The sequence below is a fragment of the Pavona decussata genome, unplaced genomic scaffold (genome assembly GCF_977016875.1).
Source record: "Pavona decussata unplaced genomic scaffold, jaPavDecu1.1 SCAFFOLD_106, whole genome shotgun sequence".
Taxonomy (NCBI): domain Eukaryota; kingdom Metazoa; phylum Cnidaria; class Anthozoa; order Scleractinia; family Agariciidae; genus Pavona; species Pavona decussata.
In genome coordinates, this window is record NW_028145520.1 from 591,898 (window position 1) to 736,076 (window position 144,179).

Here is a 144,179-nt window from a genome sequence, read left to right on the forward strand (position 1 = left end):
TTGCCGCTTGATTGACACTTACATTGTTAAGCGATTTAGTGACTGATTGACGACTTTGTGTTTGTATATACACTGTACTTTGTGATTTAGATCTCTAGGTCCTTTTAGGGCGATTCAATGATGTAAGCAAATGATGGCTGCAAAGGAGACTAGCGAATTTGTTGATGAATCTGTCATTGCGTATTTATTCGGAAGTGACACGTTGGGTTATCTTATATAGCATCTTCAAATGAAGAGATTGTAAATGCTGTGTATGTTTTATATGTTTTATTCTTTCAGGCATTTAGAAAAACAAACAAACACACACTTTATAGAGTTGGTGATGTCCAGTTGGACTATAGCGGACTCTGTTGTACGTGCGCTATAGATTATTCGCATAGTACATAGGCGTGAAACAAGTATACAGAAACTTGCATGTCATTTACATGCTTGCATACAGGGAGAGACGGGAGGCGTGAATGTCTGTCTTGCAAAAAACGTAACAGCCACTTACTTTTGAATAATGGGTTGTGGCTTTAACAGTTGTCGAGAAACATAGCAAGCTGGATTTTGTTTGAAACCTGGTTCACGATCGATAAGCTTTTGATCGAACTCCATAAATTCAGCTTGCTGCATGACAAGGGTGGCATGCTGTATCAACAGCACTGACACTCAACTTGATATTCTTGTGAAACCCCTCGGGAAAAAGTCAAGCTTCAGTACATGAACTTACAGTTTTTCACCCTCTAGCGAGAGGAGTGTCTCATCTCTCAAGAAGAGAATTGTGTCTCATGAGAGGGTGGTGACTTACTTTTGAGTGGTACTGTACATTTAACGTATTTATAAATGTACACTTAATGATAAAAAATGAATGAAGTTGGTTTTCCCTAAATGCTATGCTCATTTAATAAATGTTTCCCTCCCATTTAGTTTTATCCAAGGTGAAAACAGTCAATTTTTATAGGTCCTGACATGAGCTTCTTTATTAGTGAAAAACAGTTTCTGGCCTTAGACTGGTCATTTTAACATTCTGTATACAACTATCATGATTCCCAACAGACATGTTACGTTGAGATTTATGCCACAAAACCATGTGATGGGAAGCAGTGTCTATATACTCAGTTGCTAGTAAAAAATATTGGACTTTATTACATTGCTGGCTCTGCGAGCGGGCAAGATGAGTCAAATCCTGCGCTGTGGTTGGCTACCTGAGTGGGCAAGATGGAGCTATCTTGCCTGTTCGGGATTACCTGTTTCTCATCGGCTTGGCATAGAAGGTTTAATCCCGAGCAACAATGCAATCTTTTCTTCGATTTTCTCGTTGTTCTGGGGGAAAATGCTCACTAAAATGGTCTGTAAACTGTCAACATTTACCTAAAGGAATGGAAAGAGAATGGAGTCATCCTGGTGGAGTGAAAATTTCGTTTCAGCTACTGTGAATGTGAGGTGAATCAGTGAGTTGCTCTGTGTAGATAGATTGATTTTGTAAAACCTTTTTTTAATATTTGCTGCTTTTTTTTACAAAACAATACATACAGCAAATACTACAGTAGAGTGACAAGACAAAGTGACAAAGGTAACAAAGCTGTGATGCACGTTCTAGGTAACTAAACTAAATAAGTGCTAGCAAGGGCTTCCACAAATATAAAAATATATTTTTCTGACCTTTTGAGTATGGGATTGATCTTTGAATTAACAGTTTTTCTTTTACCAGCTCGAGAAAGAGGAAGAGATTGGGTAATTTATGGTCGTATTTTTGCAGAAAAACATGTCTTTTGCTAAGTAGAATATAGTAATTAAAGATGTAGGAACTAGAACTTCCAGGATCATAGCCGTACATTATTCCTAATTCATCAAAATTGTAAATATCGTTATTTTGATTATTCCACCAGAGTAGGACTGAATTCCAATAGTCTCGTATATTGGGACAGTTAACTAACGTGTGCCGTAGTGATTCTACTTCATTACAAAATTGGCAGAGGGGAGATTCTGAGATGTTCATTTTATACAGCAGGTTTCTGCGTAGTAAAATATTATGAATTATCTCATACTTAAATATACTTAGTTTCGTTTCTCGTGTTATTCTAAATGGTAATTTATAAATTGCACTGATCATCATCTCGTCTACGCCTAACCTTTGTAACGTATAGCTAGCTAATGGTTCTTTAAATTTCTTTTGAATAAGCATATTCCTAGCTCTTTTGCAAGTAATACTAGAAAGAATAGTCGGTTGCTCATCTTGTCGATTCCTACCATTTGATAGTAACTCACACTTCCACTCTGATGGTATTGCAGCTATTAAACCCCAGAGGTTGGTGAATGGCGTGGTGAGCTTAAATTTTCTAAAAAAAAATTGTCACATGAAAGGAAATTGCAATCCTCTTCTAATAAATCTTTGATTCTAAGAATTCCAGCGGCATGCCAGTTTTCCCAGTATACAGATTGACCTCCAATGGTAATGCTTTTATTATTCCTAATAATGACCTCTCTAATATTCTGTTTACTTAGAGGGGTAGATCTTCCAACATGAATTTCTGCCTAAGTTTTTGAAATGTCGATATAGAAAGCTGGCAGAAGTGGGTGCGAAGTTCTGCTAGGGTCTCCTTGAGGCCGTCTTGCATAACTCTTTCAGTCTCTGATTATTAAGGTTGTAAGATGACTGGGAGGGATAAGAATAGGGCATTTCGCGTCATATGGGAAATCAGAATTCATCAGCCTCCCCTTGCGCCTTATGATTCCATCACTGCCCAAGAAAGGTCCAAGAGTCGAGTTCAGTTCCTTCAGCTTCTGCTGATCAAAGGTTTTCTGCAGTTCCTTCACCCAAGTAATTTCAGCATTAAGAATCTCCTCCGTGTTCAGGAGTCTAAGCCGTCACTCCAGACACAGTTTTGTAGCCCTTGTGTTGTGAATAAAGCGTAGAGCATAAGCTGTAACTCTAAACAGCCCTTGAGCACTGCTGAACTTCTGAGGGGAGATCAGGCTCCCCAGTCCCACAGTCTTAGAAGTGGTCACATTTGTAAGGATGTCTTGCAGTTGTCTAGGATCTGCCTTAATTTCTTCTAGTGCTCCATCTGGAGGGTTCTCAACCTTCTTGGGGGATGGCCAGGCCTCTTCAGACAGCTTCAACCAGTAGGGCCCTTCCCACCACTTCAAATCACTACTAAGAATTGAAGCTTTAACTCCTTGGGACGGTACGTCAGCCGGGTTGTCACTTTCAGGACAGAACCTCCACTTGGCTGGTGGGACATGGTCATGAATTTCATCAACTTCATTCTGCACAAACTGTTTCCAATCTCGTCTCCCCCGTTATCCAATAGAACGACACTAAAGAATCAGTCTAGCAACACAGTCCGTCAATGACGAGATTTCTCCAGAACTTCCTTGATGTACACAGCTAGTCTTGACAGTATGACAGCACCCAGCATTTCAAGCCTAAGAATCGTTTGCTTTGATAAAGGCATAACTCTAGTCTTCTAAGCGACCGGTCTCGTGATGGTTCCTGATTATGTCACCATCCTCAGATATACAACAGCTGCATAGGCAGTGTTAGATGCGTCACTGAAGCCATGCAATTCTGCTGACAGAATGTTCCCTGTCACACCAGCCAAGTAGCAACGAGGAACTGTGATGTCTTGAACTCCTTGTAGGTCTGTAATCCAGTTGTTCTACTGTCTCATTGTTTTCTCCTCAAGTGGTTCATCCCAGCCTTTCTTGACACGACACTATTCTTAGAGGAGGATCTTCATTAACACCAGGACTGGTGAGATAAGTCCCAGCGGGTCATAGATACTTGCAGTTGTATGAAGGACATTACGCTTTGTGGCGGGTAAGTTCAGAGCTCTATCAGAGAATGTGCTCAGTCTCATTATAAGAGTGTCCTCCCTGTGGTTCCAAAAACCCCTAAGGTATTGTGCTCATTTTCACTTCCTTCTGTTCCACAGGGTCCAGACAAGGTTGCATACGTTTCATCCTCTTCCAAAACAGACTTTGCTGGCACCTCAGAACTGTCCTCAGACTCATTTATCAACCTCAACAGCTCACTAGAATTTGACATCCACTTCCGAAGGTTAAAACCGCCTTCCTTCATCTGGGACTTGGCCTTGCCATAGAACTGAAACCCATCCAACACACCATCCACCCCAGTGTTCAAGTCGTCAACATACAGACTGAAGCATGTTGGCCACAAATTCTGGGTTGACCTCCATGTATCTCGTGATATGATGCTTGAGTGTTTCATTAAGTAGGAAGGGGCTTGCGTTCACATCAAAGACGACCCTGGTAAATCGCTTCACAATCAGGCTGCAGTTCTCCTTAGATATGCTGTCAATCCATAGAAAATGCAGGGCATCCGTCTTCTTCGTTCACTACTACCATTAGGAATGCCTGCTCAATATCTGCTATCAGTGCTATCTTGTGCAGGCGAAATTGCACAAGAGTGTCCAGTAGATTAGGAAGAAGAGATGGTCCAGTATGCAGGCAGCTGTTCAATGAAACACCATGAGTTGATGCGGAGGCATCATAAACCACTCTGAGTTTTGTTGTTTCCTTGTTACGTCGAAGAACTGCATGATGGGGCAGGTAATGGACTTTTCCCAGAGAGGCCTGATTCATGTGTGGGATGTCCTGAACAATTCCCCTCTGCATTTGGTCCTTAATCACGTTGTTGTACTCACAGAGAATCTCAGGCTGCTGTCTAAGTCGTCTCAAGGTGCCTCCAAGCCTGCTGAAACTCAGCTCAGTTGTCTGGCAAGATAGGGTGTGAACTCTTCCAAGGTAGCTGCACTCCATATCTCTCACCATTGAAGGTCAAGCCCTCCAAAAACTTGTCATGAACAGTCACATTCCTGCTTAATTCCAATAGACTCAAGCTCCTAGAAATTTGACAACTGGTCATCAAGGTTCACATACTGTGTGTCTGTCCTCAGGGTGTGGGTGCTTACATAGTTGACTGCAATGGACGGAGAGCTACTTGGCCGATCCACAGGACCTGACAGCACCCATCCCAATCTTGTATTTAAGGCTACGGGTACAGAGCTTTCTCGTCTCACCTCCCCAGTGACTAGGTTCCAATAACTGTCTGATCCCACCAAGATATCCATGTCAAAGTCAAGGATGTCTACAAAATTATCAGCAAGCTTCAGGTCCTGCAAATGAGGATAAGACTGATAGACAACTTCAATAGATTGATTCTGCAAGCGTGTACATATCACAGGTACTGTGTAAGCTGTCAGATAGACATTAAGATCACTGCTAATGCCCTTCAGGCAAAGCTGCACTACTTCACATTCTTGTATCTGGCTGTCTTCATTACCAAAGGTCTTGATCATCAACTTCTCAGAGCGAATAGCTGGCAGATTAAGGGATTCCTTCAGTCTACATGACACGTATGACCTCTGGCTGCAGCTGCCTAGAATTACTCTCGCCTTTACAGATTTGTCAAGACCTGTTCCTGAGACCTCAGCTTGAGCAGTCGGCAACAATACTGACGTTTGTGTCAAGACCTGTTCCTGAGACCTCAGCTTGAGCAGTCGGCAACAATACTGACGTTTTCGCATCAATGTACAGGGTTGATGTCTGATGAATAGCCCCTTGATCATGACTTGGAGAATAGTAGAAGAATGTTGGAGTTGGAGTTGGAGAATGTGGCCTGCGGCATTCCTGGCTGACTGGCCACAGTAGGTGTTGCTCTACCATAAATGCTAACATGGTGTCGACCTCCACACTCCTTGCATCTCAACTTTGACTGACAGTTTTTGCTTAAATGATGTGCCCTCTGGCATACATAGCATTTTCCTTTCTTTCTCAAAATGCTCAAGCGTGTAGGCACATCTGCTGCTACTGGACAGTCAACTGAGGGGTGTTGATTTCCACAGAAAGAGCATGTTGGGGGCCCCTGGTTAGGCCCATCAGTTGAAGACACTAGTGTGCCAGCAGTCGGAAGACCCTGACCTCAAGGTTTCTCAGACTCACTCCCCCTTTCGTTTGGTCTGCTCATGAAACTACACCTTTCCCTGGCCTGAACCTCTTCCTTGAACGATTTTAGCAATTTGTTCAGATGCCAGATTCCGGCTTCAAAGTGTCGAATTATAATGAGTCTCAGTTCCTCAGGCAACTTGTTCATCATCACAGGCACCAACAAACTGCCATAGGTGTCAGAGGCTATACCAAGAGCCTCCAGTCCTCTAACATTAGCTGCAACCTTATCAGAAATCATTCTTATTCGCTTAATGTCAGTGATCACTGTTACAGCTGGCAGTTGTAGAAGGGCTTCCATGTGTGAGCTAATACTTAGCTGCTTGTTTCCAAATCGTTCAGTCAGAATTTCCACTGCACTTTTATAATTCGACTCAGTCAGTGATAGACCAGATACTGAAGCTAGAACTGCACCTTCCAATAAACTTCGCAGATAATTGAACTTATCAACTTCGTTCAACGATGCATTCGTATGAACGGCAGAACTGAAGGAGTCCCAAAACGACTGCCACCCCTTAGGATCACCAGAGTACCTTTTAATAAACAGTTTGGGCAATTTCGCACTGGAATTTCGCACTCGTAATGGCACGGACCTACCTGAAGATCCCTGGCGCTGTTCCTTTGCTTTGGCTTCTTCGGGCTTCAGAATTTTTTCGGCCATGCGGATGGTATCTGTAATATGACGTTCAAATTCGCTCGTTTCCTCAATTTCCTTTTCCAAATTGGAAGACCTTTCATTACACAACAGTTCCGAAATACAGCTGTCAAGATTCTTGAGGCTATCAGCTTTCTCTTTTAGCAGTGAAACGTTTGATTGAAGTATTTCCATTGACGATGGATCAGAGGTTTCCAAGATTCCTTCGGTTCACCTCGCGGATTTGTCACTTCTTTTTTTTTTATTTTATGTTATTTTTTTTTATTTATATCACTTTCAATTTCAAACTACATACACCACTACAACAGTACGGTACTTACAATACAAACCCTTACAATACTTACTGTTTACTTATATGAAAAAAAAACATACAGCTAAATTCCTGTAATTACAATAAGGATTACTTACCCTACCAAAAAAAAGACACACACATATATATATACACACATATGCATGTATATCCGCTATATAAAAGGGGGCGGGGATGTATGTGACATTCTAGTTAAAAAAAGGCTTCCAACTCAAAATGAAAAAAAAAAAGAAAAATATTTTCCCTGCTTATTCACTGAAATTTAGCTTTATAAACTTTGGATATTGAAGCGCGGAAATAGAAAGGCAATGTCTGGTTGGAAGGAAAGTGTAAAAAAAGAGAGAGAGACTTTATACTGGTAAAAGGTTACTAAAGAGAGAAAGGTTCAATTTCTTTCTTATATTGTTTCCAAAAAAGCTTGAAATTTTCAGTATTTGGAATATTTCCTTTGCTTCTGCAAAGCCAAATGTAGAGTCTCGCAAGTAACAGGACATAGTTTATTGCAGCTTTATTTTTGGAATTATCATGCTTCAGACCCAAGACGACAAGATTGTTCAGAAGGTAGTCCTCGGATAAAAAGTTACGATCCTTTAGAGAAGCAATAAGGTACTTCCAAAAAAGTGCTATTTTGCTGCAGAACCAGAAAAGATGCATGAAATTTTCAGCTTCCTCGTGGCAAAATGTACACCTAATGTCATTATTGTATCCCATTTTGACTAAAGATAAGTTTGTTGCCAAAGTTTGATGAAGGAATCTAAAATGAAATTCAATCAGTTTGTTGCTTTTGGTACATTTAATAGCAGTCATGTATGTGTTATGCCAGATTAAATCATGAGCTTCTGGGAAAACCTTACTCCATTTTTCCTGACTAGAAATTTTATGGTTACCTTTTGCTTCTACCAGTTTTTGATAAGCTAGCCTGCTGGGCTTTTTTTTATTTTAAAAAGGCGGTTGTGAAAGACTCTTGTTCTTTACAATTTGGTGGTATTCTATGAGGTTTTTGATTTTTCCAAAGCCCTCGGAGGGTAGATGTCATTCCATAGAGTGTCAAATTCGCTTCTTAGAGAGTTCGTCTTGGATCTGTTTCTGCTTTGTCTTCGATGATTCAGACGTTTCTCATCCGGCTCAAAAGGACCATATAAAGAATTCAGAGCTCTATCTCAAAGGACTGTAATTTTGTCAGAATCGTTCAGAATATCTCTGCATGTGTTTTGAGTCAGAATCAAAGTCTTTACGCGTGCTTGCGCGCCAGAATACACTTCATGTAAATCTCAACAATAAGTCGCAATTTCCTACAAACTTATTTCCAAAATTTTCTTACTCACATTGCTTAAAATTATACAAAAAAGGGGTTCTTAAAGCTACAGTCAGATCTTCGATAAGGACTTTGAGGATTAGTATTCTGCCGTCTTCACTTTGTAATATAGTTTCAGTAGAAACATGTAATCTGGGATTGAAAAGAACAGCGACACCTTTGCTATGTTTACTTCCATGACTAAAAAACATTTTGGAGCCCCAGATTTTTTCTTGATTGGGGGAACTATAAGTTTCCTGCAGAAAAATGACAGAGGCTCTCCTATTATGTAATTGTCTGAAAATAGCTCTTCTCTTTCTGGAAGCGTTTAAACCTCTTCCATTAAGTGTAACAAAACTCAATTTATGCATTATACAAAGGATAAATTGATCAACCTATATTTGAAAGTTTAGATTGCAAAACTTGCTATTCCATGTGTATCGCCCGCAAAACAAACATAAACTACTAAAACAACTAACGGTTTACCTCCAACGAGGTGTGATCTAATTGTAGACGCTGCCGTGCAGAGTTCCAACAACTTTGTGATGGATATTTGAGGTTCTGCTGAGCTTGGACAAAACAAATATACACTACTATTCTTTCTTCATATTTGTGCATTTCGTCAGCTTCTAGTCACTGAAACTTATATCGAGTCCAAAATGAAATATTATTTTGGTTTGCTGTCACCACACTCCTACCTGTGTTTGGTTTCGTTATCTTTCTCCATCTCTTCTTTCAATCGCTGTAGCTCTTTCTCTGGGATAACTTTCGCTTTTCTGTTGCTGTCAATGCATTTCAAAATAGCAGGATACAGGATGAAAACTTTAGAGCCTGCACCAAGCTTCTTCTGTAGATATTTCTTTACCGGGGTAATCACTTTTCGTTCCTCTTGGGTTTTCTTTCCAAAATCTTCACTTATGTCGATGAGCTTCCCGCCCAGTGGGTTGTCCTTTAATCTGAGAGTGGCATTTGAGAGCACTTTCATTTTATCAGAGTAGTGCAGGAAGGCCACGTTGTTTACCTCCGTTGTTTTTCCGTAGCTTCGTTGGCGTTCATGTGCTCGCTCAATTTCCACCTCCCCACAGAGCATTTCCAAACCCATATGCGTTGATACAAAATTCTCAATAAAGCCTATGCAATCGTCTCCTTCAGCTTTCTCTGGCACATTATAAAACACAAGATTGTTCCTCCGTGATCTATTACGCAGTTCTTTGACCTCTTCTGGTGCTTCAACCTTGCTTTTATCGGCTTTCTGCTTGGCAGCCATGTTTGCATCTTCAACATCTTTCTTGATAGAATTCAAGCCAATTTCAATTTCGGCAAAAGTATCTTTGAGCTCTTTCGATTCAGTTTCAATTTTCTTTACCCTCTCGTGATTTTGATCCAGCAAGTCGAGCTTCTCTAGTTTCTCAAGGATAGATTTCATCATGGTGTTGCCCGCTTGGTCGCACGCGTACATCCCTTCTTCATCTTTGCTGTTTGGTACGCGAAAGCGCTTTGCGCTTGGTTCCTTTGAGCTCATTAGGCTTGGGCTTAAAGTTTTTAAACTTTTGCGTTATACTAGTCTGAAGACAGTGACAAAATTAGCTTATAAGCGTTGTTTCGCCAGAGCTCAAGCAGAATACGTCTAATCAATCTGGCCACCTATGCAAATTAGTGATTTTGTAAAACTTATAGTCTCAAGTCGAGTGCTAAATTGATTAGTTCTCTAGGTTTGCAATGGCTGTATTTGAATCATAGCGTAGTGAAAGTTGCGTTAAGTGTTTAGAGCAGTTGAGAAAAGTGTTTTTTCTCAAGTTCGCCGAAGAAGCTCACGTGTTTAATTTAGCCACATCTTGCTTGTTGTAAAGAACAAAATCTTATCAGAGTTTCGCCCAGTTTTCTGATTTACCCGCTCTTTTTTTCATCTTATGTTTGCATACAATTTCAAAATGTATTTTTTCATTCAAGAATTATTGATTGGAGGCCGAAAACTGTGTGAAAATGTTTATTATTTACACCACCGTTTGATCGGCTGAAAATGGCGAGTTTGCCGGATTCTATTAAAATCTTCCTGCATTTGCGAAAATCTAAGTTTCTCGTACTTAATAATTGTATACTCCCTGTAAGCCATTACAAAGTTAGAACCTTAAAAACAATTTAGGATTCCTTGTTTTCTATAATTACATGCTAATCCAAAACTGCACTGAAAATATATCTTATAGGGCCGGCTGTGAAGAATTTCTAAAAAGCCATATAATATAACGCCATATAATAAATCCTTTATTGACCAAGCTTGTTCGGTCAAGATGGCTGGATCGTTCTTTTTTTTTGCGTTATTATGGAACTCGACTTTGTCTTCGTCCGCAAAAATGCAAAAGAAGAACTTGGCCAATATCCAGCCATCTTGACCTCACGCTTGGTCAACAACGCATATTTATTCTTACAGTAGGAAGTATTTCATTACCAACTTTTATCCACTTTCTTGTTTCAAGATCGCCATGGTGACACTTTGCATTCAATGGATCAGGATGATTCTCATACTTGTTGCAAACATGGCACAAGAATGATTTCCACTGTACAATCAGTGCTTCAAAACCAGCTGCGGTTGACGTTGCACACCAGTAAATGTCTTTGAATGGCCTTCATCCTTAAAAATTCCACATACTTTTTCGTTGCTCAAAACTGGTAACAGATCTGGCTATTTGCCAAATATCAAAGTAATGGTTTTCTGTTAACACAGTTCTCACAAATCCACTTTGCAATTCCTCGAGTGGCGATCGGACACAAATACAGCAACTGACAAGCCAAGTGTTTTTAAATATGCAAAGCACCTCTTTGCCCCCTCTAACTCTGGTTGTGGCCACCTCCTGTTTCATTAGCCTAGAAAAGGAAAACACAGAAATATTAGTTATCAGTCACACATCTACAAAAATGACCTGAATTGTTTTCCATTTCAGAATTCAACTCTAATATGTATTGTACAATAAATTAATAATGAAGTTTAATGCTGTCTGTTGAAATTCATTATGTTAACTTTGATATACTTGTGTTTACTACTATTAACCATGCCTCAATCCACAAGAATGTGCAGCCTCAGGTGATCAAAACACATTGTGCACATTGCTGGGGACAATTTTACTTCTCAACAACATCTTGTCTGAGTAACCAGCAGCAGAAACGTAACCTCAGAGAGAGGTTATTTACACAACTCAACACATAAGGAGATTACGTTATTAGTTGAACTAATTCAAAATTAACAACTTTTTTTATAGTAGTTGGGTAGAGCAATGTATACACACTATATTTTGCAGAATGTCCCATGGAATCAAATCAGCGGCCTTTGCATTTCTGCCTGAATGAACAGCAGAGATGCGAGCAACTGGTGTTGCTAGGTTGCTAAGTTTCTCTTAATTGTAGTTTGCTACACTTGCTTTGTCGAAAAATAACCGTGGCGCATCTTTGAAGTTGTCCATGTTGATGGACTTTGGTGTACGTTCACAAAGTTTTTGCCAGTCGTATTGCATTCTCTGGCCATTTCGCATACGCATAAGGAGTTCTCGGAAAACTTCAGCCTGTGGATTGTTTCCTGCCATAGCATCACAACTGTTTTGAAAAGAGCATATATTGAATAACAATGTTGACCTAGAATTGAACTGGGCGATGTGGCATAAATAGGCTTGTCTCCAACAGGTGGCAATTGTGCGAAATCTCCAAGCAAGATCATTGAAATTTCTCCAAGTGGTTCATTAAGTTTACCTGTAGCCTGTCGCAGATGCTTATCGACCTAAGCCAATGTCCTCTGTCCGAGCATAGACATCGCATCAGTAATAAGGTAATGCTTGCCAGTGAAGCGAAGTTGTAATCGTTGTAGTGTTTGTCCTTGCAAGTCAGAATTGTTGTGGTTATGCACTGGCAGCTGCAATGCAGAGTAATGTGCAACCCTGAATGTTGTATCCAGCAATTCCAGTAGTCCCTGTTAGTTTACACTTATCTCCTAGAATGGTCATCAATGCATTGATTAAAAATGACTTGCCTGATCCTTCTGTTCCTGTAATTGTCATGCAAAGAGGCTCATTTGGTGCCTCACTTATGAGAGCTTCATGATGCATAGCCACTATGTTGTAAGCAAGGCGCTCATCTACATTTAGTTGTTCTGGATTAACAGGCTGGTCCTGTCTCCTGTGTACAACAGTTGGGTCTTCATGTGCTTCATTTCTCCTTTTTGTGATCCAATTTGCAGATTCATGAACTAAACCAGGAGGCATTGTCCTTCCTGCTGTCGTCCAGTCAAAGTGGAAGTTTTGCTGAGTGGTGTAGTGTTCAAGCATGATTATGCACCATTTGTCCAATCAGGATAAAGCTATTATGATTGTAATATATTCATAAGCGAGGTGCAAGTTAACGGTCGAGTTGTTGTCATGTAATGTTCTGTGTGTGTGGATGAATTAAAATACTGATCTTAGATGCTGGCGGTCCGTTTTCATTTGAGAACTTGTACCAGCGTTCTACATTGGCGACGAGGATTTTTAATTCAAGGATTAATTCGAGAATCGACGGGTCATTAATTTAACGGTAAAGCAGTTAAAGATGCCGGGTGGTGAATCGGAATCAAGTAGCAGAACGGAGTCGAGTGGTTCGGTGATGGTTTCGTTAGATGTGGGTTCGTTGGCGGCATTTGATACGAAAGGTGATCCGCACGGTTTGAGTCAACGGTGGAGAAAGTGGAAGCGTTCATTCAAGTTATATCTTACCGGTAAGGGAGTTACGGACGACGCGCAAAAACGAGCTCTATTGTTGCATGCGGCGGGTGTTGACGTCCAAGAAATATATTTCACACTGGTCAGCGAGGACGAGATTACCACTTTCGAGGCCACGATGAAAGTGCTGGATGATTATTTTATCCCAAAGGCAAACATTCCTTTTGAGAGACATTTGTTCAGACAGATTGCACAGGAAATGAGCGAAACGGTTGATCAGTTCGTTTGCAGACTTCGCCAACGCGCAGCTAGCTGTGATTTCGGGGATAATGAGGACGACTATATTCGCGATCAAGTCATGGATAGGTGTCATTCGAGTGTTATCCGTCGCAAGTTTTTGGAAAAGGAGGGAGCGGTGAGTTTAGACGATTTGTTAAGGATTGCGAGGTCACAAGAGGCGGTCGATCGCCAGATGAAGGTGATGGGAACAAACGCGAGCGCCAATCAAGTGAATGCAGTCGGTGGAAAGTCGAATATGAATAAACATTCTGCTAGAGTCAAGATATGTTTTGGTTGTGGTCAAGATGGTCATTTTCGTGGAGACAAGAAGTGTCCCGCGCGCGATCAAGCTTGTCAAAGGTGTGGTGGTATTGGGCATTTCATGGTTAGATGTCCACAGCTTCAAGGTCGTACTAGGGGTGAGTTTAGAGGTTCTACAAGTGGAGGCCCAGGTGTTACCGGTCGGGCCAGAGGTGCGGCTAGTGGAGGCGGAGGTCAAACCCGTGGAGGTAGAAGTACTGCTGGTGGAGGAAGATTTAGACCTGGTAGAACGAGAGAAACAAACCAAGTGGTTGGCGGAGATGATGGTGAACAATTTACCGGACCAGTTCAGCAGAGTCCTGAGTATGCATTCTTGGTAGAACAATGCATCGACCAAGTGAAACAAGATAGTGGTTTGGTAACTCTGATCATCAGAGGAGTGGATTTAGTGGATGTCCTTATCGATTCAGGGGCTACTTGCAATGTGGTGAGTCAGCAAACCTGGGACTCGTTGAAGCAGAGAGGAATCAGGTGCGAGTCTCGCAAGTCAGCTAAGGCACTTTTTGCTTATGGTGGCACAGAACCATTACCAACTCTGGGCACTTTCACTGCAGATGTTATGCTCTCGGGCAGCAGTAATGGTTGTACGGCTGACTTCGTGGTTGTCAAGGGCAACGGGCGAACGCTGCTAGGTCGTGGAACGGCAGAGAAGCTTGGTGTCTTGCACATTGGTCCTTTCCAGGCAAACAATTTGAGCGGGCGAGCGGAGTGCGACATCTGTGAGAGATACAGCAGTTTGTTTTCAGGCGTTGGTCTCTTAAAGGAGTATGAGCTGAAATTGCACACTGACGACACTGTGAGGCCTGTAGCACAGCATGTGCGTAGAATTCCGTTCGGGTTGCAGGAAAAGGTCGATAAGAAGCTTGACGAACTACTGGAGCTGGACATAATAGAAGAAGTACCAGAGGGGCCGTCTGGATGGGTTTCACCTTTGGTAGTTGTGCCTAAAGGAGACGGAGACGTGAGGGTCTGCGTGGACATGCGCCATGCAAATGAGGCGATTGTTCAAGAACTGCATCCGATCCCAACGGTGGAGGAGCTTCTGCATGATTTAAACGGAAGTACCGTCTTCAGCAAAATTGATCTCAAGTGGGGTTTTCATCAGATTCTGCTCAGTGAAGAGAGTCGACACGTCACAACGTTTGTCACGCATCGCGGGCTTTACCGATACAAGCGGTTAATGTTTGGTGTGACATCAGCACCGGAGAAATACCAACAAATTATCCGTGATGTTTTGAAGGGTTGTGCGGGAGTTGCGAACATTGCTGATGATCTCATTGTTCATGGCAAGGACATGGAGGAGCATGATGTACGTTTGTTAGCAGTGCTTGGCAGGCTGAGTGAAGTGGGGCTGACTGTGAATAAAGACAAGTGCCAGTTTAGACTGACAAAGCTCACGTTCTTCGGTCATGAACTGACAAGTAACGGGGTTAATCCAAGTGAAGAGAAAGTGGCTGCTATTAGAGACGCAAGACCTCCCAAGGACGCAAGTGAAGTTCGGTCTTTCATGGGTTTGGTCCAGTATTCAGCGAAGTTCATGCCAGACTTAGCATCCATAGCCAAGCCCATTCAGGAGTTGACCAGGAAGGGCGTTACGTTCAAGTGGGGTGCGGAACAGCTGAGATCATTTCAAGAGTTGAAGAAGCTGATTACACAAGCCGAGACACTGGCTTATTATCAGGTGGGCTGCAGGACAAGGATTGTTGCTGATGCGTCCCCAGTGGGGTTAGGGGCAGTTCTGACGCAACAGCAGGGAGGCGTGTGGAGAGTCATTTCCTATGCGTCCAGAAGCTTGTCTGATGTGGAATGTCGTTACGGTCAGACTGAAAAGGAAGCACTCGCATTGGTCTGGGCGTGCGAACGATTTAGCATGTACGTTACTGGTGAAACTTTTGAACTGGAAACAGATCACAAACCCTTAGAGCGCATATATTCGCGCACGTCAAAGCCTTGCGCCCGAATTGAGAGATGGGTGTTGCGCTTACAAGGATTCAACTTTACAGTGGTGTACTGACCAGGAAAGACTAACATCGCTGATGCCTTATCCAGGTTAAACTCTGTGGAATCGTCTGACGGTGGCGGAAAGTACGACTTCGTCAAAACCATCGTAGAGAACAGTTTGCCTGTTGCTTTGTCACCGAGAGAAATTGAGGAGGCGTCCTACAAGGATGAGGAACTATGTCAAGTGAAGAACTGTGTACGTTTTGGTAACTGGAAACCATAGCGTAGAATGGCTATTGTTCTTGTGACATTTACTTCCAGTTATATAGGTCTGTCATGACGCTTGTTATTATTCATAGATGCTCAAAAGGAGTGTATTCATTGGTTGTTATGAATGCGCGGTGATGCTCATTAGTCTGATGGAGGCGGCAAACTAAACAATGCAACCAGTGCACTATTGTTACCCTTTGTTTCGATGACCACAAACCGCTTTGAATAAACTCAGCCCACTGCTTTTGTTTTCTCGTTTGTTCTGCGACTGAGCCGCACACCGATGTATAATTATAAGTTTTCCCTTTCGTTACATTGAAAGTGAACTTAAGACTCCCCAACACTAGAAACAAAGCGCATTTTATAGTGCAGTAAATAAATTCGTTATTTTGCTGTAAGCAGTTTGCGCGCGCGGAAGCGACCAAGAAGTATAAATAACTCTTTCGATTCTGTTTTCAGATCTTTGTGACTTTCGTGTTACCAAAACAGCTGGTAATTTAACGACAGTTGCCATATGCACGAACGCACAATCAGTATCGCTATCCCGATAGTCGATTTGATCTCGGCGAATCCAATCAAATTGTTTAATCGAACCCAAGCGAACACCAATCTTTCCGGTACCGAACGGTCGATTATCAAGCTCAACGTTGGATTACCGAACGATCAAGATCACTCACAGTAAACAAAATATTCCATTTTGTTTTTTTTACCGAACGGAAACGAACACCAAAGATTAAAGAAATCTTAAAGGTTTTATGAAACTAATTCACCAGTGTTCCCGCCAAAACAACCTGAGCCAGCCAGCACCAAGGGCCAGTGTGGTTAGACTATGATCATGCGCGTATTTGCTCAACAAAATGGCGAAGCATTGAAGACCATATTTACTGTAATGTCCGTTCGCATTTTTTTTTAAAGTAGTGGATACGTGTTTACAATCGATCGAGTTATGTCTGCAAAGGTAAGACCAAGCATTCAACTTCTTGGTTTCAATGTAGTATTCACTTTTACCTATTACTTGGCTCACTGATCGATTCAAAATGATACTGTAATTAGCAAGCCGAAAGCCCACCATCTGAGATGTTTACTAGAGCAGTGTTCACTTGACTAGCGAAAGTAATTTGCGTTTTTAATTTAAAACTACTCTATCTCCCACAGTTATCCCTGCTGTACCTGGGCTCTAGAAGTAAACCACACATTTTTTTTCAGTTAATGAATATTTATTTAACTTAAACTTATATGTTACATGTTTACTTGCCAAGTGGCATTACCACTTAAATGAGAAACATACTACAGTACTATTAAATTTTGCTTCTGAGCATTAAAAAATATAACCTGAGTTTTCTTAATAAATTTTAAAAGTAATTAAATTTCATGCCCTGCTATCTAAACATGTTTCTTATTCTTACTTAAAAATAATAAACTATATACATGACATTTTACTTTGAGTCCATACTTTATATGTGGCTTTACAAGCTTCCAATTTGAAATAAACAGTACAAAAAAATTTTGCATGCAAGCACAGAAATTCCATGTTGATGTTGATAAATAAATTCTGAAAAATATCAAATACTGCATTCTGCTACTATTATGTGTTTCTTATTCTTACTTGGAAATTGATAAACTATTTTAAAAATCACTGTTAGGTATATGGGATGTTTGTTAATCTTCTCTGAGCTGTGTTTGTGTCGAAATGACTATTTATTTAACTTAAACTTATATTTTACATGTTTACTTGCCAAGTGGCATTACCACTGTCAAATGAGAAACATACTACAATACTATTAAATTTTGCTTCTGAGCATTAAAAAATATAACCTGAGTTTTCTTAATAAATTTTAAAAGTAACTAAATTTCATGCCCTGCTATCTAAACATGTTTCTTATTCTCACTTAAAAATAAATTAAACTATATACATGACATTTTACTTTGAGTCCATACTTTATATGGGGCTTTACAAGCTTCAAATTTGAAATAAACAGTACAAATAAATTTTGCATACAAGCACAAAAAATTCCATGTTGATATTAATAAATAAATTCTGAAAAAATATCAAATATTGCATTCTGCTACTATTATGTGTTTCTTATTCTTACTTGGAAATTGATCAACTATTTTAAAAATCACTGTTAGGTATATGGGATGTTTGTTAATCCTCTCTGAGCTGTGTTTGTGTCGAAATTCGTGGGTAGTTTTTGGCTACTTGTTGTTTGCCACCATTGCACCAGAAGGCTTCATCCTTTTTTATGTACTTGCGGGGCTGCCTCTCATACTCTTCTAATGCCTCTTGACGCTTCTCAACGAGGAGGACACTTGTGCTTGCATCCCACCTGTTTATCTTGCGGTGAAAGAAACGCCGCATGTCATCGTTCTTTTTTTCTACACCTGGTAAGTAAAAGATTTAACATTTGTTACTTTTTCAGTTAATGGGAAAAGGGCTGGATTCAAGCATTTAAATGAACCTATATTATCTTAGCTTAAAGAAAAAGAAAATGAAAAGAAAAACAGTCAAAAAGTACCTTGGCCGCTAAATTTCTTCAAGGATCCATGCATTCTCATCATGGTGGGGACGTGAAACACTAAGATGTGCATGTACGGGGTTATAATGGTTTGATCCAAGTACCCTGCACCACTGCCAGACATGCTAACCATCAGCTTCCCCCAGTCTCTTGCCTGTTGGTAGAAATATTTATATGTTAACTAAAATTAAACACCAAATGTTATACTTTGAATAAGTCATAACCACAGACACTCATCCTTACCTTTTCTTGAATACGATTGATGTCCTCTTCAGTTGGATCTGGATTGTTTATCAATTCCAGCACCTCTCTGAACCCCTAAAATAAAAACAGTGTTACGTTTTTAACATGTTTTTGCATACAATTCAATTCAATTCATTTATTTTGCCATTAACCAAAAAAATACAACATAAAACATTAATATTGATACACTATTCCTTCTATTACAATATTCTTACTAAACCATTTACAAGATGAAATGTGTTAAAGGCTAGGAAGCCTATATAGAAGCCTGAGGTTTATTAACTATAGGCTTTCTGGAACTATTATTTAGGATAAACCATAGAAGTTCAGGGTACTGAATGAAATTCCAATATACAATACAATATTGTTTACTTTACATTTAGATTTTACATTTACTATCTATCTAAATAATGAGGTAATGGACTTTTGTATGTGATATTCTGTTACTTACATTCCATAGTTTCTGAACAGCAGGGGCTTTGTCTTTAGGCAAGACCTTGTCGAATTCGTCTGGCAGCTTTTTCAGGAGCTTTCGCTTTTCTCCAACCATCAATGAGGTCCATTCATACTTCTTCTTGTTGTCAGCAGATTTCCAGACGTCAAGGGAGACACCCATGGATCGAATGGTTGAGAGCAGAGTTTCCAGGTGGGTTTGTTTTCTTTGTGATACAGGCTTTCCTTTGTTTTCAGCCTGTAATAAAAAAGTTGTTGAAAGTTTATAAGTTAGGTGTAAATTTGGGAAGGTTTGAACCTTGTTATTTCTTTGTAAAGCCAAAATGATTCACTCACTAAAGGCTCAACCTGAATCTGCCATAATATGGTACTTTATACATACCTCATCCCAGTCAATGACCTCAAATATTATGCCTTTCTCCAGCCGGTCAGTTACTCGGAGCATTAGGTGCAGTTCATCAATGACGATATCTTCGAGGGGGATTTTAAACAGGGGTTGGTGCCCACATCCTGGATCTTTGTGCCAGTTTGGTCCAAATTGTCTTTTCATTCCTTGAGAGTTGTAGTGCAAATAATCCACGGACATCTTACACCTGTAAAGACAATAATGGCTATTTAAAATCTCCACAGAATAGTTAATAATTTGTTCATATATTATATATGTTAAGTATACTTTCTAAACGTTTTCACATGCAACTTGTTCTTTGACACACCTACCTGTCTTTTTTGTGGATCAAGCACCAAATGCAGGAATTGTTTGACGTTGCCCCTTTCATGCCCATTGCAAGTAACAGGAACTGTTTGAAAGAAACAAAATACATGCATGTTTTATTTAAAAAATGCTTAATTAAGGGGGACCACTTCTGGTTGTAATGAATTTGTCTTAGCAATAACTAGGATTACATACCTTGTAATCCCCTCCCAAATGGAAATGTAAGTTGACTCTTCTTCCATCAATGATCATGTAGCCATCATCTATGAGGGTGTTTACAGCATCAATCACATTCTTGAGACCATCTGATAATGTGCCATGGTCTTCAGGTCCCTTGACTACAGCAATGGTGTGGTTCCCTTAATTAAAAAAAAAAAATGAAGATGACATCTCAAATAATCATAAGTGATACTGATTTGGTCAGTTAAAATAAATACTTTAGGCAGTATTTTACGAAGTGAAAGGTGCTTAAAAGAAAACAATAATTTAATCGATTGATATTTATTGTAACACTGACAATGGATCATTGATGCTCATCCGAAACATGTTTGAAGTATTCTAAATGATGTCTTTCAAAAGCATCATGTCGTTTTTGAGAACCATTTTCTTTTGCAAAGTCACCAAATGTCAAAACTCCATAGAGTACACATCGCAATATCTATAATATTATTATATTTGTTGAGAATACCTGAACTGGACAGCATATGCTGGCCTTCCTCAAGCAGTGAAAATGAACAGACAAACAGCGAACTCGAGTGTGACATCCTGGCCCCATCCCCTGATATCTTGACCTTTACCGTTGTTTCTTCATCATGTGTGTTAGTAAGCTGTAATTATGAGACAAAATTTAAAAAATATGTATGAGGGATTATTCAAAACTAAAGTTAAAAGTGCTAGCTAATAGTGTGTTTAAGATAATGTATACCTAGCAAATTGTCCTTTGTACTTACATATTTTCTTAATTCCTTTTCCAATAGAACCTTGAATGGGAGTTCTGCTCCTGGGCACTCTCCAGGTGTCCTTGTTACATCCCATTTATCATCAAGGGACTGCTGGCAGGCCTCAATCAGGTATGATCTTGGTAGTGTTGGCTGTTGTTGCGACAATTCATGATACGCTTGTATCGACACTGAAAATTTATCCATGATATACAGGATGGACTTCACTTTGTTTTTCTCTTCTTCTGGAAGGGTGTGAAAAGATTGAGCCTTCCTTGCTGTGGTTAAACAAAATGGCAGCCATCAATGTACTATCAAGGATGATGTTCATCAATAGGGATAAATAGTAAAAATGAAGACATGTACAATTTATGATGACTGATTAAACTGATATCAAAGTCAGTATCAATGATTGTTATTGATTGTTCCTGTTTATTAAGAAATTTAAAAATTTGGAAGTTCTGCCAGCATGCAAAGAAAGTCATGTCCTCTAGCCCAGGGCTAGAAAATTTTGAAATTTTCTTAAGAGGTTAACTAGTCAGATGTGTTATATCGTGTTCAGGAAAAACAAGTTATTGCAAGTTTTTTGGAACTTCTTCCTGCTTGTTTCACCTTAATCCTTTACTCCATCATTTAATTACCAGTTGACATTTTTTTTTTCAGGCTAGTTAAAATGACTTTCGGGCTAGTACATGCTAGCCACTGTAAAGCTGACTTTCTTTGCACCCTGTCTGCCATTGCCCTGTTGCTATCCGGTTGACTCACCTTTAGGACTTTCTGCCTGATGTTCTTGCTCGTCTCTATGGCATTCTGAGCTTCCTTCACTGACAAGAGTATTTTCTTTTTCAGCATCATCTATCAAGTGAGAGAAGATAAAACAGTTAAACCTGCATTTGCTGAATCATTTTCTAGTTGTTTGTATGCATAATACTAAATGGAAAAGTTAGTTTACCTGTTTGAGTCAAGTTTATCTCATGGGCCATTCCATTTCTGTCTTGGAGCATTAATGACTGGGGGATTAGGCCATATGTTTCCCCAAACCACAGGGCGTCTTGAGCTTTATTTCTTCCGGACAAAAAAAAAGAATACAGTGTAAGCATTGAGATATAAAAACTAAGTCCCTTGAAGCACTGCATGTACGTGTCATAAGCATTTTAGAGCTGTCCTTGGTAACGGAATTAATTACTTGGTTACTGTTTATATTGGTTTTAAGATTAAACGTCTACTTACTTTATTTCCTTCAAATGTCTGTATTTCTGTCTAATGCCGACATCGGTGAAGTCTTTGCCAGTGTGTTGAAGTTTTTCTTTCATCTCCTCGTACAAACTAGCCGCTTCCTCTTCCACATTCCTGCCATCCGCTAAAACATCGTTCGGAGTTCGCTCGACCTCCTCTGGTTTTATGGCCAGTTTCAACCAAGTCTCTGCTTTCAAGCGTTTTCTCTTTTTTCCGTTCTTGGTGGTTTGAATTTTCATCCAAAATCGCCTTATGCTTGTGCCGATTGCTCTCCCAACTCGCTCTTCAGCAGATGCCATGAGTTGGTACCCAAGAGGCAAGATGCTCCGTTGGAGTAATTGAAATACTGTTCGTGGCTGCCAGTAGACTTCTCGCCATTTGTACGCTACCTCCCCGTTCAGCTGAAGATAGTACATCGGGTCATTTTCGTCTGCAAATGGAGGTACCATGTGAAAAAGTAACGGATTGATCGGGTTGTCAAAGAGCTCTGAAAAGAGCTCCCGATCACTGACGTTTTCCATGTTTGTATTCATTGTGCGATCTGGTCGGCTGTTTAAATGAACCAGCTGGTACACTCGATTTTAAAATGCGCGGCAATTGTAAATGATTTTACAACTGAATGGTTTTATGAATAAGTAATTATTTAGTCTTGGCAACCATTGTTATTCAGTCGAAGGCTTAAAACAATAGCTCACTCGCTCAAGACGCGCCATTTTCAAACGCGAATCCAACCAGCAGTTTTCAAACTTAAAAGGACAGTGGTTCCCGATGACCAATTTGTAAACTTTTAACAGATTCTTGTCAAGAGAAGATCAATTTTCCATAAACCGTGCGTAGGTTTTCTAAAATCAGTATACTTTTTTAGAAATTTGCTTTTGAAAACGGCCTCCATACAAAAAAAGGCCAATTTTCCCTTATTTTCAAGTGCAAAAGGACAACCCTTCCACTTAATCAATCTTCTTTATTTTAGTCTTAAAATGCAGTTACAACATTCCTCTTCAAATTGCCGCGCGTAGGTTTTTAGGTTAATCTTTTTTGAAAGCATGAAAGCGAGTTTTATCAACGCTACCGGGCCAATTTTCGCCCTTTCTTCTCTTATTCGGGGCTTTACAGAGCGCGTATTTCCGCTTCGCTGATCATGAATAGTTAATGAATGTCACGGCATTCTGCCCTATGGTTGTACACTCTCCTCGTACGTTCCTATCAAGGACGAATTGTGTATTTATGGTGGAATTTTGCTTTGTGGTACTAGGATTGTAGTTCCCAGGATCCTACGGGACAAGGTCGTGAGATTGGCGCACGAAGGCCATCAGGGGATGGTTAAGACGAAATATCGACTTCGCAATAAAGTTTGGTGGCCGGGAATGGACAAGGACGCAGAAAAGGTGTGCAAGGTGTGCCATGGCTGTCAGGTTACGACCCACCTGAACCGATGTCTCGTGTGTTGCCTCCTACCGCCCCGTGGCAAGATTGTAGTGCAGACCTGCTAGGTCCCCTGCCGTCGGGAGAAAGTATTTTGGTGGTGGTTGATTATTTCAGCAGATTTCTGGAAGTGGCTATCTTGAAGTCTCCCACAAGCGCAAAGATTATTGAAGCGATCTCCCCGATGTTTGCGAGATTTGGTGTTCCGTTTTCCCTGAGGACAGATAATGGTCCCCAATTTGTGTCCGAGGAGTTCGAGACGTTTCTACGTAGTCATGGTGTTGAACATCGAAGGACTACTCCATTATGGCCACAGGCCAATGACAAGGTCGAGCGTCAGAATCGTTCTTTGCTCAAGTGTCTGCGCATCGCACATTTGGAGAAGAAGAACCTGCGCACTGAATTGGTAACATGGTTGACAGCGTACAGGTCTACCCCGCAGGTCACAACCGGGGCTACACCCTTCTCTTTGATGTTTGGAAGAGAGATGCAGTCCAAACTACCGGAACTAAGAAGAGAGACGGTGGACGTTTCACGGGAAGAAACACGCGGCAAAGACTGGTGGAGCAAGTTGAGAGGGAAGACATATGCGGACGACAAGAGGCGCCGTCCCTAAGTCAATCAGAGTCGGCGATGCAGTGCCTCTAAAAGCAGAAAAATCGAACAAGTTGTCAAGCAATTTTCATCCAAGTCCATTTAAGGTCGTTCAGAAGACCGGAAGTGAGGTAACTGTCAGGAATGACGTGGGAGTGGAGTTCAAGCGCAACACAGCGTTTGTCAAGAAATACAATGTACCGGAGGGTGCGTCCGAGTCCGTAACCAGTGATGGCGGTTGTTCAGCTGATCGTGAAGGAGATGGACAGGAGCCAGGGCCAGCAGAAACAGTTAATCGTGAGGGAGACAGACAGGATCCAGAGCCAGCAGAAAGAGACAACGGACGAGATGAAGGACAAAATGGACCTAAACTACCAGAACCGGAAGTCCGCCCGAGTGTTGTTCGTAGGTCTACTCGCCAAGTCCAAAGACCTTCGCGGTTCAATGACTTCGTTTTATCATTAAGGAATTAGTTTGCGGTTCAAGGACAATGTTATGCCATTAACTGTTTATTCCGCTTATATCGTGACTGCTAAGCTAGATTTTGTTTTGTTTTGTTTGCTTGTAAGGAATCTAATTATAAGGCGTAATTTTTTTTTGTTTAGCCCTGATACGTAGCGTTGATTAGGTTTCGTTTAAGAAAAGGAGGGATGTAGTGTTCAAGCATGATTATGCACCATTTGTCCAATCAGGATAAAGCTATTATGATTGTAATATATTCATAAGCGAGGTGCAAGTTAACGGTCGAGTTGTTGTCATGTAATGTACTGTGTGTGCGGATGAATTAAAATACTGATCTTAGATGCTGGCGGTCCGTTTTCATTTGAGAACTTGTACCAGCGTTCTACAAGTGGGGTTTTTTTGTGAGACACTTTTGTCATATTGTTGATTTAAGCAACACAGAAGATCCAGTCTTCAGGTTCTTCTTCTCACTGTTGTTCATCATCTTCGTCATCATTGTCTTATTCTTCCTCGGTGTAACGTTGAGCTTGTTGTTGCTCTTGCGCCAACATGGGCATGTAATCTCCATTGTTTTCCAATGAAAGAAATGCATGGTAACATTGTATGTGAATGTCATATGAGTCTTCAAGTCCATTCCACGGTGAGCGCGTAAAGAAAATCCTATAAACACAAAACATGGGACAAATGTTAATTTATGTTTGCTCGTTAAAACCGTTTAATAGTTTTCTCAAGTTTTTGTCTCTGGCCGTTACAATCGATATATTTACCGTATTTACCCGTGTATAATGCGCGCCCATGTATAATACGCACCCCAATTTTGGACCATGTTTTGGAAGAAAATAAAAAATAAGACAACTCAAAACGAAGGTTAAATCATATGGATATAAATTTATTCTATGAACGAGCAAAGTACCGGTAACCCGAGTTTACAATAATGTTTAGCAATGCCGCTATCGGTAATTACGACAGCCTAATTACAATTCTATTTACAAAATCTTCTGTGAAAAAATACGAAATTACTTGGCTACAACAATAATAATTAATGCCTAGAACTAATGTTTGTGTTGTGCTGTTAGCTGTCTTAATTTTCTTACGCAAATCGAATCTACTCACAGATTCAAAAATCACTGTTTAGCTCAGCGGCGTTCATCGGTTCATGCTCAAATGTCAAATCCTTCGAACTCTGACTCAGAGTCTGACTGAAAAAGGTCTCTTACAAACGAGTCGTCGAGTTCGTCGTTGTCGTCGGCCTCATGAATCAAGTGGTCTTCCGATCCATCAAGACTGTTTGTGATTCCACATTTGAGAAATGACGCCTCGATCATTTCTTCCGGAATTTCACTCCAAGCGCCAGCAATCCACGAGAGGATAAGTTCTTCAGATGGCTTCTTTTGGCGGCCACCAGCGGTAAACTCGTGGATTCCTTCGACCATCCACTCCATCCACCTCCTTCTCACATTATCTTTAAACGGCTTGTTTAAAGAAACGTCCAATGGCTGCAGAATAGAGGTTAATCCGCCGGGAATTACTGCCAAGTTAGTATTCTCTCTCGCAATCGCTGTTTTCACGCTGTCGGTCACGTGCGCTTCGAAGGCGTCCAAAACGAGCAGGCTTCTTCTTCTCCCCAGGCCACCGCGACGTGCTCGCCAGACTTTCTCGATCCAAACTTTCATGATTTCTGCATCCATCCATCCTTTCTCTTGGGCAGCAATAACAACGCCGTGTTTGTTGGCCACCTTTGGGAGCGTTTTTCTTTTGAAGATTGCCATCGGTCTGAGCTTCGATCCATCGCCAGCGCACGCCAACACAACTGTTACGTGGTTCTTCTCGTTCCCGGTCGTGCGAATCTTGATTGTTTTCTCTCCTGTGTTGTGGATGGTTCGATTTGGTGGCATGTCGAATGTTAGTGGCGTTTCGTCCATGTTAGCGATAACGTGTAGTGGATAATTATGTTTTTGCGACGGTCGATGATAAATCGGTGGAATCGGACGATTTTCTCTTCATAATCGTCGGGAAGCCGTTGAGCGAGAGTTGTCTTCTGGCGAAGTGACAGGCCATGCCGTTTCATAAAACACTGGCACCAGTGGTTTCCTGCCTTGAACTGCCCTGCTGGAATTCTGTATTTATCCTGCTTTGCCATTTGAAGTGCTTTCAGTCTCACCATCGATGGTAAAATAGCGAGGCCATTGTTCCTTTTCTCCGTGATCCATTCGAGAAGATCGATCTCGAGTTCTGGCCATGCCGCTTTCTTGCCGCGATTTGCCCGCTTCAGTCTTGGCATTTTCTCCAGGTTTTCCTTGCTCTGTCTCCACAGTCGGACATTACTCTCAGATATTCCAAACTCTCGTTCAGCAGCGCGATTTCCATGCTGTTCGGCGTAATTGATGATTCGTAATTTGTCAGACACTGTGTAACTTTGACGCTTTGTTCCGGTGAGTTTTGTAGCCATGTTGATGTTTTGATCGCTTTAAATTGATTGTTTTGTTGATCAGCTGTTGCATTTAAGTACTCGTTTTAATTAATTCACGGATCAGAGTTGTTAAGTTTCCATTGGTAGTTTGTTTTACTCTTAAATTAAAGACCACTTATATCGCACCTTTCAGTGTCTTTGTTATGCTAAATCGCGCGTGAGTCCAAACAAAGGATTCCGTGTATAATACGCATCTCAATTTTAGACGCTAATTTCAGGGAAAATAAGTGCGCATTATACACGGGTAAATACGGTATACGCTCACTATTTCTGACTCTCATTACGCGACAAATTGAAGGCCAACTTTGGCTGCAATAAATGGTTTCTGGTGTATGTCGTTTGATCATCAAATCTACATGAAAAGAAAGCTGTCATTGAACTTTAATCCTGGAAAGTTACAGCTTTGGAAATAAAGATTTCCCGTGTCAGTAAAAGAAACTGTCCTGGCATATAAGCAGCTAAACTTGTATGCAAATTTGGAGTCGATTTTACAAATGCGTCTAAAAATTACATTTAAAGCTTTGAAGAACGACTTGCCATTGTATGTGTCTCCTTTCTTTATTCCTTGAAGTATGTTTCAGCTTTGATATGATGTGTTGAGCCGCATATTGCAGTGTGAAATACTCGCAAATACTACATTTTGAACGGAAAACCTTTGCCGGAGGAGGATTCATTTTCAACGCGCGGGTTGAATCTAAATTGTGATGTAGAGCGAGATTTGCAGCAAGGTTATTTCACGAATGTACTAAATATGTCTTAAATATATTTTGTAATGAAAAGGAAGGAGTTTTCGCAGCAAACCTAACGACCGCCAAAGGTATTCCAAATTGCATTTTAATTAATTTTATTGTGATCTCAATATGACGTTGGAAAGTAACGCAAGCCGCTCGCAACGGGACTGTTCGTTTATTATGTAACCCACCTTCGGGGGGCGGCGGTGGTTTTTGCAAAAAAAAAAAAAACAACCAAAAAAACAGAACAATGCCTTGTTTTGAATTCTTTCCCCCACTAAAAGCAAGAAAACCAAAATATTACTCCCCCAAGAACTAAATCGTTGTCAAAACGTACTCCCCAACCCTTGCACTCTGGAACGTTTGTAGTGATATGCTGGAGTTTTGTGCTACGTTTCTAGACAAAAAAATCGTTACTCCAGCCAGAGAAAAAAATCGTTGCACCGTCAGAAGGTTGTAGAGATAAGCACAAAATGGATGGAAAATCGTGAATGCTGAAAACACAATTTTCTAGGGGAAAATGTTTTTAACCCTTTCCAGCCCAAGAGTGCCATATGGCACAAGACGCAATAATGGGCTCAGTATTTGGTCAATTTGTGTGAAATTTGCACAACGAAAAGTTCTTTGAAAGATCTATAAATTGAAAGCATAAAATCACGCCCCCCCTCCTATATGAGACTTGATTTACCACCCCTCAAACTTTTGGATTTTTTTCCTTTGTACATTAAGAGTCCAGTTGATATCTTACAACAAGCAATGCACTGAGAGCTGTATATTAAGCTATAGTTTAGGGGGATACCCAGTATGTACAACGAAGAGGAAAATTTTCACTGTTTTTCTTTTTTCGTTTTGGACTTTTCTCACTCGAATATGTGACCTCTTCCGTCTCTGTTGGTGTGATTTATAGCACACCCCAGAAAATACCTTTTAGATGGTATATCACATGTGGTCTCCCAGTTCATAGCTGGCGATTTAGAAAAATTCGACATTTCCCTCGGGCGGGAAAGGGTTAAATTGGGAATCTCGTGAATCCCATTTGGCACATTTTCCGCGAAATTTGTACAGGAATCTGATGCTGCATTATTGTAGCCAATACAATTTTTTATTGTTTATGCCAAAAAGCCCCCCCCCCCCCCCCCCCACGCAAAATATGTGTTTTTTCCAAAACTGTTACTCTCCCCCCTCTAAAACCGCCGGGTGAAAATATTAAAGGAACTATTTTTTCCCATGCTTGAACGAAAAAAGTAACAATACTAAATGAAAGTTCACATGGTTCTTGATAGTGTAGTTACCGAGTGGTTTAGCAACTGCAACTGGCCATGGTCTTATGAAGAAGTTCAAGGTACAGTGCCTTGCGACGGATGGGTTTCTGAGGCACCTCCAATTCCAGTTCCTTACAGATGTTTTGCAGCATTGCAAGCTGCAATCTCTCCAGCGATCCATCCTTCTTCATTGCACAAATATCATACCGATGGTACATGATGGGGTGCTGTAGGGTGATGGAGGTGACCACTTCTCTTGCCCGTGCAAAGTTCTCTTCCTCTTGACAGGCCTGCATGTTAGCGTCATCAGGAATTTGCTGGCGCACCTTCGCAGCTAGGCGGGAGAAGTATGATGTAATCTGCTGCGGTATCAAGACCAAAGAAATTCTCGCTCGGTGCTAGCCGGGTTCTTTTTTTTTTCTTTCTACTCTACGCCCATAGTGAGGCCAGTCGAGCCAGAAAAGAATTTAAATTAAGGAACAGAATCGTAAAACATGGCGACGTCAGAAATTATAGGTTTTTGTGATCTTTTTGACTACGCTATCCTCAATGGTCGTCAATAGGGTCCAATAGCTGAACTCCTAGCAGTAGGTAGTTATAGGTTGTTATAGGCTACGCAGTAATCGGTTACCTGCTCGGGATAACAGCAACTTGCATTCGCTGTCAAGGGCTTTATCGCCACTCATCTTGTGGTGTTTCAAATGTCTTGAAACGTCTCTTTCACATTGTTTCAGGGAAATCACTTCTGTCTGCCCTGGATAATCACTGCTCAATCCAGGGGCTGTTGGGCTCTCCAGTAGGGAGGAAAAACTGCACGATGGCGAAGCCATAGAGATCAACACAGAAAAAGTCCTTCTTGCCAAACGTGGCTGGAGGTTTTGTTAGTATCTTTCGTATAATTTGATTAGCAGTAAAATTGCCACAGCACGTGCAAAAAAAAGAATTGGGAAATTCTGTCTGACGCAAGATCTCGGTTATGCTGAATACCTACAATACAGTACCATGATGATGCTTTTATTTACCGAACGTAGACCTCTTTTTATTTTACTTCTTTGTAATTTTCTCTTATAGGCAAAAACATAATAAGGACGGTGAGATACATTTCTTTCGCTGCAATATTTCCATGACATACAGCCGCTCGCTCCAACCCGATATTCGCAACCTCATGTGATTACGTGACTTCTATAATTATTCAACATTCTTGAATGACGTCTTGCGGGTCACAAGAAGGGGTCATTCATTCCTGTTGCTTATTACAACTGGTTGATGATTGATATCTTTGCTGATATGTGCCATAAGAAGTTGAAATTGAATTGAAACCAGTGTTTTCCAGCGCATTGGTGTTTGTATTGTTATCAAACAAGGCGATATTATTATAAACTGCTGTACGTCGTCCGCCGTGGGAATGTCCCCAGGTTCAGTTGAATTCACAGATTCCTATGTTTTCAAAATACCGTTTAATCGCTGATTTAGCCGTCCTTATTCACGATCAACACACCACTTATGAAGGGAGAAAGTCACTCAAGGACAGACGAATCGATTTTCGATTTTCTCAGAATTTGGCTTTAAAAAAGATCCTTGCTGGGCCATGGGTAGGCAAAGTTTTACTCTTCTTTACAAGAACAAGATAGTCATTGTTCTCTTTTGTCAAACTGTTGAATCCTCCTAATGTCATGTGTGCTAGAGGGCCCGCCCTGTTAGCGTTATCAATAGAGATTTCAACTAGCAAAAAATCACGTACCAGGTGTACTGGGATTAAGTAATGACCACGCTGTGGGCACCGCTTAGCTGGCCTAATAAGCAAATCGCATCTCTTGAAGCTTTGCTTCTTTCAAACTCACTGATTTGTTCAGGAGTTATTAGAGCTTCAAAATCCTCTTTCATCTTCTCCCAATGGCGCTTGGAGCGTTGCAGTCAATATGACGAGGACCATCGTGTGCCTTTATCTTTAAAAGCAATAACCTTCTCCTTCAAAATAGGTACGCCTGTGGCACCCGTTAAAGAGAATGAGAAAAAGTGGCGAAGTCTCTTTAAGTATGACTGGATGGTTTTGGGAGTGTACGTTTTGCTTGTTTTCCCCTCAAGAAACTTGTCATTTAGGAGGTGTTCATCGAACAGCGACAGCAATTCATGCTTCTCATCTATTGCATTCAAGACCTTGAAGACTTGCTTGGTATGCTGTCGGCTAGTCTTTTGATCCAGCTTCCCACCATCAGCCGATTGAAGCCACGCTTCAAAACTAACAAGCTCAGAAGGCATATCTTTGTGTGTTGTTTTAGCCGAGCTGTCATCGCAATCTCTTTCTTCTTTGCTGCTGATCAGCTCTACGTCAATAGAAGGGGATGGATGCTCCAATGGATGATCATACGATACAGTAGGCCTTGGTCTTTCGTGATAAGGTTTTCGATGCGAATCCTTTACGGGAGCTCTTTTTTTTCCATGACCTCCTGGTAATCCTTAGACCCTGGAATTAGATGGTGTACTCTATTCAAATGCACGCAGACATGTTCTTGCAGTAGTAATGGACTGGCCTGCATCGAAGCTTGTAAGTGCATGACAACTGCCATAACCCCAACAAGGCCTGTGATTCTGATTCAGACGACTACGATGATCTGCGAGTCAATTATTAGATTATTAGACAGGATGAGAGTATATGTTGTTGCAAACGCGTTAACTCGTACACAAACCAAACAATTAATGACCAAAGCAAGTACGAAAGGTAAGGTAAGGTAACTGAAAAATAACATAAAATAACAGACATAAATAAACTAACAATAAAAATGACAATGACAATGCGAATAGAAAACGACAAGCGAAATAAACGATGAATACTTACAAGACGAATGTGACGACAAGAAAAACACTTAGAACTTGGAACTTGACTTAAAGGCTAGACTTAAAACGAAACTGAACTTAACTAGAACTAGAACGACTTACGCAATATGAGCAGCAACAACAAAACTAACAAGTAACCTATAGATATAACGTTATGCAAAATAAAACTAGCGAGTACGAAAACAACCTAAGAAAACAAAGAAGACTAATGAACGAGAAACTAAGTACAAAGGGTAACGGAGTGAAAAAACAAGAATGCTGATGACCTATAGAAATACGTAATGCCGACATACAAAAGAACAAAAATCTAAATTTTCGTGCCTACGTTCCGGCCCCTAAATGGAAAGGCGTAAACTTTGGGTTTACATATATGTGAACTAATAGATAAACTAACACTAAAGAATTAAATGTCTCTTTAAATCTCTAAGACTGGGAAAAAATGTCATATGTGCGGTAGATTTGGAAAAGACTTGACTTTCTATTCAATTAAAGTGTTCCTTCTGAATGTTCACAAGATTCCCAAAGGCATAGCTTGGAGATGGGTCGAAGTAAAGTTGAATTCTTCGTCCGAACTTTCACATGACGGACCAACTGTTGCTTGTTGGGAAAAACTTCTGTGATACGACCAATCAGCCACATATTCCTGGGCGTAGATTCATCAACGACGATAACGATATCCCCAATTGCAAAATTTCTTTAAGGTTTGAACCACTTCTGTCGTTGTTGTAGCAGAGGCAGATATTCTTTTTTCCAACGTTTCCAAAAAACGTCCGCCAAATATTGTACCTGTCGCCATCTTCTTCTTGGTAGGGTGTCATTTTTCTCAAAAAATACCAGGAGGAAGAGGCGTGTCTTGACGAAGAAGAAGCAAATGATTTGGTGTAAGAGGTTCCAAATCTCTTGGATCATTTGAGACTGTCGTTAAAGGTCTTCCATTGATGATACTTTCTGCTCCACACATCAGGGTCTGGAGGCTTTCATCATGGAGGTTCTGTTCCTTCACTAAGCCACCAATAATCTTTCGGGTCGATCTTAGCCTTTCCCACACACCACCATGATGAGAGGCCGATGGCGGATTGAAGATCCACGTAATTCCTTTTATGGAGAGGACTTTGGTGGATCGCAGCCTGGTTCTAGCTTTCGATTATAACACAGAGCTCCTTTTTGCCTGCAACGAAGTTTGTACCATTGTCAGAGCAAATTTCTTTCACTTGACCTCTTTGGGCGATAAAATGCCTCAGAGCGAGAATAAAGGAATCAGTGTCCAATGAGCGGGATATTTCCAAGTGAACAGCTCGTAGGGCTAAGCAGGTGAAAATCACTCCATAGCGCTTCACTTGGCTCCTCTTTTGGCGTACAAGAAACGGGCCAAAATAGTCTACTCCTACGCAAGTGAAGGGAGGCTGGTCCGAGGTGTCTCTTGCAAGTGGTAGATCTGCCATCTTTTGTTCGCCTGAAGAGGCATGACGCCTTTTGCAACCAAAGCAGGAGGATAGTACGCTTCTTACAACAGAATTTGCGCGAATTAACCAGAACTTTTCACGCAATAGGCCTAAGACGTATTCTCTTCCGGAATGACCGCTTTTCTCATGAAAATGGCTAACAAGGAGACGAACGTGATGAGAATCCCTCGGGATAATGATCTGATGCTTCGAATCCTCAGACAGGGTGGCTATCCTCAGTTGTCCGCCAACACGGAGGAGGCCCTGGACCATTATTGGATCTAACCTAACGAGCGCACTTGATTTCTTGACGGACTTTCCTTTCTTTAAGGCTGCTATTTCTTCAGCAAAAGCGATTTTCTGGTTAAACTTGATGATCTCTTGTTCTCCAATCTCCAACTCTTGAAGTGTGAGCAATTTGCACTTGGACTCTCTAGGAGAACCATATTAGTTTTGTCTGGCTTCTCTTTTTCTCTTAAGAAATCTTCTTTGGCAGCGAAGACACAGCGATAAACTTTAGCAGTCTGAACCAAGACGAGAACTGCGCAACGATAGAAACATATCCGTCCAGAAAGTGACTGTGTCAATGGGCATTTCCAATTCTTTCTTCAACATTTTGTTCAGGCGAATCGATACTGTAGCAGCTGCTAATTGCAATCTGGGGATAGCCGTCTGTTTCAGAGGAGCAGGGCGGGATTTCCCGATGAGAAAAGAACAATGAATTTGACCATCCGAGTTGATGAGGCGAAGATTAGAAACTGCTCCATATGCAATCTGAGAGGCATCGCAAAAGTGATGAATTTGGCTGCTAGTAATTCTTCCAAAGTCAGGGGGCTTGACATGTCTGTAGACTGAGAATTCGGAAAGCTTCGGTAACCCATGCCGCCAGGAACGCCATTGAGACGAGAAATTGTCAGGAATCTCATCGTCCCAAGCAAGGCCCTTTCTACACAAATCTTGGAGAAGTAGTTGGGCGGGTAAGATGAAAGGTACAGCCATTCCTAAAGGATCATATATTTAACTGGTGATGGATAGTATTCCACGCCTTGTACATGGTCGCTCCTTTAAGGGGAAGTATCACAAAAATTTGCTGTCATTTCAAAACCCAAAAATGTTTGACTGTCAGCAGAAACAACGAAATAATTGTCAAATTTGTTAAAAATTATCACCCCAGTGCAATAAAACTGTCAATTAGTGCCTCTGGCCAGAGACAGGATAGACCGGTTTGGATTAAAACTTGAAAAATATTAGGCTAATGTTTTTCAAGTTCTCGCATTTTTGTTTCCAAAATGCACTAGAACACATCACAAGTTGTTTCTTTCAAAAATTGAGTTGATTTCGTTCCTCTCGTCATTCTGAAATTATTTGGCAGGTGATTGAAGTTCTTATTTCATCATTTTTAACAAAAGATATTAAAAACCCCATGATACTTCCCCTTTAACGTTGACCTTGAAGCCAAGCTTGTCGTTCTCTACGCACCATGATACGCCTAAGGCTCTCTCGGTGGGAAGAGCATCTTCGGCTAGGTCCAACTCTTTGGCTCTCTCCAAATTGCTCTACGTGCATAACTGTGGCATGCGGTCCACTGCAGTGGTGGCAAGGTTTCCTCTTTTGACATCCTCTGGGTTGATAACCAGCTCTTAAGCAAGCAAAGCATAGCCTCTTTTTCATTACGAAATCAAAACAATCTTGATTGGATGCTTTTGCGAAATCAGAACAATCGGACAAATGGTGGGAGGCATGACAGAAGAGACAACCTTTGGCAGTTTCAGCTGAAGCAAACTTGCTACCGGTTGACGAAGATACGGGACGTACTTGACTGTCAGAATTCTTTTCAGTAATGGTAGCGAGACTTAGTTTCTTTGAACCAGGCTTGTCATTTCTGGGATTTAACCTCTTCTCTTTGTTAACAGAGGCTTTCTTCTCCATGCAGGGTAACTTGCCGAGGATGGGATTGCCTAAGGATCGCGACTTATGCTCTACAAAATTTGAAATGTCTTCAATACAGATCTCTCGCTGTTCCACATTCAGGACCCGATCAGCGGTTTCGCGTCATTTAGCTCGTATTCTTTCTCCAGCTTCAGCTCCTACCTCTTTAACTCCAACTCGTATTGTTGTCTTTTAAGATTCATCTCCGTCTCATGAAGTCGATGACGTTTTAAGGCAGGGGCTTTGGCTTGAATTTCAGCGATTTTTGCCGCTTCTTCAGCTCGAGCAGAAGATATTGAACTTGCTTTAGATGCTCTACTGAGGATGGAACCACACGAACTTTTATGTTTATGTTGCTCGTTAGGGATAACTTGAGAAGCACTGTCATCTGGAGTTATGGCCATCTCATGCAGCTTCACCTCTGTAATGCGTAACCAGTCATTAACGGTATCGCAAAAAAATCTTAAACTTGGTTCAATTTCACTAAAATAAGCGTTAGATTGTTCCTTATGAGCTTCGTCCACCAACTCGCGATGATATGCGTTCTGAGATTCGACGAACTTTTGAAAGAGATCCGTTATCTCGGCTAGCTTGACCTTAATTGCTTCCAAATTGTTGACATCGTTCAGCAAGTCATCAATCTCCTTGTGTTTAGCCGTAATACTCGACAAAACACCTCCTCTTTTCTTTCTTAGAACTCGAAATCGCTCCACTCGAATAGCATCTGGATCCAGCGTTACGTTGAGTCTTCGTACACGTGAACTTGAACAAACAGGCGGCGGCGTATCAGAATGTGCTGGACACTGGCTCCTTGGCGACGTACTTGAACGACTAACATGAGGTCTCGTTTGAGACATGGCAACGAAAACCGACGGCAAACGAGATTCGTCTTTTACGAATGTCGTCGCAAACGCGTTAACTCGTACACAAACCAAACATTTAATGATCAAAGCAAGTACGAAAGGTAAGGTAAGGTAACTGAAAAATAACATAAAATAACAGACATAAATAAATTAACAATGAAAATGACAATGACAATGCAAATAGAAAACGACAAGCTAAATAAACGACGAATACTTAGAAGACAAATGTGACGACAAGAAAAACACTTAGAACTTGGAACTTGACTTAAAGGCTAGACTTAAAACGAAACTGAACTTAACTAGAACTAGAACGACTTACGCAATATGAGCAGCAAAACTTACAAGTAACCTATAGATATAACATTATGCAAAATAAAACCAGTAAGTACGAAAACAACCTAAGAAAACAAAGAAGACTAATGAACGAGAAACTAAGTACAAAGGGCAACGGAGTAAAAAAACTAATAAACGAGGAACAAAAATCAAGAACGCTAATGACCTATAGAAATATGTAACGCCGATATACAAAACAACAAAAATCTAAATTTTTCGGGCCGACAGTATAACATTTTTTCATTCTATCTTTCAAACTTGTGGATAGATTTATATTATTGAGTAAGTTAAAACAATTATGTCTTGTGAATAAGTATTCAGTTAATAAGTTTCAAGTATGAGTCTCGAGCTGTCGCTATGAAAAGGAATTACAAGAAACAGGTAGGATAGTCTAAGAAATGTATTAATGTATATAATGTTTTGAAAACAATTTAAATTGCCGAGTTTCAATCCTCTGATGACAGTAATGGCTCGTCTAGAGCTAGTGACAAGACCTCAGAGTGATGGTACTGGAACAATCACGTGACCAGTCACGTGACATTTTATTGACACAAGTTGTACCCTATTAAATATAATTTAAGTAATGTAGTATATTTTGTGAAGTTGTAGGGGTTTTGAGGTCCAAAACAATGGCTATTTCAAAATTTGAGTGCAGCCTCGTTTTCATGCCGCACTTCTGGTCACCTTTAAAAACAACCTCTTAACTTGAAAACTGATACCACAATCTGACTCTACAACATACCTAGTGTTAATCAGGAGGGTTCAATCTATCAGAATCCGTGTTCAAACCTCTACTGTGGAGTGGGTTCAACGGAACAATTTTTTTCTGGGCCTAGCTCCCCGACTATGAAACCTCTCAGATTGAGGTTGTGTAAAGTCTTCATGTAATGTTCATGATGATGTGCATACTAGCAAAGCCCAAAGAAAACAGTGTCAATGCAGGTAGTTGGGATTCTTCAGCACATTATAAATTTAATTGAATATCAGATGGGAAGTTGTATTTAGACTCCACAGTACTACACAAGTCTCCTTTTCTTCATGCGTGTCTGCGTTTTCCATATTTAATTTGAAGGCAAACGAACAAATTTCCTTTGAGTTTTAACTCTTTCAAGTGGCTCCTCCAAGGGAAAAAATTGAATCGAGAAAACAGCGCTAAAAATTCGGCAATTCATTTTATTTCAAAATTGTTGGTTTAGTTTGATAGCCAGCTCTATAAGCTTTAATTTGATATCAGGGTTTAGGTATCTACAGTTTAAATCGGCCGCGTTACATTGCTTGGATGCAAGACACCTCTGAAGGTATAAGGCAATCTTAAGGTTGTGCAGAGGAGAGCACTCCATTTACATGATCACAATAATTTGCATGGTTTTCTCTAAGAACAGAAGCTAAACAGCCTGAGGTTGAAAGGAGATGGCACAGTAATAAATATTACCTGCACAAATATCCTAGGCAAGAGAAGTGGATCATCTTAGGGTGCCAGTAATTCAGTGTTGCATGGAACCCTTCAAGACAGCTTGTCTGTGTGTCTGCAGACAACGTCTTTATGTCTCCAAGAATTTGTTTACTGTCCAGGATGTTTGACACCTTGTGATAAGCTTTTGTACCTGAATTTTAAAACAGTGAAGCAATTCTCAAATTGGAAAATTTTACATTGAAATAAAAGCACACAACATTACCTATCTTAATTCATTTCCTTGGAGCAATCTTGTCATGCGCATACTCTCTAAACAGTGCATCTGGATGGTCCTTGTGTTGCTGAGGTGACACATGAACGACTTCCACTAAGCCAAAAACAGATTTTCAAAGCCTTGTATGGTGTTCGTTACACACCAGTATAAATGATTCCTCACACCTCTCATCCCGTCTTTGATTCTCTCACATCCCTTTTCATTGCTAGCCTTCAGCAATTTCTTATTTATTGATCTGGCCACGTGCCAGATGATGTCAAAGAAATGAGATGTTTGTGGCTGAAACTGCATGATCCACTTAGCGATGCCCCTATGGCAATCAGAGACGAATGTAGCAACAGTCAGTCCCATCCTTTGCAAGAAATTGAAGTAACGTTTTGCCCCCTCTAATTCCATGGCATTACTGCTCCCAGTTTCATTGGCCTAAAGAAAAGGAAGGAAAAAAAGGGAAAAGATAATAAAAGGTAATTTACAACATTTACTACCAACAGGGAACTCTTTTCTGATGATATAACTAGTTTGGAAGCGTTTTCCACATCAAACATGGTTTTTTGGGAAAACAGGGTCTGAACTTCCTGGTGAATATTGTTTGCTTATACTTCCTGTTCAGAGTTGCTGCTAGCCTCTGTTTCAATATGAGACTATGTACAGAACCTTAGATAAAAACATGAGTTGTTGTTAATTTACAAATAAAACTAATTTTCATATCAAAAGTTTTTCAATTGTCCTCATGATGAGAGAGAGAGAGAGAGGTAGATTGAAGGGCACTTTTGTCACGAAAAATAGGGCACTTATGTTGCGTTAGGGAACTTTGGTCACGATAGGTAGGGCACCTTTGTAACCTCAGGGCACTTAGGTCACATTAGGGCAGTTTGACAACGTTGAGTAGGGCACCTTTGTCACGTTGGATAGGGCACTTTGCAACGTTGCATAGGGCTCCTTTATCACGTTGTATAACGCACTTTGTAACATTACAGAATGCGTGGTGCCTCTGTCTGAAAATGTTGTCTATCAAGTAGATTGTCTTGAATCATGTTTCTTACAATTTATAGAGTAGTCTGAATTTTTAGGCATATATGAGTTATATTTCGCAAAAGGTGTTTTTACCATGCTGTGCTACCTTTCCAAGTTTAAAAACCTCATAACTATGTTAAATTATTCTTGTTGCGTAACACACTTTGTAACGTTACAGAATGCGTGGTGCCTCTATCTGAAAATGTTGTCTGTCAAGTAGATTGTCTTGAATCATGTTTCTAACAATTTATAGAGGAGTCTGAATTTTTAGGCATATATGAGCTATATTTCGCAAAAGGTGTTTTTGGCACACTGCGCTACGCTAGTATTAAATACCTCATAACTATATTAAATTATTTTCGTGAACACAAAGTTTTTTGTTTAATGCAAAAACTTTAATTTTCGGTCTTTGAAAGTTCGGTATTTCGCGCGCTGTTCACGGATTACGAAGTTAAAACCCCGACCACCCACCTTCACTGCCAAAAAATTCTTAACTCCTCAAAAATTTTAGGTGTTAGTGTGTATCATTCATAACTATATATTTCTTTCAGGAAACTACTAAACATGATTTTTAACTTTTCAGAACATTCAAGGCTTCATAACAAGCACTATTTGCGGCCAAATTTATGTCAAACTGCAATGCTACCATCCACGTAAATTAAGGATGGATTCTACCTAAACATACTTTCTTAGTCGCTTAATATGGATTTCACGTTAATATCTCGTTCACGTATCAAGCAATTAAAAATCCCTAAGCTCATCCAACAAAGCATTGTTGTGGGATATTTTGTAAATTTTAGGTGGATTTTTGGGTATATTTGGGAAGAGATAATTGTTCTCAAAGGATAAGTTAAATTGAGTGAGATAGGAAATATTGATGTTGGATATAATAGCATTTGAAGTTAGAAATTAGTGGGCGGACACCAAACTGCAGAGCCTCTTGTGGGGTGTCAACTGTCTGGTGGTGTGTCAAAACATTTTTTTCACATTTCAATTCCTTCTTTAAATTCCTAGATTTCACTCCAATTGAGGTAGAATTCCCCCCGTAATAAAAGGCAATATTTTAAAGAGTTCTTCTTCACTGTTTAATGAACAAAACGTATATCTTCGCGGGACTGCAAAAATAGATTGATTTACAACAACAAGTGTTTAAATTAAAGACGAAGAAGTTCAATCAGTCATTACATCCAATCCACGTCAAGTATGACCGATATTTTTGAAATTAAATGGCGATTTATCGAATTTCCTTAGGTGGTCCTCAGTAATAACACATGTATGGTGTTAACATTTTTTTTAATTTTTGTTTTCACTTAATATGTGCTTTTCAGAAAGATTTCCTCAAGCAGTTTAAGGCCTGGGTTAAGGGCTTTTAAGAGGAAAAATGGTTTATTCGAGATAACTTTAACAAATTCAATGGCACTGAACTGAAATTTTGAAGATAAAAAGATCTTATTCTGAAAATTTGTAAGCATAATAAGTAGTGCTATAGATCACGTGACATGTCACGTGATCGTTTTTGTGAAAAAAGCAAAGATTTGACAGGTAGGCTACGGTTTTAAGAGAAAACATCAAACAAAAACGCGTTTGCTTAAATATCTCCATCACTTCACGTTTGGAATTATCGTCCATTGTTTTCCAGAAAAAAAGTATTAGGACAAAGGTCATTTTTTAGTTCACAATTCAACCTTTGATTGCTAATTTCTCCAATTTAAAAACTTGAGGACGGTCATTCCAAACGTAGAAAGTTAAATATTTAAAATCTGCTTCAGCAACACTAATTCAGTTATTCATATAAAGAAAATTCGCTGCCATATCGCCGATTTACGAACTTTTCATTTTTTGGTCACGTGATCAAAATTATATGTTAAGGCAAAAGAAAACATCAAGTTTAATATTCAGGAAAAATTTCATCCTGTTCTATGCTGACAAACCGAAGATATAGGGATCATTCATAATTTCTGAACACCCTTCAAACCCAGGCCTTAAACTGCTTGAGTCGAGAGAAGTGTTCAAGAAGCCATTCAAATATCGAGCATTGCAAAGAGTTATTCCAATGTTCATTTCACTTTATGGAATACTGATAACGCATGACGTAGATTCAGTCTGTAACTATCATAGACGTCAAAGTAATTTATAAATATAATTTTTTTTAAGAACCTAGTACTTATACCAACACAACTAACAATCAACTGCCAATGCCTAATGCATTTTAACACTGTTACGATGACTTTGTATGGAACGAAATTAAGTGGTCAACAAAAATATAAACTTAACGAAGTCTTTGTTTGACCGTTTGACTGTTGATCTGATTTAACCTTCTTCAAAGAAGGTCAAGTTTCCGTGTAGATAGTATTCTTTAAAGTGCACTTAACCCCAAAATACTATTTTTGCTACAACAAATCTTTGGACCCGTTCGAAACGTACTGCGCTTTTTTTTTCATCTTTATTCAATCCTGACTTTTTATAGGCTTTAAGTGCATCTGTCACAGAAAACCGACCACTTTTACAAAGAGCTATGAAAATCAAAATTTTAGATTCCAGCCATTCTTTGTGCAGTGATAGTAGCATGTGTATTGATAACAAATATCATGAACGTTTGGCCAACAGCTCTTTCTTTGTCACAAAACTGGGGCAGGCTTAGAGACCCGTAATAAGTGGCAACTATTTTGCATAAAAATGGCGAAAATAGGGCAGTCTTGACATTGTTTCCCCAAGTTATGAGCTGGACTCAGGATCTTTTCTTGGTAATATATCAGAAAGGTATCGTATAGGTTAACAAATAATGCAATTAACATCGTGCCATCTCAAAGGGAAAAAAAGTTGTAGATCATAAAAGATGCCACCGTTTATTAGTTAATTTATAGAACTGTTTTTTTCCAATTTTCAACAGACTGGTACTCCTTGTTCCAGCAAGATTAAGCTTTCTTTTTTTAATAGCGTTTAAGGATATAAACCTAGCTACAAAAAACTGCCAAGAGATTAATGGGCAATTTTAAAGTGTTGGCCTTATGAGCTTTGACTTTTTCCCTCATCAAGGCCTTTTGAAGCTGAGGGTCACGAGACTTATCTTTCACTTCAAATATGTTATATTATGGGCCATAGCAAAAAGAGTTACAGACGTGGAAAGACTGTGACGATATGAGTAAAGTGTGCAAGTTTGAGACTCCCGACGTTTAAGAGCGAGTTTTGATGACGATCTTTGTATGGAAACGGTGGGCAGAGAAGGGCCTTAAATTGCCGTTATACGGATCACTTTTACAACAGGGGTCTCAAGTGTGACCTGTTTATTTTATTTTGCCATGCTCTTACCATTTCTGTTGTTCTTTAAGTTGTAGGCCATTAGATGAAATTAGTACCAGAAACTAGGTCACGTGACTTCCAGCTGCCAATCACCATTTCAGAACTACGAATAGGGACTGGGCAAGAGTCTAATTTATGAACTTAACTATGTGAGGAAATTTATTTCCATCGAAAAAAATGGTCAAATAATAATCTTACAGAGTTTTATGACGTTTTCCGTTGAAACTGTTTTAACATCCCAACCAAAACATACTTAATAATCAGCACGAATACATTTAGTCTTTGGGGTGTTTTTTAATTCGTCACGATCCCGGAATTTTCCAAATTATTCCAAGTAAAATTCTTTTGCCTTGTATCTTTTGATTGCCTTGTTTTTTAAATCTTACCTACAGTTTCTTTTTAGAACATGTGTAAGTTATCTTAAAAATAGCTGCCTGTACATTTAAGAGAATTAAACCAACATTTAGCGATTTCCTTGTTTGTTAATACAAGTACAGCTATTCAGTACGTTTGCTAAAGCCTCGTTGTATTGAGCTTTACGACGCTTAAAGTTATCAGTTTCAATATCAAGAGAGTCGCATATGTTTTTCAGTTCAGCAATGTTGGCCCCTCGTCTTGGTTTACACTTCTTAAAATGTGTGATTTCCATTCTATTTTCTCCTTACTGTCATTTAACAGGAATTGAAGCTCATCCCTTTCATCACTGACCATGCTGCTCTTACAAACATTTCCAATGGCCTCATCTAAGGAGTCGAACAGATGTCGTAGTTCCTCGCACCTATCACACTCAATTGAGTGACTATGAGTACAGCACTCCCTAAATTCTTCTTTCTTAGGGTCACTTAGTGCAAAATATCGGCAATGGTCTGGTGAGACAGACGGACTATCGTTTGTTGAATCATGCACGACATGTGTACTGTAATCTTCCTTTAAGTAACGCTTACAGGATAAAGTCATTGAACGGAGCCTTTGCGCCTCACAGTCGGACATCCCTGCATCATAGAGCCTGTCGATAACTTGGTCTAAATTTTCGAATGCCTCAGATCCATCTGCCGTGTAATTATCCAGACCCTGAAGACTTTTTCTTGTAGAAGCTGGACAGACTTCAAGGATTCTTAACAGAGTTCTTTCACTGGCAGGCTTGAACTCGGTTTCATCACAGATCTTTAAGTACTGGGCGATAATTCGCGCTGGTATCATTTTGCTTATTGGTTTGGGAACAAGTAGCTCTCCTCCACTTTGAAGTTTAATTTTAGAAGTGCCATATGCTGTGTCTTGTGAGATCACATCACTTGTTATGAACCTTAAGAAGTGCTCAACTTGAGTTTCATTGAGAGAGAACCTGTAGATTGCAGCTGCTGGTGTGGCAACACCTGGATCGTGCTGAATACAATGCTTCCTTGCCTCCTTGATAAGAAAATCCGTCAAGCCAGGAATTAGTTCTTTCAGTTTACTTCTCTTAAAATTTCGGGCAAACAACGATAGAATCTCCTTTCTAGAGTTTGAAGACTGTGCATTGTTATAAGCATCAACGAGATTCCGTAAGGTGCTGTCAGACAGGGTGCTAGGGACAACTTCGCCATCTTCATTATGGTTCTTGTCGTTGCTACTAAGACCCTCAATCGAACTGTCTTTCACATAATCCCACAAATGTTCTCCTTGGCCTGGGGCAATCGATTCCAAGACAGGTCTTATTCCTTGCTTTGCAAACCACGCATAGTGGTGTTTAGTACGAGGATGCACGTCTTTCCAATCTTCCATCAGCACAGAGTCTAAATCTCTAAATGGCTGATTTATTGCGCACACCTGGTGCAGTTTAGAAACGTGGATGTTGTAGGCTATTTTTGCCCTAGCTGGTGTAAGTGGCTGAGTGTAATCTTCATCACTGATTAAGGACTCTTCTAAAATAGAAGGGCTACCAAACGCCTCAAATGGAATAGGAAATATTTTACGGGGTGGGTTGCTGTCACTTTCCATCTTTTCCGTGCTCAGAAACTGCTTCAGATGACAAGCATGCTTCTCTCGACATTGTCGGCACACACCTAAAAAATAACGGCCACATACATACTTTTATTGCTTTTATTAAACAAAAAGATTCATTTCTTGTTTAGCTGAAGGGCATAAGTGAGCTTAGACTACAACACTCGTCTTCTTTTTGTGTTGGTTCGTCAATGGATGTGGGTGGTGTCGTCGAACGTAAGGTCTGGAGCGAGTGTGAAAATGGAAGTCTTATAATGGACATTACAAAATACACATGCCATACGGAAGTTTGCGCGTGACAATCTACTTGTGTTTTGCTGGCTTCGCGCCTCGCGAGTAGCTGTGCATTTGGTGATTCCCAACTAGCGTTTTAACGAAAACGCGACTGTACATGTTTTGTGGTGTAAGTGAGACACCATATCACTCACCGGGCCATCCGTCTATTTCAGGTGGAAGTGATAAATTCTCTTTTTCCCTTTGCATTTGCTCATCGTTTCTCTTTTTTTTTATACTAAGAAAGTGACAAACTCTGCTCTATATTTTAAGACCTGGGCACGAGTACCTAGTCTGAAAGGGGCCTTAATAACGACGGGCCTTGTCAACGTAGATAAGATGGCATATTTCATAAGAAAGTGAAAACGTACTTAAAATACACCATGCTTTATGTGTTTGTGTCTCTGTCCATATTGTCTGTCTGTCAGCGGTCAAAAACTGAAGTGTGCGTAAGTATTTCGTTACCTATAAGGCGCAGGAATTTAAGAAGAAGTACATATAATTGGTAGACCGAATTACTAAAAGAGGAGCACATGAATAATAGTGCATAGAAAATAGTGTATTGATATTTCGCATTGTACATAAACACGTTTTGTGGCACTAATTGAACGCTAAGGCAAAGCGCAACTCACAGCTTGCATGGGAGGAAAAAGATAGCGGATGTTTTTTTCAGTTTTTATGCTCCGGCCGTGTACTACTTTTAATCAATCTGCAATACATGTAAAGATTTATTATATATCCAATCAGAATTAAGTATAGATCCGCAAAAGCTTGGTGATGTAAGCAGCAGATAACGGCAAGGTCACATAAGCAAACAAGTTGGGCTTAAACTCTTCTGGCTTTGAGTTGGCTGCTTGGGAGCTCTTCTCAAGTTCCGATTGGTTACTCTATCTCGTGCAAGTCAGGTTGGACGTTCGCAGACTCATCCCCAGAATCTGGCAGTAAAGCGATGAGCTCAAGGAAGTTAGCAATAAGCCCACCACACTATTCGGAATTTTCTTAGGGAATAATAGGGAGAAAATTTGGTAATGAAATCAACGAAAGTCGAGTGACTCGAAGGTGTATTTTCAATTCTAACAAATCGTGATGTGTAGGTGGTTTTTTACTGGGATAGGGCATGAAGAATACTGGAATAGAATGATGGGTAAAAATGAGACAGTAAAAGCTGTGGGCTTAGTTAGCAATGGGTTGTGGACATCCGAGGTCTTTTTGCTCAGTTTATTTTGCACTTCCCAAATACCACGCGCACTTCATAGCAACCCCATGACCCTCCAATTATTTCTAGTGTGCCCCAGACTTGCCGATTTTTACTTAGGATAAAAATTTACTGAATATATAATTGGGACTGGGAACTTGTCTGAGACTTGAGCGCGTCGTGCTAACAGCCTGCAGTGCTTGTTATGAATCACAGTGGTAACAAACGAATCAATAAATAAGGTCAAGTATTTACAGTACTTATGCAATCCAATAATACAGTTTGAACCATATATCAAGGTGATTTCCTTCGCTATATTTGGTGTTATAAATCTATCCGGAACTGAGACTTTTCGTTTCTGTGTGCTTCGCGTGTGTTCTGGGTGACAGCATGCACTCGAAGGCCTCCAGTGTTTTCCAAGCTCAAAGCGATGGACATACTTCCATCTTATTTTTTCTTCGTCATTGACGTCTTGAATTCCTGAAATATTTACGTGAAAATTGAAGTATTGTTAGGGGAGTTTATCGTGTGCTTCATAGAACCTGCCGCGATATTTCATTCTAACAATCACAATCCCAAGTCCAGTATTCCAGTATTTAAGAATTTCTTCGTTCGCCTTTTTTCGCTCTGTTGTTCGTGCTGCTTCTTTGTATAATCATTAAAAGCAATAGCTTGCTTTACTACCGGTAGGTTTTTTTGAACGAACGCTTTTGATTTTTGAGCCAATTTATCAAGTACAAGTTTGTAAACAATAACTACCACGGGTCGATTTAAGTACAGTAGAGTTAACTCCAGTTACAGAAACGTATTTTAAAACCCAATACAGAAATAACTGAAGCTCAAACTTTTACCTGCTCTGTTTAGAAGTAAATCTTTCTCCTGGATCTTCCAAGCTTCTATCTGAGCAGTTAATGCCTCCAGTGAAGTCAGCAATAGTTGGTCGTCCGCCCTTTTCTCTTGTCGATTCCTGCATTGAATTGTGCTCGCCGCTCGAGCAAACGAACAACTGGTCATTTCAATGATCCACAAGTTAACCGCGATGTTATTGAAAAGATATGCAGTATCTTAGTACATTTTTATAATCCAGTTTAAATAAAAACGCTTCCTGACTGTGTAATAATAGTCTGAACGCTTGAACAAGAACTGAGGACTGCAACACTTTTGATAGCCAAATGTGCACTTTAGTGGCTTTTTTCCGTGCACCCTCTAAATCGAATTAAGTTTAGCCATTGAGAGAAGTTGGTTCCCACGCTTCATTTTAGTATATTTTAATCTAGTCTTACGACTCGTTTCCTAGTCGATCCTATATGTGTGTTGATATTTCTAGACAAATTCTGATAAAGCAATTGAAAACACAAAATGAAAAGTCATGAAAAACTGGGGTTTTAAAAGACGGAAGCGCCGTGAATGACTTGCTCAACACGGTGTACTGTGTACAGTGGGCGTCGAACAGGAACTATTTTTCAGCACTCTGTTGCATGCTTTGGCCATATTAAGTGCAGTATTTGTAAATCAACAAGGAAACTCCGACATTATAGGTTAACACAATTGCAGGTAAACGTTTAGGTAAAATAACTGCTCTTCATAGCATTGAAATAAACGTTGTTCATTTCATACCCAGGTTTAGAAGATGGCCGAATAGAATATAAAGTGACAAAACAAATTTGGTATAAATAAAAATTGCCCAGGTATTTTATTTTTTCGCTTCAATACACGAACTTTAATCTTTGTCTTCGTGTAATTATTTTAGCAATTAAGTGTTGGAAAGAATAATTTAGCCGGTCTAAAAACTGCTAATTTTAAGAAAAGTCACGTATGAACATTGAGCGGGTAGTTTCGAAAGCTTTTTCAAATAAAAGTTGAAAATATAGGAAACATTTTTTTACCGGAACTTAATCAGTTTGGATCAAATAGTTTTGATATCAAGTATATTTTCCCTAGGCGCGCCTTGACTTTGAAAAATAAACGTTTAAAAATGGCTAAAATTCCACTTTTTTAAGCTATAAATCACCGCCCTTTCAGCCTTGACCTTTGACCTTTTATTGTGACATCATTAAAAGGCCAAGGGCTTTAAAGCTGCACCAGTCTAATGAATATGTGAAGTTGTTGAATCACACCAAATTTCATCAAATTCTGTGATTTTCATTTTCATGGTTCTGGTCGGTCCACCCTGACAGACGCACTTAAAACGTAAAAGAACTAAGGGACAGACCATTTGAAAAAACCGGAGAGGGGGTGACAATTCCCAAAAAAAAAAATTCCAGCAAGGGAAACTTGTCTAAAAAGAAATCCTGCAAGCGGTGGTACCTAAAACCAAAAGTCACACAGAGGGGAAAAAAATTCCTGCAGACAAGTGGGTTTCAAAAGAAAAATTCATGCACCGAAAATCCCCCCCCCCCTCCCCCCGCCGGTTTAATCTAATAATCCGTCCCTAAGCATCATTTGGTCCACGACCGAAACGTAAGGGGCGTGTAAGCATGCATGCAAATCAGTTTGTGACGTCAAAGCGAGAATAGACCCATTCCCCTTCTGACTCGGTCGTGGACCAAATGATGCTTAGTTTTCGTGAGTTTTAAAGCCTATAAAAAGTCAAGATTGGATAAAAATGAAAACAAAGGGCACAATGCGTTTCAAACACGTTTAAAGATTCTTTGTAGTAAAGATAATATTTTAGGGTTAGGTGCACTTTAAAGAAGATTAAAGTTCAGTATTGATGTTTCCCATACGAAACACTCTTTAGCTTCAAAAACACCATAATACATGCATCAATGCTCCCAGCCTATTGCCTTTTGTTCAACCATCTCTCGTACTTTAAACGGTTTATGATCTGTTCTATCGTAAATTTCTCTAAGAATTCCTTGCCAGCCTTGTCGTTTTTGAGAATGTCTGACGGCGGGTTTGGATATGATTCCACTTCTAATTGTTGCTCCAAATAGCCAATACAGACTTTCTTTTTCCTCGCGGGAAAATATGTTCCTGCTAAGGTAACTTGAATTCGAAGGTGCTTCGAATTCTGAAGAACTTGATAAGAAGCGACCCATTTTATCTAATAAAGTGTCTTGTTCTGTTGGTAGTTCAGCTGCACCAGCAGACTCCAGGCGGCTTTCACTGTGGATACCACGCCATTCACTGCGAACACTGTCGCATACTTTCTTAGCGTCTTCATTGCTAAGCGTGGGATGGCCTTTGAGTTTCTCTCTTACCACTGCCATTGTGACAGACTTCTTGTTTATTTCTTCATGGAAATGTTCTCTTATGGCTTCTATTTCTTGCTTGTTCCACTTGGTTTGCCCCTCTTTTGTACCTTTGGTACTAATAGGATTTTCCTCGTTAACGTTAGTTATCGAAGTGACTTCTTTTGATGCTTTATTGGCTGCTCGCATGATTGCGGGAAGGTGTGAGGCTGCTTTTATGCGCGATTGTTGTTTTTCCTGCAGCTTGTAGTACCTTTGCGCTGCCGACTCTTTATGTGCCATTAGATCAGCGAGTTGCCCTTTTATGTCTTGGTGGTTAGTGTGTACAGCAGTCACGGCAGACTTTCAGATCAGGGTTGAACTAATATGTCCCTCTACGCCTGCTTTTTTCCAAGCGGCATTAATTGCAATTGATATCTGGCCTGATGCGAGGCTTGCTCCACTCCATGACAATATCACAGCATAGTCATCATCTTTGCTTTGACTTACTACACTTCTAACTTTAGCTACAAACACTTTCAGGTAGCCAAACAACGTAGGAGACAGCACCACCTGTGCAGGGCCATGTGAGTCTGCAGTCTTGTGCTTCTTCACACTAATGATGTAATTTCCTTCACTTTGCTTTGCTTTGTTGAACTCACCCATGGTCATGTTGGCTAAGACGCCCAATCTATGGGCATTCGCTACTGTTATTTGAGTTAGGATGAAATCTCGAATTAGTGTGTACTCTGCTTGGTTAACTTGAAGGCTGTGAGCCCCACCAAGTTGACCAATGAGGGAGATTGCCTTTCGCGTTGCTTCACTCTGTTTAAATTTAGCAAGCATTTCAGGTGATACCAAGTTAGAAAGATCTTCATCCTGTTTCTCTAGATGCCTGCGTTGACTATCTTTCTTGTAAGATGACGACCACAAGCGGGCCTTGTCGTCGATTAAGGTAATGGTAGCATCGTCCACATTCACGCCTTCAGGACGCTCTGTTAAGCTAAAACTGCAGAAATATCTTAGACTTAACAGGTATGATTTAATTGTGTCCGACTTGTAGGTATTTTCTGCATGTTTTTTTAAGAACGTGTCGGGAATAAGTTTCTTGTCAAATAGTGACGCCACATCTTTCTCCTGATCAATAACACCTAGCATCTTGTCTAACTGTGAAGCATGTTGCTTTGATATCTTCTCAGGCTTCCTTCCACCATCAGCTGTCTGCAGCCAGCTGGCGAAAGAACAAAAAACTCCCTTGCTAGTTTCCGCAGTGCCAGCACTTCCACCTTCACTTTGTGATTCACTGTCAGATTTGCCTTCATAGCCACAGTTATCAGTAGTATCACTGCTACTCTCTGACCCTTCTTCTCCGCTAACTTCTCCTTTGTCTTCTTGAACACTAATTCTTACTGCACTGTCACTGTCACTTTGGTTACTGAGCCTTTTCTCAGCTTCGTCAACTGTTTTTGAAACTCGTGCTGACGCCATTTTTTTATTGGTTGAGCTTCCTTCAATGTTGCGTTGTATTCCAAGGAGCCCTTCTTCATTCCCTTGTGTACTTCTTTTAATTGGTAGGACAACCGCTTTACTACTGAGCAACAGCCTGGAATAGGACACTTGTGGTGGTAATGATAATCTTTCCACTCTTTTGCCTTTCCGTTTTCCACGACCTCTGAAGAAAAGCTTTCTCTCATTCTAAAATGGGATGTCACTTTTTGAGCTTTATCGCGTGACCACTTATGAACATCTCTCAAATGGCGAGGAGGATCAACTACCCGCGACTTACATCCTTTTAAAGGGCAAATACGCTTTTTCCTGGGTTTAAAAGACACCTGATGAGACTTTTTCTTTCCTTTAACAGCATTGTCGTTCTCAGTTGTCGGATTGGATTTCTTATTTCCCTTTATATTACTGTTTTTGTGGGATGCCTGGTGAGATTCCTTCTCTTTTGTAAACTCACTATTGTTGTTATCAACTTCTCCATTAGCATTTTTAAGTTTTTCGCCGGCGTCACTGTTACTGGGAGTCCAGCCAGTGCTAATTACCACCTCCTGAATAGGCGCCCAAAAGGTGAGGCCTATCCCAATCGATATGAATTTGACGAAGTTTTGTTTCAGACGAAATTGACCAAGAAGGCTTGGATATCTTCCGAAAACTCCGTTTTATTCTGCAAATAATACAAATCACTAAGGTCACGCGGGCCGCCCGATTCACGGTGAAAATCCAAAAATAACAACACAAATGTACGGAAATCACAGCAAATCACTAATAAACTTGACAACACTTCTTACCTAGTATCGACAATTAGCGAACGATCCAAGGTGGACAAAAAAGGCGGAAGAAAAAGGGGCTTCCAAAAACACGAGTGACTAACACAGGCGACGATCACAGAGATTGAATTTCGTTATTGCGTTAGTAATCAAATTTCTAGGGTACGTCAAAGGTCCTCAAAGGGAAGGCCGCTGAGCGGAAAGTGGGTGTTGAGCGTGGGCCTCAACATGCTCCCCCCTTTGAACAAGCTAAACTTATACTAGCGTTCAACAAAAACATATTATGAATATAGCTCAAAACAGAGTTCAATGTTCAGGGTTCACTTCGGGCTGTTCGTGGTTACTTCGACTCCTCCAGGAGACACAGCTTGGAAATAGGGCGCAGGAGTGTTGAGTTTCCTGTCCTGACCTCGGCGGTTCGGACCAAGCCATCAGCCCCAGGAATAACTCGCGTCACTCGGCCTAGCAGCCACTGACCGCGTGGGGTGTTCTCTTTGACTACAAGATCGAGGTCGTTGACTGCTAAGTTGCGTCGCTTGAGGATCCACTTCTTACGTTCTTGCAGCAGGGGCAGATACTCGCGCAGCCATCTGGTCCAGAAGTGGTTTGAAAGGATTTGACCCCTTCGCCATTGCTTTCGGGAATACAGGTCCTCTTCTTGGAAGGCTCCGGGTGACAAGGACATCCCTTGACGCTGCTGAAGGAGATGACTGGGCGTGATTGGTTCCCGGTCATTTGGGTCGTCGCTGCTTGGGCATAAGGGCCGACTGTTTAGTATCCCGACTGCCTCAGCAAATACGGTTCTGAGGGTCTCTCGTGCAACGAAGGCGTGCGGGTGGCCAAGGATAGCTTTCATGGTTTTGCGGACACTTCTGATAAGTCGCTCCCACACTCCAGACATGTGACTCGCAGTCGGGGGCTGGAAGTGCCACTTCTTGAGTGGCTGGCAGTGCCACTCGACATCCTTCTCATGTAGGGATCTCTGGATGATCTCCTGGTCCAAATCTTGAATGGCAACTGTGAGTTCTCTCTCCCCTCCGGTGAAGTTAGTACCATTGTCGCTCCAGATCTCTTTTGCCGCGCCGCGGATGCAGATGAAGCGGCGTAAGGCTTGGATGAAGGCGTCTGTCTCGAGTGATCCAACGTCTTCGATGTGGATGGCCCTTGATGTGAGACAGACAAAGATACACCCATATACCTTCTCCGTGCTGCGAGCGCGTTTGACGTAGAAGGGACCAAAGAAATCAAGCCCAGTGTAGGTAAATGGAGGTTCGTGAGGCGTGAGCCTAGCTCTGGGTAGGTCTCCCATCATCTGGTTCATCACGCCTTCGTGACGCCTGCGGCAGCTTATGCAGTTACGGAGTATCCGTCGGGTCAGTGCGCGGGCGTTGAGGATCCAGAATTTTTGTCGCAGCATTGACAGAACGTGTTCCCGCCCTGCATGTCCCAGGATCTCGTGGTGGTGTCGGATAAGCAATGTGGCAATGGGATGCTCGCTTGGAATAACCAGAGGGTGGATGGCTTGAGAAGTTACTGGTGCGTGTCGTAGTCGACCTCCAACACAGATCGCACCGTCGATGAGAACTGGGCAGAGGGCACTCAACTTGCTGTCTTTCTTCAACGGGTTTTTGGCCTCCAAGGCATCAAACTCTTCCTGGAAATACTGACGTTGGACAGTCCTCGTGATTGCCCTCGAGGAGGCGTGTGTCTCTGCTAGGGTGATCTTGCAAGGTTTTGTTGTAGGCGGTACCCTGCGTTTGGACTTCACGAAGTGGACAAAGCGCATGAGCCATGCTACCGTCTGGACTAGCCTGGGCCACGAAGAGAACTTCCTCAGCAACTCGTCCAAGGGGGAGCCAATTGCTATGGTTATGGTGTTCTGATTGGCCTTTGGGGCCATTACTTCCTTGTCGTCTTCTACGACGTAGCCAACTTCACGGCGAGGCCAATGATCTTCTGTCCGCCAGAGGAAGTCTGGTCCACACCACCAGCGACATCCGGATTGGAAGGCGTCTATAGGCAAGCCTCGTGATCCGTCATCAACTGGGTTCAGGACTCCGGGGACGTGGTGCCACTGATCAGGGGTGGTGTGCTCGTGGATCTCTTGTATTCGGGTAGCAACAAAACGATGGAACCGTCTGGTTTCATTCTTGATGTACTGAAGCACAGTCAGCGAGTCGGTCCAGAAAACTACACTGTCGATAGGAAGGTCCAGCTCTGCTCTGATGAGGTTGCTGGTTCGGACTGCCATTAGACTTGCCATGAGCTCGAGACGTGGGATAGTTGGTCTCTTTAGGGGGGCGTTGCGAGATTTTCCAAAGACGAAGGAGCAGTGAGTTTGGCCGCTGTGGACGTCACTCAGCCTTAAGTATGCCGAGGCTGAGTAGGCATACTCGCTCGCATCGCTGAACATGTGGAGTTGGACTGTGCTGTTGGTCAGCATGCTTGGGTCCCGGTAGCAGCGAGGTATTTGAATATCTTCGAGTCGTGGAAGAGAATGTGTCCACTGCTGCCAAATCTTCCGATGGTGATCTTGGATTTCATCATCCCATCCGACCTTCTCTTTCCAGAGATCTTGTATCAACACCTTGACAGGGAGTACAAAGGGTGACAAAAATCCGAGAGGGTCAAAGAGCGAGCTGACGGAGGAGAGAATCCCGCGCTTGGTGGCTGGTTTGTCCGTGGACACAGTTTTAAAACAGAAGACATCCCTCTCTGCGTCCCAGTGAAGACCGAGCGTGCGGTTGATTGGTAACCTGTCTAACTCAAGGTTGAGAGTTGGATTGGCCCTTTCTTGGGACGGAAGTGCCGACAGAACCTCTCTCCGGTTGCTCAAGAACTTGGTCAGACGAAAGCCACCTTCATGCTTATGCCTCTGGATTCCTCGAGGAACATAGGGCCGCAACGACACTCCTCCAACGCACTCGGTTTTGGCTCGTCCTCTTCAGTTCGGCCCACGACATTCCGGTAGACTTCGTCTCGGCTTCAATGCTTCTCCGCCAGGTCTGCTTCGGGCGACCAACTTTGCGCTTCCCCTGTGGATTCCAGTCTAAAGCCTGTCTGGTGATGTTGGTTTCAGGCTTCCGCAAAGTATGGCCAATCCAGCTCCATTTTCTCTTCTTGATTTCAGTCTCCATTGGGGTCTGATTTGTTGTTGCCCACAGCTGTTCGTTGGAGATAGTCTCTGGCCATCTGATGTTGAGGATGTTTCTGAGGCATCTGTTGGTAAAAGTCTGAAGTTTGTGGGTGCTGGTCTTGGTCACTCTCCACGTTTCTGAGCCATAAAGCAGGACTGACTTCACGTTGGTGTTGAAAATGCGGATCTTGTTGCGGAGTGAGAGGGCTGTTGATCTCCAGATTGGTCTCAAGGTGTTGAAGGCGTGTCTGGCTTTGTTGATTCGGCACTTGATGTCTTCGTCTGTCCCCCCGTCTTTACTCACGACGCTGCCCAGGTAAACAAACTTGTCAACTTCTTTGATGTTCTCTTGGTTTAGCTGTAGTGGATCTTGCTGCTTGTTGTTCGCTCTCATGGCCTCAGTCTTTCCAATGTTGATTTGGAGTCCAGTCTTTACTGCTTCTTCTGCCACACGACAGAGCTTCTCTTGTGCGTCTTGATGCCTATGGGAGAGAAGGCTGATGTCGTCTGCGAAGTCCAAGTCCTCCAGCTGTCTAGTAAAAGTCCACTGGATACCTGTCCTCCGGCCTGCTGTAGACTGTCGCATAACCCAGTCAACCACCATCAGGAAAATCGTCGGTGAGAGTAGACAACCCTGACGTACGCCGGTATGCACGGTGAATGGTTCCGTCAGTTTCCCGTCGTGGATCACTTGACAGGTGGCGTCTTCGTACATCTGCTGTATGATGGTGACAAACTTTGGTGGAAATCCATAATGGTACATCAGTTTCCAGATGACGTCTCGATTAACACTGTCAAACGCCTTCTGGAAGTCCACGAAAACTGTGTACAGGGGGGTCTGCCACTCCAGGGACTGTTCGATGATGATCCGTAAGGTTGCGATGTGGTCCGTGCATGAGCGGTTTTGTCGAAATCCTGCCTGTTCGTCCCGGAGTTTCTTGTCTAAGGCGGTTTTCAGTCTCTCTAGGATGATTCTGCTCAGTACTTTGCCCGGTATAGAAAGCAGCATAATTCCCCTCCAGTTGTTGCGTTGTGAGAGGTCCCCTTTCTTTGGTAGCTTCACTAGGTGTCCTCGTTTCCAGTCCTCTGGAACTTGTTCCTCTTCCCAGATCTTGGTGAGTAGGGGGTGCAGCATGTCGGTTGAGGTCTGGACGTCAGCCTTGAGGGCTTCAGGTGGTATTCCGTCCGGTCCTGCTGCCTTGCCTGACTTGAGGGACTTGATGGCCTTGGTGATCTCTGTCTTGCTGGGAGGGTTGGTGTTGATGTCTAGGAGCTCAGTTGCTGGTGGGATGTCTGGTGGGGTGGGTGGTGCTGGTCTGTTGAGTGTCTCCTTGAAATGCTCGGCCCACCTTGCTCTCTGCTCTTCCTCTGTCGCGATGGCATTCCCGTTCTTGTCTTTCACAGGACGACTTGGGTTGCTGTTCTTTCCAGAGAGTGTCCTGGTGATCTCGTACAGTCGCTTCATGTTGCGCTGATATGCTGCAGTCTCTGCCTCTTCAGTGAGCTCCTCTATGAACTTTCTCTTGTCGCTCCTTGCGCTGCGCTTCACCTCCTTGTTTGTCTCCCAGTATCGCCTCTGCAGTTCTCGTTTCTCTGCTTGGTCCTGCGTCTGGTTGATCAGGTCTTTCAGTTTCTTCCTCTCTGTGATGTGTCTGTTGTCAGCCACTCCTTGTGTTGCCTTGTTTTCTTCCCCAGGACTGTCGTGCATGTTGCCTTCCAGGTCTCTCGGAGGCTGCTCCATTGCTCTTCTATTGTCTCTTCTTGTAGGTTTGTAAGTACACTGAACTTGTTTCTCAGTTCTATCTTGAACTCCTCTGTCTTTGCCTTTTCCTTCAGAGTGCGGACGTTGAACTTGAAGGCCGGTCTTCCTGCCTGATCTCTGTAGGCTTTCAGCTTTACTCTCACAACTGCTACAACCAGGTGATGGTCTGATGCTGCATCTGCGCCGCGCTTCACTCTCACGTCGTGTAGACTCCGTCTCCACTTTCGCCCGATGGTGATGTGGTCAATCTGGTTCTCTGTTCTGCCATCTGGGGAAATCCACGTGGTCTTGTGGATGGTCTTGTGTGGAAATAGAGTTCCTCCAATGACCAGGTCGTTGAAGGTGCAGAACTCGGTGAATATCTCTCCGTTCTCGTTTTGCTCTCCTGTGCCGTGTCTTCCCATAGTCAGCTCTCTGTCTGTGTTGTCCGTGCCTACTTTGGAGTTCAGGTCTCCCATCAGGATCTTCATGTCTCTTTTTGGTGCTCTGTCTATGACTGCTTGGATCTGGTCGTAAAACTCTTCTTTCTCCTCCATGTCTGCCGTGTTGGTGGGGGCATAACACTGGAAGATGGTGACTTTTCTGCCTTTTGAGTTGAATCTTGCTGTGAGGATCCTTGGTGACACAGGTTCCCAGGACAGAAGTGCTTGCGTTGCCTCAGGTGTCATCAGCAGCGCTATTCCGTACATGTGTGGTTGTCCTTCTTCTTGCCCCGAGTAGATGATGGTGTCTCCACTCGTAAGTCGTGTTCTTCCACTTCCATTCCACCGTGTCTCACACAGGCCTAGGATTTTCAGGTTGTAGCGGTGCATCTCTCTACACACTTGTGCACTCTTGCCTGTCTCGTATAGGGTTCGGATGTTCCAGGTCCCTATCCTGGTCTTGGCCTTGGTCGTCAGAAGAGTTGTCGGCGCACTGGCTTCCCGAAGGCTTTCACCAGCTCGCGTCATGCGCTCTACAGGAGAGGACTCTTCCTCAATCAAGAAGTCTTCAGTAGTTGTCGTTGCGGTGTCTGTAACAGGCTTTTGTTTTCTAGAATTGGGTTGTTAGCCCTATTCAAACCCCCAACCTGGAGGACCAGAGGAACATTAAATTCGGAGGAACCTACTCCTAGATGGATTGTCTTCACCACGACTGACGAGCTCGATCTACCCGGTGTGAGTGCTCTTAGTCTGGTCTCTACCCCTCGACCTGTCTGCCTTGGGTGGCCCTACCAGGAGACAGATCTCCGGACAGCATAGCTCTAAGGGTCGCTGAGACACGCAAGCCCCCTAACCACGGCAAGGTTGCACTCTCTAGGAGGAGCCACCTTCATTCAGCATGGCAATTAGCTTAACTGCCAGGGTAGTGGCCTGGTTGGTGGTCTGGATAGACTTGTGAAGGTCGTCGACATAGAAATTACGGCGGACAGTTTCTGCAACTTCTCTGCCGTACTTGTCCTCATGATCATCAGCAGTTTGTCTCAGGGGTTTATTGGAGCAGCAAGGGGAGGACGTAGCGCCAAATATGTGCACTTGCATTTGGTACTCCTCAGGTTCCTCGTTGAGGTTCCCACTCCACCATAAGAATCGAAGGGCATCGCAGTCTTCGGCAGGCACATGTACTTGGTGGAACATCTGTTCTATATCTGCAATAAGGACCACCTCTTCTTGTCGGAACCGCATGAGGACGCCAGCTAGGTTGTTAATGTAATCTGGACCTTGCAGGAGCTGATCATTCAGGGAGGTGCCTTGAAATTTTGCAGCTGCATCAAAAACAACGCGGATCTTGCCTGGCTTGTTTGGGTTAATAACGGGGTGATGAGATAAGTACCAGGTCTTGTTACTTCTTTGATGAGCTTCCTCCCTTGTGAGCTTGCGGGCATGACCTTTGGTGACATAATCGTCAATGACTGACCGATACTTTATGTGAAGATCTTTGTCTCGTTCCAGGCGTCGCTTGAGGTGGCGCAGACGTATCTCGGCCATTGGGCGATTGAAAGGAAGGCTGGGACGTTCCTTTTGCCACAGGAGACCCATGCTGTAGTGTCCTTTTGTCTTAGAAATTGTTTTGTCAATGATCTGCTCGGCACGCCTGTCTTCAACTGACAACGACTTGTAGGGTTCGGTGCCAAGGGACTCCGACTGCCAGAACAGTTCAACTTGGTGGTTGAGTGTCAGGTCACTAGCTCCTGTGTGGATGTGGTGAACATCATACCGCTGTTGTGTTGGTCTGTCACCGATTCTGCCGAGAACAGCGAAGCCAAGACAGGAACGGATAGCGATAGGGTCGTTTGCGCTTCCGTACCGAACCTCCAGGGGGACAAACACTTCGGGTACATCAGCTCCGATTATAAGCGAGACCTTCTGTCGCTGGACTTCCGGGAAGGGAACGTCGTGAAGATGTGGCCATCTTGACTTGTTGGTGGCAATACACTGGTGGCGCAAAGGAATGCTTAGTTCTTTCCCGGACCACACCCTTTGTAGTTGAAGCTGTTGGGGATGGTCGTCGATAAGTGACTCCACTGCAAGATTTACTCTTTCTCCGTCGTGAGGCTCATTGTGATTGCTTACGGTTGAGAAGACCAAACGGTCTGGTTGGCCACTGAGTCCCAGGAAACTAACGAGTGACTGGTCCACCAGTGTGATTTCAGATCCAGAATCTAGCATTGCATAAGTGGTTACGGTTAAACCGTTAGGACCGACAACTCGCAGGGGTACGACCTGCAAGAGAATGGTGCCCGATTCCTCAGTCCTGGTGGTGGTACAGGAGGTAACTGAAGCTGTGGTGTCGACTGCTGCAGTTGGGCCATCTGTGGTGTGGTCTTCTGATATGCTCACGTGAAGTTGCGTTGGGTGAAGGAGAGAGTGGTGGAATGCACCACACCCTTGAATCCGGCACCTAAAGGAGCTGGTGCAGGTGTCTGTTGAATGCTCAGTGTTCTTGAGACAATTGGGACACATTTTCTTTGAGGAGACAAGGGTCGCTCTCTCTTGTGGTGTCTTCTTCTTGAACTTTTCGCACCGGTACAATGGATGTGCTTGGCCACAACATCGACAGCTATTCGAACTGGCACTTCCGTTTTTCTGAGGTGTCCTGGATGGTTGTGGGGTGGTCTTGCTGTTATTGCTGATCGACATTGTTGTAAATTTCGGTGGCTCCTGTTTCCCACTGGGCAGCAGTTTTCTGTTCTTGATAGGGTTGTTGTAGCTGAACTGCTGGAATTTGCCGCTAATGGGGTGGTTGGCAATGTTCGCATGTCTGGTGAGAAAGTTAACAAAGTTAGCCAGGGTTGGGAACCGCTGGCCCTTCGCTTCCAGGTCATACGCTAGAGCGGCGAACTTGTCCTGGAGGGGCTTGGGCAGACGCGCTGCCATGTTCACGATGTTTCCTTGATTTATTTCTGCCAGACAGTTCATGGATGTCAGGGTAGCTAGGGCCCTCGTGGCTTGATCGGCGAACTTCCGGAGGGCGCTCTTGTCACCGCTTGCGATTGGTGGTCCTTTGACTAGGTTGGCAACAACAGAACCAACAATCATACATGGTCGACCGTATCTCTGGTCAAGGATCGCCAGAGCTTGGTGGATGCCGCCTGCAACTGTCTCGAGTCCCGACACAGCTTCTTTAGCCTCCCCATCAAGGAACTGCAACAGACGGGTCATCTTGCTCTCCTCGTCCAGGTCTTCCCGCGACATTACGATGCGTTTGAAGCGCTGTTTAAACAGGGGAAACTCCTCCGGCATGCCACTAAACCTTTGGAAATGAATGGGCGGGAGACTTTGATTGTATGCAAGCGTTTGTTGCATCATTGAAATGTCCTTCATAGTCGACACAACAAGCGCAAGGACTTCATCGTGAGTGGACGATTTAGACTGTGCATGAGAGATTGGCCTCGCAGAGGGAGGTGAATAGGACTGGGTAAAAGGAAAACGATTGATAGTTGCTGTCGATGGGACACCAAATCCAGGAGGGTACACAGGGGTGCTAGTTACCTTGGTGCAGGCGGGTCCATTCAAAGTTTGCTGGGCGGATGTAGTTGGAAAAGGCGGCGCCAAAGGGGAAAGGTTGTCTGCTGTAGGTAGATCCAGACCATTTGCCGCCGCTGTCGCTGAAGCACCGATTCCAGAGGGGTGGGCAGGGGTGAAGGTTACCCTGGTAATGGCCGGTTCACACGAACTTGGCTGGGCTGATGGAGCTGGAAAGGGCGCGGCCCAAGGAGAAAGGCTGCTCACTGCAGGTAGACCGGGACTATTGGTAGCTGCTGTTGAAGCGCTGATCCTAGGCGGGTGGGCAGGGGTGACAATCGTCTCAGTGGACACCCTCGGGATCGCAGAGAATACTGGTACAGTGGCAGTTGTCTGTTGGGAATCGAGAGCCAATGTACTCGGGACAGTCGAAGTGTAGGTCGAGACGCCACACGTCAGCGCCGGAAGATTACCGCCAACAGGTGGGGCGTAACCCGCGGGCGTTGACACGACAGGTCCGTTACGGACTTCATTGGTTCCGAAAACAGATGATGTCTCCATGTCCGACAATCCGTCTCCCGTTTCATCGACAATTTTGACTTCTAGATCCATCAGGGCAGCTGTTTTCCTCGCTTCAGCGAGCTTAGCGTCGGCCTCGGTTTTGAGGGATTCCAACCTCATAATGCCTTTTAATTCTTCTTCCTGAAGTTCTCTCATCGTTGCGTATTCACGTTGTTTTCTTTCCAATTCGAGCATTTTGATTTCCGCTTCCACTAACCTTTGTTTTTCTTGTTCCGCGAAGAAAAGAGCCAGTTGAGCCTTTTCGGCCTCAAGCCTTCGTGCCTGGGCCTTTGAACTAGTAACGCTGGCTGAATTACGTGACGTTCCGGAAGTGCGTGACTTTACAGATCCACGGCGATGGCTGGACATTTCTTGAAGGTTTTCCATCACGTGTTCGTTAAGGGCAGTTGCAGCGTTACATATAAAATTTTCCACGGTCGAGGAGAAATTTACCCTGAGTTGTGCTAGGGCGTCGAATTGTTTAGAGCACTCAATTTGTTCCTCAGGAGTCGCGGAATCCATAAACTTATTGTGTGACACAACAAAGTTTTTCCATTGGGCTTCGTATTCATTGAACTTTTCCCTTATCAATACGACGTCTGAGTGATCCTGCATGAGCTTTTCGACTTCTTGTCGAGTGTTGGTGGTAGCGCTTAGGTGACCGGCGCGCGAACGTTTTAAGGCGATCGCCCTTTCCCGTCTCACATCTTCATGGTTTAGTAGTGCGGATGGGCGCGACTCTCGTTTGTCGCCGTGTCTGTTTGCCATATCCACTAGGAGCGGATAGATGGGGCTTTATAACGAGCGTAGAAACATCACAATGTGTTGTGGTAATTCGTTGAATGCTGTGGTTTCCTTCCAATGGTAACTGGCGTTTGTCAGGATTGAACAGTTTCTCCGAACCACGTGCGCGATGTTGTTTGTGCCTGTGAAACTCGATGCGCGAACGATCTTGCAATTGTTATCGAGGCGATGAACAATTACTAGAATAAAACCATGAATAGGCGCCCAAAAGGTGAGGCCTATCCCAATCGATATGAATTTGACGAAGTTTTGTTTCAGACGAAATTGACCAAGAAGGCTTGGATATCTTCCGAAAACTCCGTTTTATTCTGCAAATAATACAAATCACTAAGGTCACGCGGGCCGCCCGATTCACGGTGAAAATCCAAAAATAACAACACAAATGTACGGAAATCACAGCAAATCACTAATAAACTTGACAACACTTCTTACCTAGTATCGACAATTAGCGAACGATCCAAGGTGGACAAAAAAGGCGGAAGAAAAAGGGGCTTCCAAAAACACGAGTGACTAACACAGGCGACGATCACAGAGATTGAATTTCGTTATTGCGTTAGTAATCAAATTTCTAGGGTACGTCAAAGGTCCTCAAAGGGAAGGCCGCTGAGCGGAAAGTGGGTGTTGAGCGTGGGCCTCAACACCTCCTGAGAACAAAGATCATCTGAATCTCTGCTGCCAGGCAAAAAATACTCAACGTCATAATCCTCTTCATCACAAGCTTCATGCTGTGTAATCAGCTCTGCCCTTGCCCATTCATTTCTCTTGCCTTCCAATTTTCTTCTGCACTGCAATTTCAGCAAAATAATTTGTGTGCTGTCACTAAGACACGTATGTGGCCTCACCTCCTAAGAAATATTTTGCCAGTAGGTAGTGACCGCATTCAAGTGATACATATTGAAGTTGATGAAAATAAGTTTCCAGTTACGTGAGGATATTGTAGATAAACGGAACATTAGAAACTTGCAGTTCCCTTACCATAAACCTTTACTTCTTTCAATCAAAATGTTGCTGCACGGTATGGGGTGGCTTGATGCAATGTTATAATTAATGTTTCATTGCTCGTTCAACTAGTAATTGATTTGTTAAACAACACAGATTGTCAACGGACACTTTGAACTGTACTGAATGGGAAACATTGAAACAGGGATCCGTTTTCATTATCGATCGCTCAAGCCATTTCCGCTGCGCGCTGCGACTTTCAGCCCTATAGAAAGATATGCGATCGTTCCGGCCCTTCACGGTCAGTTATTTTCTAAGAAGATTAATACCTGCAGGTGCATACACCTGAACTAGATATTTGTTATTTTCACGGCCTTAAAAAACGCGTCATGATAAAGTAATTATTATTCAGTGCCTCTCTGAGCACCATCTTAACGGCAGTGTAAAGGGCGACTTTTCTTTTGATATTTTAAAACAAGCGGGCTTTAAAAGAAATATATAGTGACTAAAGCTTTCGTCACCAACAACGCTGGATACGCCCTTTCAAGAATGAATGAGAAATGGGGTTAATTTGCTATAAACAATGAACGCGCATTAACAAGGAAATATCTCGTTCGTATCAATGCCTGAAACAGCAGTTGGCACATTATGAAAGCAAGAATCACAATCAAGGACAAGAAGACAGCAAAAGAATGTAAGAAAAACGAAAAAAAGTAAAAGTTGCATCATGACTCAAACTTGACTCCGGCTCAAACTTTACTCGTGCTACGAGTAACCTCCCTTGTAACGGGACCGTTTGCCGTACATGTCCCCACGTCAATCTGGCTCCCACAATAACAACACCCGAAGGGCAGATTAATGTCACAGGGCATTATTCCTGCGTCACGGACAATGTGGTTTACTGTTTGACATGAACCAAATGTCCATCAACAGTTTATATCGGAGAGACTGGTAGTAAGTTGGCGGTACAGATTCAGAGAACACCGCAGGGATGTCATCAACGGGAGAAATGACCTTCCTGTACCCGCCCATTTCAACCAAGAGAACCACACACTCGAAGATCTAAAGGTTGCAGTTTTGAGGGCAGGCCTAGCCAACCAACAATACCGAAAGAAGCAGGAGATGCGGTTCATTTTCAAATATGGAACTGTTAGTCCGAGTGGCATGAATCAGGACTTTAGTTTTGCTTGAATTCGTTTTTTACTTCCTCGCGCGCCGGAGTGCGCTAGCACGTATGTTGCGCGCACGCGTGCTTTTAGAATTTAGGCATGCGAGTAAATTTAACGAACTTTTGAGCGGTATAGTTTTGTACCCTGAAGAAGGCAGCATTGCCGAAACGTCGGTTTGAAATTATCTTTCAGCGTCTATTTTATAATTTTTGAATTCACATCTACTAGTAACCTTGTTGGGAGAACTCGGATTTTCTTTTTCCGAGTATGTCTGCGTCAGTGACTACAAAAATGAACCATTTATCATTTATTCACCAGCGCCCAGTTGTTCAAAGCCCGATTAAGCTAATCCTGGATTAACGCAAACTTGGACTTGAGTTTAATTGCTAATGAACAAAGATTCTTCCAAAAGATTTTCGGCCCGTCAGTTTTGACTTAGACTTTTCTTTACCATTACCTTGAAATTAGCAAACATAACATCACATTTATTTCACAACTCATTGTTTAGTTTTAAGGTACCTATCTTCTTACCTCTTCAATTCTTTTATTGCCACTCATCAAGGCTTTTGCCAGATCCGACGTGCCCTTTGTTCTGGCAAGAAGCAAATCTTTCGTTACTTCTTCCATGGTTGTAACCTAAAAACGCACACAAAGAAAGAATGGTCAATCTTAAATGTGGCTGTTAATCGATGGTGTTAAGGTTCTGTTCATACGGATTTTTCGCTGCCCCCTTTATTTGCCTTGCAACAACAATTTCTTGCTGAGTTGGTGAAAGGCAGACTGTCTTCTTCTTTTTGTTACTTTTCATAACCATGTGGCGTGATAGTTGTTTTTAGCAATTCCGGTGCAATGCTGGTTTCATTATAATTGTGTAGCAAGATGTCAGTAAAGTTGCCTTGTGTAAGGGGGCCTTCGAGCCAGTGGAGTGTTTAACCAAGAGGGTGTGCCAAGGGTTGGGCTGAGGGAAGTTTAGGGTTATAAATGAAAAAAAATAAAAAATGCCACACCACTCCACAATCCTAACTTCACATGAGTCCAGTCCAATTTAAGTAAAGTTTCCATCTTGGCTGGATGGCCGGTTCATGTGCGGCTGTCAGGCGGTGGGAAAAATACAAACAAAAACGGTTTCATGATGCAAGGACTAACACTGAATCTTTCGACAATTGCGGTTCTTTTCACCATTGCCAACATTTGCTTAAACTGATTTTCATTTGATCGCTGCCAACTTTGCGTTTCACTGTCATCGATCGACCACATGGAAACAGCGTTCAGGTTTGCTCCAAACGAAAATCATTTAAGATGCGTTGTAAAAACAAGCTGCAAATAACTTATCTGAAAATCTGACGCTGCATTTACATATTTTTTCCCATTCAAATAGGCCTTTACTGTGGAAAAAGTTATTTATTTGCAAACCATAAAAAAGCACGTGTTACTCACCTTCAAAGTTTTCTTGAAAGAAGACTTTAGTTACGCCACACAGAGTGTCATAGTTAATACGACAAATTTTTCCCAAGAAAATGTCGTTCAAACCGAAGAGCCAATTACATATATACTGGAAATATGAGAATAAAATCATTATCTACTACTAAAACTAACGTTACAGAAAAGCCTAGAACGGTTATTCCTAGAAACATTGTGTGCTGAGATTTTTTTTTCGTGGAAGACAAACTAACGCAACACTGAGATCTTTATCGCTTAAAACAAATACCCATGAACACTTCAGCACCATCAGAACTGCTTAGAGTTGTTATTGTTGGTTAATATTGTTAATGTAGTTCATGAGCAGATTTGGGGTAGTTGAGCTGAAGTGAAGTTTTCACTGAGTTACAGGACAGCCCTACACACTCCAAAGGATAATTATCTGCTGTGGGTATGGAGCGAGGTTGCGTTCTCGTCGACGTTTTTTCGAGCCCAGTCTTTCTGTATTTTCTAGATCTAAACCTGTATTTAGTGAAGTTTCTTTTTCACTTCTTTTACTTGAAATCTTTCTTCAGCTGGCTTCTTTTGTAGCCATCTAACCAAGAACAAATCACTTCCCAGAATTTACCTGCGAGGAAAATTTCCAAATTCCCGAGGGTGGTTGTAAGATAAAGGATACACTGTATATTGGCTGAAATTTTCTTTTAATACAGGTCCAAAAACACAAATCGAAAATAGTGGCCAAGTGACGAACAATTTATCAAAACATCCCACTGAAAATGACGTGCTATAGGCAGAATTGACAGCCACGCATAGGAGATTGAAAAACTGCAATAAGAAGATGGGGACACCGTGCTTTTTTTTTTTTCCCGGCGTGACCGTTATTGTAAGTTTTTACTGAGTTACGCGAGAAATGTTCGAACTTAAACAACCAAAATAAAATTGTTTTTATGTAGCAAAAACTATGAATAGTGGTGAAAGCAAGAGCTAACTGAAATTGTTTGTCTGGGCTATAATGTTTCAGTACAGTGGTTTCAAATTGCCCGATCTTGCAAATAAAGAAATTAATTGCATTTTGAGCGAAAAAGATTGCATTGTGACACTGCCATGTAGAAGAAATAACCATTTATATTCGCTGTGCCAAGTGTTGCTGTAAGAACTCAAATATTTACAGAGTTATGACTTCATTTTTGTGACCGTTACCAAAGTGCCTGATCCCACTTCTAAAATCATACTTGTCTATCTGCTGCAAGGAGAGCTATTTGTTTTGATAAGTTTCGTGGATTTAAAGGTATATATTAACGCATTCTTCTGATGTGAAGAAATTTTCAAGAATTACAAAAAGAGATAATTTTCGTAGAGCCTTAAGACATACGTGACAATGGGGCATTCATGCAACGCAGAATTTTTGCAAATCACAAGTGCTAATATTTGAAAAAAAAAAGTACATAGTCACTTTTCCTTTCAGCAATTCTTTTTTTGTGAACGAAGAACATAACATTCTTAAACATTTTCTCGTTTGCTCGCGCAAGGAAGCCCCATGAGCAACAATATTTCCGGTACAATGGGCCTCGTTTGCCACCGCCTTTATATTACTACTAGTCAGAGGCGCCAACTGGTGATGGATCCATTGTTCAAATTCAAGATTTCTTCCACTTGTAATGCTGGTGACTGTCCCCAATTATCAATACCAATTCTCATATTCTCAAGTACAGGACGTAATATGACAAGTGTTCTCTGCGACTGAGTAGCTATTCTCGCAAATAAAAAACGTGGGGCACCTTCATTTTGTTAACACAACCAAAAAAACCAAAAACTTTATTAATGATTCGATCCTCACATGATCGCCAAAAGAGCATGGCATAAAAGGAGTAAAAAGTAACAATGATTAGGACTTCTAAAAAGCATGCGAGAAAAGAAGCACCGTAAAACTTTCAGCTGTTTCCTATTTTAAGGAAAGGTTTCATTTCTAGTCTAAAAATGAAACATAAACAATATTTATACTTGTTAACGTGGTTTTCAACCACATGCACCAGAAATAAGGCCAAGAATTTGAAAATAGAACGTAGTGTCACTCTTATGAAAAAAAGTTACTAAATCAGATAACACTCATCCCTTCACTAACTTCCATCTGAAATATTAACTGATCAAACTTTAAACTGATAAAACATGTCATCCCAAACTGTTACAATATCGGAACACTTGTAATAACCACAACAACTTTGCGCCTAGTCGCGTTCCTTCTTTAGCTATCCGCAATTGTTTTTAAGTAAACTAGTTCTTGCGTTTCATTACCATAGACAGATAAACATTAACGACAACAGCAATAAAGATAACTCTGACAAAAAAGGACAACTATATGCCCCCTACCCGTAATTGCTCTTTTAACACTCGTTTTCAAACTCCATAGTAAGTTTGTACAAAAAAAGCCAGGAATCTCAATGAAAGGTCTTTGCACTCAAAATGTCCCCACAGAACAGGCAATTTGTAACACGGTACGACTTTGTTGCGTGCGACAACCTTACAACAGGCCTACGACACGAATTGTTTCATGCACCAACCTGCAAGTCACTTAGGCGGTGTATTGTAGGCCTGTCGTAAGCTTGTCGCATGCGACAAGCTTGTTCCATGTAAACCGCCCTTTAAAGGGAGTTAAAAACTGCAAAATTGGTTAATCGGCCTATAGCACCTTTAGCCCTGTTGCATGAAACTTTACAAAAAAAAAACAAAGTCTGCACTGTTAAAAACCCTGTGAAGGACATTTACAAGAATCCTCAGCTAGGCCTAGATCTTCTTGAGACCCCTATGAACACATCTTTCATATTTAATTCGATTCACTATAGTGTCCACTGAGACCTTCTCTAACATATCCCTTCCCCAGCTTTTTTTCTCAAGAGTCTCTTTAATACGTGGTTTCGAGATTGGGGCAGATGTCACAATCATTTCCTTGAAAGTGTTCCTTACTTTTACCAGTACAGTTGAGGTAAATACATTTTTCACGCTGCTTGTCACAGTTGGAGGAATAATGTCACTGGTGTCGGCTTGGTCCTCCAGGGTTCTCTGGACTCGCTGTTCCAGTGTCTCTTGTTCAGAGGGGAGATCTAAAGGCTCTATTGCAGTCTCTTGTTCGTACCGCCACTGTGAACGAACTTTGTCCAACACCCGTTTAGGACTCTCATTCTGGAGCTCTGGATGACTAGATAGTTTTGATCTCACAATCTCTAAGGAGACAGATTTTTGGGCAATTTCTTCTTGAAAAACGTCTCGAACCAAATTTTCTTTTGCAGGAGACCATGAGACCTTTGACGTTTTTGACTGACACTCCTTTGGAGACGGGACAACTGAGATTCCTTCAGGATCACTTTCCTTCTTTTGTTTCTCTCCACGCATGACACATCTCAGTTGTCTTGAGGCCTTAACGGAAGATTTCGACTTCTCGTTTAGCTTGTAATAATGCCTAGCAGTAGCCACATCATGAGCCATTAAATCAGCTAAATCACTGTGGGTCTCACTACTATTGGTTGTGCAGTGTACTCCTGACACTGCTGACTTTCGCAGTATGGTTGTATGTATGGTACCACCAATGTCCGCTTTTTTCCAAACGGATTTCATCGCCTTGCTTATTTGGCTCGAGGCCAGACTTTCCCCATTCCAAGACAGAAAAACATGATGATCATTGTCATTTGTGGCGCCTGAAACGCGGTAGCGAACTTCTGTGACAAAGATTTGTAACCACCGACATTTTCTGGCTCAGAACAATTCGGGCATGTCCATGGCTGTACAATGTCTTATGGTCTTTTACAAGGATCACACTGTCATCTCCCTCTGTTTTCATTTTTTTGAACTCTCCCATTTTCATGTTTCCAGATCTGTTAGCGTTGTCGATTGAAATTTCGACAATCAAAAAGTCTCTAAGCAAAGTGTACTGACCCTGTGATATGTCTATGTTGTGCGCGCCTGACAATTTTCCTAATAGACAGATTGCATCCCTGGCGGCCTTACTTCTTTCGAACTCCTTTATCTGCTCTAGTGAAATGAGTGCAAATCCTCCTCCATCTTCTCCCAATGTCGTTTCGCGCCGCTACGACTAAATGAAGTAGACCATCTTGCTACCTTTTCCCTCAGCGCTATAACCTTCTCCTTTGTTGTACTTTCGCCCAAGTCAGTGGTCAGGGAAAAGGAATAAAAGTGGCGCAAGCTCATCAGATAAGATTGTGTTGTTTTGGGATGGTATTGCTTTTTGGCGTAGCCTTCCAGAAACTTCTTATTTATTACCTGATCGTCATATAACGAGGACACCTCCATCTTTTCATCGATGATGCTTAAAAGCTTCAACATTTTCTTGTAATGCTGCTCAGTTGTCTTCGTGTCCAGCTGCCCTCCATCTGCTGACTGAAGCCACGCCTTAAAGTCCTTTAACACCTCATGTGCATGGACATTTCCACTGACAGTTTCCGATGTGTCTTCATTCTCATTGTTTTCTTCATCGCTGTCTGGAAGGACTATACAAGGTACTGTTTGGCTGCAATGTTCAGAAACTGAAAGTCGATCTGATTCATCTTGAAATTTGTTACGACAATGGAGCCTTTTCTGGTGAATAGGTACACGATGGGAGTCCCGAACACGCTTCCCTGCTTCCTTGGAAAGGGCTTTTTTCACCTCATCAGGAGACAATTTATGAACCTTACGCAGATGCGGAGGTAGCCATTTTACTAATGCTGTACATCCTTGTAAGGGGCAGTAATGATAGTCTTTTGATCCTTTGCTTTTACTAGCCTCTTCTTCTGTTTGCTTTTTCTTCTTCGGAGCTTTCTTTGGATGCGAAAAAGAATAAGTTTTTCTCATGCCATAACGCACTAGTGCTGTCCTTGCATGTATTCGCGACCACCCATGGACGTCTTGCAGGTGCCTAGGTATGTGAACAACTTTAGACTTGCAGTAAATTATGGGACAGCGCCGGCGTTTCCAGGTGCCTCCACTTCCACTTTGCTTGCCCATGTTGTTATCTTCACAGTTGGAATCCTACAGAAAAAGTAATTATAATTTAACTTGGATACTCTGATATGTGGTTTTTGCAGGAGAAATTCCATGAAATTAAAGTCTAGCAGAAATAAACTTTTATGATGTATATGAATTATAGCATAAGTGTATTATAATAGTCTAATACTCAATGGAAGACAAAAAACATTTTTAAGAAGCAAAATTAATAGTAGCAACGTGTGTGTAGGTTTACAAGGGGTGGGTGCTCAGACTCATGTGTTTGAGGGCTATTGAGTGCATTTTAAACCACTTTTCAATACTTGTCTTTGCTTTTACAATGTAAATAAAAAAAAGGAATGGATGGATGGATTGATGAATATTAAACAGCCTTAAAATCAGAGACGAGGCTCTTCTCTGAAAGACACTGGTTTCTCTTACCTTAGAAGCTGAGTTTCCATCATCTTTCATCACCTCATTGCTTCTCGTTCCATCGCTATCACTTTCCTCAACTTCTTCCTTTGGTTTATCACTCTCATTCTCAGAAACTTCAGTCTCATCATTTCCGGTCTCCTCTTCATCATCGTACTCATCATCATCAGAATCAGCTGAGTCAGACTTATCAGAGCCCCCATCCTAAACAGTCCAAAAAAAAATTAATATATATATTTGTAGCATTTATTATGATAAAAGCAAGTCTGGTCAATTCATGATAATTGGATACAAACAAACAATTATTTACATGCACAAAAACACCTTGATACCTATTAAACTGCTTCAATAAACAATGACCATGGATATAACAACATAATATATCTGACTAAATGCTTCAAACAACAAACTAGTAATTAAAATTATATCAAATAAGATGTGTGATATTAACTAACAAACAGATAATTCATAAAGATATTTGAACATTGGGTAAGTGATTGTGACTACTTGCCAAAAGACATAATTTTTCAAGTAACAAACAACAATTGAAACAATCTTTGAATTGTTCAAACTGTTTCATGTTTTAAGCGTATTCATGTGTTGATTATTCAAAGTAATTAATAAGTAAAATGTACTATTGATGTACTCACAGAAGATTCAGACTCTGAACAGTGAAGCTTTTTCAAAAAGTCACCAGCCTGAAAGTAAAGAGCAAGAAATAAATAATAAGGTTACTGATCATTTAACTTTTGAACACTATTAGAAAATACTGAATGATTTTAAAAATGTCACATGACATTCAATAATCATTCCAAAATTACCATATACACTGTCATCTCAACAATCACCATATTATCCCCCGAACCTCCCATTTGCCCTTTAGCCTCAACCTTTTAATGGAAAGAAACCTACTTAAGGAACAAAGCTATTGATTTAACAAAATAAGAAAAAAATTGCTTGGCTGATTGGTCAACCTATCAATCAATATATTGATTGAATAATGGATGGATAGATTGAGCAAGAAATTTAATTCTCGTACTCATTAATAATTCATCAAGAGAAAACAAAGAAAATCACTGCCGTGACCGTGGTTTGGATATGTGATCCTAATTACCATAGAATTTTGCCAACTTTAGCCTTGAATTTCTCCAAGAATTATTGATCATTTGAGAAGCTATATCAAACACTCAAAAGTGTGTTTCATCAGATATCCAAACACCTCGAAGTCGTTGAAAAAAACTCGGCTGCGCCTCGTTTTTTCAACCTACTTCTCAGTGTTTGGATATCTGATGAAACACCCTTCCTCGTGTTTGATATATTACTTGAAAGATGGGAAGATGAAAAGTGCTTCAGGACATGTTACCATGAATGCAAGGCCAAACCTTGAGAAGTGTGCAACATAATTATTATTACAACTGCCTGTTGTGCATGTATCAAACGGAAGGATTTGGCAAAGTTCCAAATTTAAATCCTTGTTAAATTGCCACGCAACTTAGGTTAGATAATGATTAGTCCAGGCGAACATCCTCTGTCTGTCACGCAACACTACGTTTTCTCTAGAGAGGGTCCAGGGGCAATTGTCTGTGCATGCTCCATTAATCAGATCAGTTTTCTAGCTGCCCACTACTGTCCATGTATTCGAGGTTGCTGTATATCACCTCTACCTCTGTTCTCTTTTAAAAGTTACTGGCGGTCAATGTAACACTCACTCCTATCAAATCACTTTAAATCTCAAGAATATTTTAATTGATTGTGTCTAAGATATCTGGTTTGAGCATGTTTATAATTTGTATCTCCTAGACTCAAACAAAATAGTTTGGTGGCGACTCATTATGTGTGAATAGATGCTAAATAAATGAAAACAAATTCATGATTAAAAATTTGAAGGAAGGTATATTTGAATCCTGTCAAGTACTTATTGGGCAATTACAAGACATTTGCATTTGTGGGAAAATACAACCATTGGCAGGTTTTGAATGTATGCCAATCAAAAACGTTTTCAATTCTGATTCATTAAATTTATCTACAGTTTTATTTGGATGTATTTAAGCAGTACCTTTGAACATTGGAAATTCAAAATACTTTTGAGTTTAGAGACAACTGTGATTTGTGTTAATTAGGTAATGAGGAAAAATTACAAATCAATCTTTAAATGCCATAGAACTAAAAGCTACCTTTTTGCCGATTGAACATAAGATGCACCTTGGGCGTTGTAAATTGTAATCAAACCTTTTTTTTTAATTTTTTTTTTAAGCTAAGTCTTGTATTGTATTTTCTTTGCTTGTATTTATGTTTGTAACTATTTCACTGTAACTCTTCACTGGAAGTGAAATAAAAAAGACAAAAAAAAAGGTACTGAGGTAGAGATGATTAATTGGGATCCGTCCAGACTTGTGTTCTTAGAGTGACAAATAATTAGTTCACCGTGGGCATGTGCAAGCAATTATTCCTGGATCCTATCTTCCAAGAGCATAGTGTTGCTTGACAGACAGCTCGAGGGCCAGAACCAGGTCATGATTTATTTAGCAGGTTACACTAAATTTATTGTTCTGTTTGTACATTCGTGTATCTACTCTGACAAATCAAATCATTATGTAACCTTCCAAATGAATCATCATGTGGTCACAATTGGGTGACAACAATGATGGTTAGCAGAAATTATCCATCCAAGAAGGCACACATCAACTAGGTAGGTACCCCCGGGGAGTGCTCCCTCATATGGCCAAAGGGTATGGTCATTTAGCCGTTTTGGTCTGCAATAGGGTATCAAATTTCTTATCAGATATGAAATAGGGTAGGGAAAATCACAGATTTTGGTCTGAAATAGGGTATGGGTTTCAGGAAGCCCGCCGCACACCCCCACCTAATTTTTCTGGAAGTATCACCCCCCTGGGGGGGGGGGGTGGGTACACTAAAAGAAAACAAAAAAACATTACTTACATTTAATGGCTTCATCTCTTTATCGTACCAAATGACGGACATCAATTACAGACTGAATGAACTGCTCTGAAATAAATGTATAAATGGAAATAAACAACGATTCTAACTTTGTTGCTTTGGGTAGAGACGGTTGACATCCATCAAAAGACTTGTCTAGACTTTTTAAAATCATAATAAGGCAGATAAAGAAGGTAATTGTTATGTTTCGTATCCATGAATCAGCTCTCCAGCTAAAGAAGGTAGGCTTTGAAGTTTAAAGTACAGAGCCAGTCAGACTTTTAAAGCATGTGAGAAAACAAACACTTACCTCGAAAAACTCTTCACTCGATCGTAAGTCGAGCAAAACAGCTTGCAAACATTTAAACGCACGTGGAAAGACGAACAATCCGATGGAGCGACTGCAGATTGGTAGTCACCGCCTCGACAAACTCCCAATTTGATCGTAAGCCAAGACACTCGCAGACGTCTTAACGCACGTGGAAAGATGAACGATCAAATCGAGCAACTGCAGATTGGTAGTCACCGCTGTTTGAGCCGGCTGGCCGTCTTTGCTTATTTTGCTTTTCATTGAGATGACAGATTACCAGTAAATACAGGTACATGAGTTTATTTTTCGTCGAATTAATTATAGCACTTGTAATGCTAGTTTCTTCGAAAAATAAAATAATAACAGGAATGTTACAAATGTGACGAATGTTACTATGTCTGACCGGGCGCCGGAAGCCACTTAAATAGACGATTATTTATTTCCATTAGTTTCATATTGATCTTGACAAACAATTCCAGTTCGCTGCTCTAACTGCTGCTAGGTAGTTCGGTAGGAGAGGCACGGTGTAAGGTGGAGGAGTGGCGGAGGAGAGAAAGAGGGGGGGACTGAGGGGGGTTTCTTGTACGTAGGTTCCTCAGTAGTGGAATACCCACACGATAAAAAAAATTGCGGAATTTAGACACTCGAAAATAAAACGACGTATCCGACTGAGTAGACCAAACAAAAAGAGCAACAACAACCAAAACTAAACAAGTAGGTTGGATCACATGATTACAGATACTTGATTTGTTTCGTTTAATTTCGATTTTTTTAAGCACGGTTTTGAAACCCTCCATCCTCTTTGACCTGTGTCGATTGGAAAGACTGTTCAATACTCGTACACTGCTTAGTAAACGCTCCTTAAAGTAGCCACGAGCTACACTAGGAGAAAATGCCATCCTCAAACCGAAAGAAGCGAGCTCCTTATTTTCTCTTGCCTCTAAACTACATTAATTCCAGCGTTCTCGCGACCTTCCCGTTCCCGCGATTTCATGTATAGGTGTCTAGATACATTCTTTTCTCATCGTTATTACGAGCGATAGGTCTTTTATTAAATAAGGAAAAAATACACATACAAAATGGCTGTTTTCATGAAGCAAGCAAGGAAAAATGGATTGCCATTGTTTTGTTGAAATGCTCGAATAAGCTTCCGAGGTGCTTATTTAATTTTCTAAGGCGAGAGGGGGGCGCTTATTTCGTTTATCAATTCTTAGTCTCAAAATGACATTATCTTTTTTGCTATTTAAAACCAAACTGCAACATAAATTCAAAAACCCTATAGAAAACTACTTTTTGAGTACCGAAACTCATTTTTTCTTGGATATTTCTATCAAGGAAATGAGAAGCAAACCCGTGGGACTTTGAAAGGACATTACTGTTTATACTATTTAACAATGCGTCTCGTATATCGTACCGAGTACCGAAACTTATTTTTTCTCTGGGGAGGTGGGGCGCTTATTACAACTTTTGAGCCTTAGGAGGGGCGCTAATTCGAAGTGGGGCGCTTATTTGAAGCTGGGCGCTAACTTGAGTGTTTACGGTATGCCAGCGCGCGACTGACCTATCCCTTGCCTCTGTAATTTAAAACTCTCATTTATAAAAGCATTGAACACCTTACTGTAGAAAAGGATAATTGAAACATTACCAGCCCCGGAAAAAAGATCCATAGGGATAAATGTGTTTAAGTGGTGCAGAGTACTGCAAAAGAGCGTAATTTCGTATTCCGGGTCAACTTTTTCTCGTTGCTATGCTGTTCAACGCCTCTTCTAATATCTAAAAGGTAAACGATGAAAAGAGTACCAGGCAAGAAACCATGTTTGATAATAATGTTTGATATTGTATTTCGAAGACGACTTCCTTATATTGTGAGTCTCAAAGGGAATTAATTTTATGGAACATTATACCCCTTTAATTTTCGCGGTAGCGCAAAAGCGAAAAGAGTGAAAAAATAACTTTTCACAGGTCTAACTCCTTTTTGTTTTAAAGGACAAACCTGAAATTGAGGTCAGTCATTGCTGTCAGGCTAATGTTTAATTTGATTGTATTAATGATTGTTATCTCTCAAGAAATTGTGTGGAAAACCCTTGCTGGAACATATGGCAAACCAGGAACTTTTGTAACGTTGACGTTTTTGAGACATGGTTAACTTCAAATCTACACTAAAAAATAAGGAAAATTTTTATGAACTTTCTGTTTCCGTTGTTAAATTTCTTGATATCTACTTTAACTTGTGTCAAAGTTTTGTGAAGATTGAGTCAATCAGGGAGGCACAATTGTGATTTGAAAGTCGCTTTGTACAAAACGGGAATTTTGCGAATCGTGATTAGGCAGTACTGAGCGAAAGAGGGAAATGTTACAGATGTGCCCTACTTTTCCTCTGGAGTGAGGAAGAGAGAGAGAGAGAGAGAGAGAGAGAGAGAGAGAGAGAGAGAGAGAGAGAGAGAGAGAGAGAGAGAGAGAGAGAGAGAGAGAGAGAGAGAGAGAGAGAGAGATTGAAGGGCACTTTTGCAACTGTCCAGGGACTTTTGTCACATGGGGCACTTTTGCAACATATCGTAGGGCACTTTTTCCACATTACGGCACTTTGGCAACGTGGGTTAGGGCACTTTTGTCACAATAGGGCGCTTTGGCAACGGGCATTTTGGCCACTTAACAAAGACTCTTTATTGAGAATAACTAGAGACTTAGCTTGCCTATGTTTAAATACAGCACACCTTTTTCGAGGCTAGTGCCAGCATTCAGGTGCAATAATTCTTATGTTGAAATTTCCCATTATATTTCTTTCAAAGGCAAATTAAAAATGAAAAGTATATGTGCTGGCCTGTTTACAGCTGCCTCCTTTCCTCAAACTGCATCTATCCATTTCATTTTATTATTTTTTAACAGCCATACTGAAGCTATATATTAACGTGTATAAGAAAAAAATAATTTAAATGCATATGACTTGTAAAAAACGTGAATCTTTTAAGGACACAACTTACTAAATGTTTTAAGCTAAATAAAATTTGAAAATCGCTGATTTATGCTCTAACGATTATGCTCTAACGATTTTGTATGCGCCTCGCGGTAAGTGCGACTCAGCGAAAATCACAACTCTGCGTCTCCTTTATTCTGGCTAAAGGCTAAGTACTACCACATAATATCCAGCGAATTTTACCCGACTGTCGTTTCTTACAGGATTCCCCTGTTTCGAAGACTATTCTGTTTTTCCATGCGAAAAATTCCAAAAAGAAGGCTCATGGCTTAAACTTTTGGAAGACACAGTAAAATACGGCGCAAGTTATCGTATATGGGATCGTTTCATCTAGTTGGTGATGGCAATTAATTCTCCCTCCTAGGTTAAAAATAGATAACATATCATATTTCTTACTGTAGTGATGGTAGACCGTGTTGTGATGGTAGACCGTCATAAAATGATACATAACACATGGAATGCTTTCACCCCTGACTGTATTTTATCGTTGGCCATTTATAACTATTTAGGATTGACTACAAATGACATTAGTGCAAGTGTTTTGGTTTTATTGTGATCTTGCAAAAGTCACGCATTCTCGACGTGACATAACCAAATAGTGTGACATTGTTTTCCCTCAGTCACAAAATAAAGCAAAGACTTGTGTTTAATACTTTGTGGCCTCATTCTCCCCTAGACAATTTTTTCTTTAGTATTTAGTACGGCCGCCTCTACTGTTTACAACTAAATCTAATCGCTTATACATTGACCCGATAGTATTGTCAATAATTTCTCTTCGCACCGAGTATAGCGTACTTTTCACTCGTTGTGCAAACTCTTGAAATGACTCAGATGTCAGATGTGATGTTATCGCTTGTCTCCTTAACTCACGCTTTACTACATTAAAAACATTCTCGATAGGATTTAAATCGCCACTGCGCTTAGGAATAGCAAATAATTTGCCCCCAACGTCTTTGACAGCTCGTCGTGCCTTTGCACAATTCAAAATAGGACAATTATCATGCACAAATAACTTAGAACCTTGTTTACCGCTCTTTGTAAACATTTTCGGAAAATTTCTACGTACAAATGCAGAGAAGTAATCCCCATCCAGTTTATCATACTGTTCACAATAAATGACCCCTTTCCAATATGAGATAGCCACAATCATTTTCACAACTCTACCCCCGGAGCCCACATGCGAACCCTTGGCAGTGCACGAGAGTCCTTCATTCCGTTTACGCCAAACTTTCCCCTGAGGTGTTCTTGCATCGTCCAACGGATTGGTTTTGTGATAAAAACTGACCCCATCGAGGTAAAAACAAATGCCATTTTGGAAAAAGTCTTCCGGGTAGGTCCTTTTAACCGTACGAGCAAATTGACGACGTTCACTGTAATCTTTGTCCGTTAAGATACCTTTTTTTCGAGCCTCCATGAAGCGATATCCCATCCGCTTTAACGTACGATTTACTGTCCACGAAGATACGTGATGTAACCCTGATTCAGCTCTTATTCGGTGGCATGAAAAATTCCCTTCTTGCTTGCGCAGCTTGTTGATATTTCGTTCAATAACCCTTTCCTCTCGTCCAGTTATTGCACGAGGCCTCCCGCGTGTCCCGCGTGACTGTCTGTTCTTGTCGCAAGTGTTTGTGTTTAAACAGCGATAAACGGACGCCCAAGATATACCACAGAGATGTACTATTTCACGCACAGTTAAATCGCTTTGTAAACGAAGACATCTCACATACGCTTTCGTCTGTGCATCTATATGTCCGCGATAAACCATTTTCTTTTACACAACGGAAGAAAACAAGAAACTCCGTAACGTCACAAAGAGCGAATTGACAATGCCACGAATTCGAACGGCCTATTTAGCGCACTTCCACCCCAATTAGAACCCTAAAATGTCCAGTGATGTACTAAATAGATGTTGCATTTTCCAAATTTAGGTCAACATCATTTGTACGTTCCTCCACATCCGAGAAAAGGGCCTGGATGTTCACCCCTAACTCAGACAACTAGTTGCAAAAAGACTTGAGACACTGTAACATATTTGGCCTTAAATGAAGTTGCCGTGATCACGTGCTTTCCATTCCCCCTCCCCCCCTTATCAATGTTGTTAGCAATGCAAGATGACGCTCAAAATTTGGAGGAAGAACTTTGTATGGAGGGGAGGGAGGGGGGTACTGTCATGTCTCACAGATTTATGAGCGGCAGCAATTTGAAGTGGTAAAGGGCGATTTTTGGTTGGAGTGTCTCACTATTTTTGCAACTGGTTGTAGCTTACAACTGTTACATTGGAAATCTCGCTAACTTTTATAAACATCAAGATCTAGTAATGTTCCTACTCTTACTGGAAGCAGATGTTGATTTAACTTAGTAGAGGGTCATGATGGTACCGGTATGTTTGTAGTACAAATAAAAAAAAAACGTACCTGCGATGTACGGTGGCTAACCATAGGCCATTTTTCATTGCATTACTAGCCCTGTAGTTCAAAAAGCTAAATCTTGAATCTAGTATGACCTAAGAAATCTAGGAATCTTTAGGTGGAATTAAGCTTGCAATTCATCTTTCGCTCGTATTTTAAACGATTGGTGATTTGCTTCAAGGTGAACATCTGTAGTATCTCTCTTCCCTCTTCCTCTTTGCTTAGTAACCCGTGAACAACATTTTGGGAAATGACGCCTGATTTCACCACTTCACCACAAAACTGGAGTAAATACTTTCTGTGCTCATCAGTAAACATATTCTTACTCACATAGCTCGAGTTTGAGGGAGGGGCCATAGATGCGCTGCTGTCATCGCGTGAAAAGTACCGACACATCTTGTTGTCTAAAGTGTCAATTTCTTTGGGCAATTCAGGAGAGGGCTGGTCGTCAGCCATCTCTGACATTTTGTGGCTGGTGTTGTTGCTGAAGCGCCACTCACTAAGAATAAATGATTTATTCCTACAAATCAAAACTGTACAATTACATATGTATGCAGACGATGGTCAACTCTACACCGCCGATATGGATCTGGTACGGTGCGTCTCTCGCATGAGGTAAGCTCAGCAAATGCCTTGTACGAGATCAATGGAATGATAGCAAATCCCAGCAAACACCAAGGGATGATACTAGGAAAAACTGACCATCAGTTTAATTTCTCAGTAAATGACTCAATGTAACTTTTCGGCGTTACAATTGATAAAGATCCTACATTTAAGCAACATGTGTCCTCTATATGTAACAATCAGTTTAGCGTTATGACAAGGTTTGGCAAACTGATGTCTACTGAGACCATGCTCCGTCTTTATAAGGCATTTATACTTCCTCACTTTTATTATTGTTCTATGGTGTGGCATTTCTCTAGTAAACAAGATTCTAATAAACTGGACCTATTAAACAAACGTATTCTTCGATTTATTTTCAAGGATTTTAACTCTGAGTACAATAATTTACTTAAAAAGGCAGGAACTGCAAACTTTAAGGACAAGCGTTTACAAAACATAATTCTAACTATTTTTAAATGTCTTCATTTTAAAAGATATGTTTCATTTACGCTCTAGCACCTATTTTTTAAGAGGACATAGTATAATCTGTTTGCCCAAACCACTGACCACTTCTTATGGTATCAATTCCTTTAGTTACTTGGCAGCAACATCGTGGAATTCTCTTCCTGACCATTACTGCACTATTTCTGATTTTACTTCTTTTCAACGACTGATATCTACTGGGAACAATAATTTACTTAAAAGGGCAGGAACTGCAAACCTTTCTACATCATGATAATTTACAAGTTAGTTGTCTAGGTAGTAAGTTATCTTATTTGTTATATAGAATTAACTTTTTATTATAATTATTTATCAATGTAGTTGGCTCGAAGATATTAGCACTTCAGTGCTACACTGTAAATTCGAGGGTAAATAAATTTTATTGATTGATTGATTGATTGATTGATTGATCTTGTCATACACCTTTCTCGAGTCTAGAAAACGGAGCTTAGGATTTCCTTGAATTTTGTCTTTAAAGTGCCCCTAACCCTTCAATTTGTTTTCTTTTGGTAGATTTCCATATGTGTGAAAAACTCATTTTCGAAATTTTTTTTTAGAAATATTGAATCCTTTTTATTTTACGAGCACTAAAAGTTACTGAAATTTTTAAATTTTTGCGCGCTTTCAGCCCCGCTGGACAAATGTTTGTCTCGTGGGCTCATTAGGAACGAGCCAATGAGAAGCGTCTGATGTTTGACACTTTCTTAGCTGTGACGTAAGAACAGGACACCAGAAGGATTCAGAAGGAATCTTATGCACGCTGATTCCTTTCTCTACATTTCGAGAGTTGCTGCATCCCAAAACCACACATTCTTTAACCATTTTCTCTGTTTACAATTGAAGCATTACCCCGAATCTTCAGATATTTTTGCACGATGTCCTTTTCTTACGTCACGCTCCATATTTGGCCGAGTGGGGGACTAATGCGAACGATAGGTGAAAATATTGACAAGACTGCCTTCACTTCTAGTGCTCGTAAAAAGAAAAAGATTCAATATTTCTCAAAAATTGTTTCGAAAATGAGTTCTTGAAAGATATGGAAATCTACCAAAAGAAAACAAATTGAAGGGTTAGGGGCACTTTAACGACTGTCATACTTTCCAATTTCGCTTTAATTTTCTCTGCAAAGAGATCTTTTAAGGCAATAACATCTTCTTTCCAGACTATACGTGCCTTGGATCCTACAGCACCTGAATCCTCACGGTCAATTTCCGGAACGTCGTCATCACAACTTGTGCTGGTGACTTGTGTATGTTGTACCGTTTTGTTTGCTTCAGATCTCATAATGTGAGGAAGCTTACTTGCCGCTTGTAGACACGCCTCTTGCTTCTCCTTTAGTCGATAACATGTCCAAGCGGTGGTCTCCTTATGCGCCATTAGATCAGCCAAATCTGATTTCATTTCTTCATGCATATGCTAATTGTGCACATTTGTGAAGGCAGACTTTCAAAATAAAGTTAAATCCAACACCTGGCTTCGTACTTCATTGATGAACTGACTTTCAAATATGTGAACAAACTTGATGGTGATAACACTGCGTGCGCTAGGCCATGAGTATCAGCAGTCTTATGGCTTTTGACACGTATCACGAAGCTACCCTTCGCTTTTTTTGCTTGACAGTATTCGTCAAGGGTCATATTGGATAACACACCAGATCGATGTGCATTTGCAATCATGAAATTTAGGAGAAGAAAATCTCTGACGAGAATGAAGATGGATTGATTAATTTGCAAAAATGCTCTCCACTTGAGTTGTTCTATATATGAAATAGTGCTCCATGCTGACTCCTGCGTTCAAACTCATTGACCACCTCAGGAGTTTCAAGGTTGACGAGATCGGTGCTCATCTTTCCTAGATGCCTCCGTTTACTGTCCTTTTTGTATGGCATAGACCAAAGGCGTGCTTTCTCTCTGGCCCATTTGGCAGACAATAGCAGAACTGAAAACCACGCTGCTAGATTTCTCAGCAACCATGCACGTACGAACAGAAATGCCTTAAACTGAGAAGATAAGCTTTCACAGTTTCAGCTGTATACTTCTTTTCGGCGTCCTTCAAAAATGAGTCCCGAATTAGAGTCTTATCAAACAGTGAGCTCTGCTGCTTTTGGGGTCAATTATTTCCAGAATACGCAACACCTGTGACGCATGTTGCTTAGATAACTTTTTATCCTTTCTACACTTTTATCCTTTCTACCACGAGGCTGCTTTTGGGTCCTATCATTTGAGACCTGAGAGTACAATCTGTCATGTGCAGTGTCACCAGTGAAAATTGACACCTTTGGAAAACAGTTAAATCAACACTTCATAAAACGTGATGCTAATATTTTGAAAACGCGTTTTTGCTGTCATTATCCACACATTTGATGACAATTTGTTTGAAGCCTCCAGATTTGAAATACAACGAATGGCCAGAACACATGTTTATTTACCTGTTCTTTTCTTGATGTCTTCTCAAAAGCGGCTTCAAGTATGCCTCATGAAATGTCAGTCCATGACGTCAGTTCAATGTTATGACCGTCTGTTACTGACACTATGCCAAAAATATCTCACTTTTCATTTATTGTTAATCATTGTCGACCAACACCAGCTTTTACAAACTTTGAAGTACATCAAAACTATAATTTTCATAATCGTTGTCAGGAAAACACCCTTTTCTTCCTGGCTTGGTTTGAATAGCATTTAATTTTTATCATTTGTCTGGGTTGTATGTATTGTTAAAATGCCTTGCACAGCAAAGGGTATTATTAAATTCTTATATGGTGTAAAGACATTTCGATTGACGTCTTTTGCTTGCTAAAGGTAACGATAGATTGTTAGGGGCTTAATCTAGAATAATGTAGGAGACGTGTTTGATTGCCCGTCTGATTAGCTCTTATTAAATACCGGATATAAAAGGGCGGAAAAAGAGCTGTAATATAGTTTTTTCAAGTTAAAAAGCTTTGAAGCTCAAGTAAATTTTTTCTGCCCACACGTACATCAACAATTGCGTCAAGGTTGGGACCGTTGTGAAAGCACTCTAAAACTTTTCCGAAAAAGCAGGATCAGCGATAAATTGCGATTAACTTCATAAAAACAAAATTAGGATTAACCACCTCCATGTAATAGTAGTGAGCAAAATTAGACTTTTCTGCAAAATCTTTTGAAGACGTTAATCCTTCTGTTTTTAAATAGGGCACTTTTGTCACGCGGACTACCGGTAGATGCAAAAAGGCCGAGAACAGAAGAGTAATTTGTTTCTTGCAGTTTAATAAGATTTTAAAGCTTGAGTAATATCTCAGCTCTTAGAGTACTTTAAGAATTGCGTCAAGTTTGGGACCGTTGCAAAAGTGCCCAAAAATGTTTTCGAAAGAATAAGCCAGTAAATCTGCCATAAAAAGCCCACAAATTAATTTGGAATTAACGGTGTCCATGTAAATATATTGGGACAATTTGAATTTTTTTGAAAAGCGTTCGAAGACACACTGATTCTTCCGTTTTTTGCTCCGTTTCTAAATAGGGCACTTTTGTAACTCAGACTAACGGTAGAAGCCCACAATAAAAAAAGAAATTGAAAATAAAATAATGAATGGCTATTTCCTACAAAGTTTGATTTGGAAAATAAGGCTGGAGTGTTGCTGTAGATGTTTCAACCCTTTTGATCTCGAAAGTTTGCCTATTTTAAAAATTATCGACCAAAGCGTCAAAATTCATGTTGCGTTGATTTTTGATGTCAAGAAAAGGTCACAAGTCTATGAAGATGCATATGAACTCGTGCGATTTTTGACTCAAAATTTTTGTGAAGAGATTAAATTTTGGAAAGCGAGAGAAAGCAAAGAAAAAGTCTAAAAGACTGGATATCATGTTAGCCACGGAAAAACGAACGAAAATTGTGTTAATTTGGGCTTTCAAGGCGTAGGGCACTTTTGCTGCCGGTATGGAAGAAGAAAAAATCGTATGTAATTTAACTTCAATGGTGAGCAGGTATGGTTATAATACATTGAATTTTCTTCATTTATTCGTCAGGAAAATGTCAACCAACGCATTTTGTTGAAGTTATAAACGAGAGACTTGAAAGTGATAAAAGTGCCCGACTTTCAATATTTAGAGAGAGAGAGATTGAAGGGGACTTTTGTAACGCCAAATCAGGCACTTATGTAATGTTAGGGCACTTATGTAGCGTTCGAGCACTTTCCTTATTAAGTCTTTAGCATGCTGATGGACACTTATTAAACTTTCGGTGAGCCATGTTTTACTTGTCAAAATTGATCTTATGAACTTATCTTGCGTGTTTACAAATTATGAAGCGTAGCATTCAACAAAAGGTCCACGTATACTTAAAGTACCGGTGTGCTGTCGTGTTTACAACATTTGTAACTAGTTTGGGACACTAGTTGTTACTATTACCCGTAAATATAGGTCCAATTTATAAACAGGTTCGCTTTACATATAGGGACGTTTTTACAATGACCATCCGTAACGCCGCTATGTGTAAAGTGCCCCTATATTTAAGGTAACATGAACTAGGGGCTCCCTGATCTAAAAAAAAAAAAAGCAGTCGTGGTTTTCAATATTTAGACTGGTGGTACTCTTTCCGAATTTAAGCTGCTTAAATAGATTAATACCCATGGCTTATGTGTGTGAAACCACTGATTTATTTTCCCGAGTCGCCTATATATATATTGTAAGAAAACCGCATGTTGCCTCCATACGTATGTAAAGTACGTAACCTAAAAGCTATTCTGGCTACTACACTTGATGTGCTTTCGTAACTATCGCACATAATTAATGTTTCCTGTTTGCTACTGAAGAGAAGAGATTTTGCCAAAAAAAACCCTAGGACTATACCTAACCCTATCACATCTCTAAATCGATAATCATGAAGAATGTCTTTGCATTTGTGTACATAAATATTAAGTGACACAAGTTGCATTTAAAAAATTAAGGCGCCTGCATTTATGGTCCTGAATCCCAAGTGCTGGCATACATATGAGCTGGCCCCACCTTTGGCCATTCGTGTTTTTTTAATAATGTCGTGAATGCCCCACGGTGGGGCCAGCTCACCACACACCAAAATATGGACCGAGACTCGCATTACAAAAGTACGGAGAGGCCTTGAATTCTAGGCAAAGGGATTAAGCATGCTTGGGTTGGAGTCGGCAAGGCTCAGGTTAACTTAAATCAAATCAAAATCGTCCTTATATGTAAAGCCCCTTTGTGTTAAGCCCCATTCGCGAATCACTAGTCTACTTTCCTTTAAATCATGAAACCACGTATATTTTTAGACCATTTCCCTGATCACGTATTTACTATACATTCTTGAAGAAAGTCTCAATATCTCAGGCGAGCTCACAGTAACGCGTAGGGCCAGAGAGAACATGCCTCCATACAAGATTAATCTTTGGCTTTATGATCTAGGACATTTGTCAAGTTTGGTTTACTACCGTAAATTGATTTTGAGTACGCAATTTTTCTTTAGCGGTTTTCATGTGTCACGCTATGGTTCTGTTTGTATCACACGTCACTCTGAACATATAACCCTAACCTGCTATCACCTGCTAGAAAAAGGACGCCTGTCCACTGGTTAGCTTTACCCCTTTACCATCCTGCATCTCACCTAACATCACTAACCGCAGGAAATGGTTTTCATTTACGAGCCGGCAAATTCAAGGTTAAGAAGTTAAATCAATTCCCAGTTTCAAAACACAATTCTATACCGCCAAAACAATGCCTCCTTTGAGGGTCCGCATCCTGCAGTTATATCTTTGTGACATCCACATTCAAACAAACTTGCGGTGAAAGATTGCATGACAATCCCAAACAGCTTCTGCGTAGGTTACCTCGAGTGGGGGATTTAAGTCCACATGGAAATTTTTCCACATTCACCCATTACTCCCCATCAGACGTGATTAGTGGATTTAAGATAGAATAATCCAATGCCCAAGATAGAACAAAAAAAACCTCCAATAGCGTTACCCAATCCATGCTATTGTGCGATTATTGCCACTCAATTTGATGATAATCGTTTTTTGGTATTTAGTAGTAAATTAACATCTTATTTAAATACTTGCCTTCATCAACAGTTCATTTAAAATACTTTCATAAACATCTCATTTATGGCAAGAAGCCCAATTTCTTTTCTAAAATAGTTAAACATCTCTTCATCAATGTTTCGTTTAAAATATTTTCAAAATGAAACAAATAAATATCTCATAGTAGAAAGTCCAACTTATTTAAAATACTTTCTTTCATGAACGCTTCATTGAAATTATTTTAAAAAACATGTCATTTATAGCAAAAAACCTATCTTATCAGAAATAATTTCAGAAACATCTCATTTACAGCAAGGAACCTAAGCGTGTGACCACTTTAATTAAATAAGTCTAGTTCTTTTATGCATGCAGACCATCTGAACATAAGGCAGGGACAGCTAATTTTGGTTTATGATTGGATGGCACGCCCACACAAAAGAATGAGAGTTAACTAAAGGTCACCCTCTTTGGTCCCTAAATTGCTGTAAAATACTAATACAATTTAAACTGTTCACAATGCTACAAAAAAATGTGGCCATACACGTAAAAGAGAAACATCTTCTAAATGGGCCAGGTAACCTTGGCTAGCCCAGTTTCCTATATCTCCCCTCGATAAAATTTATTTTGTACAAATTTTGTTGTGTTCATATAAGGAGGAAAACTAGCGCAGTTGCCGAGTAACTGGGCTGGAAATTTTACCATATGAACACTCCAGCAAGGTTATTAGGATGACAGTTATTGTTCAACATAAACATGCATTTCTACAAAATAATGGTAAGCCAGTGTTAGATTACAGTGAACTCTCTCTAACTCTCCCAACTAGTTCCATAAGGAATGTATGGCCAATGAAAATAATTTTTATCTTGACATTAGGACTTACTACAACATCAAATTCTCCCAACTAGTCCTATAAGGAATGTACTGCCAAGATCAAAAAACCTCAATCAATGTTTTCAGTTTCGATTCTTCCTCAAGATTACATCATTTGTTTAAATTTGTATCAGAGTGAAGACAATCTAAGGTTTGGTTGACTTGCATTTACATACTAACCCTTCCTCTATACTAGCCTATTTCTTGCTGAGGAATGGCAAAATAAAGCATGTTAGCTTCCTTGTGGATTCCCCTACATTTTTTGTGGATTTCCCTACCTTTTGTGGACTTCCCTACTTTCTTTGTGGATTCCCCTACATTTTTTGTGGATTTTGCTACCCTTTGTGGATTTCCCTACTTTAGCCTTTAAGGAGGCTGTGGATTTCCCTACCTTGATTTTTTAAGTTGAAAATGTTGGCTTTTTATGCGGGGTTTGCCTTCTAAATCGTTCTAATCTATTGTTAAGGAGACTCTATTTATGAATAATGCTGTTAGAAGGTTTAAAAAGATTTAATTTTTTTTTAAGTTTTTGGCCGCCATCTTGGATTGGCGGCCATGTCGGATTTCTGTTGTTAGTCATAGTCTCTAAAACTTACTTGTGGATTTCCCTACTTTTTTGTGGATTACCCTACCTTTTTTGTGGATTTCCCTACATTTGAGAAGTTGACTTTTGTCTTAGTTTAACTTTCAATTACTCATGTGCATTACGTTGTTTCTTATTAATTTTTTTTTCATGCACGCATTGATGCATTGACTACAGTTTGCACGTAGTTTTTTAATTTGTTTTAAAAATGTTTTAAAGCTATAATTTTTTTAGGACACGACTGTTTTACTGGTACTTTAGACTGCTTCTTAAGGTATGTATCATACTTTTGAACTTTTTCACTTTGAAAGGATTTATTCCTTTAAGCTAAAATTTGGGGGAGGTACAGGATGAAGAAAGGGAATGTCAGGAAATATAAATATCTTTTATAACAACTGCGTTTATCGGGTCTTTTACAACTTTTATTTATTTCTTTAAGACTTTGATGCCGACCTTAAAATTGGTTATGGTTAAACTATAGCCAATCACCGAGCTTTAAAGCTGGCAAGATGTCACTTGCATGGTTTACTATTGAAATAGTTATCTATGGAATAAGTGAAAGAAATAGTTTACAGTTTACGTTCGATCGTTCAACTCTGACATTTGAAAGTTAGGCTTGGTTTTTCGTCAAAAGGGTTGACTATAGACTTGGCTTGAAACTTTAAACTCTCCAAAACCTTCATTTTAGTTTGAAAACATTGAGAAATGATATTTGGCAATGTTTCAAGAGTGATTTTGGTTTCCTGGTCCCCCCCTTGTACTTCATTGACGAATAACAAGGGTATTATCCTGAGACTGAGATAGTTGAGACACCTGCTTACTTCGTGGGGCAATCCCCGGGGGTTGAGTACCCCAGCTCATGTTTGATCCCAGACGAAGTTTAACAGTCACCATATCACAGCCTTTCAGGGGGTATCATCGGGTAACCAACCCGACTCATTGTCGCCAGGATAGCATCATCTGTTGATGAAATTAGCTCACAAGTCTTGAGGGGTGTCATGGGGGAACCGTCCCCACTCATTGTTGCCAGGATTGTATCTTGTTGATACGGTTCCCTGGTCCCCCCCTTCCCTTTTTTTTGTATTTTTTTTTTAATTTTTTCAGTCACCGTCCAGTTTTTTTTTTTTTTTTTTTTTTGTATTTTTTTTTTTGCCCAGTCACCGTCCAGGGTTTTTTTTTTTTTATTTTTTTTTCCAGTCACCGGCCAGTCTTTTTTTTTCTATTTTTTTCAGTCACCGTCCAGGTTTTGTTTTGTTATTTTTCCAGTCACCATCCAGGCTTCTTTTAACAACTTTTGTTTTAAGTCACTGTTCAATTTGTCTTGCGCTTGAACAAGTTCTTGACCTTTTCGTAGGTTCGGTGGACTCCATTTCGTGTCACAATATCTTTCAGGTCCTCAGTGGTTTTCAAGATATCCAGTATGATTGCCTTACATGGACATCTTGTGTGTGCTTGAAAGGCTTCCTCTAAGGCACTTTCGTCCTGTCTTGACCAGGACTGGCGTTTACTAGAAACAGTGAAGATTGTAGATGTGGTCTCAACCCAATCACTTGTTTGGGCTGTAGCATCAGCGTCAGGGAGTGACTCCAAGTTATCTTTCATATGTTTCTTTTGAAGATATTTCACTCGTTTATAGACCTTATTTACAATGATGTCATCCTCTACGAATTCAATCAGGCTTGCGCACTCACTCATCTGGCGCTTTGTTTCGACAATTGAGAGTGGCGCATTTTGGGTGATGATGTGACCGAAGAGAAGATCAATGGCGTCTAACTGCTCAGAGAGACCTTTCCACTCGGGCACTTTGTTGGGCGAGGATGCTTTCTGTGGTGAAGGTGTCTTTGTTGGCAGTGTGTCCTTCAGGCCAATGTTGCTGGTTAAGACTTCATGTCCTTTTGCGGCCATGTCGCCGAGATTTTGCATCATGTAATAAGTTTCCGCTGTTTTGGTTGAGTGGCACATTAGCCTATGTGCACTTGCCTTAGCAGCAGGATCTGCCTGGCTCAGCTGCGACGCATGCATCTTCCTAAGTCGTGTACTGGTTACATTTTCCTTACCCGTTGCCTTACGCCACCATTCCATGATTCGTTTCCCGATCGTGCCTGGGTTGAATGCCGTCCCCGAGTCGGTGACAAAGAGTGCTTCTTCGTCTTTCTTGGCAAACAGTGGGCGTACTTTCTGGACATAGACGTCTAAATTAGATTTTAAATTCTTTGACAAGGTCAAAGGGGCAGGGCCGGCTTTGCTATTGCTATTCTTATGCCTACTGACATACATGATAAATTTCTCTTGCCTGGCCTCTAGTCGTTGGAAATCTCGTAGGCGCGCAGTCTCGAACGGACCTGGCAATTAAAAAGTCCCTTATCACAAGGAATTCTTTTCGGCTAGGCTTGTAAGTTTGTGCTTTCATTAAATATGTGCTGGCTGTCTTTGCAATTGCTGAATCAACCATTGAGCTGGTGACTGCTGGATTAACAGCATTGACTTGATCTTCAAGGATCTGCTCCCACCGGTCGTGCGCATAAAGTTGATTAACAGATGTACCCATAGCCACGAATCGAGGTATCACTGCTGTGATTCTGTCGATTGTGTTCTGATGTAACTTGGGGAATCCCTTCACCTTGTGTTGGTGGTAATCAACAACAAACTCCAAGAAGCGCACCAGTGATCGCAGGGCTGCTCTAATAGTGCCTGGTCGGGACTTTTTTGCATCTGAAGAGAGGCTTTGCCCAGGAATTCCACACTTCCAGACCACCGTTAGAGATCACACACTCGAGGGTACTGTCTTGGCTGTCGATACTGTCGTGGATTCTTCGCACATTCTGCGCATGGAGAATTGCGTCCCCTTCCTTCTTACACCCTCCTATGATGTGTTGGAGATGACTGTAATATTTGATGATCAGCTCATCGATCAAGGACCCAGCCTTCCCTTCCCTGTAATACTCTTTCCATGTGGAAAAGTCAGCCTCGTCATCGCTTTCACTCGACTCATCTTCCTCATAGTCGGAATCACTGCTTCTCTCATCCTCTTCGTCTTCACTGTCATCAACCATTTTCTCTTCTCCAGAGCCTTCCTCACTCTTTTCTTCATCACTGCCATCCTCTTCTTCACTCTTGCTGGAGTCTCCTTGATCATTAGCATCACTTCCATCAGCACTTGCATCATCATGGTCTGGCTCCGGTTCTTCACTTGCTACATCGTCATGGTCTGCCTCTGGTTCTTTCCTTGCATGAGCAGTAGTCATAAATGATTTAAGGCCTTTTAGAGGAGTTGCTGGTATTGTGTTAGGGTTAGGCTCGAAATCCTCATCGGATGATTCGGACGGGAGAAGTTCCTCTGCAAGCAGCTCCAGAGGACTCTTTTTGGGACCCTTTTCTTCGTCGTCACTGTCAGATTCTTGTTCCACTTGTTTTAAGCGCTTGTATGACTTGGGGCTGGGAAGAAATGAGCCTTTCCGCTTTTCATGAATTATTTTCGTGTCCCACAACATCTCTGAGGTCCTCCCATAGAATGGCCGAGCCAACCTTAGGACCATCTGATACTCATCACTGTCCTTTGCTAGTCCATGGACTTTTCTTAGGTGTTTTGATAAGTACAAGACAACGCTGTCACATTTAGGGCAGATCTCCTTGACACGTAGGTAGACACGATTCTCTCCACCTTTAGTTTTGGTCTTGAATCCGCCACCCTTGATCTTATTCCCGTGCCTTGCCATCTCCATCAACGGTTTGATTCTGATTTCTGGAAGAAATTCGTTTTTGTTCACGTGTAACGCTTTCAGGTGTCTGGAAAGGTTACACACCGTTTTTTGGCAGATCGGGCAAACTCGACTTGCGTAGTGCTTCTCTTTCGCGACTTTGGCTGTTTGTGTTTTCGTACCCGTTTTTTTCATTTGGGTTGTTTTTTTGGCATTTTTGTCAGAAGAACCAGCAACCTCTTCAACAACTCTAACAGAAGGTCTAGCAACCTCTTCTACAACTCTAACAGAAGGTCCAGCAACCTCTTCTACAACTGTAACAGAAGGTCCAGCAACATCATCAACAACCCTAACAGGAGGTTCAGCAACCTTATCAACAACTCTAGCAACAGAAGGCCCAACAACATCATCAACAACCTCGGTTACATTCTTATCTGTCGCACTTATAACAGCAGGCGTAGCAGAAACCTCATAACAAACAACAGTAGACACTTCATCATCATCATCTGCTTTGGCAGCATCGCCACTAGGCCCTGACTGATCTTCACCTATATCTAATCGCAGCGAGACTTTCATCTCATCCATTAGGCCAAGCTTGTCTCTCCAATGTCCTCTGCGGAAACTAAGAGGGGCTGTAGTGTCTTGTTGTGGAATCGCTTAGCTAATACTGCAATGTTTGAAATGCCGCTCAGCGCTGTTTTTTCTAACATACCAAGACCGAGGTTTCTTGCTGCCGCGGCCACTTGGCTGAGGCAAAATTGTTCAGCTTCCAACGCCCTCATGGACACTTTTTCTAATGGCTTAGGTTCGACGTTGAAATCGTCCAGCTCATCAAAGTTCTCTTCGTTAATAATACGTCTTAACTTGAGGGCAAGCGAATTGAACGACTCCATATTAAGACACTATAATTAATTAGATAATGGTAATGTAAGAGGCTACACGTTGCCAGTAGGTAGTTATCATCGCAAAAACAATACCCTGTAAGTTTCTGGTAATAATATGGAATCCTTGGAAAGTTATAAGATGTTAAGGCGGTAGCCTCATTTTCGTAATAACTGGACTCTCGTTTCCGCAATATTGAAAAAAATGGTCAAGTAGGAAGCTACACATTGCCAGCAAGTAGTTTTCAACGTATAGAAAATACCTTGTAAGTTTTGTGTAATGATACTGAATCCTTAAAAAGGTATTAGATGTTAAAGCGGTAGCCTCGTTTTCGTGCTACCGTAAGAAACGTCAAATTGTCAGTAGGTAGCTTTCATCGCATAGAAAATATCCTGTAAGTTTCGCGTAATAATATTGAATCCTTAAAAAGTTATTAAGAGTTAAAGCGGTAACCTCGTTTTCGTGATGACTGGATTTTGCGTCCGCCATATTGGAAAAAAATTCAACCGCTAATAACTTTGCGGCGATTAAACGGATTTGCGTAAAATTTTATGTGCATCAACAACGCATAGAAGCCTATTGTTTGCAATAAACTGTGTTTTTGAAGTCGTCGCAATTGCAAAGTTATTCGCGGTTGAAGATTTAAATTAATTAACATTATAACTCAGCACAGATTTCACGTATTTTGACAAAACTTGATTCATTGGCAACGTCGTGCTCCAAACTACACATATCATGCAAAAAACCTCATCAAGTTTTGAAAAAATGCGTTAACTTTATTAGCATTTGTACGACTGAGCACCCTTAATTTCTCACGCTCACTGTGTACAAGCAAAGCAATTTTGCGGCATAAAAACATTCTCGCCGAGGGCAGGAGGATCTTAGAGGAGCCTCCCGATAGTTCAATTGCTTCTACACAGCTTTTTAAGGGTGAAAAAAAGCGTAAAATGCAGAGACAAAAAAACGCGTCTACTCACCTTTGAAGTCTTCCTATGTGTGCCACTTCATGTATGTTGCACGAAAACCTTATTCGCTTGAAAAAACAATATCTCAAAGAGATTTTATGCTGTGACTCTCAAATTTTACAGGTAGCTAGCTTATATAATAATAAAGGATATATGAAATGCTCAAGTCTTAAAAAGCGAATAAAATTATTTTTTTTATGTATGTCTACAACTTTTGTTTACATGTGCGAGAAAAGACCTTGCCAACTTTAAGCATGAATATCTCAGCGACTTCTAGGTTACAAAGTATGCCACTTACCAGAAATATTAAACTATATCAGGTTATTAATGTGTGAAAAGAACAACTTGTTTGATTAAAATGTAACGTCATTATGCTTCTTTAAACAAAACACCAAAATTTTGTGGATTTCCCTACGTTTTTGACACTTAAACGAAAATAACTCAAAAAAATATTAGAAGTTAAGTAATGATGTTTAGAATATAAACTACAAACACGGTTACAATGATTATTCTTTAATTTTGAGTTGAAAAAAAAAATTTAAGGGGGTCAAAAACATCTTTTTTCTGACTGTGGATTCCCCTACCTCATCTGCAACGAGTAACTTTGAAGTAAAAGAGCTATAAATCATGCCCATTTCAATGAAATCACACCAAACTTCCCAGATAGGTGACCCTATTACCTTTTTATTTTGTCAAATTTTTTGAGCCTAACCTATTAAAAATTCGAATTTTTATGAATTTTTTAAAAGGTACACTGCCTAAAAAAAAAGTGAATCTCGATTTCTGGGCTTCGTGTCCTGTACTCGACATGCTTATCTACCATAAATTTTTGAAAATTGAAAAAACTTGTTTTTATTTTGCAAGGGCTAGCCAAGGTATTTACTTCAAAATGAGGTTTCGATTCAGAAACGCAAAATCCAAAAAATCTTCCGATTTTAAGCAATTTAAAGGTGTTTAGAAAAAATTTGTGGATTTCCCTACATTTTCAACTTTGACGACAAAAAAATCAAATTTTTCCCGTAAATTTTATAGAAATAGACATATGGCTCAAAACAACTCATAAAATACAGTAATTCCATAAAGTATGAAGCTCTAAGGATCAAATTTCAATTTTTTATGGCCAACGCAAAATCTCAGGTTAAGAGGTAGGGGAATCCACAAACAGGAACCTAATTAGGGCAAGGAGCTGACTCTTTCACCAATTCCCACTCACCTGCCTGGTTCTCTGCTTTGCTTTCACTTGTTGCTTTTTTTGTTTGCAATATTTTTTATACTGGCCAAAAAATTATATTTGGTTAACCTCTTTTTGTTGTTGCCAAAAAAAGACTAACATAGAAGTTACCATCAAAACTACATGTAGCCAATCAAAAGAGGCGACTTTATTTCATCTACGGTTTGGTATACTTGCATTTACCTATTAACCATTCCTCTATACTAGCCTCAGAGCCTACTTATTGGTGTAGAATGGCAAAATTAAAAAAGTGAATGCATAAATAAAGCTGGCAGGAGCTGCCCCTTTCAGCAATTCCCACCCACCTGCCTGCTTGCCTGCTCTATTTTCACTTTTTGTTTCTTGGTTGGGATCATGATTTTTTTTCTAGCCAAAACAAAAAATAATTTGGGTAAACTAAAATTTGTTGTGGAGACCAATAAACCCCTAACAAGTTAGCTTTGAAACAACGTGTAATGAATCAAAAAATGTGACTTCATACCTCGTAGAAAAACATTGCTGCAAACCCAACAAACTTCAAAGCTGTGAACAAAGGAACTACATTTTTTTTAGGGGGGAAGGGGTCATAAGTGAGCAATTCAGGGCTTGGAAACAAAATGCAAAAATTTAACTGGCTGATTAAAACAATGCCTTTACACCTGTAATTAGGCAATCAGAAGACCAAAGACCTTTGCGGGTTTACAAACAGTGTTGATCTACCAAAAAAATCAGTGCCTTACCAGTTTCTCTTGGTAGCTTTACGTTCACGATTATTCAACCTTCTTTCATACTTTAATCGATTAATAATTTGATCCAGGGTGAACTTTTTGAGCATTTCCTTCCCTTCTTCTTCTTTTCCAAGCATCTCCTTCACAACTGATTTGGAAATAACACCAGCCCTCACCATGCTGCCAGACACTTTCAATAGAAATTTCCTTTCCTCTTGGGCAAACAGTTAAGCACTCACAAAGCTCGAATTTGATGGTGGCACCATGTCTTCACCTCTGTTGTTGCTGGAAAAGAAGTGATTCAGTTTTTGTGACAAGGTTTCTTCCTCTTCTGGCACTTGAGCGGGTTGTTCACCATCAGCTATTTCCTGACTCTCTCTCTTGGATTTGCCATGGACACGCCATTCGCTTCTCACCCTGTCAAGGACTTTTTTTAGGATCTTGCTATTGTAGAGTGGGATGACCTTGGATTCTATCCTTAACCATAGCCATTGTTATGGATTTCTCAATGATTTCATTGGCAAAGAGCTCTTTTATTGCCAGCACGTCTTCTTTCCAAGAGATTTACGCCTTTGAACTTTCAGAGACTGTTCTTGTTACACACAGGATTTGCTGGGGTGACATCATCAGAAGTTTCCTTTTTAATCATATTCTGGCATTTTCCTCCCTGTTGTTGATGACCGATGGCAGAGGTGAGATGAGTGGCCGCTTGAAGACATGCTTCTTGCTTGTCATAAAGGTGATAGAACTTTCTTGCAGTCGTCTCTTTGTGGGCCATGAGATCGGCCAGTTCCCCCCTCATTTCTTTGTGGTGAGCATGGATGGTGGTAACAGCTGACTCTCAAAACAAAGTGGAAGAAACATGCTCCTCCATTCCTCCCTTGCGCCGTGCTGCATTTATTGCTGTGGAGATTTGGTCTGATTCAAGTTTGGCTCCACTCCAGGACAAAAAGGCGGTGGCCTCGACTATTACTAAAGCTAGTGATATTCCAGGACATGCGCAGATCGCGAGTCCACAGCTTAACTTAGCTTGGATCCATATCAGAAATTGCTTGTTACATGGTTAGTAGTAATCATGCAAAATTTTATCCTTTTATCACAAAAGTGAACAATTCAGCTATTTTTTGGATGATAACAGCTGTACTATTTCAAGTGATCTGTACAAAAAGAAACCTGTGTTTTCTTTCAATACAGAGAAATATCTGTAATATACTCACCTTCTCAATTTGGTCTTTGTCTCCATACATTATTGCTTTCGATAGGTTTGATTTGGAAACTTGAATACTTGTCATTAAATCTTTGCTCTCCATGATTGAAACTCTGCAAAATTTTAAGAATACTTTATTGAATAGACCAGAATAAATAGAATACTAGAAATACGTGACTCGCGAAGCTGGGGCTGGGTGGAAAGCCCCCTTTACTCGTATTGTAGCATCAAACGAGGAGATTAAAAGGCGCATAAAATTTTTTTTATGAGCATGGTGTTTTCGTAGTTCCACGGGCTAGTTTGTGGTTGAAAATCTATTTCTGACGCGACGTAATGTACAACAGGCGTGCAGCACTGTCGTGTTCGATGAATAGGTCTTATCACGGTTTTCGACGCCATTTTGACGGGTAGGCAAACAGGCTTGAAATAATAGTGTTTGTATGGAAATCCGATGTCAAATAATTTTCATAAAACATCGCTTCTGAAAAATTCATGAATTGGAAACTTGGGCTGTAGCTGTGACAGAAAGCGTCCAGTCGTGTTTTGAACTTTCCATACATTTGTCTGTATAGCGAACCAGCCGTGAACTGCTACTAAAAATAGTTCGCAGGAAAAAAATACAGGGTAATGTATGGAAAGTTCAAAACACGACTGGACGCTTTCTGTCACAGCTACACCCCTCCAATTTGGTTCTTAACATCGTTTTCTTAGTGCCAAAAGTTTCCAATTCATGAATTTTTCAGAAGCGATGTTTTATGAAAATTATTTGACATCGGATTTCCATACAAACATTGTTATTTCAAGCCTGTTTGCCTACCCGTCAAAATGGCGTCCAAAACCATGATAAGGCCTATTTATTTCCCACGGAAAATTTTTTACCGCAGCCACAAAACGTGTAATTTCTTTAACGCAATCTTTCACAAAAAAGATTTCTAAAAGAAAGGGAAAAGATTCTGGAGAGATAGTTCTGTATCCAGTGAATATTGATGAACATTGCAGTTGAAATTTGATCATGCACGCATATTTTTTTCGATGTATGCAAATTTTGCTCCAGACAACGCCAGACAGTCTGACGTCATTGTGCGGACACCTTCAAAGATATAAACATATATATAAATATATTTTTCGCTCAAATTTGTGCGGCTTAGCTCCACTCGGCCCGACAAATTTATTAACCTCGCTTCGCGAGGAATAAATTTTCTAAACACTATTTCTTGCAGAAAAAGGGAAGTACTGTATACCAACAACCATGATACACTGGCGAGAGCTACAATCAATACCACAAATTTCAGTGTGCCTGTATCTAAATCTATTAGTTAACACACATTACAGTGAAATCCATAAAACCTTGAACACCTAAAGTTATTTCTCGACCAATCAGATGTGAGAAGAAACTGCAAGCTGAAACTGCAAGAGTAACAAGGTGAAAGGTTTGGATTTGTCATGAAACAAGTTCGCTTTTTCTTCCATGATAAAACCTAGAACAACCTTGATCTTCAAATAGTCCACTCAATCTTTCTATTCCCATCGCTGCTAACCATCATTTGACTTAAGAAATCTTGAAACTGCTGTGGAAATAGTGCTAAAGGGAAACGCAGCTGTCTTTTGACGTGCTATTCAAATGAGCCAATCACAACCAATGCAGATTAACTTCCACAGAAATGAGCCACAAGTTCAAAAGGCCATGCTAGTGGGCTGTGATTGGTGCATTTCGATCTGTTTCTGTTTGTTTACCATACATTGCTTGCAGTTTACATGACTAAAAAAAGTAAAAATAAAATGACTGTTGTTCACAGTTATCCTTAGTTTACAAATAGGCAAATAGAAAACGAATAATATTAAATCGTGGGAATGAAGAAGCCAACTCTTTGTTTCATGTCAAAAGTACAAACGTTTTCGGCTAACAGTCATGTTGCGCTGGAGGAATTTGCTGTGGATGAGCTTGATACCCTGCTCTCTGCCACTGAAGTAAGATAAGGGGAAACTTATGTAAAGTTTACTTGGCGAACTTTTTTTGGTCTAATGGTAAAAAAAAGAAATCCTTGAAATGATTGTTATGCATAACACCGTGAGTAGAGACGCCATTTGTTTTTTGTAATTACATGTAAAAATATAATTCTTGACACTGTCTAGCCGTGTCTGATTGTGTCTGCTCAATTCAACATCTCTTTTGAGCAAACTATTGTTCACAATAAATATATTATTCTTTGCATATGCATTTTAGCGCTGTAATAGGACAAGAACAACAAGTATCAGTATTTGATAACAGTAAAATTGAGGATTTATCCGTGGAGAAAAAGCAAATTCATTGTTTCGTGACTAGTCCAAACCTTTCAGTTTGTCACTCTTACTGTGTTAACAGTTTTGAGTTTCCCTGTAAAAGTGTGTTCATATAAAAAGCTTGACTGTATAATTGTATGATCTCATCTCATCTCTTGCAAATGCTCTCCTTGAGACAATATAGGAAGATGTAGAATGTAAATCCTGTTTCAGTATTTTGTAGTATGTACAACAAAATCTGATAATTAAACACTATATAATTTTTTATTGTTGCATTGAATCACTTGGTTCACGTACGCTATTCTTATTTTAACAAGACTGCATTCATATGCAGTCCTAAAAGTTATAAGCAGTAACTGTATTGAGAACAAATGGTATGTGAATTGTATTTCTAGAACGCATACAGATTACACACATTACATTATATTAATTTTAAAGAAGCAGGGCTCATAATTAGAGAATAAAACAATGGTTCAAGGTGCCTACATACGAGGGACATGTTAGCGGGAAAAAATCATGTACGTGTAAATGTTCACACTGAGGGGACATGTAGCATGAATTTGTAGCTAGAATGGGGGGAGGGGTCCCATTCACGAATCACGAGCCTACTTTCCTTTAAATCATGAAACCACGTATGTTTTTAGACCAATTCCCTGATCACGTATTTACTATACATTCTTGAAGAAAGTCTCGATATCTCTGGCGAGCTCACAGTAATGCGTAGGGCCGGAGAGAACATGTCCTCCATACAAGATTAATCTTTGGCTTTATGATCTAGGACATTTGTCAAGTTTGGTTTACTACCGTAAATTGATTTTGAATACGCAATTTATTTCCTTTTAGCAGTTTTCATATGTCATGCTATGGTTCTGTTCATATCACACGTCACTCTTAACATATAAGCCTAACCTGCAATCACCTGCTAGAAAAAGGATGCCTGTCTGCTAGTTAGCTTTACCCCTTTACCATCCTGCATCTCACCTAACATCACTAAGTGCAGGAAATGGTTTTCATTTACGAGTCAGCAAATTCAAGGTGAAGAAATTAAATCAATTCCCAGTTTCAAAACACAATTCTATACCGCCAAAACAATACCTCCTTTGAGGGTCCGCATCCTGCAGTTATATCTTTGTGACATTCACATTCAAACAAACTTGCATTGAAAGATTGTGTGACAAACAGCTTCTGTGTAGGAGGTTACTTCAAGTGGGGGTTTTAATTCCACATGGAAAGTTTTCCACATTCACCCATTACTCCCCATCAGACGTGATTAGTGGATTCAAGAGAGGTTAATCCAATGCCCAAGATAGAAAAAAAGCCTCCAATAGCGTTACCCAACCCATGCTATTGTACAATTATTGCCACTCAATTTGATGATAATCGTTTTTTGGTATTTATTAGTTAATTAACATCTTATTTGAATACTTGCCTTCATCAACAGTTCATTTAAAATACTTTCATAAACATCTTATTTATGGCGAGAAGCCCAGTTTCTTTTCTAAAATACTTAAACATCTCTTCATAAACGTTTCGTTTAAAATATTTTCAAAATGAAACAAATAAATTCATTGACAAACTTCTTCGTTCTTTCCTCATTTTAATTGACGGTCATCTCAGAGGCTGCAATAGCCTACTTCAACAATATATAAAGACAAAATAATGTGGAATACTTGTTTCTCTCTAACGATTTGCCTTCTAGACTCCACTGTACTGTCCATCTTTTTTGCAGTACTTTTTTGCGCATGATTGTCATCTCTGTGCCGTATTCGTGAATTCCACTTCAGATGCTCAGCTACTTCAAGATGACCTGTACAAGCTTGAGAAAGGGCAAAGCTTCTGGGAAATATAGTTCAACCCTAAAAAAATTTCCACCGTGTGCATCACTCTGATGAAAAACCTGCCACTGATGAATTTTAGATTCTGCGGAGTAGTACTAGAGAATGTGACCTGCCATCCCTACTTGGGTGTCCAGCTCGATAGCAAATTATGTTGGAAAGAACATATCGAATTCATGGTCAAAGGTGCTAACAAGGTCTTAGGTCTCATAAGGCGGAATTTCTGGTTCTGCGACGAAAACAGTAAACTGGCCTTGTACAAAACGCTAGTAAGACCTGAAGTCAGGTATGCAACGTCAGTGGGATTCACATTATAAATGTGATACTCATAGACTAGAAGGTGTGAAAGGAGCCATAGCGTGCTTTTGTGCTGCAAAGTGATAAGAAATTGACTTGTCTATTTTCTAAAACCAGAACACTCAAGCTCGAGTGAGAACAAAAAGAAGGTTAATATGTCACCTTGATAACTTATTAACTTTTTTTACGAAAATACCCTTTTCTCAATAACTCGCGCGCGTTTTAAGATTTTAAATTATCTTTTTTAAAAATATAATTTTAAGTAATTAACTTTTGATTGAAAAATAACAATTCGGCAAAAAGTAGCCCCGCGAAGGTTTGAAGTAACCTTAACTTCGCAGGAAGAAAGAATGCTCCGACAAAAAAAACAGAGAGCGCACAAGAAAATTCTACCCTTCGTGACACAATTTCAACCATTACTGCCATGTTTGAAAAATATTCTGATGGACAAATGACATTTAGTACAAAACCAGCCGCTACTACGAGAGATATGCAAGGAACCTCCCTTGATCTCTCATAGAAAAAGTCTAGAGAAGGAAAATCGCTTAAAGACATGCTTGATAAAGCAAAACTGCAAGGCCATTATGAACACAATGGGCACACAGCAGGAGTCGCGTAGGTCTGTAAACCCCATTTAAAGCCTGATCTGAGATGTAATGGCCACTGATGAACACGAGGAACATACAGCACAGAATCTTCAAAGTTATTAACAACTAACTCAAGTCAGAAACTTCCTCTTGATAACTGTTAACCGTCTGAATTCCCAAAATTTAACGTCCAAACGTCAAAAATGGGTGAAATTTTACCGTTACCTGTCAAAGCTATACCCACCCCAATGACAGCATCATTAAAGAGTGTCTTAGTCAACCTAGAAATGTGTCAAAAGCCAGCACAAAGTACCTTACAGTGTTTATTTTGCTTTAAAACTAACCTTTCAACAAAAGTAACCAGTGACATAGTTAATGTCATTATCGTTACAAAAGTGCCCTATTAACTTGCAAAAAAAGTAACTGTGAAATCCAATGAGAGGAATTTTTTCTCCTTTTCTGGCTAGCGTGGAACAAAAGTCTTATAAGTAACTTTTACACTAAAGTATTTACTTTTTTAAAACCATCAAAACCAGCATTAAATGTTTCCCTTCTAATTCAGTCTCTGAAAAGGGCACTTATGTAACGCAGCTTGCATACAGGAAAGGCTAACGAAAAAAAATAAAATGAAATTTTTTAACGCTTATTTCTTGCGTCTTTTGTCGATTGACCATACAGAAGAATACCTTCTTAACACTTAACATCATTGCTCAGAAGAAACAGACTCCATTTTAAGATTTAATGAGCAATTGTGCACAAAATCGTGTAGTGGTGATTTTGGCGTAGTGGAATAAGCTCGCAAGTCTTTGAAGAATTATACTTACTCACGGCATCTTTTGGGCTGCAAATTTCTGAAGAGAGAACAACTTGTGGAAGTTGAGTGAATACTAAAAACATGATTTTTGGTCTAGATATCTTGTTAACCACGCAAAAAGTGCAGTAAAAGGAGAAAAAATACGTTTTCCATGGCGAAGGCACTTATGTAACGTATTGAGAACTTAAAAAGTCCTAAACAAATCAATTAAAGAGCGAGAAGGCTGAAACTTCTGCTGCATTTCAGTCAAGGCCTCGACCTCTATTCCACAACAAAAAAGGGAACGCACTATTGATTTTGAAAAGTTATAGGCAAGAGAATAAAACGGTACATAAATGACCGCCTTTCAATCTTCAGAGCGAGAGAGAGAGGGGGAGAGCCAGAGGCACGGGCACTTTTGTAACGCAATAGGGAACTTTTGTCACAAAGTTAGGGAACTTTTGTAACCCAGGGCACTTTTGTAACGTCACTGGGGCACTTTTGTAACATTCGATAGGGCACTTTTCTAACAAACTGGCACTTTTGTATCAAGTTGTACAACCTCCAACTGTTGTTGTTCCCACTATTTAGAAAACAAGTTATGCATATGATTAAACGCGATAACCTAAAGTACCGTATTTATTTGAATAAACGCTGCGGCGTTTATTACATTTTTGGCACTTAAGATGTGCGTTTATTTGAGGGCGGCATTTATTCAAGGGCAGCGTTTATTGCAAACCTTGTAACAACAATTGTGAATTTATTGTGTCATTTAAACGTCTGTCAAGCTTATTGAATAACTTCCTACGCGCAAACACTGAGAACAACTTATTTGCGAAAATCACTGGCAAAAGAAAGACAGAAATCAGACTAGTTGTACTGGCAAGATTCTCGGCTGTTACCATGGAATTGCCTGATCTAAGCAGCAAAGCTACGAAGAAAACCCACTTTGAACTGAATGACATTACAATAGAGAAAAATAAATTTCCACGACTGGTTTAGATTGAAGATGGGTACTTGAATAACTTATATTGGTGATAAATAGATGCGTCGAATAAATGCCGTAATGTCGAGAAAGATTGCGGCGTTTATTTGAGGGCAGCATTTAGTGATATTTTTGCTTGTCCCTGCTGCGTTTGTTCGAGGGAGGCGTTTATTTGAAAAGTTACGTTACACTTATTTCATTAATCTGTGCATTTGGTGAATAAGTTAATGACCGAGAGGCTGAAGCACACATTTCAACTTTTTGTGTATTTTAAGTATTGCTTGTGGTGTTTCACTATTTTCAAAAGAACAGGATGCAATTTAGTTACTTTTGTTAACTTAACTGGAACTAACATATTCCTTTATTTCATAGGAAAATCATTTACAACAGAGTTAATAGCTTATTGATACTGACAGGATATGATAAACGTACGGGGGCGTTCGATTGCCCATATCCTGTGCTATGTTTATAAAGAAAATAACTTCCTGAAAATTTTTAAAGTCAAGCACATTGGCTATAATTAACGGGCTTGCTGAATACAAGTTACAGGTGAAATCTACAATCTAGCTCTATCTAGCTCTGTAGTAATAAATGAAATTGAGTTTTCTTAATTCAAATTGTTGGCAAAGCATACCGTGAAAAAAGTAGCAATAAATGCAACATACATGAACTATCATAAATTTTCAGGTATTCCCTAAAGCTGCAGCTACAACATTTTTTCTTCTTCTTGTTCTCCTCGTAAAGGTAATATGATTTTTGGAAATATTGTGCCACTAGTGCGTGGTAAGAATGGTACGTACAATAAGCCTAACAGAGCTGAAGAAACAGCTTAACAATTAACCTAAATGTAGTGTCTTTATATCATCCGAGTGCAATTTCCGCCACAAGAATATTCCAAACATTGTGTTAACCACGCAAACAAAAGAACGAATCGTGCGGCAGCGGCTTTCTGGGTATTTTTTTTTTAATATATATACTTTATTTACAACACAAACACTACTTACAAAATGTTACTTTACACAACTTACAGTGCCTACACTACTTACAACACCGTACGCATTACATTTTTTCTATACATAGAAAGAAGAAAAAAAAGTTACAATTACAATTATTTGGCGACTAATAACTTAAACTGAAGTGATTACTAACATAATTTACAATACTAACACTATAAACGCAATGGCAACAGAAAAGTATAAAAGGATTATATATAGATTAAGTATAAGTGTTTTTCTTTTTATTTAGAAGGATAAGTAAAGAGAACTGAACGGCCTAGACTGCGTGAAAAATTGTCAACGGAAATTCAAACTACCTGTATTACAAAAACAAAAATAATAATAATAATAATAATAATAACAATAATAATAATAATAAAACGTTACGCGGTGCACATTATCGCCCATTTTTTATAAAATTCACTTAAAGTTCTATTTTTGGTACAAATATATTTTTCTGTTTCGAATTCAATATTAATCCTTAACTTAAACCCAGCAATAATTGGACGAGTTTGTGATCTTCTGCAATCCCATATATATAGTTTGGCTATCAGTAGAAAGTAGTTCAGTAAAGGGCATTGTACGGCTATTATACCTAATAGCACATCCTGTAGACTAAGACTGATCAATTCATTTGACAACGAGTAATAATAAAATTCAAAATCCTTCCCGAAAAGTTTTGCATATACACAGTCAAAAAGAAGGTGGATAAGGGTTTCCGGTTTAGAGTTACAAAAGGAGCATTTATCATCAGTAATATATCCTATTTTATATAACTTAGTGGTAGTATATAATATGGAGTTAAGGACCTTGTACTGAAAGGCCTTAACATAGAATTCAGAGCATATGATGTGTGGTAAAAGAAATGCTTTTTCTAGCCGATCTTCCGTCAGATTAAAATCCCGTTTTAAAGCTGAGGTATTTTTAGAAAGCTGTGCCTTTTTACTTATGAGCAATGAATAATAATCTTTTGATTTCTTCTTTAAAATATCAAAATCGTTATTCTTAATTATCACGGAGGGTGGCATTGTTAAAAAGGTGTGATCAGTTGTTCTAGAATTGACTTTTAAGTGGGACGGTACAGCATGTCTAAGACCTGCCCATACTAAGAAATTGTTTTTTTCAATCTTTCTTATAATGATACTATGCGACTCTGCAATACTTAAATCAAATCGAAGATCGGAAACCAGAAGAAAACCATGTCGAAAAATGTTTTGTAAAGAATTGGCTTATTATTTATCTTAATGTCTTTATTATTCCAAATAATATTATACCGCATTTTATCTGTAGAAAAGTCGTCACGAAAATCGACCCACCATTGAAGCAGCTCGGAGTAAAAAGGTGATTTGATTAGAACGTCTTTTACATCATAGTTACAATGAAATAGTAAGAGGCCCCCGAAACTTTTACGTTGATAACACAAGTAATTCTTCCATGTGCTGTCGTTTGCGCTGAAGATTCTCTTTAGCCAGGCAAGTCTTAAAGATTTGACCATCGTTTCTAGGTCAATCATTTTCAAGCCACTTTTTTGGTAGTCATTTATTGTTGACAAACGTGTGACCTTGTCAACACCTCTCCATAAATATCAATCTGTTCAATTCTTGAACCGCCCACTCTGGAATTGTTATTAATGATGCCACCTAAACAAATTTTGGAACAATCAACGATTTGATAACAGTAACCTTTCCATAAAGGGAAAGACCTCGCGCAGACCATATGTTTACCAATTTTTTCACGCTGTCTAGTCTTTCTATAAAATTTTTCTCGTGTAGTAATTTTTGATCATAGGTGTAATAGACTCCGAGAGCTTTAATTGGTTCATTTGGCCATTTAATACCAAAGGGTTTTGATCTATTTTCCTTTAATGATCCGATCCACATTGCTTCAGTTTTTGCGGGATTAACGGCTAAACCTGAAATCCTCTTAAAATCGTCTAACAACCTGAAAAGAGTTTGCGCTGAGTCGATGTCTGACAGAACCACAGTTGTGTCATCTGCGTATTGAAGTAATTTTGTTTCCTTCTTGTCAATAGTAATACCTTTTATCATTGGATTTTGTCTTATTGCGATAGCCAAGGTTTCAACAGCTACTACAAAGAGATAAGGAGAAAGAGGATCTCCTTGCCTAACTCCTCGTTCGACTGTAAAATAATCAGAGATTGTGCCATTGTTGATAACACAGCTTTGTATATTTTTGTAAAAAGAAGAAACCCATCTAATAAAACTGTGGCCGAAATTAAAAGATTCTAGACAACTTTGTAAAAAGCTGCGTTTTAAACTATCGAAAGCCTTCTGAAAATAGATAAAGATCAAAAAACCAGGAATGTTTTCTTCAACAGTGAAGTCCATTATGTCAAAAATCGATCGTACTGTTTCGCCGATATAGCGGTCTTTTATAAATCCAGTTTCATTGTAATGGATGATGCTTGGCAGAACATTTTGTATTCTAACAGCTATAGCTTTAGCCATAATTTTCGCATCCACATTTACCAAAGATATCGGCCTCCAGTTTTCCAAAAAGGATCGATCTTTTTCTTTCTTTTCGATGAGCGTAATTACTGCTTGCTTTTGAGAGCACGACATTTCACCTTTTTCGAAGCATTCATTAGCACAGCGAATGAAAGGCTCACAAAGTAAAGGGCGAAATTTTTTATAGAATTTGATGGGAATTCCATCGTTCCCTGGAGTTTTATTGTTTTGGAAACTGTCCAAGATAAGTGCGCATTCTTCTGGAGTAATTTCACCTTCACAAGACATTTTTTGTTCTTCTGACAGTTTAGGAATGTTTAAATCTTTTAAAAAGGATTTAATTTCGTGCAAATTTTCATTATTCATGTTCCTACTCGAGTACAATTCTTGATAAAAACGTTGTTATTCGGACAAGATCTTTGAAGGATCCGTGGTAGACGAGCCGTTGATATTTAATTTTCTCATATGTTTTTTGACATGATTTCTTTTTTCTAGGTTTAGAAAGTATTTGGTGCTTTTCTCGCCATGCTCATGCCATCGGGCTTGCGCTCGAATAATTATTCCTTTAACCTTTTCTTCATAAAACAATTCGAGCATATCTTTAGCACAGTTAAGAAGATTTGCATTCAAAATACTAGGTTCTGTTTCGAAAGCACACTTTGTATCAGCGAGTTGTTCTTGGAGTTCCTTTTCTCTTTCACTTCTTTCTCGAGCTTTTCTTTTGGAATACTGGATAGTGTGCACTCTTATGTTGTATTTTATCCAGTCCCAAATACTTCAACAGTTCGAAAGGTCCTCACGACCTTCAGCTAACCAGATAGGTATCCTCTCCGTGATGCCATTAACGTAGTCTTCATCATCTAAAAGGGAGCAGTTCATTTTCCAGATACCTGGACCTTTGATGTCATCAGATTTGTTTACAAGTTCAAGAGTAATTGCTGCGTGGTCTGTTCTAATTGCCGGGATTATATCTGCTGCTTTAATTAGATCATGTAAAGAATTTGAGATCAGCCAATAGTCTAAACGACAAAAGATCGTAGGCAAATTTTAACTCCATGTAAAGCTCTTTTTCTGAGGATTCTTAACTCTCCATATATCGACGAGATCAAACTCTTCTTGTAGGTTGCTAATAGTTGATACAACAGATTTTCTTGGACTCAATAGGCCTCCTTTCTTATCCATAAGTGGATTAAGAGGGCAGTTGAAATCCCCTCCCATACTAATGTTTTCTTCTTCATCAAAATTATTATTTCGCAAAATCAGAAGTAGATTGTTGAAAAAGCTCACGATATTCGAATCTTTATTCGGAGCGTAGATGTTGATTAAAACATACATTTTGTCATTAAATTCTGCTTTGATTATAACATATTGTCCTGAGGGGTCCAACACTTTTGAGTGAATTGTGCAATCAACATCCTTTTTAACAAGAATTGCCACCCCGCGTGAATTGGAGGTCCCGTGGGCCATAATAATGTCACTCCCCCATTCATTTCTCCAACAAGTCTCTGAGTCCATTTTTGAGTGGGTTTCTTGTAAGAAGATGAAATCTGCTTTTTGCTTTCGACACCAAGTAAATATCGTTCTCCTTTTCTTAAAATTTCCAGTGCCCCTTACATTTAAGGAAACTAATTTGCACGTGCTAGCACACATTTCAGTAGTAGTAAAATACCAGTAAAACTGTGATTGCAGAAGAAAACAAGAGATATGATTAAAGAGCACTTCCGCTTGGTTTTTGCAATATTTAAATAAGAATAGACCGTTCCTCAAATTAGAGGAAAATAACGCGAAAAATTTCATCAGTACATGTATATTAAAATAATAGATTTTATTGCCTTTTACGTACACTACACAAAAATGGAACAAGAGGGAAAAACACGATAATACTCCTACCTCGTGTTTCAGATTAATATCCATCTACTAACAACCTAGTTCCTACACAAAAGAAAGCTCCTCCACCAAAAAAACATATAATCAAAATAATAAGGTGTCCATGGAGCAAAAATCTAACAAAAGGATGATGATCTTATCTGATGTTGTTTTGATACAAAAGAGCGAATAATTAGAAATCCTACATAATATTGAGAAGAAAAGAAACTTATAACTTCGCCAGAAAATATTGTAATCGCCGTTCGGCAAACTAATGAATAAAGCTCAGACTCAAACAATTCTTTTAAAGTCAGAATTTAATATATTCACCATCGACGTAGAGTTTGTCTGGTTCAGACTTGCTAAAGTTGGCCCGTCTACCTTCTTTTCTTGCCTGTTTTAATTTCTCCATCTGCGCTTTCCTCAGTTGATGTAGTTCCTTTGGAATGTCCTGAAACATTTTGAAGTTTGTGCCCTTTAGCTTTCGCCCTTGTTTGAGGACTCGCTCCTTGTCTGAAAATCATAGAAACCGAGCAATAATCGTGCGGCTGTCGTTACCAGTATCATCTTTTGGCTTGCCTAGCCTGTGGACCCTCTGGAATTCAATATGTTTGGCGTTCTCAACTCCAAGCGTATTTTCTAGAAAGTTCACAAGAACGCCTTTGGTATCTTCGTTTGTAGTTTTCCCTTTGTAGTTTTTCCTGGGAGACTTCTGGAATTCCTTCGAATTTTAGGTTTTCGCGTCGGCTATAGGCCTCTAAATAAAGGATTTTCTTTCGGCATTCACCTAGTTCCTTCTTACGCTTGTCGAGAGTTGATTGAAGTCGGTCAAGTTAGCTGTCGACAAATTGGGAGTTGGTTTCCATATGTGTAAATTTTCCTTCGAGCTTTTCCTGTTTATCTTTGACTGATATGACATCTACTTCCACGGAAGTAATCTTGCTTTGCAGCTTTTTAACAGTTAAGCTTATATCTTCCATCTTTAAATCCATGCTATCCAGTCTTGCGATTATAAGGTCTAGTTTTCCCTCGACGCCTTCCACTGGAGTTTTGGCGGCCATTGTTTTCTCGGCGTCACTTGAAAATGTCACGTCCGGAGATGTGGCCTCTTTAGCTCTTTTTTCTTCAGGTGACGCTTCAGTTGAGCTACAGGATGAGTTTCTGCTGTATTTTCTCTTAGGAGTAATAAAAACAGAGGAAATCTCCATAAACACCGCAGTAAAAAAAAGTGGCCGACGGAGCTTCCGAAAATGCGTCCTCACTCCATGATGCTCTCCCCAGACTCTGGGTATTTTTTGACAACTGCAATGTTTTGCTAAAACAACGAACAATCTTGCATGCACTTGAATTCAAATGTCTTAATCATGGGCAATAGAGTGGTTTTCAGGTCAACATCAACAGCTATTGTTGCTCCTTTGGGTTGATGAGGTCTGAAATAGAACAGAGACACTGCGCATTAATTTATTTTTGTTACTGGCCAAAGTACTAAACTTTGTGCTCAAAAGTATTGAAAACCACTCCATTACCTAATGTCTTTATCATGCTTAACATTAACTCAACTGAACGAGAAAAAGATAAACTTATTGCAAATACTTGCCATAGAAGAATTTTACAACAATCCGAGGTACAGCCAGTCCACGAGAGGTGTAATCCTCGGAAAACCCTGAATGCCTTGTTAACTGGGCCTATTTAGATTGTGATTGGCAACTTTTTGCAACTTTTCGGGGAATGTGAGAAACTTTGCACCAAAGAAGCAAATTCGTGCAACATTTCCTCCGCATAGCAAATACTTGCCATAGAAGAATTTTACAACAATCCGAGGTACAGCCAGTCCGTGAGAGGTGATATCCTCGGATAATCCTGAATACCTTGTTAACTGGGCCTATTCAGATTGTGATTGGCAACTTTTTGCAACTTTTCGGGGAATGTGAGAAACTTTGTAGCAAAGAAGCAAATTCGTGCAACATTTTCTCCACATAGAAACATTTAATTTTGAAAGCAACTTTCTAGATTTGTCAGAAATGCATTTTGTACTTATTCCAATTATCTTTTTAGAAGCGATCTTTTGGAGCAAGTTCGACACAATCTTGAAAGGCCTACTCTAAAGTAAGAATGTTGAACCCACTCGCCTTTGGGCCATTTTCGTTATGTGCTTGTTAGCAGGCATAGGTTGCACATAAGGCCAAAATATCGTTTTCACACGTGAAAGTTTAAAAATAGTGTTAAACAACCCTAAATGTTTTTAGGTTTGCCCATCTTGGAAGCCCTACTTTGATGCCTTTCATATTTTAACCGGTTGACGACCGTGGCCAGTGAAACTTTCTTTAACATTTCCACACCCCAGTCTTCCTTTTCGAGGGTCTCCTCAATTCGTGTCTTTGAAATCGGGAATGATTTTTGTATCATGTTGATAAATAGCTCTTGCATTTTTTCTAACTGGGCTGCCGTAAAGACGTTTCCCACGCTGCTTGACACACTGGTTGGTGGAATGATTTCACTGGAGGTCTGGCTGTCTGCTTGAAACGCCCTTTCCATACGTTGCTCTAGTGTTTCCACTTCACATGGAAGGCATTGAGGTCTGCAATTCCGTCTGGTTTTTTCCAGCAATTCTTGTTCTTTAGGCAAAGGGCAACAGCTACAATGGCAAATTTTGTATGATGTAGAATTACTATCACACCAAGATGGGGTTCAACAATTTATTGACAAAAGATGAACAGACTAACAACTGAATATTGACCCCCACCTTATGGGTGGGAGGGTAGGGTTTCAAGGCCTTACAGAGATTGTCCAACACGAGAGTGAACTCGAGCACAAGTGCTAATGACGTCACTGGTTCTGAGTGGCCAATGACCGTGCACTATTAATTACAAGCATTAACTCTTACAACTTAATTCTACCCAATTGCTATCACAACAAGATGGGGTTCAACAAATTATTGACAAAAGATGAACAGACTAACAACTGAATATTTACCCCCCTCCCCCCCCCCCCAAAAAAAAAAAAAACAAGAGGTGTGAAGTAGTAGGGTAGATGAAAAGAAATAAGATATATATGTGTAAGATTAATATACTATAGATTAGTGGTGGGGATATTTTTAGCCAAGGTGTTGGCAAGGCTAAGCTTTTGAGAAGGATTAAGAACTAAATAGACCATATAAGCATCTGATGACCAATCCCACAAGAATTTAATGAACAGAGGCGATGCACCAGAATTGAAAACAAAACTGGCACCTCCCCGTCTTAAGCTATGAGGAGAAAACTGAGTGGGGTACATCCCAATTAGGGCTATACAGGACTCGAGAAATTTGGCAAAGTAAGGCCCTGTGATGGGTTTGGTGCCACCTGGTATAGCAATGGTAAATAACGGTGCTCTGGGATCCGCTGTTGAGAGGCAAAGGTGATGTAGCAATGCTGAAACTAGACACAAAACTGAATTGGAAATGAGCGGTAAAATAATTTCAAGCTCAAATTGCAATATAATGGTGCCGCAAATCGTTTGTTTTATTTTTTTCTACTGCCTGCTATTTAAGCCCGCAAATAGACGACTACAACTAAATCACACATTTGATCACAAATTTATTCGCTTCGCGTCTCAATTTTTTCCATCTAAAGCAAAACACTGATGTTTGATGCCGTTTGTCCGTCAAATTCTGTTTTTGACAGTTGACTTCCATATGAACAAACAGTACGATTAACATCTAGAAAATCCTTGCGAGTGAAATCGTAATGTTTTGCATTATGAAAGTCACTGAAGGTGTGAAATATTTCTTCAGCTGATACACCGTAGATTGCACAATTTCTGTTTTATTCATACAAAGAATTTGTTTCAAAACACAGGAAAGGAAACTGTGAGGAGACTTGCCATCAGGGTACTGTCTAGGGGAATTGGAAGTCTGGAGTTGATCCAAAGCCAGCTGTGGTGAAGTAGATGCCTGCAACCACTGACCTTTGCCATTTCCAGCAAAAGCAGATGTTCCACGAAATCGTTGTCTATTTTAAACAGACCAATCCCTTTACAAATTTTCCACGGTTGGGGAACGTATCTGGTTAACCATACGGGACATCTACATCCACTCCACTCTCTCCGCTTTTACTTCTCTGCTTCCAAAGAGTCCACAGAACATCCCGTCGCTGGTCGGCCGTGACGTCTCCTTTGACGATCCATCGACTAAAATGTTGATTTCGGCAGCTAAAAAACTTTTAACCTTACAAAAAACGAACTTATATTTACAAGAGAAAACACTAGATTACAAAAAGTGGAGAACAAAGAGCAGATGATCAAAATTCGGGCACGATTTCAATAGAATATTTCACCACAAGCTCACGTCGAATTTAGTGTCGACCTGTATAATTTATTTTTGAGCCGGTCTGCTAAAAACTAAATTACTTATTTCAGTTCAGTTCCTTCCTTGTCCTTGAAGATTTCTCCAGCCACAAATAAACTGCTACAAACAAACAAACTGTACAAACAACCATTCGCGCAAACCTCTCCTTCTTCTCTTCTGGCACCTTCCTTTTCTCTTACTTTGCTCCTGTCTTGTTTGAGTCCTTTGCAGTCGCCTTTAACTGCTGTTTACTTGCCGCTGCCTCCGACAAAAGGGGTTTCATCAGGGAAAACACGGCTGGCTCCTGCCAATGGCTCTTGACAGTGACTTGAGCGTCTTTGCCTATGACCTTGCAATACTAACTTTCTGCTTCTTCTTACCTCTCAGTCCTTTTTTTTCCCTTCTGAGATTAATAAAAAACAACCTGACCTCCATTTAAATACTCTTACACAATTACAATTACAAAGAAGATTCTAGAAAACGCTAACTGCAAAATGTACAATAAATACTGATTACACAACAAGATATGAAATACACGGTGATGGGAATAATAATAGTTAGACTACATTGAAATTTGCGATACTACACACAAATTCCTAAGACAATAGCTACTAATATACTAGTGACATTTTTTTTATACGACGAATTAAGACTACAAATAATTAACATTATAATCCTAATTATTATATGGCAAGGTAGTCTTGAGGTAAATCCGCGCGTTCTGATTGGCTCTTTCTTGGTCGGGATTTTACCATACGGAGCGTTTCCATGGAAATGGTCATAAGCCGTGTATTTTTGTTTATGACATGCGGCAATTTGAAAATTTGTGGCTAAAACTGCGAAAAGAAAACCCGAAAATACTTTTTTTCTTCGCAAAGAAACTACCCAAAAGACTGATTCCAACTTGGACAAAGAAGTATATCATTTACAAAGCAAATTTTACAATTCCGAAGGTCTAGAAACCTCTGAAGCCACCGGGCATCTGCGAAAGCCGAGGAAGCCATTGAGAATTTTATAAACAAATAGAAAAGTGAAAACACAAAAGGAAGAAGTCTACTGATATGAACACTCTACTCCGTTTTATTGAAGCTAATGGCTTGAATAGTCAAACAATTGAAAGCCTACCTTCGTCCGAGCTTGATCACCTTATGTCAATTTCTTTTCTTTTTTTTTATGAACGTAAGCAGTTCTAGCTGCCAAGCACAAGTCACTAGTTCACGAGCACGACAGAAGAAACGAGCTGCAAGCCGCTCGGGCGATTGACGAAAACGAAGATGTTCTTTTTGAGGCAGGAGAATTTGGCGACTCCAATCCAGTAGCACTCCAAAGAACTGTGTGGTGGTTGTTATCCCTACACTTGGGTTTCTGAGCCAGAGATGAGAGCAATCGAGGAGGACAATTGACTTAATGCTGCTTCTTTTAAAGTTGAAAATAATTTCCACAGCAACCTTTTCTTGATCCGTACTTTGTGATGCGCTAGTAAATTTTCTGGGATCAAACAAACCCTTTTGTGAGTTTCAAAAACAAACCGCAGCTTTTACGACTTTCGTCAAATTCCGCTACAAATCGTTTTGAACCTTGTGGTACCGTAGCTTGTTCTTTCTGGGTTGCTCGCATCATCTAAAACACGTCACAACGGAAACTCACTTGAATTCAAGTGACCGGAAGTGCGTTTTTTAATATAAACAAGTTTGCTCCGAGTGCCATATAATAAACTACTTACTAACCTAGTTGTCTCAAGCCGTACTGGGGAATATTGGCCCTTGGTCGTTTTTGTACGCTGCGCTCGGTCCGTACTGCCACGACCTCGGGCAATTATGAATTTAATATAATGAGAAGAAACGTAAAATAAAAACAACGAAAACGTGAATAATAGGAATTTTTGTGACAGTTTGTAAAGGGGTATTGACATGTAACCGACCCTTCTCACAAGTGCTGCCAGAAAGATGACAAAGCAGGGTTTTGTTTCATGATGGAGCAACAACAACATCTTTACTTGATTTCCTCATATTTAACAAGAACAACAATAATTAATTTCACTGTATATGTTGATGTTGTGGTTCAATTTTTTCGTTCGTTTAAATTTTTATTTCCATTGCTTATTAAACCAAGGATAAATTTGAACCACAGCATGCACAGTTTTACAATATTAGTTACCCACAATAACCAAGTATTGCCATAAAATAAACAAGACTAAAAGACAAGACAAGATAAAATTATGAAAACAGTGCAGTGCCTGCAGATCCTGGCAGATTGTCTATAAAACTTTTTCGCATGGCTGAAGAAAATAAGTTGGATTTTAGAAATATGTGGAAGACTGAGGTAGCCAGGACACTTAATAGAGAACTTAAGAGCGGCTGCCTGTAAGAATCGAGAACTGCATTTCAGCGACCACTTGGTCGAATTTCTGATATTTCGTCTGAAGATACCCTTGGATTAACTATTTTCGAAAATCATATTTTAAAGTTCCAAGGTATTTTATTTTTTGAGAAAATTGAAGAGTTTGAAATGCGGCCTAGGTGCGGTCATGGGCCGATAAAAACCGCGAAAATTTAGGTCAAAGGACGAAGCCCCGTTCACGGTGTAAAATAACCCAATGAACTTTAAACTTTACACAAACCTAGAGCAACTATCTCGCAAGAGAATTTATACAATAAACATTCCAAACTCGCTGGCTGCTTTCTAAAGCATGCAGATTTGTGTACGCTACTCAAAATGGCCTTGAAACTAATGCTTATTTTCATTGAAATAAAAGTGTTCCTGGTATGTCATTTTCTCTAAATTAAATCTCATATATCAAAAGACGAAGAAAAGAACTTTATTTGCACCAAGTTTCAAGCTCTGATTCAAACTCTTTCCCACTCAAGGAAGATTAAATATGCATGGGATACTTGCGGCCTGCAATTCACGTCACGAATTACGAGATCAGAACCGATTCACAAACACGTGACATCTGGAGCCCGTGAATGTTTCCAAACATCACATATTGGGCCTTAAAACTAATCAGACGGACTGAAGACAGCCATTCAATGTTTTTCGACCTTTCCTACTCTGCTCTAAAATAATATAGTTATTCCGGTCAGTTACCCTACGAAACATGTGCAACAAATTTGCATACCATTTCGATGTCGCAGGAAAAAGTAGTGCAAATCATACTTTACAGCTCCTTTATCTTCTTAAATGAAGAAGTCGATCAGTAAAATGGAGAAAAGCGTGTGACTTTGTTCCTGTCGTGTTGTTTTGAGTGTTTGTGTTTAGCAGCCACGGCTCAAATCAATAAGCCAGTGTGACACTGATCAACTGTAACTCGATATTCCCTTCGGTGATGTGGGTAACGCACAAGTGATCCTGGCCAGGCACTTGAGCATTCAGGGCGCTTTTAGAAAAGTAGTGCTTGTGGGCCTAGCTACGACTACCCTGGTGATGATGACCTTGACGAGCTTAAAGACTGTTCAAGAGATCTGAGAGCCCACCTTTCCAGCCTTTGTTTTTTCCGCAAAAAAAATCGACGTTAAAGTATTAGTGTCAGTTTTTTTTTTTTTACTTACAGTAATCAGATCCCGGAACGTGGATTTTTTGCGAAAAAAATCTATCCATAACTAACCACCATCCCCACAATTCATCATCATCATCATCATTTGGTCCTTTTCCCAACATCCCCACAATTAATAATATAAAATTTGAGGGTATCAGAGTAGTCTGAGGGTATCAACTTTGAGGGTATCAGATTCCCCACCGATCAACACGACCTCCCCCACCCCCATCCCCTCTGGCGATAAGCGTCAATTGTGGTTATTGTTTACTTTCCCAAACCGGTTTTATCGTTGTTCCTGCCGGTTTCTTTAAATTTTTGAGAAGATAGTGATCTTGCCAGCCTTGGTCTGTCTGGTGATGGCCACGAAAACTAACTTATTGCTAGCGCAAGCGGGTGAGGGCCGTTACTACCTTATTACTAGCACGTGCGGGTGAGGGCCATATTTCGCCTATTCATTTTCCAATTGCAGATTTCATGCTATTATTTTTTTCACGGAGTCGAAAGAAACTGGCAGGAACAGCGAGAAAACGGTCTAGGAAAGTAAACAATAACCACAATATTATTGACGCTTGTAGCTAGGGAGAAGGGGGGAGGTCGGGTTGGTGGTCGGTAGGGAACTCACTACTATGCTCTCAAATATACAGATTTCATACTTTTAATTGTAAGGATGGCGGTTATGGATGTTTCTTTCTTTTTTTTTTTTTTTTGCGAAAAAATCGACGTTCCAGGGTATATACATGTATAATTGAAGTTAAAAAACGAAATGACACTAATACTTGAATTTTTTTCGCGAAAAAAAAAAAATCAAAGCTGGCAAGATGGGCTCTCGCATCTGTTGTAGAGTCTTTTAGCTTGACAAGGTTTTCATCACCAGGGTAGTCGTAGCTTGGCCCACAAGCAGTACTTTTCACTATTTACAGTTCCTAAAAGCGCCCTAGTTGTACGCGCAGGATTCCATACCGAAATGCCTGGCCAGGATCAAGTGCGCGTTACCCACATCACCGAAGGGAATATCGAGTTACAGTTGATCAGTGTCACACTGACTTATTGAATTGAGCCGTCGCTGCTAAATACGAACACTCAAAACAACACGACAGGAACAAAGTCACACGCTTTTCTCCAGTTTACTGATCGACTACTTCATTTAAGAAGATAAAGGAGCTGTAAAGTATGATTTGCACTACTTTTTCCTGCGACAGCGAAATGGTATGCAGATTTGTTGCATATGTTTCGTAGGCTAACTGACCGGAATAACTATATATATTATTTTAGAGCAGAGTAGGAAAGAAATCTCGGATCGAAAAACATTGAATAGTTGTGTTCAGTCAGTCTGATTAGTTTTAGGGACCAATATGTGATGTTTGGAAACATTCACAGGCTCCATATGTCAAGTGTTTGTGAATCGGTTCTCATCTCGTAATTCGTGACGTGAATTGCGAGCCACAAGTATCCCACCCATATTCAATCTTCCTTGAGTGGGAAAGAGTTTGAATCAGAGCTTGAAACTTGGTACAAATAAAGTTCTTTTCTTCGTCTTTCGATATATGAGATTTAATTTAGAGAAAATGACATACCAGGAACACTTTTATTTCAATGAAAATAGGCATTAGTTTCAAGGCCATTTTGAGTAGCGTAAACAAATCTGCATGCTTTAGAAAGCAGCCGGCGAATTTGGCATGTTTGTTGTATTAATTCTCTTGTGAGATGGTTGGTCTAGGTTTGTGTAAAGTTTAAAGTTCATTGGGTTATTTTACACCGTGAACGGGGCTTCGTCCTTTGACCTAAATTTTCGCGGTTTTCATCGGCGCGTGACCGCACCTGGGCCGCATTTCAAACTCTTGCAATTTTCTCAAAAAATAAAATACCCTGGAACTTTAAAATATGATTTTCGAAAATAGTTACTCCAAGGGTATCTTCAGACGAAATATCAGAAATTCGACCAAGTGGTCGCTGAAATGCAGTTCTCAATTCTTACAGGCAGCCGCTCTTAAGCAATGGACGTTTTCGGGGCAATGGCGACCCAACTGGCAGACGGAAGTTGGGACCGACATTACCATCGCTTCTCGCCAAAATCAAATATTTAAGCGGTAAGTTCATTCGATGAACTACGGCGCTTGGTTTTCGCAATAAAAGATGTCTTCTTTCAAAGCAATGAGAGAATTGACACTGCTGTGCTACGATGAAAATTTACTCTCCGATGATGAATTTCTCGTTTTATGGGAAGACAATCAGTCGAAGAACCCAGATTTTCCTTGGGACAGGTATGGTCCGTTTGACCTCGAAAACATGGATAAAGCCAAATGTAAGGCAGGGTTTCAAGTAGAAAAAAGAGATCTTCACACGCTTGGAGAGGTTCTGGAGATTCCACCAACTTTCAAGCGCCAGCAAAGGACTGTATGTGATGGCATGGAAGGACTCTGTATGGTATTAAGACGCCTAGCTTACCCTTGTCGCTACAGCAAAATGATCGCGCGTTTTGGAAGACCTGTTCCTTAACTTTGTATGATCAGAAACCGAGTCATGATTTTATCTATGACTTACATGGTGACCGAATCACTCAGTGTACTCAATAGTAAGCTGCTTGAAGAGTATGCTACTGCCATCTCAGATAAAGGAGCAGCCCTGGGCAAATGTTTTGGCTTCATTGACGGGACAGTGCGGCCGATTTCCAGACCAGGGAATATGCAGAGAATTGTTTACAATGGGCATAAGAGAGTCCATGCTCTCAAATTCCAGTCAGTTTCCACACCAAATGGGCTCATTGCAAATACGTTTGGACCAATGGGCAAGTTTCATTACTGAACACTACTTCAAGCTTAACATGGGAAAATAGAGGCGGGAGAAAGAGTTGGCATAAATCAGTTTTCCAACTGGACATGGATAAATTTAATATCATTAAACTCATTCAAGTATATGCTCTTATATGAGGAATACTGAAAAGTTCTCCTAGTCTGGAGCAAAAACAGGAATGCCAATTTTACTTCTGTTGCTGGATTTTAAAATATTTTGCAGGGGGGAGGCTTTAGGTTGATCAAATTGTAGTGTACAGGGTGTAATTACCTTTATTGCTTTGCTTTTTTCCTCTTTTACCTCAGAGGGTAGGAAGCACAATGCAGGAATGTTGCAAGATTCTGGGCTTCTTCGGGATGTGGAAGCTTATGCCTACTCAACCACAGGAGTATCAATGTGTTTATATGGGGACCTGGCATACCCTCTCAGAGTACTCCTTCAGGGGCCCTTCCGGAACTCTCACCTTACTCCCTTAATTAGGGAGTTTAGTCACGTGTTCGGCCCCCTTGAAGAACGGCTAAAATTCCACCCTTACTGAAAAGTTCCTATTTGTTCGCCCTTTAAGATGATTTTTTTGAGAAATAAACCCCGCAGATCTTTAGAAGATACATTGAACTATAAAATACGTAAAAATCACCATGATATGTGGCATATTTCAGTGTTAACAAATCGATGAAAGTCGCCCGGCCGGCCTTCACTTGCGGACGTGAACCGTGACTGCCATTGTTTACAAAACCTGAATAGATGTGGGTGGACAAAAGTCAAATTCCGCAGCGCTTATTGGCTAAAAAACAATGAGAATCCTACGAAAGAATGGAGCTAAACGAAAGAATGGAGCTTAAAGACAAGGGGAGACCTGGAGGGTAGTTTCTTTGCCCGAACGTGTGAACAAATGGGAAGATATTGCTGTAAACGCAAATTAGAAGCATTTTTTCGCAACGTTTTTCTATTATTATTCGGTTTAAACCGTGTCTAGAGTATTCTATTAAAGTCGAACCTCTTCTAACGGCCACCTCTCTACAACGGCCACTTTTTTTTGTCCCGGCTGACAGTCCATACATTAGCTCTTGTTTAAACCTCTCTACAACGGCCACCTCTCTACAATGGCAACGGCCACTAAAGCGCGTCCCCAACTGTCAAAATAACCTCTCGAAAACGGCCAGTTTTTCCAGGGACTGACCTACTGTATACATAAGAACTTTTTCCTAGAACATACTTAGAAGATAGCTCAGGCTGAGAGTCAGTTAAGTACATTTTTATTTTGCTCATGTGTTTTTAGACTACGAGTAGAAGTTGCTAATTTTGGCGACTTTTATCCGGCGAATACAAGCGCCCGAGAGAAAGTCACCTGCTGCAAGGAAACGCGTCGAGAGGGAAATAAAAATGGACAAAATTATCGATTGTATTCGCAGTCTAATTTGTTTGTTGTTGTTGTTGTTTTTTTTTTCGTATTTTTATTTTCGACTGAGTTGGTTGGAGGGGCATCTTGTTCGTGGCAACAGCGCAAGTCGCACAAGCAGTTGACAAGCAACTTGATACCATTGTATATATTGTTTAAAATGATATTCGGATTGTGATTGTATTCCATTTACGGTATATGCTGCAGTAAACAAAAATTGTCTAAAATACTTATAGCGAATGTTGCGAACCTTGCTCGTTTCGTCTTGTTGACATTTTTATTCAAAAAATTATTTACGTTTTATTGTGTATTTGATCTTTATATACTATTTAACACTGGATTACCATTACAGGCTACAGTAAGCATGAACTTGGCACAATAAACATGTTGTACTTCCCGAAAAAAAGGTGTTGTATTACACCCCTACCTCCCCATAACGGTCACCTCTCCACAATGGCCACTTTCTTATGTCCCCAAGGTGGCCATTGTGGAGAGGTTCAACTGTAGTTGTAAAGATTATTTTAAGCGAAAAATCAGTAGGATTCAACGTGCTTCGACCCTCCGGAGAGCGAACTATAATATGTGAGTAAAACGCTCGCTGAAGACAGTCCACCATGTCGCACAGTGAAGATTAAGTTCAGGGACCATCAACCTCAACAGGCCTATCAAATGCAGATAGATCCGATAGAACGGAAGGTAAGCAAGCAGCTCTTTGCTTTAATCTAAAATATTTACTGTAATCTGTATGCAATATATTTATCGTGCATTAACATTCAATGCATGGTAGCGAAACAAAGAATCGCGTATTCTACGTGTGCATGAATATTTCAATTTTCATCACTTGAATTTTCAAGAAATGCTACCTCAGTAACTGCTGTAAACTGTTTGGCTTTGACTAAAAAATACAGTTTCTCAATGTTTTTGTGGCTGTAGGTTTACTGGAAAAAGATGTTCAAGCATGGCTTAGATTTCTTGCTGTTTCTGGGATTTGAGACAGATTCTAAAACTAAAATGTAATTGAGCTTATGCTTTGTTTTGTAGCTTCTGTTTTATGTGATTATTATCTACCAAAGTCAATTTGCTGGCTATTAAATGTAGGCTTTGACTTATGTATTAGCCAAATTAGGCCCTATTAAATTCCAAACTTTGAAAGAATATTTTATTCTTGTCTTATCAGAATTGTTGAACGAAGGCACCTTTGTTGGACCTTATTGTGAGAAAAATGCTTTGGATGTGGCAGCATTGCAATGTGAGGACCTCAAACCGCTACAAAGAGAACAGTTAACTGTTGGTCTTTTACTAGAACTCTGGAAGAAAAAAATTCTGTCAAACAAATGCAATGGTGGATTACTGCGTTGACTCCAGTGGAACTACAAAAATATCTGAGTGGTGTTACATCACAAAACCTAAACAAGGCATGCAATGATTTACTGAAAAAATCCCAAAAACTGGTTAACAATAAAAAGAAAGAAGAGCTTGAATTACTGAAGCAAAGTTTGTTTCATCTGCCTGGTTCAAATGCACCAATGGCAAAAGAGCAATTAACACCCAAGTCAAAAGCAATTGCTTTTCAAGGATGTACACAGGGAATTAAAGAGGTCGGTAAGCAATGTACTTAGTTTCAATGAGAGATTGATGGATGAGCAGGATGCTCTAATCACTGACCAAGCAGCTTTGAAGAAAGAATATTTCTCGACTGTTGAACACATGCGATTGTTAAGAAACAATATTGCAGGTGTTGCTGCAAAACGTAAACATGAAAGAGATGCCCCTAAGGAGGATATGAAAGTTTTACAAGAGCAATTTAATGAACAGTCTGAAAAGTTCAATATGATTCAAGAGAAACTGGCATCCTATACACCTAGGAATGTTAACAAAAGGCAGAAGAGGGCACAGTCAAAGATAACTGATTTGAAAACCAAAATTTCTGAACTTGAAGAGGAAAAGAACACTATTTCTGGTGAACAAGCAGAAAATGAAGTTGTTCAGCTGAAGCATCGAAAAACAGGCTTACAGTAGAAGGTGTGGCATCTTCAGAGACATAAGGGCATGCAAGCTAAAGAAATTGATTCATTAAAGGATCACAATGCTACCATTATCTTAAAGCTCGAATCAAGTGCTGATGAGCTTAAAGAAAAAAATAAAGAATTGGAACAGCTAACTTGTTTGCTCGAGGATGAAACCATTACCACATTTGAAAATGGAAAATATGTAGATGAGGTGCGCGAAGTTATCATGGACTTGCTCGCTATGAATGTTTCCATGAACAAAGTCAATGAAGTGATTCGCATGGTTTTACAGACATTAGCCGGAAAGAGCATATCAAGGCGTCCCAGGAAGACAGTCTACTCGCGTCTTTTTCAGGCTAAACACCTTGCAGATGTCCAGCTAGGACGAGCAATGTTGGAAGAGGCTGACCCATCTCAAGTTATTGGAAATACCCTTCATGGAGATGGTGCAACTAAATATCGACATTACGAAGATTTTGAAGTTACCACTCCATCTTGCCAAACACTGGGGTCTTCTTGAGTTGGGTAAGTCAGACACAGGCAATCATGGATGCCCTTAAGCAGCAAGTTGAAGAAATTGCGCAGGCATTAAGCAGTGGTGATGAGAAGGCATCAGTTGAAAATAGAGTTGCTGAACTAGTGACATCAATAAAGAGCACCATGTCTGATCAAGGGCCAACAAATGCCACGTTCAATGAACAATTGGCCGAATAACGAAAGGACTTTCTGCCAAAGGTGGTGTAAAAATGGCAAGATCTAACAGAAAATTCAAAGAAAACCCTAGAGGAAATGGGGAATTTTTATTGCAAACTTCACTTGCTTGTCAATCTAGGTGAATAAGCAAACAAAGCTTTAAAGTTGTTTGAACATGCCGCAACAGAAGGCAGAAATCCCTTGGCATTTCTTTCATCAAATGAATCCGGCTCCTGTAGGCTTACTTGAACAGCTTGTGAAGCATTTCATCCCGGGGAAGTCAGACTGCTGTAGTTTCAGAGTACTTTGATGTACATCTCTCTGAAAATGACTTGGAAAAAAGCAAACTTGTTGAATTTACAGGGAATCGCCTGTATACCTTGCAGGAATTAGAGCCCTTGGTATTCTTGACAAAATTGTCACTGGTCCCTTTTTTCGATTGACGGAGAATGCAAAATCTGTTCTTGATTTCAATCCACATTTGGAACGAATGCAAAAGCGTTTTAAACAGTGGAGCCAGGATGCATCTTCACTTCTGGAAGGAGAAACACTGTTCGATGAGCAGGTTGTGCCCATCCGCTGGGATGAAATGTATGAAAGTCTCTTTAAGGAACAAAGTGTACAACTAGAAACATTGACGCAAGAGGCCCTTGAAATCATTTTCAATTCCTGGATAATCTTGTTCGAAAGGCTGGCTCAGGATCAACTTCCTGGTGGAAAGTATGCTTCCCCTTCTCCTGAACTGTTAGCCCAGGCAGCTAATGTTCCTGCTACTAACATGGCATCTGAGAGAGATTTTGGAGTCTTTGACTTGCTGTTGCATTTGAAGCCTGCAGCAAGACTTATTTCCCATGAAGCTCTTGTATTGTGGACAGACAATAAAACCACATCTTGGCTCAATTCGTTGTCCTCTGAAGATAAAGAAAAGTGCACGGCTGGAGCCAGAGCAAATACCTATCAAATCATGGCCCGGTACAAGGAACGAAAGGAGAAGATTTCAGCAACGAAAAGAAAAGCTGTTAGAAAAGCAGAGGGCAAAGGAGGAAGCAGAAAGAAAGCAGAGACAGCAAAAGCTCAACTTAGTGAACAGCATCACAGGGTTAGGGTGTCCTTGAAAATCAAAAAAAGAAATCAAGGAAGGTCTGATGAAGATTGCTTCAGAAATGGAAAAACAAAAAGCCCTTGTTACTCAGCTCCAGTTCCAGGAAGTTGTCCTCTAGGCTGTAGCACCCACCAAGGAACATTTTCAGCCAGGGAAATCTGTGTCCGGAAGGCGGATCATTTTTTTCAATTGAGTAGCTTACTAAACACTTGATGGAAGTTCTGGAACTTAACCAGTTTCAGGAAATTGAGCCTGAAAATGAAGGTGGACTCACCTATCGGAGTTAAAATGAACGTACCAAAAGCTTGTCTGAAGAAAAAGCTAAGCTGGTGAAGAAGCTGAGAGACTCTCGTAGAAAAGTCATGGTAGCCAAAAGCAAAGCAATGCTTCCCCAGTTTCGAGAAAACCGATTGCTTCTTGTGGAGAAATGAGTTATGCATAATTGCATTGAAGATGGCTCTGAACAAGCCGAATAGTTTAATGTGACTGTCTTGCGCCTTGCTGGGGATATTCCAGATGGGTCTGATAGAATTGACGCGGAGTATGTCATCAAATATGACATTGATGAAGATGAAGATGAATAGACAATGCCATTACTTAAAGACTTAAGAAAGGGGATTTGATTGTTCTTTAATTGTTTCCATTAGCAAATTTGAGGTTTACTTAACCTACAGAATTATTTTATAATAATTGGGAAACTGTTTCTATGGGACTGTAGAAGAACCCAGATTCGACCCAAAATCCAAGGATTTCAAAGTAAAATAGTCATAAAATATGAAACCGAAAGAAAGATCAATAACACAAAATTTTTTTTAAGAAAAAGTGGGTACTATCCCCAGTTTAATGTGAAGAATTACATTACACATAAACTTTTGTGTGGTATTTTCATTTATAAGTGCAACTGTAACCTATCGTAAGTCTCTTTTTTTTTTCTTTACTTCGTTAGTAACAGCTTTTAATTTAATTTTAATATTGCAACTATTGTGTAACTGTATATTGTAAGTGTCAGTAGAAGCATTTAATTTAATATTGTTTCTATTATGATAGTATTAGTGGTAAATTTGAGTGGAATTGTAATTCATTGTAAGTCTAAAAAATAGTCATACCTTGTCAGTAGTAGCATTTAATTTAATATTGTAACTATTATTATTATTATTATTATTATTATTATTATTATTATTACTTTTTTGTAATTTAGGCTAGTATCTTAAGTTGGTATGGTTAGTATTGTAAGTAGAGTTTAGTATTATATAGTTAATAAAAAAAAATTTAAGGTTGCACTGGACTTTTTAGAATGATGATAATCATTTGCTAAATTCTTTGTAATAACAAGAGATGCCAATGATACTCTGTTTCTTTGCTTTTAAAAGTGATCACCATGATTGAACATATTACTTATTAGGTTAGTCATGATGGTTGTGCCAGAGTCCAGTGCAGCCTTAACTACTTCATTTGTACATTGTAAGCCCCATCATCAATACAAAAAATGTACATTATAATTTGAGTACAATTTTTTTTTGGTGGGGGGGGAGGGGGAATTTGTGCATGCTTTTAGCTTTTAGCTTTCCAAAGGGAAATAATAGCTTCAGGTTGCCTTTGAACAGTCAAGGATTGCAGATATAACCAGTTTTTGTATCAAAAGTAGGTTTTAATTTGATCTTTCATTTATTATTCAGTGTACATATTGTTTTGAGGGTTACAGTCCCGGTTGTAATAGGCAGGTTCAAAATCGGGTTGTTATCATAGAAACAAGCACCTTTAACCGTTTTTTTACTGGTAGTGTTATCTACCCTTGATATCAATTATGATATCACTGCTCATCTTGATAAGCTAACATAATCAATGTATACAGTGTGCTGCATAAAATTTCAAGTAATTTTGGTGGTTGCCATGGAAACGAGCCCCTTACACTTTAATGATTCTTTGTTGATCTTAAGAAAGACTAAAAAATGTCAATTTCATTGTTTACAGGCGAAATGTTTTTAACTTTGATCAAAATTTTGGTAATTATTGCCATTTATTTACATGATGACGTCATCAGGGTCGCCATGGCAACTTGATTGACACATCAAATGATAAGCCTGTTGAAGTTCTGTATCATGGCTAAGTGTCAAGTTGATTCCTTGCTTAGTTATTTAGTTATGGGTGAAAATGTAATTGATGAGGTCATTTCTGGTGCCACCGAATATTCATATATTACTTCATGGTTGGTGAGTGCGTATGATTTTTATTCACTCATTGTGAAGATAATGTTAACAACTATCAATTGCACGGTGAAATCAACACAAAGACCACAACGAGTTGCGAATGATTTTATTCGAGCAAACTGAACGTACAAAAATTCCTATCAACATTAAAGTTATTTAATGACTCTGAAGAAAGTGGAACAAAGTCTACTTTTAAACGATTCTTTAACTTTAAATGACAACGAAAATTTTCAGCTTTAAATTTCGCCGTTCAAAACCGTAACTATATAAAATTTGAAAAAGTTGACTGTTTTGTAAATCTAATTACCGTAATGCATTCTAATCAGAGTCAGAATCCAGTACTTGTAGCCTTTTGTACCTCTTTGGAGACGACTTCACCTCCACTTCTTGGATTGCCAACTTCGGGGATTGATTGAGGCTGTAAATAGAAATACTTAATTGACCTGGATGAATAACAGCACCCGTGAAAAGCGACATCGCTTGTTGGTGATGATCAGCCGCGAAGCTAGCTGAAGGAATTTCAGTGGAGCATTTTCCAACTTGAGATGGATTAGTTTTCTCTAAGCTATGCACATTCCTCGACATCAGTTCACTTCAAGTACGAGACATTTTTACTTGCTTTTTTTCAGAAACTACAGAATAATTTGTCACACTTTGAAGACTTTTATGTCCCGACCGTTAAATAATATTTGCGCTGGGTTGTCGTTGTTTGTTAAAGTTTGGATCATTGTTTTGCGACCGCTATGGTTCTTTACATTGGGCCCCAGCCTGGCTTTTTCTGCTATTTTTTTCATTAACCAATTCAGCTTGTTCACACCAACGACTGACTTTTTAAACCATGGTTTGGAAGAATCTTGTTTTTTACAGTTATTTTCTGCTAGATAAAGTGGCGCGTTGTTGTCGTTCATTTCCGACGGCTTTTTCTCCGTGTAGAATTTGTAAACAGTGATGGGATCTCTTTCACTTACTTGAACCAAAAACATTTTCAGTTTTATTTGCCTGACATCTCTGGGATTTTCTCTGGTTCGAGTCTTAGTTTGTCTCTCAGTTTAATCTAAAGTTCCTCGCTATTTGTAGTTTGGCGCAGTTACACATCGCCCCAACACATGTCTTTGTGTTCCTTACAACCACGGAGACCAACAAAGACTGTGTTGTTTACCCAAACTGTATTCAGTAGAGCCTCAGGAGTTGACTTTCCTAACAATCCTTTGTCATACAGCAGTTTTATGTCGTCTTCTGTGAAGGGAACTGAAGCGTTTGGTTTATCGCCTTTGCCTTTCTTCTTGAGATCTCTTTGTTTAGATTTTAATGCTGTTCGTGCTTTTTCAAACTCGATGTCTCTCGTAATGCTGTAGCCGTAATTCTTCTTCTTTAAATATCGTTCAAAACTGGCCATCATAGCACGCAAGGATGTGGGTTCGTAATCTTCGTTGTTTTCTTTCTTTCTTATTGTTATGATAAATTCGCTGATAAATGAACTCAGTTCGTGTGGGGGAATTTCTTCAACAGGCCTTGACTTGTCTTTTAGCGTCAAAAATTCCTTAAGCAAAGCAACATTCTGTTCAGTTTTCTTCCTGGTGTTTTCGTTTTCTTGTCCTTCAATAAATTCCTCTACTGAAGTTTTATCTGCAAACCTTGAATTGCTCAAAGAAGACGCCATGGTTTTCCTTTTGCCTAGTGACGCCGTCAGTGAAAGGCGGGAAAACCGATACGATTTTTGTCACCAGTGAAAACTTTCGTCTGCGGCTTGTGATTGGTCATACGGTATTTTTCACTAGTGAGAAAAATCGTACAACCAATCAGATTGCGTGTATTCTGCAACGCATCATTTTTATTTGACGATTCATTTTGCAGTAAATCTCAGTACATACATAATAATATAATTTCCACATTTTTGTTAAGTAAAAAAATATTTCTATGTGGCCGATTTCCTTCATTTAAAAACCAAAATGTTCAGAAAAAATAGGCGAATGGTTTGGCAGTAATTTCAAGTCTACTAGCTATGGGTAAAAATTGACCCTTGACTCCCTACCTTAATGGAAGCGTACAACAATTCAATGAGTTCTGTAAGAGTGTCTGTAGAGTGGCTTCTTGGCGATATTGTGGATTACTTCAAGTTTATGGATTTCAAAAAAATCTCAAGCTAGGGATGAGCAGCATTGGAAAGATGTACATTGTTTCTGCACTTCTGCAAAATGCTTTGAGCTGCTTATATGGCAACAATACTGCCACATATTTTGACCTTTAACCCGCCACCCTTCAGGACTATTTTGCATAGCTTACAGAGAGGACCCTCAGATATAGTATGCCCTATCGAAGTTGGAAAATGTACAGCACAAATTTTAACTCGGTCATACAAGATGTTCAAGGCTGACTAGGATAAATTGACTGGCAGACTCTCGATCAGTACAGTGAAAAAAATGCATGTAAAACAGAGTAAGGTCAAGAGTATCAGGTGCAGCAGGGCCAGAGAGGGACCCCTGTATAAAAGGATGGGGATGTTAGTCGTGTCCTTTAGGGGTGAAGGTCCACGTCAGGAGCTTTTGTAGTACATTTTAGGATATTTAGCCCAAAAAATATATTGTTTAAGAATTTGTACCTCCTAAGGGTGAAAAAGTTCAAAACCACCCCCACAAAGCAAGATCGTAGTACCTCTGAGAGTTTCTTTTACAAGCAGCCCCATCCTTTTTATATGGGAGTACCCCCTGCTTCCAGGGCAGCAGGGTTTGTGTGGCACAAAAGTTTAAACAGTGAAAAATTTTACATACAAGAAACATTTATAATGACATGTTAACATGTATCCGGCCATAATGTTGAGTAATAAAACGAACAAGTTAAAGGCTTAGTTTTCCTTTTAACTGCAAGCCTCTGCATGACAAAAAACCCATGACTGAAAGTTTCAAGAACTTACATGTCCATTATAAAATGAGACTTCAAAACATCATACTATGTTAATGTAATTGTGCTTTTTTCACAAAAGCCATTGAGCCATGAATGTTAGTAAGAGGCAAAACCAAAATCTCTATTCTTAACCTGTCATTCAACAAAAACTTTGATTGATCAACAACAACAATTTCAGTTACTTAAACAGCCAGTTAGTTCTTCTCTTTCGATAACATTTTGTCGACAAGGGAAAGGAATGCTTGACTCATTTGTTGTTGCTGCTGTAATGACAACAGTGTTTGGCTTTGTTGATCTTTCCTTAGCTGTAGCTCCTCCTCCTTCAGAGAATGGTCCAGCTTTACTTTCTCTCTAAGGAACTCTACCGCATCGCTGCCACTTTTCCTTTTTTTCTTCTTGACTCCCTCCCCTTCATCACTATTTCTCTTGCTTGACTGTCCAAAACGTTCCATGGCCTTAGTCCGTATATCTTCAGCTGCCTTTTTGTCAGCTTTTGCTTTCTTCTTTCCATCTTTACCACCGTCAACTGCAGTGTCTTCTTTGCCAATAAGATCTTCAAAAATTGCGTCAGATTCACTGACCTCAACATCTATTCCTGAGAAGCTTGAAGTTCTGACATCCTTCTTTTATACTTTGTTCGTAATAGTGTCCAACAATCACGGCATGGGTAGTCCATTGCATTTAAATCATCAGCAATAGAATCCCATACTTGACTTCTTTCTAGAGTACCCTTTTGAAACTGAAAAAGATCATTAACTGTCATTTTGTCCAGGAGAGCCCTGTCGTGCTGCTTTGTCCATTCCATCACTATTCTGGGAAGCAAAAAGAGAAATAAAAGATTGTTTTTTTTTTTTACCATGTCTGCACATGCAACAGAAACAGGCCTTCTTGTTTCATCGTTAATGAAGCAGGCAAACTTGGCTTCAATAAAAGTCATAATGGATTTATTTGCGTTTTTAGAGTAAAGTGGTTGATTTCCCGCCACTAGCAAAAAGAAAGCTGAAACTTCCTGTTAGGCTTAAAAGAAAGCCAAATTTCCCACTGGATCATGAAGAATATGGAAGAAAGAATCAACCTTGTCAATTTTGCATCATTTGATGATATATTGTGAGAATTACAGCTACTTAGACAAGTGAAATGTTCCCTGGCACTGATGTGCTTGATGGTGGATATACAGAGAGAGAGAGTCGCCTCAGTACAATCAGCGATTGTTGAAGCAAACAACACTTCTAAGCCGAGCCAAGCGGAAACATTGTGGAACTACCAATTTCCCCTTGGAGGAGTGACCCACTTCCATCATAACCTTCCACTTCAACAGGACCCCGTTGATAACAGTATTCTATACTGAAGGGTTATCCTGGATAAATATTCGATTATTATTATTATTATTAACCTCTCCAGTTTCAGTTTCAGTTTCAGTTTATTGTTTTTGCCATAAATTGTACAAATGCAAAAATTATTTGTTATTACTTATACAATGAACTGTGTGAAACTCGCATTTTGATTGGTTCAGAGGAGTGTGTGATTAGAGTATAGACGCATGAGTGACTTCATCGAGCGGTGTGACCGGTGCATGTGATCAGAGTCTAGAGTCCAGCCAGAGCAACTGGACAAACACAGGCAAATTTTTGCAGGAAAAGAAAACTGCCCAATAAAGAATTAAACAAGTCCATTGAGAGTGACTTCAACCAGGATAGGAAAGCTAGAACTTTGTTGTGACGTGAAAAGGAAGAAAATATTTGTTGAAATATGTCGCCGATAGAAATGCGGTAATGGCGAGTAGTCGATTACAAATTGCAGTGAAGCGACTTTCATGCTGTAATATTTTGGGGTCGGGATTTCCTTCTGGAATAAAGGTTAGTTTTGAAAATATTGTTAGTGAATGCGTTTGGATTATACTCTAATTTAGAAGATCACAATTGCATGTGTGTAGTAGTCTAAAACTGAGTTTGCTGGAAAGTTTTGTGACTCAACTCAGGCAACGCGATGCTCGCTCATGAAATGTGTTGAAATGTCTTGGTTATTGTATAAAAGAAATAGATTCCATTTTGCCGTGGTTCTGTACTGTGATAACTCACAAAGGACGTCAAAACGTAGTGAGAACATCAGTCACACTACTTGCCTGCGGCCAGGAGCATACTGCTTTGTTCTCACCACAGTTTGATGTCATCTCTGCATTATCAGAGTACAGACGCAAGACAAAATGAATCTATTTGTTAATTAAACACTAATGGCGAGGAAGCTCAAGGGAAGCCTCAGGGCTTTTAAGGAATGGGCTCCCTCTTGGTCACTGCTAGTGTCATACTTATCCTCAGGTCTTTCATTGTGTCTTCTTCAATTTGTCTTAAGTCAAAGGTGACTGGTTTGTCTAAGATGACACACTGCCGTCGGTACATGTACTCGGGTAGAGTGCCATGCTTCGCTATTGTTGTTTCTAGGGGCACTGTACGTTTTCTTACAGCAGCTCCATACAAAGAGGCCCAGTCTCGTAGAATATCACAGTTGGCTTGGGACATTTCAACGACAGGCAAAGATTCCATGATGGGCATCTTTGAAAGTGAAATTGCCTCCTCTGGATTCGGGTACCATGACCTCCTCCTTGTGTGGTAGTATGCTGCCCATTGTGTCATTCGGTCATGCAGCTTAACTAATTGGTGGCCAGGTAATCAAATTCTTTGAGGTTGGCGAACAATCTTTGGAAACCCCATTCAATCAATTCAACTGATGCCACTGTCTTGGCAGAAACGTGTCCTTGCGGTCCATTTAATGTCCCTGTTACCATCTTATTTCAGATTTATTCATAATGTAATGTGCATTTGATCAAATTATTTGTTAATGTGCGCAATAGAAGTATTACCATTATTATTATTATTATTATTATTATTATTATTATTATTATTATTACCCCTGTGCTATTTCTTATGTCAGTCACTCATACCCAGTTGCTATTTACCTGTTTTGTGGGGTGAGAAGGTTGGATATGACTTTATTACTCTAAAGCCCGAATTTAAAGGTACTCCATGGGTAGGAAAGAACTGGAAATGAAGATAATTCCATTTACTCACCTCGAAGATTACGAGTCCTTTATATAAGGAATACAATTGGAACAGCTTTAATGATACAGGCTTCCAACACTTGACATCGAGTGTTAATTAGGTTCCCGATGTTAACACTGCAAACTATGACTGACGATGTCTCCTCCATTATGTTGCACACTGGGTAGGCTATTATAATGTTAGCTTTTGAACAATCAGAAGCCGCAAGAGCCAAAAGTCTGAACACCACTAGTTTTGAGTGAGTGGAATTTTCGCCATGACAGGACGTTTAGTTGTCTCGTATTTTCCATCAAAACAATAGAAAAATCACTTCTTTGGAAGACCTTTGCTCAAAAAGTCGAAACAATATCTTTACAACATCTTTCATGTCCACATTTCACAATTCATGATACTGATGGCTCAAAAATCTGAAGAAATCATGCCTGACCCAGACGTCATCATTCGACTTCGCCGAGACAGTCTGTTGGGCGCCAATTCGACCGGATGTGATGTCAATTTTTGTTGGATGATTCTGAAACGAAAATTTGATGAGTCCTATTCCCCGCCCCTGGTTCTTACCTTCATTTAGTTTTGCCTTTTCCTCCTCGGTTTCATGGCATGACATAGTTGGAGGTGTAGGCAAAATATTCTTGCTGGAATGTGCCTCCTTAATCACAATCCTGCGGAATTTGCTTTAGAAAATGGTCCTTATGGGATAAGTAATTACTGGGGAAAAAAAAAAAAGGCGCAGATCCAGGATTTGACAAAGGGGGGTTCTGATAAACGCCCGGCGAAGGCGAAGAAAATTTTAGGGCCTCTGAAATGCGATTTACAGCGTTTTCAGGGGCAATTTGAAGTGGTTTAATTGCTCTAAAGTCACCTTCATTTTTGTGCTAACTACAGTAGTTTAAAGGATGAATTTTCTTACTGACAATAATCGAGACAGAGAGACATTTTAATTTCATTCAAATTAAAAATTCATGATTCCTTGAAAATGGGATCAGCCAGCAACATTCTCCAGGGTTGCTGTTCTGCAAATGTCTGGACAACAGCATCATAATCCACGAGTTTCTTGTGGTGAATGTTCATGAGCGCCAAGCCAGACAATCTTTCTGTCGTCATGGTGGTCCACAGGTAGCCTTTAACCAGCTTTAAGGTACTGTTTGTCCGCTCGTTGTCAGCTGAAGTCACTGGAATAGTGCATGCAATGCACAGCAAACAGTGGATGTTTGGGAAAATGTCTGCATCACAGGCCTAAGATAACAAAAAATATTTCAGTTCGAACATTAAAAAACAAAAATATTAAGTTCTGTACCTCTAATGCAGGTTGAAGTGCGTCTGGTTGGCTTCTCTCTGACTGCCACTTTCTCGTCCATCGATGGTACTCGACATCCAGAGTTTGAGGGTTTGGCAGGTCTAAGCTGTACATCTCTGAAACTGCATCAATGTTTGCATCTGTGCATGACACGGTGATGCTTGGAACGAGACCAAGCAACTGCACAGCAGTCTTCTGAGTATTACCAACTCTAGAACAATTCAAAATATAACCACTGATCAGAATTTGCGTATTTGTACTCTGTCGTACTTTGTGTAGTGTGACTGTTATAACTGGAGAAGAGTAAAGTAACAGCTATCACTGCACGAAAAATTGGATTTGCTCTTTTTTTGATCCGTATCAAAGATGAGGTCAAATATAATAACATTTTTGACAACACATTTGATGCGCATCAAATATGTGACGCCTTTGCATATACCTTTGACTCGAATCAAAAGTGAGTTCAAATGTATTAACAACTTTGACCATACCTTTGACGCGCGTCAAATTGAAATCAAACAACTTTGACTCCGTCTATGACGCGCATCAAAGGTGGATCAAATATATGATATCTTTGATTCGAAACAAATTTGACTCCACCGTGAATCAGATGCGGCCTTTGCCACCTTTGATTCGAATCAAAGGTAATCAAAGGCGGCCTTTGACAATTTTTGACCACACATTTGATGTGCGCAAAGGCGTTTTTTCGTGCAGTGTATGTAATCTGATCACTTTAAATAGAAACCCGTCCTGAAGGTCGTCTTATTTTGCAAACAACGTATCTAGGATGTCATGAAGACCTGCTTAAAACATATTACCTTGAAGACATCTCTTGTGTTATATGGTCAAGAAAAGGAACAAACAGATTGCGACGCTATTATTCCTCAGGAGTGTCATGGAGTGCATTTGCCCGGTGCTGCTGTCTTGAGGCTGTTCTCTTGAGGTGTGAACTCTTGAGGTCTGTTCTCTTGAGGTCTGAACTGAGCTCCACAGCATTAGAGTACCATCTTTTGAACACAGCTTCAGCCTCGTCTCTCTTTTCGTTCAACTCTTTCTTGGTCTCTGATATCATAAAGTATGCCTTCACGATGTCATTGGACTCCTTTTGCAGTTTGGTGCTAATCAGCTTAATGACTGCCAAAGTTTTCATGGTGACTATCAACACGATCAGAAACTGGAAAGAACAACATGTGTGGTAGAAGCCATTTGCCTTCTGGAGAGTCTCTCTGTCCCAGTTTCAAGGGATTTCGGTACTGTATTGTTTGTGCTGCTGTTCATCCAAAATAACCTCAAAGGTTTTAACAATCAACGGAAGTAACAGCGCGAACGTTTCGTGTGCCTCGTGACATTCAACCCAATGAGTACGGCAGAGGTCGCAGATCTTAGTTCTCTGTGAATCCAGCTGATCAATGCTGATTACTTTCTGTAAGCATTTCTGCCACTTTGGAGAATAATTGAAAAATTTTGAAATCTCCGTTATAGTGCCAGCCATGTTGCGAACTGATGGTAAGCTACATGATTTTACTATAACGAGATTCAATACATGGGAATTGCAGTGCACATACAGGGCCTTGGGGTTTTTCTGTGCTATTAAGCCTTGTACTCCACTCTCTTGTGTAGACATTTGAAGCACCATCGTAGCCTTGGCCTCAGCAGTTTGAAACGTCAAGACCCCACTGCTCCAACTTCTCCAAGATCAAGGAAGAAATTACTTGACCAGTTATTCGATTGGTGCATCGAAAGTCTAAAAACTCTTCAGGGATCATGCACTCTTTGTCGATAAACCGTAAAACCAAAGACAACTGTTCGACATTAGCATTGTCAGTGACTTCATCGCAAAGAATTGAGAAGTGCTTTGCTTCTTTGATTTCTTGAATTATCGAAACCCTTTTGTGGTCTCCGATCAGCATTATGAGTTGATTCTGTATTGTTTGACTAGAATATCGTGCATTCGCACTGCAGGTCGCTAGGTGGTTCTTTAAAACTTCATCGCCTGAGTCAACACGTAGTTCCAGCAAATCTAGAAAGTTGCCCCTGTTTCCATTTTGATCGGCAGTGCTGTCATCTCTATGGCCTCTTAATGCAATGCACTGTTTGCAGCAGAAATGGACGCACTTTGCACAATTTCTCTGTTTCTCTTTATCGTGCTCCCGCGTTGGCTTTCAATTTCAACTTAGATGTTTTTTTTTTTGCGGATTCTGACTTGTTGTAAGAAAATTATCGTTTGCAACCATGGCGTCGATGTGGTAACAATGTTTCTCATGTTTGCCACACACTTTGCTTACTTTTGTCCAGCAATTAAATGGAGTGGTTACTAAGGTACCTAAGCTTTCGCGTATGGCAAGTAAAACGCATGGGAGACAGAAACCACCGTCGCATTCCTTGCTGTAAACGAGCCAAGGATAACATTGCTGCCAGGGTCTTTGGAAAGACCGATCACAACCATTGATAAAAACTTTAGGGAAAGCATAATTCTCCCCTGGTCGAAAATGGTTATTTATGATGTTGAGTTTCTCAGCTTGATTTAGAGACTTAAAAGCTGTTTTCTGACCAAAAAGAGCACCAACATCAACGTCATGAACCGAACCATGACAAGCAGGATCATCTCCATCTTTATCAGTCTGTGAAATGAAAGCAAATTGCCATTGTACGACCTTTTTAACATTGACATACGTTTAGAACATACGTTTAGAACAGGACAGGTAACAGAAATCACAATTTTTACAATACAACTAATGTTCTTTTTCCTTGTATGGAAAGCCAGGGTGTTTAACTTGCACACTATTTCTGTGGACTTCTAGTTCAAAAAGTTAAATCACCCAACTTAACATGTTTAAAATCAGTGAAAAGTCGTTCCCACATATTTGGGGGATCCCAGTTAGGGGAAAAAGAAAATTTGGAGAGTTGGCAATTCTGCAAAATATCTTGAGGTTGATTTACGGAAATTGTTTCACATCCACCAGCGCCAACAATTTTAATGTCAGGTAAGGATTTTACTACAGACACTAAGGAAATTCCACCTACTTGAAGACAATTGGGCATCCTTAATATTTCTAGTGTATTTTTTTGTAAAGGGAAGTTACTAGACTTTCTAATGTAATATTTTGGCAACTTGTTATATCAAGTTCCCTTAAACTAGGCATATGTCTCACAAAGTGTAAAGAAAAAATCGACGTATTGTATCCAAGATCCAAAGATAGTAACTTGCAACAATTCATTAATTTTTGTTCAATAAAAAAAGCATCAGTAATAAAAGTTGCAGATCTTTGCGAATGTCTAAAGCCTAGGTGCCGTAAATCCCTATCGTGTCTAAATAACGAATTTAATGAATGAAGAGTAAATTCAGCGTTTGAGTAAACAGTTCTTCAAAGACTAGAATCATGCATGACATCATAAAGATCCAACGAGAGCCACTTTGATATTTCCAAAAGGACTTTAATTAACTTTAATTAGAGGTCTCCAACAAAGCCGCATCAAACTGATAATGATCGTGACTCGACTTATCCCGCATGTTTACAAATTTTCATGGTTAGTCTGGATTGTCATGTAGAGAACAGAATTCTGCCTTAAAAAGCATGAGTGAAGTTAAGTAGCACTGTTTTTCACCTAAAATTGTGTCCGAGCTTTGATGATTGCAATGACGTTTTCCATTCTTATTTAATATACAAGCTTAAGCTTTCTGACTTATATCACTAATTTTAAAAATGAAATACCTTGCTCTGAAGAAGATAGAGTTGTCTCATTTTCTCGAGCGGCGGTCACTGTCAAATCTTCACTGCCTGTACCTGTTTGGGTCACTTTTTCGGTCTCTGTAAAACAAAATAAAAAAAGTGTTGACAAATGCCAAATTGATAGCTTGTAGTATTTTTGTTATGGAAAATGTTCTTACCGGCATCGCTAGAGCAACGAATCCTCTTTGCACTCCTCGAGCTCTGATTGAAACTGCTAGAAGAATTAGATGATTGGTCAAAAGACTCATTATCTTTGCTGGTCTCCGATCTAGGGAAGAAAAATAGAATGTGAACTTATGATATTTCAGTTTTAAATCGGTTCGTGAAACAACTCTTGAGAAATTAGCACTTGTCTGCTTGCTAGAATTAAGCATACTCGTGTAATAGACTAATCTATTAATGCTTGCCTTGCTGATGACGGTCCAAAAAAACAGTGAATTTGTGGTTGCTTTGTCCTCTTCGACATATTAAGTCGTGAGATGACGTTGAGGAACATTTAAGTAAATTTTCTCCCGGCGCAATCTTTGACTCACTGAGAGAACAATCCACAACTCTGATTTCCAAAGAACGGCATAGCTTTACGCAATGCCAGAATTTGAATGATTAGCAGATTTGGCATAAACTGTCAGTTTTGGCGGGACGTGTAAGCGTTAATAAGCGGTAATTTTATAGCTCAAGTGGACGTACCAGAGGCCATTTTCAACTAGGCACAAATTTGTCTTGTTTTTATTGCTGTTTTCGCATACAACGACACAAAGAAATATCATTTTCAAAAGATATATTTATTAGCTGAGTTGGTTCACTTTTTTTTAACCACGCATTTTTTATACGTTTTTACGTTCAGTTTAGGGGGTTCAACCGAACCACTCCTAGATCCGCCCCAGAAAATAGTATTATTTTCCATTTATTCACCTCCACACGAATATTTTCACCAAGACCCAAGGTCTTTGCGGTCTTCTAAACACCAGCAAATTCACTAAAAGTAAAATAGCGTAAAACATATGTTACCATTATATGACCTTATGTTATATCTGAGCTGATTTTCCATTACACGTTTAGCTCAAAAGACAACTTGGTAGGGACGATATTTTTTTTAACATTTTTTTATTATCACTTAAAGCACAAATACTAGAGTAATACAAACAAATAAATACAAAGTTAATTACACTAACGGTTACTCTACTCACTAACCCTAATTACAAAATAACATTACATTACATTCACATTATGTTGTGGTTATATAATAATATAAATCTCTATATTAATTTGTACAAATACGTCTATAACTGTTAATACACGATACTCATCTATTGAGATGTTATTACAATAACATGTTTTCCCATTTTTTGTAATGAATAGATTCTTTTCTATTCTTTTTTGCAATTAAAAATTCAAGTTTCCGAGTTTCAGATGTTTTAGCCTTCAGTAAGGATACAGACGGCTTGATATTTTTACAACAACATGAATAAATGGTATATTTCCCAAGACTGATTATGTGATTAAGCAAACAATTCCCAGGGTTATTATCGGAAATACCAAAGAGGATTGTTACCTCATCAAGCTTATCAATTTTCATATTGTAAGTATTTTAACCAAGAAATAACCGAAAGCCAAAAGTTTTTAGTGTAGGTACGGCTGATTCGAAGATGCTCAAGAGTTTCTTCGTGATCTCCACAAAAGTTGCACACCGGAGAAGGAACCAAATTCGTTTTATATAGGATTTTATTGGTGTAGAGAATACGATTTAAGATTTTGTATTGAAAGGCTCTCGTTCTGGTGTCAAGAGTGACTCGACCCAGCAATAGATAAATATTTTTCCAGTCTATAGTACCTGAAATATTATATACGGAATTAAACTTAGATTGGGCAGTCAGAGAAATCTGGATTCATTTGACCAGGGTGGAATAGATTGATTTTGAAGTCATTCTAGTTATACCTTGAACATCGTCTGAAACAGTTTAGTCAATTCAGTTGTTATTATTCTCTCCATCGGTAAGGAGCTGTTTCCAGTTAGGCAGAATGGCGGAAAAAATGCCTTTTAGGAGTAAGTAATCTGACAAGGAGAGATTTTTCTCTCTAAAAGCGTCCCACCTTTTTAATTTTGAGTCGTTTGAGAGAATATCTCCAAGTTTCACAAAACCTGCTTCTTGCTGGTATATTGATTTCTTGTTAATCAAGAGGTTCTGGTTGTTCCAGATAGTCACATTTAAAACGTCCTGTTTTGTAGCTATTATATGGTGATTGCCATTAAAGTCAGACCAAACTTCATAGCTATCAAGTTGAAGACAATGGCACATTAAAATCACCTCCCATAATAAACCTGTAGTCCTGGTTATAGTCACTCTCAAGTAAAGTAGTCCTAAGGTTTTCATAGAAGTCAGCAGCGTCATGGGTATTGTTAGGTGCATAAATATTGATCAACAAAACAGGAGAATCTTGAACTAACGCTTCAACGATGACAAATCTGCCCTGGCTATCTTTCTTGACCCACTTCAACTCAAATTGAAGGGTCTCACATATTAACACCAGAACGCCTTTGCTATGATTAGATTCGTGGGAATAATACATATCTCCCGGCCACTGAAATTTCCAACTATCAAAAACATCTGGCGTATTATATGTCTCTTGCAAAAAAATAATATCGGCTTTCTGGTTCCTAGCCCATGTAAAGATCGATTTGCGTTTGTTGAGATCACAAATTCCTCTAACATTCAGGGATAGAACATTAAGCAAACGTTATTCATAAGAGTAGGCTGATTGATATTACATTCTTAAAATATGAAAATGAGCTGGGTATAAAAATCGAGTGCGGTTTGAATGAAATAAATTGGTATCTAACGGACTGCAATAAAACTACATGGACATAAAACGAAAACGAAGACTGGGGGCGAAAATAAGTTAACAAATCCCACATACCTCTTGCTCCAGAAGAACTGTTTACAAGCACGAACAAACGCCTGGTACATCATTCCACCTGAAACCCTTTCACCGGAATGTGAACAAAAACCAAAAACAAACTGGTAGTCCCCATGAGGTGTGAAAAAGAATATGCATAACAGATAAAGTAGAAAGTGACAAAAATGGCAGGAATTTTCTACTGCCTCTTAAAGTAGCATTTTCTAGAGAAAAAGAATAATCTTCCTGGCATTCTTTAATTTCTCCATTTGGAGCTTTCGGATCTCGTGGATTTCTTTCAGGAGGTCTTCATACATCTTGTATCCTGTTTCCTTGAGTTTACGTTTGCGTTTGAGCACCCATTCTCGGTCTGAAAATCTTAAGAAATGCGCAGTAATGATCCTTCCTCTTCCATTTTCCTTTCTTGGCTTACCCATTTTTTTTTTTCATTGAAGTGAAGTTATCGTCTGAGGCTTTCTGCTTCATTTTCACTGAATCTACTTCTCTCTCCAAAGACGTTACCTTGCTTTGTAGACCTTTGACTGCTGTGTTCAGTTCTTCCATTTTTGTTTCTAGGTTAGAAAGCTTCGATAACACTAAGTCTATTTTGCTTTGCAACACACGTCTACATTCTGTAACGCTCTCCCCAATCCCCCTTTAGGGAGGGAGGATATTAGTCGGGGCAGGACACTGCACTCGTAAGAATTTTTCCCCTCACTAGACTTAATGATGTCCTCAAGAGAACTGTGCTTCAGGAAGCCAAACAAAACACTAGGACTAATGAATTTTGTCTGAGCTCAGAGTGCGCCAAATTCAAAGCGCAATCGTTGTGCAGTTTATAGACATTTGAGAGAGAATGGGGCTGACTGTGCCATATACAGGCACGGGGGGAGGGGGGCAGAAAAAGACTTCTTTCACGAACGTCTTCTAATGACCCTTGTAATCTATGTACTTATTGATGTGAAATTCAATGGCAAATGCTAAAAAAAATGAATATCTTCAGAAAAGTTAACCAAAACTTTAATTTTTGTAGCCACCTTCTGGAAAATCAGCTCAGAAAGCACAAGAGTATAGGCTCGAATTTCCCAGAAACGGTTGATATTCTCCTTTGCATCATTAATCACTTCAGAATAATCTGTAGCAATCAAATGAACAAGAAACGGTGCTTTCAAAGTTGTGAAAGAGACTGTCTGATTAACATTGACAGGCGCATTGCTTAATATTGAGGGTTGTATAAAATGTATTTAGTTTTCGTTTGCTTTTTGAACGAGAGACAGTATACAGCTAAATCTGGCAGCATTCAAGGAACCACAATTTTCCATTGGAGGGTTAATTAAAATGTTATTTTACTTGATAATTTCTGGATTACATTTTTTTTAAATTCATTTATAGTAAGAGTTGTTGAGTTCAACGTTTGAGCTGGTTGCATACGATTAAGAAACCCTGTTAACAGTACCTGCATCGTAAGTGAGCAAAATATGGACAATCTTATTTCAGAACTTTATTCTTCTTGCAGTTACAAGAAGCGCATGGCTAAAGAGAACCCAGCATAAGGGACTGTAAACATGCGCTATTAAAAACAATTATTACAAATGTTGTAGAAACAAACATCTCCGCAATTCAACTTTGTTTTGCTCACTTCTTGAACTGTTTTACAATTAAATAATGACAATAAACACACATAATAGGTCTACAGTAACTTTAGCCTCACAGTCTCAGCTGTGGATGACATTTCCCCATTTCCACACTTTGCTCAATAAGAGTTGTGAGCATGTCACCACAAATGCAACACTTGTCATCTGCAATTTGGGTCTTTTGTAAGCCACAGGAACAATAGCTATTATCCCTCTTTGGAATGTAAACACATTTACTAGCTTTGTACTGGAAAAAGTTCTTGACATTGTGTGTTTGGAAGATCAGTCTGAGCATGAAAACAAAAACACCTGAGTTTAAAGGGGAAGTATCATGGGGTTTTTGACCTCTTTTGATCAAAATGGTGAAATAAGACCTTCACTTTGCTACAAAATAATTCTAAAACAACGAGAGGAAAGAAATCAACTCAATTCTTGAAAGGAACAACTCGTGATCTGTTCTAGCGCATTTTGAAAACAAAAATACGCAAACTTGAAAAACATTAGCCTAATATTTTTCAAGTTTCAATCCACACCCACCTACTCTGTCTCTGGCCAGAGGCACTAATCGACAGTTTTATTGCACTGAGGTAATAATTTATAACAAAACTGACAATTATTTTTTGTTTCTGTTTTCAGACAAACATTTTTGGGTTTTGAAATGACATCAAATTTTCGTGATACTTCCCCTTTAAATACAGTTATTTACTGAGAAAAAAAGTTCTGAGCAGTGAAATTAACGGATTGAAGAATAGCAAAAGAAACAAATAGAAAAAACAAATCAACAAATGCACAGATAAATCAAGATAAAAAAATCATGCAGTGACTAAATTATAACTGCAAACCTTTGCCTGAAGCTATTTCAGCTTTCTGAAAATAAAATATGGATGGGGAAACGTAAAATAAACAAATAAATACAAAATAACTTGACAAATAAACAGACAAATCAAGATCTTAAATAAAAAGCAGAGTTCATAATTATTGGAAACTTTTGCCTGTAGCCCTTTCAGCTTTTTGAAACTAATATACATGCACATGTATGGATGGGGAAAAGTAAAATAAACAAGTAAATAGAAAGTAAATCGACAAATAAACAAATAAATCAATATATAATATAAAAATCAGTGACTTTATACCTAGGTATACCTATCGATAGAGTGCCAACGAGCCAAAAAAACGTGTATTTTGCATTTGAGAGTTTCCCAGGTCTCTTCCCAATGCAAGGATCATTTACTTGAAAAGGTGTTATGAATGTATCAAGGTTGCGGAGAAGACTTGGTTGTCATATTCCTGTTGCTTTAGGAAGCGCTATATTGAAGTTTGAAATGTCATGAAGTATCTTTTTGAAGGAATAAAATCAGCTTTGGAGAGGGAGGTATCAGTAAGAAACATTTCTTTTTTGAAAATCTGAACCATTTATTAATTAATGTTGTATACATTTGAATCTCAATTTTACAAGTGTTACATAGCGTTTTTTAAAACCCATATTTGTACATATTGGGTGCTATTTACACTGTGCTATATATGAAGTAAAGCCATTGTTGCAGGAAGGTGGGGCGACAACTTTTTTTGTTGTTATAAAATGGTGGTTGCCATTAAGATTGGAAAGTTCTCTATTTTTTTTTTAGGCATGAGGATAGTTATTTCCTTGTTCCACATAAAGAATGGGGTCATATCTAATGACATAATCGCTCACATTTAACCACAGACCACAATGCATTTGGCAACAAGAAGAGTTTATGAAATACATGTGATGTTATATTTCAAGCCTGGTGAATGAATGAGAATTATGGTTATTCCAGAAAGTGACACAGGCATACTCGGAACCTAGAACCTAGTTGCATTTGAGAGTTAGTTTAGTTAATTTGGGAACCTAGTTTAATGGCCTTAGCTCCCACGAGTCTCCTGTAGCTCAGTGGTAGAGCATCCGAACTAGTAATCGGAAGGTCTTAGGTTCGACTCCTGATAGGAGCACTCCGATTTTTTTTTCCGAGTATGCCTCTGTCACCCCCTGGAATAATCATCATTCTCAAGAAGAGTTTATTGTCACGCAATTGAAGAAGCTAAGACTAGATTGACAATAAAACTCCAGTGCCTTAGGGGCGGGAGGGTATAGGGTAACAAAAGCTATCGACCGCGTGGGAAGAGTGAATGATTGACATGCTGTGACCGACAGCGCGCTTAATAACTGATCGTTATCATGCAGCAATTAACCATCCTCACCGAGGTGATGATAGAAGCAATCGCGTTTAACAACAGACCACAATGAGTTTGGCAACAATAAGAGTTTATTGTCATGCAATCGAAGAAGCTAAGACTAGATTGACAATAAAACTCCAGGCCCAAACCCCAACAAAATAGTGGTAGATGGGTAAATGCGCGCGAGTGGAAGGGAATGCGAGATAAGACTAAAAAGGGAATATTTGTTTACAAATAGGATTTTAT

The 144,179-nt window shown here is 39.9% G+C and overlaps 4 protein-coding genes, 1 long non-coding RNA gene and 10 pseudogenes across 6 annotated transcripts; 4 read left to right on the forward strand and 11 right to left on the reverse strand.

Annotated features, from left to right (window-relative positions):
• Positions 1–17,847: 17,847 nt before the first annotated feature.
• On the reverse strand, positions 17,848–22,560 carry LOC146471100 (uncharacterized). The gene is made up of 12 exons (XM_085121129.1): positions 21,794–22,560; positions 21,516–21,628; positions 21,329–21,418; positions 20,576–20,841; positions 20,314–20,452; positions 19,821–19,984; positions 19,631–19,710; positions 19,296–19,506; positions 18,912–19,151; positions 18,461–18,535; positions 18,218–18,371; positions 17,848–18,083 (listed from the first exon to the last, which is right to left on the reverse strand). The coding sequence occupies exons 1-12, from the start codon at positions 22,330–22,332 to the stop codon at positions 17,848–17,850; spliced, it is 2,307 nt and encodes a 768-aa protein (XP_084977255.1). The 5' UTR covers positions 22,333–22,560.
• A 7,732-nt stretch (positions 22,561–30,292) lies between these two features.
• On the reverse strand, positions 30,293–31,307 carry LOC146471101 (uncharacterized; annotated as a pseudogene).
• Positions 31,308–41,280: 9,973 nt separating this feature from the next.
• Positions 41,281–42,614, forward strand: LOC146471102 (uncharacterized). The gene is made up of 2 exons (XR_014866877.1): positions 41,281–42,270; positions 42,347–42,614. It is a non-coding gene; the product is annotated as an uncharacterized LOC146471102 (long non-coding RNA).
• Positions 42,615–48,315: 5,701 nt separating this feature from the next.
• Positions 48,316–50,585, reverse strand: LOC146471103 (uncharacterized; annotated as a pseudogene).
• Positions 50,586–50,825: 240 nt separating this feature from the next.
• LOC146471104 (uncharacterized) lies at positions 50,826–61,862 on the reverse strand. Its single transcript, XM_085121196.1, has 3 exons — positions 57,243–61,862; positions 51,057–53,894; positions 50,826–50,932 (listed from the first exon to the last, which is right to left on the reverse strand). The coding sequence occupies exons 1-2, from the start codon at positions 61,204–61,206 to the stop codon at positions 51,376–51,378; spliced, it is 6,483 nt and encodes a 2,160-aa protein (XP_084977322.1). The 5' UTR covers positions 61,207–61,862; the 3' UTR covers positions 50,826–50,932; positions 51,057–51,375.
• On the reverse strand, positions 55,798–57,234 carry LOC146471105 (protein CFDP2-like). The gene has a single exon (XM_085121198.1). The coding sequence runs from the start codon at positions 56,881–56,883 to the stop codon at positions 55,798–55,800; it is 1,086 nt and encodes a 361-aa protein (XP_084977324.1). The 5' UTR covers positions 56,884–57,234.
• A 4,950-nt stretch (positions 61,863–66,812) lies between the features above and the next one.
• LOC146471106 (uncharacterized) lies at positions 66,813–73,640 on the reverse strand (annotated as a pseudogene). The gene is made up of 5 exons (XR_014866878.1): positions 73,426–73,640; positions 73,119–73,184; positions 70,829–70,876; positions 70,188–70,382; positions 66,813–69,791 (listed from the first exon to the last, which is right to left on the reverse strand). The product of XR_014866878.1 is annotated as an uncharacterized LOC146471106 (transcript).
• A 5,064-nt stretch (positions 73,641–78,704) lies between these two features.
• LOC146471107 (uncharacterized) lies at positions 78,705–88,392 on the reverse strand (annotated as a pseudogene).
• A 6,057-nt stretch (positions 88,393–94,449) lies between these two features.
• Positions 94,450–96,164, reverse strand: LOC146471108 (uncharacterized; annotated as a pseudogene).
• Positions 96,165–118,159: 21,995 nt separating this feature from the next.
• On the forward strand, positions 118,160–128,504 carry LOC146471109 (uncharacterized; annotated as a pseudogene).
• On the forward strand, positions 120,830–123,011 carry LOC146471110 (uncharacterized; annotated as a pseudogene).
• On the forward strand, positions 122,771–124,603 carry LOC146471111 (uncharacterized). The gene is made up of 3 exons (XM_085121199.1): positions 122,771–122,913; positions 123,281–124,140; positions 124,536–124,603. The coding sequence occupies exons 1-3, from the start codon at positions 122,771–122,773 to the stop codon at positions 124,601–124,603; spliced, it is 1,071 nt and encodes a 356-aa protein (XP_084977325.1).
• On the reverse strand, positions 126,299–128,084 carry LOC146471112 (uncharacterized protein KIAA1958-like; annotated as a pseudogene).
• Positions 128,505–128,816: 312 nt separating the features above from the next.
• LOC146471113 (uncharacterized) lies at positions 128,817–130,064 on the reverse strand (annotated as a pseudogene).
• Positions 130,065–133,140: 3,076 nt separating this feature from the next.
• On the reverse strand, positions 133,141–135,151 carry LOC146471114 (52 kDa repressor of the inhibitor of the protein kinase-like; annotated as a pseudogene).
• Between the last annotated feature and the right edge of the window lie 9,028 nt (positions 135,152–144,179).

Excerpts from the sequence above, each read along its gene's own strand:
- LOC146471111 (XM_085121199.1), top strand. The coding sequence starts at position 122,771 with ATGGATGCCCTTAAGCAGCAAGTTGAAGAAATTGCGCAGGCATTAAGC. Across the intron at positions 122,914-123,280 it reads CAAGGGCCAACAAATGCCAC|GGAATCGCCTGTATACCTTG; the intron begins GTTCAATGAACA and ends TTGAATTTACAG. Across the intron at positions 124,141-124,535 it reads AGGAAGTTGTCCTCTAGGCT|ATGGGTCTGATAGAATTGAC; the intron begins GTAGCACCCACC and ends GGGATATTCCAG.
- LOC146471100 (XM_085121129.1), bottom strand. The coding sequence starts at position 22,332 with ATGAATACAAACATGGAAAACGTCAGTGATCGGGAGCTCTTTTCAGAG. Across the intron at positions 18,536-18,911 it reads CTGTTCAGAAACTATGGAAT|GGGTTCAGAGAGGTGCTGGA; the intron begins GTAAGTAACAGA and ends TTTTTATTTTAG. Across the intron at positions 18,372-18,460 it reads TCAATCGTATTCAAGAAAAG|GCAAGAGACTGGGGGAAGCT; the intron begins GTAAGGATGAGT and ends TTCTACCAACAG.
- LOC146471104 (XM_085121196.1), bottom strand. The coding sequence starts at position 61,206 with ATGGCAAACAGACACGGCGACAAACGAGAGTCGCGCCCATCCGCACTA. Across the intron at positions 53,895-57,242 it reads AATTGCCATGCTGAATGAAG|GTGGCTTTCGTCTGACCAAG; the intron begins GTGGCTCCTCCT and ends ATAAGCATGAAG.
- LOC146471105 (XM_085121198.1), bottom strand. The coding sequence starts at position 56,883 with ATGACGCGAGCTGGTGAAAGCCTTCGGGAAGCCAGTGCGCCGACAACT.